This window comes from Tamandua tetradactyla, chromosome 8 (genome assembly GCF_023851605.1).
Source record: "Tamandua tetradactyla isolate mTamTet1 chromosome 8, mTamTet1.pri, whole genome shotgun sequence".
Lineage (NCBI taxonomy): Eukaryota > Metazoa > Chordata > Mammalia > Pilosa > Myrmecophagidae > Tamandua > Tamandua tetradactyla.
In genome coordinates, this window is record NC_135334.1 from 52079949 (window position 1) to 52224127 (window position 144179).

Consider the following 144179-nt stretch of genomic DNA (forward strand, 5'->3'; position numbering starts at 1 on the left):
TAAAGGATGTGCAAAGATGTGTGATAAAATGGAAGTTATAAATGTTCAATTAAAACTAGAGAAGCTAGAAAAATAGTGGGGTGGGGGAGAAGAAATAAAGAACAAATGAAATGAATAGAAAAAGTTATAAAGATGGTAGATTTTAATCCAAATTTATCAATAATCACTTTAAATGTAAATGATCTAAATAGACCACTTAAAATATACCATATAGAATAAAAGCACATGAACCAAAATGCATAATGTATAAAGGAAAATCATTTTCAATGTAAAAACTCATATTGGTTAAACGTAAAATAACAGCACCTGAAATAGATATCTGAGAGTGATTAAAAGTAGAAATGGTAAATTGTATATATGGTAACAGAATACAAATTTAAAAAAATCCATTGTAATACACTACATGAATATTAAATCCTTCGTTCAATGGTGAATTATAGTTAATAGCACAATTATAAAAATGTGCTATCATCAATTGTAACAATCTTTCCACACCAATGCAAGGTGGTAATAATTAGGGTGCATATGGTATCTTGTATTGTATGCATGATTGCTTTGTAAACTCACATCTCTAAGAAAAAAATAAAAAAGGGAAAAACCCCAAACAACTAAATGTACAGATTTGCATCTAGGGCAATTATTGTTTAATTACTTAATCTTTGCCCTTGGCTTTCTATGGATCTCCACCTGTATGATCCGATACTGGATTCTATGACTGCTTTTTTTTAACAACAGAAAAAATATGCTTAATGTTGGAAGTGTGGTTAATCTTGGAATATCTTGATCACAGCAGCACAATGAGTTACTATCATCAGCAGTAGTTTAGGGTTATAGATAAACTACAAGTGCAATGTTCTTTTCTTGGGCCTCATCCTAATAATATAAAGCATCTTGCTTTGCCAAGAATCTCCCCAGATTTTATTTAATATCACCTCCAGTTGTGCTATGAGCCCTATCTTTTCCCTTTCCTTCTGACTCTGTGGCTATTTTTACCCCTCAAAATTGCTTTCCGAAATCAATCAGTGTTTCTCTAAATGTTTTGTTTTGTTTTGCTTTTTTGAACTGACTATACGTTTTGATTCCTGGATTTAATCTACGGAGGGCTTCAACAATCACGTCTCTGCAGCACTAGCACAGGGCCTGGCAGGCAGCAGGAGCTCAATACACACTTCCAACTTAATAGCTACCAATGACTCCCAACTTCTTATTTCCAGTTCTTATTCTTCCTAGGCCACAGGAACCCAGGTCCAGCTACTAACAGGACTTATTTACTTTGGTATAGATTGCCAGACAAAATACTGAACAGCTAGTTAATACTTGTTAAATATAAGCATATCCCAAATATTACATGGGACATACTTTTACTAAAAAAACAATATTTGTTTTCTGAAATTCAAATTGAACCAGGCATTCAGAGTTTTTATTTGCTGAATTAGTAGCCTTAGTTTGATGCTCACTGATATCTTAAAGCTAAGATATTATAACCACTTTAAAAAGTCCTCCTTCGCCTTTAAACAAAGCAATATGTGCGTGGTGTCCTTTGTATTTTAGATTCGTATAGCTGTCCAAGCCTGATGCCTCAGGGTCAAGCAAGTAAAGGTGAGTAATTAAAAGAGCACATATCCTGGACTCTGATTGCCCAGCTCCATGTCCTAGTGCTGCCAGTTATTAGCTGTGTAACCTAGAGCAATCTACGGAACTTGCTAAGGGCTCTGTTTCCTTTCAAGTAATATGAAGATGATAATAATATTAGTCACATCAAAAGGGTTTCATAAGAATTAAAATGTCAAATCATGTAAAGCATTTAGCAAGACACCTAGGAACTACTCAAATGTGTAAGAAGTGTTTAATACTTAGTAAATAAATGTTTAATGTATTTTAAAATACATCTTGACTCCTCCTTTTCTCTATTACCTCTATATGAAAAGATTATATACGGTGTCTGAGTTGGAATGTCTCTGAAATACGATGCCTCATTTCCATTACTGACACTTCCAGTGTGCGTCTGAATTACTGTCACATGAATCACTGCAACACATGTAATGTGGCTTACCCACTTCTGACTTTTAACATGAAAATTTGCCTCATAAATGTATTCTTGGGTTCAGAATCTATGTCTCACTAATTCCATCATGTTAAATAGAATATACATCTCCTGACATTCAAGAGAGTCCATAAATTATGCACCAAATTTCCTTTCCAATTTGTAGTTCTGTGCAAGTTATTCTTTTCAGTTGAAATCCCTCAATGAAGTCTTTCTTTATCTTTAATTTTATGTAATCACAATCCCTCCCTTTTATCATATGCAGCTTTTTGGGTAAATTTTAATGGCATGTAAACTACCTTTTATCATTTTCCTCTTGTCTTCTCCTACTGCTTGATTTAAAAAAAAAGTCTTTCCACTTAAAGAAAGTGTACGTGGCTATTAATAAATCAAAAATACATTTTGTATAAAGAAAAAAATCATATGTGCAGTCTCACTTTTTAAGCCTAGCCTTCGCTAACATTTTTTTTTTTTTTTTTAAAGGAAAGACAGAGAGAAGGAAGGAAGGAAGGAAGAAAGGGAAACATTTTTAAACATTTTCTTGTTTTATTGTATTCTGTTTCTCCGTTTTTGTTACATGGGCTGGGGCCGGGAATCGAACCGAGGTCCTCCGGCATAGCAGTCAAGCACTTTGCCCGCTGAGCCACCGCGGCCCGCCCAGCCTTCGCTAACATTAATTGGATACATAATATAATGTTATACACCTATAATTCTTTACATAATTAAAACATTTGGTTCTCAAAAAAAACCTATGAGGTAGGTGCTAGTATTATTCCTGTCTTACGAAAAGGAGACTGAGTCAGAAAGGTAAAGCAACTAACCCAAGTTTCCACAAATAGTAAAAAAAAACAACCTAAAACAAACAAACAAACAAACAAACAAAAACAACCTAAATCATAAACTTTAAATCTAATGTTGATCTCTGGCAAAATTCTGCAACATATCATTAAAGGAATAATTGGTGACTATTTGTGATCTTCAGAAGGCAGCATGGGTTCATTAATAGCAGATCAGTTCATATAAACCTCATGTTCTTCATTTTTCTAGCTACTAATACAGTGATCAATTCAGTGAATGAACTGTCAGTTGATTTTAGTGAGATGTTTGATAATAACATTCAGTGTTTTTGCGCAATTATGGAAAATAAGTGTAGTAATAAAGATAGAGAGTGAAAGGATACTGGAAATAGTTTGGAGAGCCACCAAAAGGAAAAAAAAAAAAGGTCTAGGGAGAAAAAACAGCACATTTGAGATGCTTATATTGGACCACTTGAATATCAACATTTTTTTCAATGTATTTAATGAAGATAAAGAAGGAAGACTAATAGGGAGAAGTCAAATATTGAATTATGAAATCATAATCAAAAAGAACCTTGAGAGGCTGAGAAGATGGTTCAAGTGAATAAAAATAAAATAAGAGGAAACTTCATTTAAATAAAAAAAATCAGCTCTACAAGTATAAAATGAAAAAGGTCACATTTAAAATTCAGCGAGATGTCAGGATTTTATTTGATTTAATATTTGGTGTAATACTAGTGCTAAAAATATTCTGCAAATTGATGCTGGATTCATAGCATTTGGGGAATGGCATAAGATAGAAAGTATCCCACCATAATCTGCCGTGGTTGGACCGCATTTAGAGTACTGTGTTTTGATCCAGTCATCACATTTTTATGATTTCATTGTCACATGGACTTCATCCTGAATGAAGAGGAATCCAGGAACCATACCATAGGAGTAAATGCTTGAATGACCTGGGGAAGTGAGAGTAAAGATGAGAAGTCAAAAGTAAACATCATATATGTTTTCAAACATTCAATAAGTTTTAAATAAATGGTTTCTTTTCACATACCAAACAATCCATCTGAAGGGTACAATCAATGGCTCTCTGTATAATCACAGAGTCGTGCGTTTATCACCCCATTAATTTAAGAACATTTTTATTGCTCCAGAAAGAAAAATCCCAAACTCTTAATCCCCCTTATTATCGAGATTTAGCATTGGTATGGTACCTCTAATACAATTGATGAAAGAATATTTCAATACTATTGCAATAATATTTTTGCAATATTATTGCAAAAAAACCCACAACCAACAGTTTTTGTTAGTTGCATTTTTCCCTTACACCACCCTATTATTAACACCTAATAAAAGTGATATACATTTGTTCTAGTTCATGGAAAAACATTCTTATATTTGCACTATTAATCACAGTAACCATCACAACCATGTTATACAGTCCCATGTTTTATTCTCTAATTTTCCTTCTAGTGACTTACATGACCCTAAACTTCCCCTTCCCATCATAATCACACCCTTAATTCAGTGTTATTAATTGCACTCACAATAACATGCTACCATCACCTGTATCCATTTCCAAATATGTATGATCAACCTAATTAAAAATTCTGCACAAATTAAGCATCAGCTCCCTAGTCTCTATACTTATTTAATCTCCCAGTAATCTGTATTCCAGATTTTAACTCCATGAGTTTGCTCATTATAATTAATTCATATTAGTGAGACCTTACCATATTTGTCCTTTTGTATCTGGTTTATTTCACTCAGCATGATGTCTTCAAGCTTCATCCATGTTGTCACCTGCATCAGGACTTCATCCTTTTTAGAGCTGAGTAATATTCCATCATATATAAATACCACATTTTGTTTATCCATTCATTGGTTGATGGACACTTGGATTGTTTCTATGTTTTAGCAATTGTGAATAATGCAACTATGAACAGTGGTAGGTAAATATTTGTTCATGTCCCTGCTTTCTGTTCTTCTGAATATATACTTAGTAGTGGGATTGCTGAATCATTTGGGAATTCTATATTTGGCTTCCTGAAGAACCACCAACTGTCTTTCACAGCAGCTAGACCATTCTACATTGCGACTGGCAGTGAATAAATATTCCTACTTCTCTACATCCTCTACAACACTTGTACTTTCCTGCCTTTTAAAAAAAATAGTGGCCATTCTAATAGATATAAAATGGTATCTCATTGTGGTTTTTATTTTCATTTCCCCGATAGCTAGTGATGTTGAGCACTTTTCATGTGCTTTTTATCCATTTGTATTTCCTCTTTGTAAGTGTCTATTCAAGTCTTTTGCCCATTTTTTAATTGGGTTGTTTGTATTTTTATTGTTGCATTGTAGGATTTCTTTATATATTCTGGATATTAAAAATTTTCAGATATGTGGATTCCAAATATTTTCTTTCACTTTCTTTTTCACTTTCTTGTCAAAGTCCTTTGAAGCATAACAGTATTTAATTTTGAGGAGGTTCCATTTATCTATTTTTTCTTTCATTGCTTATACTTCAGATATAAAGTCTAAGAAACCACTGCCTACCTCAAGGTCTTAAAGATTCTTTCCTACATATTCTTCTAGATTTTTAGCTATTATATTTACATCTTTGATCCATTTTGAGTTAATTTTTTAAAAAGATGTGAGAAAGGGGTTTTCTCCCATTCTTTTGGATACAGATATTCATTTCTTCCAGCATCATTTGTTGAAGAGATTATTTTGTCCCATATGAGTGGATTTGGCAGCCTTGTAAAAAATCCATATATGTGATGGTCAGTTCATGAACTCTCAATTTAATTACGATGATCAATATATCTATTTTTATGTCAGTACCATGCTGTTTTGACATTGTAGCTTTGTAATATGCTTAAAATATGGCCGGATTTCCAAATTCTGGCAAAATATTTAGCAGGGTGCTAAGCAAAAGAAAACCTATAAGATATACAAATGTCTAATTGTTGAGAAGAGATATTGGATGGAAATTTGCACTGTCTTTTCGATTGTTTATTTCCTGACAATAGGAAAACAAGTGAGTTGAGGAAAAAAATCACAAATTAGTAGGAGGTTGGATGATATCTAATATTTCTTCTTATAGAGTTTGTGACATGAAGTAGTTAAATTGGATCTGTACTATCCAGAATTTAACATTTAAATGAGTTGGACTAATTTAACATTTTCACACATTCAGAGACGTCAATATCTTTAGATCAATCATTAATAATTAATAATTGTATCTAAAAGTACTTGAGTACTCCTGGGCATAAATCATTACACTATGTACCTGGGCACTGAGGATTATTAAACAAGGGAGTGCTACCATGGAATCTGTATCTTATGGTGGGTAGACAGGAATGGCTAATGGATTGAAGAGTAGACCTGTAATCCTTAAAGTTAAGGAGGATGCAGTAATAACAATCCACACATGGCTGAAGTGTAACAAAGTAAAGGAAAAGGAATATCTTGTCAAAGAGCACTAGATCATTGTTTTTTAAAACATCTATCAGGGCACTACCTTCTGGTAATTATCAGTCAAGGATAGGAAGCTGAAAAATATTATATATTTCCAAATGAACTGCTTATATGTGAACTGAGAATATTAGAACTCCTAAGTAATTTCCAAGAGAGTTATTTGACAAAGCTTCTTGAACTAGACTGTGATATGTCACTCCTAATGACTCTAGCAACATGAATCTGAAGGGCATAAATAAGAGCATGAGATGTGAGTCAACCTGTTCTTTTGAGAGTCTATCTGCTATCACTGGATAACAGATTGGACTCTGTGGCTTAGTCAAAGTTTGAATCCTGCTGACACCCCTCACCTGCCGCCTTGCACAAGAAATTAATGTCCATCAGTGCATTTCTGGGGTAATCTTGAAGTCTGAAATTGGATCCTGGTATTTGAATTCTAAAGAAAACATTCCCTATTTACCTCTTAACAAAGCTATCTATTTAAAGCATTCACACTAAAAATGTATTAAATTGTATTAAGTGCTTAAGATTTTCTCGTGTGGACTTTATTAAAAGCTATATAACAGAGTTGGGCAATTAAAAGGAAAAAGACAGGGAACATTGTTTTTTCTATTTTTAGTTATAATGGCATTGTGTGTATGTGTGTTTAAAATTGTCTTCTCTTGGTTTAGAAATCTTTGGGGAAGGGATGTCAATGTCATTGATGAGTCTGAAAGATTTACATCACTAAAGCCCAAGTCTCCTAGTGCACAGAAGCTGCTGACCTCTAAACACCTTGATAAAAAAAGAGACAAAACAGAAAATGCCAGAGGTCAAACAGCTGGATCCAAGTCAGTGGTGACAAGGAAGCATGGCACATAGCAAAGGCTCCTCCTTGTTGATCAGAAGGTTTACAGAAAATTACAAGATTGAAAATGTGCAATTTGTTGGGCTTTTTTGATTTGCCTATTTATGTCTTTTATAAGGGTTGGGGAAGTTTCCCCCAATTGTTGCCTTAAATAATTTTCCTAGCTCTTGACTTTTCTCTTCTCCTTCTGGGGCACGAATGATTCTTATATCTGCACATTTCATGTTGTCAATTATTTCCCTGAGATCCAATTCAAATTGTTCCATCTTTGCCACCATTTGTTCTTCTGTGCATTCAAATTCAGTTTCTCTGCTCTCTAGTTCACTTATTTGTCCTTCTGCCTCTTCAAATCTGCTGTTGTGCGTCTAGTATATATTTAATTGATCTACAGTATCTTTCATTTCCATAAGATCTGCTATTTTTCTATTGATTCTTTCAAATTCTTCTTTATGCTCTAGTGTCTTCTTAATATACTTTATGTCTTTAGCCAACCTATTGAATGAATTTATTGAAGGAGATTCATTTGAACATCTTTTGTTAGTTCCAAATTCTATGTTTCCTCCTGCCTTTTAACTTGGTCATTTGGTTTGGCCACATCTTCTTGCATCTTCATGTGCTTGGTGAATTTTTGTTAGTTTTTCAGCATTTGATTATCTTGATAAAGGTATTTTGATAGTTGATTTCCCTCAATCATGAAAGATTTTGTAGTTGCTTGGGTTTGCATTGATTATCTCCTTTGGCACTTGTTTTGCCATTTGTTCCTAGCCATATCAGGGCCTGGGCCTCACACAGAGGCTGCAGCCCTCTTTTGAAATCCATTAGGGGCTGGGCAGAAAAGCAGTTAGCCAGACTGCACTTTCCCTGACTTCCCAGCAGATGCCCACCTCTTCCCCACCACCAGGCAGCTGGCTCTTTTACTTGCATCATCTATCCTTGCCTAGTAGATGCCTCGGATGGAGGCAGCTGGGGGAGCTCTCTGCTGCAAGTACAATGGGGGATACAGCCCCACGTTGAGCCATGGTGTAGAAAGACCTCACGTTGGGGACCTGAGAGATTCACCTTCCCTAGAGAGCCATCTGCCCAGGCATGGTCTGCTTTTTGCTGTCCAGCAAAACCTGGGTTTGCAGTAGGGAACTGCTTTGACAGTTAGATCATCCATATTTCTCAGCCAAAATAGGGCTGGGTTCCTCTGGAGAGGGTGTAGACCAGCTCCAATGGGACTGGGATAGGGTCTAGAGAAGCTCTGAAAAGCCCTGTAATTCCCCTGGATGTTCCAGCCTGTAGCAGACGGCACTTTTCAGCATCTTAATTGTCCTCAGAAGTTGTTTACTTTCCAGAGCCCAGGCTGTGTCTGACTGGGTGGGACTGAAACTATAAGGTTCTGTGTAATCACTTTGCCAGCCAAATTCTGGCTCAACGTGGGGCTGTATCCCCCATTGTACTTGCAGCAGAGAGTTCCCCCAGCTGCCTCCATCTGTAGCCATCCACTAGACAAGGATAGATGATGCAAGTAAAAGAGCCACCTGCTGTTATTTTCCTGAAGGGAGGACAGGTGACCACCAGAACCCAGGGCTAGAAACAGTCTCTGTCCACGTTTTCTCAGACTCTTCACCCCTCATTGACCTGGGACTTTAAACGTCCTCCACTGTCCTCTGGGTCCCCAAACAGTTGTTTTGAGAAGTTTCTGTCTGCCTTCTTGCTGCATTTAGGGAAGATTTTATAGTTCCCTCCTTATGCCTCCATTCTGTAAAACTCCCCCTTGCTGCCGTTTTGTGTTCTGTCCTCCTCCATGGCTTAAGTCCTGTAGTGGGTCCCTGTGTGCTTGGGTCTCTGTGTCTGGATATAGGTGGGGATCTGTCTCACTGACAGCTGTGAGAGAGTTTATAGTTTGTCTCCTCGGTGGGAGTTGGAACGGATCCCCGGCTGCTGCCTCTGGGGGCTTCCCGAGCTGAGGGGGACTGAGTGATGGGGAGGAAAGGGGACTGGCTGCTCCAGGATAGACGTTTCCTACTGGCATTTTTCTCTTTCTTTGATTCAGCATTTGTGGGATTCTTCTTCAGTCTTTACCTTCCTCCAGCGTTCTGAACAAGTGAGAACAGTCCTTTTTCTTTTATTGCTGGATCTCTGGGGAGAGGTCCTCAGTAGTTTACTTTGCCATGTCGATTATGTCTAGCATATGGTTTTTCTAATAAAATTTGTATGATCTGATGAGAGAAATAGAAAAGCCTTCCAGTTCTCTAGTGACTAAGGGCAGTCACTGATTTTCTTCTCTTTATTAGTATTGTTTATAGCTGCTTGACAAATTACCACAAATTTGTTGTCTTGAAATAAGGCAAATTTATTCTCCTAGAGTCCCAGAGAGCAGAAGGCTGCCATGGGTCTCATGGGTAAATTCAGTGTGTCATCAGCAGGGCTACTTGCCTCTAGAGGCTCCAGGGTAAGGTCCATTCCCTGGCCTTTTCCAGCATCTAGAGGCTGCCTGGATTCCTTGGTGCATGGTTCCTAACTTCATCTTCAAAGCAACAAATTGTATATCTTTTCTGTAATTTTCTGCACTATTTATATCACCCTCTAATGGACTCTCCTCTTCTATCACTGTCTTCCACTTTTTTTTTTAAATTTCAATTAACTTTTATTTGTCATATTCACATCATGCAAAAAACCACACCAGAGTAAAAAAGTGAAAAATACCAAATGAAGAAAAAAGCTCTAGAATTCCTTTCAAATGTTTAACTTGTAAATGAAATGGCAATAAACTTATGTACTACAACCATGCTATGTGATAGAATTTTCACTTAATTTCTACTTATCAAATACAATTGTAGACAATAAAAAATGAAACACAAAAAGAAAAGAAAAACAAAGACAAAACCAAAAAATACAAAAAGCAACTATAAAATTATCAACCCATTTTGATAGAACAAACAACATTCATATCTTAACCAAGGGGGTGCTATTTGGCTTTTAACCTACCACATCCATCCTCCCTTCTTTATCCCAGGAACCTGTTTTATTTTGTTCAGATCATTTTACATTCTGAAATGTCCTTATTTATTCATCTTTATGCCAGTTTAAAAGTATTATACATTCCAGAAAAGCCATGTTTTAATCCTGATCTAATCTTGTGGGAGCAACCATTTCTTCTAATATAATTCAATACTGTAGGGCACAAGCTTTGATTTAATTATCTTCACAGAGATGAAGCATGCCTAATTGTGGGTGTCACCTTTTTATTAGATGGAGATGTAACTGCCCATTTGGGGTGTGTTTTGATTAGTTTACTGAAGTCCTTTAAAAGAGGAAACATATTGCTGAGAGAGAAAGAAATGACAGAAACCTCAGAGCTGACAGAGAAAGCAGATGTAGATGCTTGGAGAACAGTTGCTTCAGAGAATATAGACAAATGTTTGGAGATGCTTGGAGCCCAGCAGACATTGCCATGAGATGTTAAGCAAGACAGAATCTGGAGAAAGCCAAAAGAAGCCAAGAGATTAAAACCAGCCCCAGAGCAGCAGTGAGGAACCCATGCATGTAGAGACTGAAAACAACAGAGCCCAGGAGCAAGAGACCAGCAGTTGCCAGTCACATGATGTCCCAGCCAGCAGGTGTTCCAGACAATTTGGTCTTTCTTGAGTAAAGCTGACTTCTTGTTAGCACCTTAATTTGGGCATTTTCATAGAATTATAACTGTAAACTTGTAACTTATTAAATTCCCCTTTTGAAAAGCTGTTCCACTTTTGGTATATTGCATTCCAGCAGCTTGCAAACCAACACAATCTTCCAATTATTGATATTTCCAAATTCATTTGAGGAAATTCTGGCATGTTGTCTACAGGGTATCTAGTCAGTGTCATTGTCTCCTTTCTCTATCTCCAGCACTAAAATGATTTCTTACATGATAATCAAGTCAGAAACACTTATGAAAGAATTAAGGAATGTATGAATCTCTTTCCTGTCCTCCAAAATGGCCTTATATCCATATTCCCCAACATCATATAGGGGTTCTAATTTGGTAATTTTCTGGCAAAGCCTATCAAGAAGAAGAATGTGCATCTACAGAATGAAGCCCTAACTGGGTTTATTATATTTGTAATCAGGGTGTCACTCCTGGAATATAACTCTTCTTAGATTTACTAACTGTTTTTAAATAGAATGCAAAATAGAGGTTTATGTATGATGAAAATAAGCTAGAAAGTGTGGAAACAAGAGAGAAGAGCAAAGTGCTTTCCTCTGAAATCTTTTTGAGAAATTGGTTGACCTGTTTCTTAAAATTTGGAGGATCATCTGAGTTCTCCAAGCAGTAAGTTGTGAGCATACCACATTCACCTATACTTTCATAAGCCCTGCTTATATTCAGACATTTCTTGTACCAAAGCAACTTTTACCTCATTATCTACATTTCCAATTTTTAATGAGTCCTTTTACCATTTGAGCTTTGAATCTGTTTCAGTAATTTTAACTGTCCTCTCCAAGATTCTATGCCTGTACTGTGCAATACTGTAAGCCCTAGATTTGAATTAGTGTTACATTTACATTGACTTTAAAAAAATAAAACAAAACTAAAAGTTCAGCTCCTCAGAAACACCAGTTTTATCAGTCCCCTCCAAGATTCTAGATCTGTGCTGTGCAATACCATAAGTACTAACCTCAATTTGCTATTAAATTTACATTGATGTTAACACAATCAATTAAAACTAAAATTTAAGCTCCTCAATAGTGCCAGTCAAATTTTAAAATCTCATTATATACATGTGGGCAGTGGTTTCTGTAACGGAATGTGCAGAGATATATGCAGGGATGGAATACTATCTTTACTGCAGACAGCACTATTTTGACAAGTTGTCTGCGTATTAGTATTTCTTCTATTTTTTATAAATATAAAATAATTTACTTTCTCCTTCTCTTAATTGACCTCTATGTCTTTCTTCAAATGATATTTTCATTGTATTTGTTTTAACTTCATAAGGTAAGTATGCATATTGTTTAACTGGTATTTTCCACAAAATGAGGCAAAAATTATCCTATAGTATTGGTTTAACTTTATTCACCATTCAGATGTACTGCTTTCATGTGTAAATTTCTTCTATACTTGTGGATTCCATTCTATCTTTAATATTACTGAATTTTTGGATATATCAGATGTTGAACATTAATAAATGTTTTGCTTTGATATATGATTGTTCTAATTTTCTAGCTACCAGAAAGTAATATACTAGAAAATCAATGGCTTTTAAAAAGGAGAATTTAAAAAGTTGCATGTTCACAGTTTTTAGGCCGAGAAAATGTCCCAATTAAAACAAGTCTATAGAAATGTCCAATCTAAAGCATCCTGAGAAAGATTCTTTGATTCAAGAAGGCCAATGAACTTCAGAGTTTTTTTCTCAAATAGAAAGGCAGAATGGTGAACACAGTCAGGGTTTCTTTCTTGTCTGGAAGGGCACATGGTGAACATGACATGATCTGCTAGCTTCCTCTCCAGGTCCATGGGAGGCATTTTTTTAAATTAATTTAAAAAATTAACTAGCACAACATTTAGAAATCATTCCATTCTACATATACAATCAGTAATTCTTAATATCATCACATAGATGCATATTCATCATTTCTTAGTACATTTGCATCGATTTAGAAAAAGAAATAGAAAGACAGCAGAAAAAGAAATAAAATAACAGAGAGGAAAAAATAAAAAAATAATAAAAAAATAAAAAATATATTAAAAAAAACTATACCTCAGATGCAGCTTCATTCAGTGTTTTAACATAATTACATTACAATTAGGTAGTATTGTGCTGTCCATTTCTGAGTTTTTGTATCAAGTCTTGTTTCACAGTCTATATCCCTTCAGCTCCAATTACCCATTATCTTACCCTATTTCTATCTCCTGATGGTCTCTGTTACCAATGACATATTCCAAGTTTATTCTCTAATGTCGGTTCACATCAGTGGGACCATACAGTATTTGTCCTTTAGTTTTTGGCTAGACTCACTCAGCATAATGTTCTCTAGGTCAATCCATGTTATTACATGCTTCATAAGTTTATTCTGTCTTAAAGCTGCATAATATTCCATCGTATGTATATACCACAGTTTGTTTAGCCACTTGTCTGTTGATGGACATTTTGGCTGTTTCCATCTCTTTGCAATTGTAAATACTGCTGCTATAAATATTGGTGTGCAAATGTCCGTTTGTGTCTTTGCCCTTAAATCGTCTGAGTAGATACCTAGCAATGGTATTGCTGGGTCGTATGGCAATTCTATATTCAGCTTTTTGAGGAACCGCCAAACTGCCTTCCACAGTGGTTACATCATTTGACATTCCATGGGAGGCATTTTTCTTCTTCATTTCCAAAAGTCACTGGCAATGAACTCTGCTTCATGGTTCTGTGGCATTCTGTCATCCTTCTTTCTCTCTCTGAATCTCCAGGTTTCTCCCAAATATTTCCTCTTTTATAGGGTTCCAGTAATCAAGAGCCACCTGCCATACTGGAGACCTGGGTTCAATTCCTGGTGCCTGCTTGAGGTCTCACTTGAATCATCTTGCAGATACCACTAGTGCAATAAGAAATAGGCATACACAATATGATGAGATTGTAGACTTACTGATTTCACCTTTCCAAGGAAATATACAAAACTAAACTAAATGCAGATTCAGAGTTTAAATATTCTACTGGAGAAATTTAGTTTCAGTGAACGCATATGCACGTGGCCCTGTCTTCCACTTTTAAGGAACTTTGTGATTATATTGGACATACCAGGATAATTTCCAAATCTCTACTTTTTTTTTTTTTTTTTTTTGGTGCATGGTCCGGGTATCGAACCAGGAATCGAATGGAAGGTGAGTATTCTATCACTGAACCACCCATGCTTCCAATTTTCAAGTCTTAAATTCAGCAGATTATCAACCTGGATTCTATCTGCAACTTTCATTCCCCCTTTCCATGTAACCTGACATAGTCACAGATTCCAAGGATAGGACATGGACATCTTTTAGAGGGCCATTATTATGCCTGTCACATCCATATACATTTAGTTTAAATAATTTGGAAATGACAGCATTGTTGGATATTGTTACTTTGTTGTTTTGTTGTTTTAAATAGTTATTTGGAAGTGAACACAACATCCTATGTTTTTAAAAAAGCAAATTTTACTTGAGACTTGAATAATTCCCACGTTATCTTTTCCTAATGGGTTATGATCCATATAAATAGTCTAATGTTCAGTTGAAATATAGTGATTTGTGTATATATTTAAAAAATATTTAATTTCAAGTCAGAGACAAACTTTCACTTCACATAAATAGTCTATTGAATGAATGGTTCTAAATATAGATGAATGATCATAGAGGGTATGTTTCGGTACACAAATACATGATTTGGGAATGAATTTATTAAATAATAATTATTCTTGTTTCTCAAAAGTGTAAAATGTAAAAAGTATCTAAATAAATATAATTATGTGAGGAACTTGTAAAGAATAAACTGTATTGTAAATAAAAACTGAGACTTTTATCATTTGAACAGATTGTGAGCCAAGGCTATTTCTGCACATATACTGGAATCTCTGAGATTTAATTTTCCTTACTTAAGGGCTGGAGGGTGGATAGTTTTGTAAATAACCAACAGCAAGTAGAATGATATCAGTACAAAATATACAAATGACCAAGGGCCCATGTTTATAAGCCCATATCCCCACAGAAAGAAACATATTCCTTTGCTATAGCATCTCAATGAATGTTATACTTGCTTCTATTTAGCAATTACATTAAGTTTCCCTTGTCTTTTCATTTATATAATACTTTAATTCAACTCACTGCTTGCAGAGTTGGATTAAAGCATTATGAGTTTACATAATTAGTTGTGACCCAGTCTGAGCGGAATGGGAGCATGTAAGTGACTGCTTCACAAATGGAGTTTTCTTTGAGCTGGTTTGTGAATGAGTGGGATTTTTCTAGGTGATGAGGTAGGGGCAGGGGTGGTGGAAAGGGTCAGGGCTCCTAGGTAGACAGAGTTCACTTTGTGAAAAATAGAAATTCCTTCATGAAGAAATATGGTGCCCCAAAAGAACTTGATGCTCACATAAATTAAATATGGAATGATGAAATCAAAATCCCTAACCCTAACCCTAACCCTAACCACATATTCCTCTGCTCATTCTCCCACTTCTTATTAAAGAATGTTTATTTATTAGTTCAGGTTTTTATATTTGATTTCTTCCTTAAAAAACCTAATTCCACCAATAAACACTGATTATTATTATATTAGACTTCCAATGAAATTGAAAGATTAAACATAAACAAATTACACAGAATTTAGCATCCTCAACAACTTATTCTAACTACCTGTTTTGCAGCTGCTACAGAAACAGCTCACTTAATTAAAATGGTTTTCCCTGATGATTGAAATAAACAATGGATAGATGAATAAATAAAGTGACAGTAAAAGACTTATTGAGTCTAGACATCTTCAAATTATAAATAATAGTTGAAAATATCTAAAGGGTTAATAATCCTATTCAACTGTAATATTAAAAGTAATGAAAAGATTTTGGAAGGGCAATATTTTCCAATTGAGTTTATGATTTACAACTTTATGAATCCAAAAAAGTCTTCAAATGTGTAGATTTACTTTAAGGAACTTGGCAGGACTGACTTGTCATTTTTTATACACTAAATGTCACTTTAGCTCAAATTAAATTGTGTGCATTGGAATGCCCATAATGACTCTCAGCCTCCTTTGGAAATATCATATATAAACTGTACTTCTGGAGAAGTTTAGTGAATTTTGCTACAATGAAGCAAATCAATGACTTTACTAAGGTCATTGCACAATTATTATACTTCAATATATACTAGATTTGTTTTATTTTGGGTGATTGAATGGGTCATGGACATCTGAAAACAAAAACCCAACCAAACAAATGTATCTCTGATTCCAAAGTTAATATGTATGCATTACAGTTTGCCATTTGCATTGCTGAAGTGCAACTATAATAGAGTGTTAATAATTATGACTGGGGAATCAATCTTAAAGAAAAACGAAGAACCTAATGAGGAGTCAAAGATTAACCTATTCGATTTGGGTGGCACTTTGTACATTAAAGGCATAAAGATTCAAATGTTCAATCAATGAAATTAATAGAAATTGAATATATTAAGGAAGAAGAATGCAGAAGAAACTGCTTTGGGTAAGTTATTGAGAATTGAGAGGGACGAGGGTGAATTCAGTGATGGGTCTGAAGTTTTAAGTGTGTGAAGTTGAGAGCAAGTCCATATCTTGGAATTCAGCAGTAAAGAAGGAGTAGTGTATGTGTGTATTTGGATATACTTAGGATTGTTATAATTTATGGAAATTTTGTGCTTATTTGATGTTTTTACTGAGTGGGTGATCTTTGATGCAAAATTGTTGGAAGTACTCAATACCACCTGAAAAATATTATAGTGCATATGGATTGATGGTGTAACAGGAGGAATAGTGTCCCCCAGAACCTGTCCACTGGGAACCAAAGAATCTGACCTTATTTGGAAATAGGGCTGTGCTGGTTTGAAAGGATGCATGGACCCTAGAAAAGTCATGTTTTAATCAAAATCTCATTTTGTAAAGGCAGAATAATCCCTATTCAATACTGTATGTTTGAAACTGTAATCAGATCATCTCCCTGGAGATGTGTTTTAATCAAGAGTGGTTGTTAAACTGGATTAGGTGATGACATGTCTCCACCCATTTGGGTGGGTCCTGAGAGTTTTTCTGGAGTCCTATAAAAGAGGAAACATTTTGGAGAATAGAAGAGATTCTGAGAGCGCAGAACAACACAGCCACGAGAAGCAGAGTCCACCAACCAGAGACCTTTGGAGATGAAGAAGGAAATTGCCTCCCAGGGAGCTTCAATAAAAAGGAAGCCAGGAGAAGAAGCTAGCAGATGAGGCCGTGTTTGCCATGCACCCTCCCAGATGAGAGATGAACCCTGACTGTGTTCACCATGTGCCTTTCCAGATGAGAGAGAAACTCTGACTGTGTTTGCCAGATACCTTCCCACTTGAGAAAGAAACTCAGGATTTCATTGGCCTTCTTGAACCAAAGTATCTTTCTCTGGATGCCGGAGATTGGCCATTTCTATAGACTTGCTTTAATGGGGACATTTTCTCGGCTTTAAAACTGTAAACTAGCAACTTATTAAACTTCCCTTTTTAAAAGTCATTCCATTTCTGGTATATTGCATTCCTGCAGCAAGCAAACTAGAACAAGGGTCTTTGCAGATATAATTAAGGCAATGATTGAGATGATATCATGGTGTAGTAGGTGGCTTTAGTACTAGAGTTCTCTTATGAAAGACAGAAAAGGACACATAGACACACAGAGAGCAAGGCTATGAAAAGAAAGGGGCAGAGGTTAGAGTTAGGCTGCTATAGCCAAGGAACACCAAGAATCCCCCAGAAACTGGAAGAAACAAAGGATTCTTTCATAGAGAATTTGAAAGGTGTATAGCCTTGCTTACACTTGATTGTGGGCTTGCAGAACTGTGAGAGAATACATTTCTGTTGTTTTAAGTCACCAAGTTTGGGGTGATTCGTTAAGGAAGCCCTTGGAAAGAATCCAGGAGGTATCTCAAAATATGCCAGGATATTACAAAAAAGAGTTTAATCTAGATGAATTCCTGAATAAAGATTACATCTGCAATCTCAATTCCATCAGCTCTCCTAGGATTTCCCCCACTGCTCTAAACCATTTTGGTGTCATTATGTTGATGTGATTAGCCTGAGCTTGGAATGGATGAGGCAACAGGGAAGAAGATATACTTGAAAAAAACCTTTATGAATTGGGCTTGAGTTATCTCAGTTCCCATAGTCAGAATACCAATGGGAGTTACTCTGTCAATAAAGTTGCCAAATTTCTATGGTCTGTATTGGTTTCTTGTGTCTACACAGTTGTCAGGCATCTAAGCAGGACTTTTCTAGCAGCGGCAATATCAAGCACTAGTGATAGTGATAGATTGCAGAGAGAGAATAAAATTCAGATTTTAAAGATCCAAAATGAGTTATTTCAGATACTCTCCAGAAGTAAATAGTGGCCCATTCATCATCATAACCTTTTCAGAGGAGAAATGCAATGGTTGGGCAGAGCTTTAGGAAATGTGTTCTGGCATCACGTTTATAGAAAGGATTGGAGAAAAAGATAATGCACTTAATACAACTACTCTTCTTTATCAAGAACAGTAAATTGCAAACTTCTTATGTTCACTGGTTGGATTTCTTAATGCCATAACTTTCAACCTTCCCAAGACCTCATCTTAGTGCTGGTAATTTACTAAGATTTTATTCAGATTAATTGTTGAAATCTTCATCACCTTATTTTGTAAAACAACAATGCCACATGAGAGCAATACTTAATTCTATTTATGCAGGTCCTAAATATTTTGTTCTGTATGCATTTCATAGCATGGCTGCCTCAGATACAAAAGGATCATATTGATTAATTGCCAATGCAAAGAATACAGGACATTTGCTCAGGATTATTGTAGATAATTCTCCACTGGATACAACAAGTTTGAGCTGCAATGTTCAAATTTGAAGACAACATTCTAGACAGTATCTAATCATCAGAAAGCACATATATTGTCTCATCCCTATATGTCTAGTAATGATGCCTCAGTGAGCTAATACAGTTCCTCAGGGAGGTAAACTGGCAAAATAACTGAGGAAATGGGTCATGTGAGAAGTATAAAAAGAACTGAAGAAATTATGTCTGAAAAGAAAGCAGAAGGAGAGAAAATATAGATACTTTAAAATATCTGAAACCCTATTATTTGGAAGAGGAAATAATATGAGGTGATCATTGGACATGAAAAGAAAACAAGTTTAGATACAACATGAGGAAGACATTTCTAACTATGTTACCTAATAGTGAAATGGACTGTTTTACCTCAAAGAAAAAAACAAAGGGATGACTAATTGTTGGAAAGATACCTTAACTTTGAAGTTTTTTTAAATGTAAACTATTTTAGCCATTAAATCTATAATGGAAGGAAAACTTTGTTTCTCTAATTGTTAAATTCTAAGCTTTCTCAGCAAATTGACATGGGGACTGAAATTTTATATATATGTCATATCATACTTTAGACTGAAAGCCTATATACTGTCAAATTTGGCAAACTTTCCTACTGTGGATCACTAAGAAACAGAATCAGAATGTTTAACACAAGCAAGAATGACCACAAATGTGCAGTGTGATAAACTGTTATTCCCTAGAGAATAGAAACTGTTATCTCCAAGCTAAGAATAATATCTGATATCTCCTGCTGCAATACAAAACTGAGAACGTGGTGCCCACCACAAAACCATGCCATATAGGATACAGAGGTCAAAGAAATAATTCAAAAGTATTGTTTGTATTGTGGCCTCAGTCTAATTTCTTAAGCACAAGAGAAAATGATGAGCAGCTTTGCTATGAAGTTATAAAAACATGGCAAGTTGACAGAAGAGAATGCAATACAGTTCAATTGAATTTTATATTTTTTCTATTTTTCCTGAGTGTTTTAAATGTATTAATGCAATGACACAAAAATAGATGCTCATATATTGCTGACAGGACTGTAAATTGGCACAAACTTTCTAGAGGGCAATTTGACAATATGTTTCAAAAGTCTTAAATATTTGACAACCCATCACCACCTTTTAGAATTGCTCATGAGAATTATCATGGACTTGAGCAACGATATAGATACAAGGCTATTCATTTCGGCAGAGTTAAAAGATAAAAAATAGGAGCAGTCAACATATCTAATATTAGTGTATTCTCTAGAGGCCTACCCTTACATATAATGGGGTAGATTATAGCTAATCAGTGTATTATAGAATAATATCTAATGCCAAGGAAAACAGTTCACATAATTGTTTTAAGTGGAACTATGTTACAAATCAGAACCTGCAGTTTGATTAAACTGAGATGACAGAAAGTATTGCAATACAATGTTAACATTGATTATCTCTGATTACCAAATTTAAAATTTCTACATTCTCTTATTTGCTCATACTTTTAAAAATCAGTATTTAATGTGGCCTAATTAATAATGATAAAATATCTCTATAACCAACATAGTAAATTGGACTTTTAAACTGCTTTCTAATGATTGTTTGCTCTGTACATGTCCAATTTGATGGACACATACAGTCTGATGATCCACAGTGTGGTGGTGACACTCAGCATAGACGTGAAGTTGTAAGAGATGGATTAAACAAAGCAAGTTTAGAGCTTTTGTGTTGGAGAAACCACCTGAAGGAGCACAAGGTAAAATAGAAAGATTGATATCTTCCTGAAATTTCCCTGACTTTGTAACTTGCTGCGTTTGATTTTTTTTTATTTGCTCTTAAATGCACATAAACACACACACCTTCGCACATGGAATGTTACCTATGAATCGGGACTGTTGATGGCTAAATTTAAAGCCATCATGAAAGAAAACAAATTAATCAAATTTGTGGAGTGTTATAATAAAATGTATTATTTTCTGCATCTTGGAAAATTACTGAATGCACCTATAAAGTAAGGAAATATTCTTCCAAATGTAGATAATACTTGCTCATTCACATCATTATTCAAATTTCCCAAATTAACTCCACAGAAAATAGCATTAAAATGATCTCCAGTGTGTAAATTAATTATCTTTATACATAAATTTCCAAATATTCCTGTTTATCTAGAAGGCCAATAATTTGGTTCCTGAACTTATATCTTACAAAGCCAAAATATGCAGTGCTTGCCATGTGTATTCACAAATTATACCATCTTGTTGTTAAAATCACTCAGCTAATATGGTATGTATGAGTTTTCGCTTTCTTTCTTTTTCTGGATGATGCAAATGTTCTAAAAAATTTTCATGGTAATGAATACACAACTGTGCGATGATATTGTAAGCCCCTGATTGCACACCAGATATGGATTGTATGTATGTGGAGATTTCTCAATAAAAATATTTAAAAAAAGACTAAGGATCTGAAAGGACATTTATCTAAAGAATATATACAAATGGTCAACAAATACATGAAAAGATAAAAAAAAATCACTTAGCCAGGTGGATTCTCTTATACATAACTAAATAGTTTGTATTTTCTTCATAAGGATGCAATTGTGCAATCATCGGGGCTTGGGATTTTTATTACATTTGATGAAGTGTATAAGATCAGTGGCAGAATCAACTCTATCACCTTCAATCCCGATTTCATAATTTTTAGGGGCCTTTGTTATACAGATAAAACCCAGCGTCATTGTGGGCTCAGAGAGATTTAGCCAAATGTATTTCCAGAATGAGAGATGAAGCGCTAGAATCAACTCTATGATTTGAGATTTGAAAATGTAAAATTAACCAACTGATAGAAAGATCTTTTTTTAGCATTTTCCCCTGAGTATATTATCAGAAAGAAAAATGTTTAAATAAAAGGAAAACACATTTGACTAAATCAAGCACTTTGAATGCGAAGTTATGTTAAAAATGCATCATTTCCGTGCAAACATTTAACGTCAAGTGTGTTATTGAAGTTGATTCACTGACTGTGAAAATATTATGAAAAGCACTCAGTGCAAATAGGCAGAAGTCATTTTAAAATATTTATGAACTGCTTTTCATAAAACTTTGCTCAACACATCAAATAGGAAAACTTTATGCCAAGAAGAGTTTGCATTTCAGGAATCTTCCTGTTCTGAATTCTAAAAGATATACTTAGATTGCCATCAATGAGAAATTATTTGCATACAAAATATACCACCAAACTCTAAAAATATGCACATTGCCATTCTAAAAAAAAAAAAAAAAGGTAAAGCATTGCACTTGATTCTGCTGTTATAGTATACACTTTTAAATTGTCTGGTTGTCATGTAGTAGAAGATGGCTCAGAAATAGCTCATTTTGCTTATTCAGGAACTAAACGTTGAGGTAAAGAATTTCCCTTATTCATATAAATTCTAGATGAATATCAGCATTTACACACAAATCTGTTTAAAAGGAATGTTATACAAAAAAGTTACCCTACCTTTTCCACAAAGACATAATGAATATTTCCCTTGATTTTATTTTTACTGCCTAAATATCTCTTTTTGAAATTGATTTTTCTCATTTCTTTTCTAACAGATCTTATTTTAATTAGCATATCCCAGACAGGACTTTTTACCACCCTACATTTGCTCCACTTAATCCTCCTATCAGTGAACCTCTCAACCATCTACCCGGTTTGCTCAACCCAAACCAGGAAATGATCCTTGATTTCTGTTCTCCTACCCCTCAGCAGCTGGCCTGTCAGTTTTACTTCCAAAATATGTTTTTCATTTCTCTACTTTCTTTCAACTGCATCACACTACCCTTGCTTACCATTCATTTCTTTGACCCAGATTTCTCGAGAATCTGTTGACCAACAGGCATCCTAAGAAGATGTCCCTCTTCCCGACACACTCCATTCTGCACTGCAGTAGCCAAAGTGTGTTAGGTCATATCATTGGCCTGTGTTAAACTTTGTAATAGTTCCTTGCTAGATTAGCATCAAAATCTATATCCCTTACCAGAGTTTTATCAGACTCTGTGATATCTAGTTTCCCTCTAGCTCTTCAGTGTTATTTGGACTGCTCACTGGCTCTCAGTACTTAATTCACACTAGTTCTCCTTAAACATGCCACATTTATTCGGCTTGATCCTGCTGTGTTACCTTTGCCTTTTACCCACATATATACATAGTTGACCTTTATGGTCATTTAAGTCTCAAGTTAAAGATCACTTCCTCAAAGGCCTTATCTAACCCCCTAATAATAAGGTTTCCAACTCCCAATTTAGTTACATTATTACCGCATCCCATTTAATTTTCTTTGAAAGTATTTATGGCTATCTGATTTTTTTAAAAATCACTTCATTGCTTATTTCTTTTAGGTTTGTTTTCTGTTATAGAACTTTATAGCTTTATTTTATGTGCTGTTGTGTCTTCTAGAACTGTACTAAGCACAAAATAAGTGCTCAATAAATATATCATTGAATAAATGCACCTGACCACACATAGGGATTTTTTTTTTTTTATAATGGGAAGATTCCTTCTTTTATAAGGCCCAATGCCTACTTGGTAAATACACTCTAGATAATAAGATCATCTTTTAATGTAGACTTTTTCATAATTCTGACATTTTTATCCTTTCCAAATTCTTTTTCTACAATTTTAAATCCTCACACATTTTCTTCTCCATGTGTCTTTTTTTTTTTTTTAACTTTTGTTCACTAGCCTTTCCCTAGCTCTCTATTGCTACATTTTAAAACTATTCCTGTCACTTATCAATTTGTGTCTCTGTGCACATACATTGCAGTGCATGGACTACACTGGCATTTGTTGCTTAATAATTGTTTCCTAATGGGAACTGTACAAATAACAGTACTAAGCTCTAAGATGTAAGAAATCACATTTTATCCTGTTTCCTCATAACTGTTTTGGAGTTAACGAGAATTGTGATGAGAGGGAGATACTATAAAGCATATGTCAACAAGTCACAGTTTGTGTCACAAGCTTATACTACCCACACATGAGGCTTCATTTCCTTGCTACAAGGTGTTTCTAACGTCAATACCAAGCACACTCTGATAGGTCAGTGTCCCAACCTACTATACATTGCATCTTGAAAGTCTGAAAATCTCATGCCTGTGCCAGTGTTATAAGTATTCTAAATATTAGCTATTGTTATGCTACACTGGTCAAATGAACTTCAGAAGTTGTATCAGAACTTGGTAATCCCAGGGAAGTAAAGTATTGGGTTAAGCGCATAGTGATACCTGGTCTTCTCAAATATGATATGTAAAAAAAATTTATGCCCCCCTCCAACATCTCTCCTATTTTAGGACTCATGAAACCAGATGCTGTATTTCTTTTTCCTTTTTTTATTACTAAGCTCTCACCACCAGGTTTGATCTTAGCATTGTTCTGGACAAGTTTAGATGCAGTGGGTTAAATTGATTGTATTTGACCCTTTCTTTCAGTTTCTAAACCACTCTGCTTTTTATTTGGAACACTTTGGACAGTTTTAAAATATAACTCTCCCCATGCTCTTCCCCCCAAACTATAAGAACCAACTGTTGGTCTAATCAAAGTCCCTCAAAATAATAGTGGATATAATTAGATGCATCATTCATTCATTCTTTCAATTGTCGTATATTTTTGAAGTGCTCACGTTTTTTCCAGGCATGAGCTTGATTTTGAGATTCTTGCAGCAATCTAGAGAGAGCTGTCACCTGCCCTTAGAATGTATGGTTGATGGAGGTGATAGTTGCTCTATCTGGCAGGAGCTATGAGAAATGAAGGATAGTACATCGGGGTTCTTGCACATTTACTGTGGATATTTTGATCACTGGATTCTGTGACAATAGGATTATATAATGAGTATACAAATATTAAAAGTAATTTCATTGAAATTTATAGGTTAAAATTTCTCTCATACAATATTCATTCAATTTTTAAAACCTTATGGGGTGGTTATAAGTGTTATCCCCATTTGGCAGATAACAAAATGTTAAGCAAGAGATGTTAAAAGACTTACCATCACTCAAATTCTAAGGTAGATCAAAGTATTCAAACCCAGTTTTAGAGTCTCAGTTCTATGCTTATATAGCCCCTGGGTATATTTTTGGAGCAAATAATATATCAAGTATATTTTCTTTCCTATCCAATTAGCATTCCTTTTTATCTTTCTTTCTTTCTTTTTTTCTTTTCTTTCTGTTTTTCTTCCCTCTCGCTCCCTCTCTTCCTCCCTCCCTCCCTTTCTCTTTCTAATGTGCTGCTAATTTCCATGTACTTTTCTTGTGACTATATGGCTAAATTTTACTTTCAGTGAATGATGCACAAGCTTTCTTTGGTGCATCAGATGATTGGGAAACAGAATGTGATTTGATATGTAGACTGGATTTTTACCTAATAGGAAATTTAAATGATGGCCAAATAAAAGCTAACACAATGCACAAGAATATGCTCGATTTCCATGTTTTATACTTTTACACATAATCTTCTACTCTGAGTACCAGGGTATTTCTTAGAAGAATTCTGTGAAACATAACCACAGCTACCTTACTGCACAATTTTTCAATGTATGTATTCAGCTAGCTACTTTTAGATTCATTGATAAAGCACATATTTGTATAGATACCTGTTTTTACATATTTGGCATATAAAACAAAAGTTTATAATCACATTTAGGATTTGGAGACTTAAGTATGTTTACAGGTTTGGATCTGGTCTTGATCATCATTTAAACTATAGAAGTAGTTCGTTTTCCATGCTCATAAGTAAAAACACAGAAGTGCAACTTATTTTGCAGCATTTTTCTATAATTGCTAGCTTGGTATGCAAGTGCTTTATGAGATATGATGATATCTATGTTGTTTGCCATTGCATTCCAATATCTAGCACATTTCTTAGCACATGGTATTTGTAAACATTCAATACTTCTATAAAACTAGTAGAACACGTAAAATGCAAATCCTATTGTAAAAACTTATGACAAACATTTTAAGAATAGCTGATTATAATAAAGTTCTAGAAAAATGGAATGCCAAGAATAACCACCTGAGATTACTCTTACAGGTTATGAACTAAACTAATATTTCAGGTTTTATTAAAAAATGGAATGAAATGTCAATCATATTCTTATAGTAGCAGTGTATAAAGTTATTCTGTGTAAGTTTGTAATGTAAAGTGCAACCCATAAATATCAATGGTATCTGTACTGATTTCAAATAGGATAGCTATAGAATATAGTACTAAGACAAAGAGAACTGTGCTATTAATTTTTTAAGCTGAGAATAGGTTAGAGAAATTTAGATTGCTTTTCCTTTAAATTAAGAGAGTCACTACTTCTCTCTGCCCTGGTACCACCCGGCTATGAAAATCACCTAAAAGATAATTAAATATTAAAAATGATATTGGTACAGTAGATCTGTTTTCTTTTAAAGGGTAATATGCAATTATTCTGGCCAAAGTATTATTGGTGTATCACTTTCCTCCAGGAAAGGAAATTTTCCACCTCTTTTTACTATCATTAATTCTGATATTATGACTGAGAATCTCACCTTAAAAAAAGACACACATCAAAAATATAGATGTATGGGCTAAATTTTTTTTTCTGGATATGGAATTATCTCACAACCTTCTCCTTCTTTGTTTAATGGATAGGAATTACAAAATCTCATGATCCCAGGCTGACTCTGGCTAATTTGCAGTTTGGGGACTTGAGAGAAGATGACAGCTGCAGACAGTGTGGAGGGAAAACCACCTTGTGACACATTTTGTCAAGTTGCAGCCTCTGGCTTTGACCTACGGCCAGTATTTCTGGAGACATGATGAAGTGTGAAAAGTACTGGCAGGCATTTTAGACTGAAAAAAAAGAAAAAAAAGTTAGGTGGTAAGGGAAAATGGAAACCAGGAGAGATTAATTTTTGTGAGATTTACCAGCAGAAAAGGCAAAGCAATAGGAAGTAAAGAAATCCCTGAAGGGAATTTCTTACAACAGCAGCAGATTAGAAACAGGATGGGCTTGAATAGGGAGCTTATTTTTCCAGCTGGAGCCTTTCCCACAAATCTGAGATAGATTTGTGAGCGACAGACAAAATCAAGAAATAGTGATAGAATTTACAGTCACTAGGAATGGCTGTATGTGTCTGAGAGAGAGGGAGAGGGATGAATGGAGAGGGACAGATAAAATACAGTAGAAGCTATGGGCACCCTTAACTTTCAAAAAATTGGAAACATAGGAAAATAGCATTCCTTTTAGCAAATGTAGATTTTCAATTTGGGAGAAAAGTTTGAGGTGACTTAGTTTACATATTTTCAAATTTTATAACCACAGGAAATACACTTCAAATAAAGTCATATGCAGAATCCTCACATTGATATAGAAAAGCTGATTTAAGCAGAGTGGGAAATTTAGGATCCCTGTGCATTTGCCCCTAACTTATGCCTGGAAATTGACTCCCAGGACTCTTAAATTATCTTTAGGTTCTTCAAGGCATTAGGCCTAAATTAACTCTTTACTTAAGAGTTGAGGAAGGAAAGTCCGAGGTCTCAGGGCTCTCAGATGTGTATTTTGAAGGCATTAGAAACCATAAGGGTCTCTGTGCCTGTCTCCTGATGCACTGGATTATGAACACTAACAGGATCTCTGGTCCTCAAACCTACCTCATCACATTGTGGGTAATTGTTATTATGTCTCCTCAATAGCAGGCATAGTGATGGATTTTTGAACTCAACTTTCACTCTGACAGAAAGGATGATAATTTCTCTCTCCTTTTTAAAAAATTATTACAATTTTTTTACATTAGGTAGGCACCGGGATTCAAACCCCGGTCTCCAGCACGGTAAGCGAGAACTCTGCCTGCTGAGCCACAGTCATACCACCTGACAATTTCTCTTTTAAAGCTGACACTCTCACTGGGATTGTGAATGGGGCAGACATGGAAGAAAACTAGGCATCCTTTGCCTGAAACTCCATCTGCTCCCATTCATACCTTCTTCCTTAAGTTGGGTTTCCCACAAGTTATCCTCAGTTTCTCCTGTTTGTTGTGTTTCCTTTTATAACCATTCCCTGCAACTGTTCCTGTCAGTGTCAGTTTATAGCAATGACAAGTTCTAGCAGGCATTCACTTTACTGCAGATGTTCCCTGGAGTAAAGCAGTTACTGCTGGCGACTTTAGTAGGTTAATGGTGTCCCAGCATCTCTCATGCAGCTGGCCACAAACTTTTCCACCCTGATTACTACCTCTACAGTGTCTTTCTTAGAAAGAAACATAACCACAGCTACCTTGCTGCATGGGTTTTCGGGGTATTTATTCAAATATCCACTTCTAGATTCATTGCATTCATTGCAAAAGCACATATTTGTACAGGTACATGTTGTTGCATTTTTAGTAACACTCTTTTCCCCTTTAATGATGCCTTGAAATTGAACTCTAAACTTGTTGGTAGAAGTTTTAGGTATGACTAATGTGGTTGAACTTAAATGTATGGGAATGGATAGAAGTGATGGTAGGTCATTAGTGGGTTTTTAAGTAATATTGCCATATTGAAGGTGAATATGATTGAGAGGGGTTGTATAGAGACATGCATCTCATCAATTAATGCTACAAATATAAATACGTTCTCAAATGAATTACTTCAAAGGTATGAATGTTGTACAAAGAATCAAAAATAGAGGGGTATAGAGGAAAACTACTATTGCATGCTATGACTTATATATAATAGGAAGACATCACCAGTATCACAGCAATACTAGGGGTAAATAATTGGGGGTAGGGAATAAAAGCTAGGGGGAATTTGGAATTCTCTTTTTTGGTGTGTGCGTATCTGTTATTTTTGTCTTTGGAACAATGAAAACTTTCTAAAATTGAGACTAATGATGATTGTACAACTAAGCGAGGATACTGTGAGACATGGATTGTTTATTTTGGACATTATCCGCAATGCCCAATGGATGGAGGTGGCAAAAGGGGACAGTGGCTGAGAATGAGAAGGCAAAGTGTGTTGTTACATATGATCGAATGTTGTGTAACTACAGAAAGGAACAAAGGTGTGAGGCATGCAATGAAGTGAATGAAACTTGAGGACATAATGCTATGCAAAATAAACCGGAAACAAAAGGACAAATATTGCATGGTCTCTGTTAGAAAATACTTGTAAGAAAATTGGGGCCCAGATTGTAAGATTTTATAGCAGTCACCTTTCTTCCTGCACTTTGTCATTTCTAGATTCTGAGCTGCTGTACTAAATGTGTATAACCTGGTACTTCCCTGGAACTTAGGGTACCTGTGTGACAGCTAAGATGCAGAGTTGGAGTTCTGCAGCTTTGAAAGTCAGCATTGCTGTATTAGACAACATTGCTATATAAAAATATGAAAAAAGAGATCACTCTTCAATTAGAGATAAGAATGAAGCTGATCTGATTGGGACTAAGGTAAATGAGAATACAGGGTAAAGAACGACAGTATCTGTATTTCAGAATTTCAACTACTGTATGAGACCAAAGGAAGAGAGCTTATTTTGTCCAAAACGTAAATTTTCTGTAGCACATACTCCAACTCAATCTGGATAGTTCATTCTAAACAACCCAAACACGTGGAGTCAGAATGGGAACAAAGGCTTTTAACTTTATACAGTTCAATGTAGTACCCCGATACATCCCAGAGTATGCTGGGCAGATAATTAAAAAGTATTGGCAAAGTCATTGAGGGGCTGGAGAAAAAAAATGGAACTATTAAAATTTCCCACCTGAGAAACTCCTGATACTCTCTCAAATACGAGGGACTCCCAAGTTAATACTCCATGCCCTTGATCGTGAGCCTTGCTCTTATGAAACTTATTTCTGTAGCAAAGAAGCTAAGCCTACCTATAATTATGCCCAAGAGTTTCTTCCAGAGAACCACTTTTGTTGCTCAGATGTGGCCTCTCTCTTCTAAGCTCAACTGTGCAAGAAAAATCATTACCTTCCCCCACTACGTGGGGATGAGCCTGGGCCTAGTACCAAGGCATCAACAATGCATTCCTGACCAAAAGGGGGGAAAGAAATGCAACAAAATAAGGTATCAGCAGCTGAAAGAGTTGAAATAGAGTTGAGAGGCTAGTTTAGAGGTTACTCTTACACAAGCTTCAGCTAGATAATGCTAATTGCCGCAGTTTGCCAAACCCCAATGAACATCATTCCTGTTAACCCTAAAGACATCCAGGGCTCTGAGATCCTACAAAAGCTGGATGTGCTAAGTTTATTTTTCAGAAACCTAAGGTAGTTCCTAGGCCAGAGAAATTCTGAAACCCAGAGATGCCAGTCTCTCTAAGAACATCATCCAGTTCCACCCCTCTACCCCATATTGTTGACACCCCTTTTCAACATGAGAAAAGTTAGAATGGGCATAACCCAAATATCCCTAAGGATTGGGAGAAGGATCAAAGGAGAAGGAGGAGTTATAACAGAGAAGTTAGGATTTAACAAATGAGGAAGACTACTGAATCATTGTATTGATATTGGTCACCAGTGTCTTGGAGCAACTAGAAGGAAAAACCTAAAATTGTGGAACTGTAACCCATGAAAAACTTGAAATTTGTTCTCTAACTACTCATTAAGATGTACTTTGAGATATATTGCCTTCTTGTATATATATTTCATAATAAAAAGATTTTTTTAAGTATTGGATATGAATGTCATAGCTCCCACTATCTAGAATTGTGATCTCAAGAGATCCAACCAATCTCAAAGAATATCATGTTCAAAATTAAGATAATTCCTAATGACTTCACAGAGTTGCTGTCAGCCTTAAGCAAAGTCAACTGTATGTGAAAATGCTTTCAAATTGTAACAGATATGAAAATATAAGGGTTACGTTAACCATAATCACAGTAAGATCATTCTGCTTCCTCTCCCTTGACTTTCTTCTTCCCAAGTATTTCATTGTAACAAGGATCTAGTTTTTGACATCCAACCGGAAGAACCTAGTTTAGTAATAGTTAAATTTAAACAGTCAGTCCCAATTCCTCTTCATCTTTCCCATGTACCAGGAGACCTCTTTTTTTTTTCACAATAAAACATTCAGTTACAAATATTCCCTAGGTATTCCATGGGTTCTTATGTATAAGATGTATTTATATGCTTAAAAAATTAACCACAATAGAAACACTATTCATAATAAACCATGTAAAGTGCCCAACCCCCTTAACATAGAGAATGTATAATTGTGTTATAGTCGCACAAAGGAATATATATATACAATGAGAATTAACAAATGATAATTACATTCAATATGTATGTAACTCACAAGCATAATGTTGAAGGAAAGAAGCAAAGCACAAAAATAGGATTCCATTTATATGAATTTTAAGAACATGGAAAACTAATATTGGTCTTAGGGATCAGAATTACACTAATATTTGCTTGGAGTGGGGACTGTTAAAAGGACAGCAGGGGAGGATTTCTGTGGTGCTGTTATGCGCTGGTGTTTGATCTGGATTCTAGTAACATAGGTGTGGTAGCTTTGCAGAAAATCTTCCAGCTGTACATCTATGATATGAACTCTGATATGTACATATTTATTTCAATAAAAATTAAACAATTTCAGACAATGAAATTATTAGATATCTATTACACTCTAGTGGCTGGAGACAAAGATGAACAAGGCAATGAAATATTCCTGAAAATCTCCCAGTCTGCTGACTGAAACATACATATGATAATTGCAAAGCAAACTCATTTGACAGTATAAGGAAACTTCTGAGAATATTAACATTGCCTGTAATGTGAAGAATACTTTCTTTGGGGAAGTAGCACATGAACTTGGTTTTGAATGGTGAATAAAAGCTGGGGCATAAAGGGAATTCTAAATAGAGGAATCAGCACTGACATAGCTGTGAAGGTGGTGAATAGCATAAAATAAAATCAGATTTAAGAAGTTGATATTAACAAAATAAACTACTATGCATCAAGCACTGTGAGAAGTGCTTTCAAACATATTTCATTCTCATCCATACAATGAACTGAATGAGACTGACAATTTTTGAGCTTGTATTTAATCAGTCTTCCAGCTCTATCTCTCTTTACACAATGCATGAGTAAAGAAAGTGCAGAAGAGATTGATGAAGCTTCTTAAAAGAGAAAACTTTAGAACATGAAGCAATATAGGTTTTTGAAAATAATACTAATAAAATAAAAATGTAGAGATAAGAGCATACAAACAATAGCTAGGACTATTGTGCAATTAGAAATAGCTTTGTATAGATGCCCAGTGAACCCTGAAGTCAACTCTAAATATCAACTATTGAAATGTCAGTTGCTTTGTCCACAAAATGAAGATAGTTGATCAATGATCTCTTATGTCAAGTTCTACTGCTTTACTCTTACCCCAACTAAAATGAAATCCTCTCCCCGTATGTGGGACATGACATCCAGGGGTGAAATTCTCCCTGGCGATGTGGGAGATGACTCCCAGGGATGAATTCAGACCTGGCACCATGGGATCAACAATTCCATCCTAACTAAATGAGGGCAAAGAAGTGTGATTAATAAAGTATCAGTGGCAGAGAGAGTTCAAATAGAGCTGAGAGGGTACTCTGGAGGTTGCTCTTATGCAAGCTTCAGGTAGACTTTGCTACCTATCATTACCTGCCAACCCCCAACCAGGACCATTCCAGCCAGTCCTAAATAACACCTAGGGCAATATATAAGATTCCACAAGGATTCTAGGCACTAGAGTACCATGCCAGAAACCTACAACCTTCAGTTGAGTCCCTGGTTCAGATAAGTCCTGAAACCTAGCCCAGCCTCTCCAGAACATCTCCCTACCCCATATTAGTAAAGACCCTTCCAATATAACAAATTTAGAATTGCTATAGCCCAAGCAACCCTAATGAGAGATATGAAATGATCAAAGGTGATGGTGGAATTATACGTAGAAGATAGGACTTAGCAAATGAATATAAATGCTGAATCATTAAATTGATATCTCTTCTAGTCTTCAATATTTTAGAGCAGCTAGAAGTAAAAACCTAAAATTGTAACATTGTAACCCATGTCAAAGTTTGAAATATGTTCTATATCTAATTGTGCTGCTGTGCTTTGTAATTTATAGCTTTTTTGTATACATGCTATTTTTCACACAAAAAAGTAAATTGTGATGATAAAAAAGCATTTAAGCCCTCTAGCCTCCTATATTCTGGAGTAGCTAGAAGGAAAATATGAGAGGATCATATGGTAGCCCATGACAAACTTTGTGATCTGTCCTGTAACCACTTTTTGAAGAGGGTTTTGAAAACTGTTGCTTTTTTATTTCTTTGCCTTGTATATACGTTATACTTCACAATAAAAGATGTTTTTAAAAAATGAAGTCTTCTCACTGTAACTAATGAAAATTATAGTATGAGAAACGTTTTCATATGACTGACTTGTTGAATGGGAAATCCAGAGGATAGAAAACTTAACTGCCATTTTATACTTAAATGGTTAAGAATACATATGATCAGAAACTGCCAATTTTCAATAATGAGAGATGATTGATGACCTAATTGGATAATAATAGGGAACAGGGAATAATTGTTTTCTGAAAAGGAATCAAGTGCTCTTAGAAGCATGGATACTTCTTCTAAAACCTCAAATTATTGTTTTGCATGAAAAAGAGTAAATGTTTATTCACTGATTCTTTTTCTCTTTTCCTTGTATTTGGGTGCACAATTCTTGGAACCTTCAAAACAAAACCTAGTGTCTTTTTGTTAGTGAATGAAATTATTAAGCACTCCAAATTTAATATTTTTAATGTGCAGTTTATCACTTAGATTTCCTATAATCTGTGGTGATTATAAACTGTAATTTTACCAACAACCTTTTATTTCATGTTGTGCTATATTTTATTATTAAACAAATATACAGTTCACTTAAATTTCTATTCATATAAGCAATAAATATTTTTTTATTATCCATATACCACCATGCAATACTTGGTACCCAAGTCTCCCTCTTCTACTGTTTTATTACTCTACATATAAGTGTTGTTTTTGTCCTACAGTGGCTCCAGAATTCATACCTTATCTACCACTGAATCCTCAAAGTTGTTTAAATACATTTAATCTCTGGTGTACCCCAGAAAAGCCACGTCCTTTAATCCTCATTCATTATTGCTGGATGGGAGCTTTTTCATTGTTTCCCTGGAGATGTGACCTACCCAATTGTGATTGGTAACTTTTGATTCCATGGAGATGTGTCTCCAACCATTCAAGGTGGGGTTGCTTACTGGAGCCCTTTAAAAGGGAACCATTTTGGAAAGAGCCACAAGAGCCCATGCAGCCAGAAACCTTTGAAGATAAAGAAGAAAAACACTCCCAGGGAACTTCATGAAACAAGAAGCCTGGAGAGAAAACTAGCAGACATCACCATGTTCACCATGTGCCTTTCCAGCTGAGAGAGAAACCATGAAAGTCAGTTGGCCTTGAACCAAGGTATCTTTCCCTGGAGGCCTTAGATTGGACATTTCTATAGCTTTGCTTTAATGAGGATATTTTCACAGCCTTAGAACATGTAAACCTACAACTTAATAAATTCCCGCTTTTAAAAGACATTCTATTTCTGTTATATTGCATTCTGGCAGCTGGCAAACTAGAACAGATGAAAACAACAGCATCTAGATTAGGTTTTCGGTCTTCACTCTTTCTCTAGACACCATCCAGCAATCTAAATGTTTATTTAAATGTAAATTTAGTCAAACTAAAAAGCAAGCTCCATGAAATCAGTGTCTACGTCTTTCCCATTTTTGCATTTGTATCGATTTGCATGTTGGTTCATCCACTTAACAAATATCTCTTGAGTATCTAATATATATCAAGCAATGTTCTAAGCACTAGAAATTTAATACAGCACAAGACAGATAAGTCTCATCTTTCAAGGAGCTTAGATTATAGTGGGAGAAGACAGGTAGAAGCAAACAAACAAAGTATAAGATAGTGTAGGAACTATCACACAAAGGAAACTTCTGATATGACAAAAACTGGCTAGTAGGCTTCTTTAGATTAGGTGGTCAGGAAAAGTTCCTATAAGAGATGTGAATAAATGGCTGTCAGTCTCCTCCTTATAACTTTTCCATGGATTATCACTATTGCTGTTTGATATTTAAGGGAATGATTTTTCTGGGTCCTCTCATTGTACAAAGTTGATCTTTAGCCATTCTTGCACATTCTAAATATTCTAGCCAATTTGAATTTCAATTCCTCTTATACTGTGCTTCTCACACTTTGGCATTCATGAGAACCATCTAGAGGGCTTGTTGAAACAAATTGCTGGGCCCCATCCCAGAGTTTCTAGTCCGCTGATCTGGGCTGAGGCAGAAAAAAGTTGCTTATCTAACATATTCCCAGGTGATTGAGAACTACAGTTCTTATAGAACTACCTGTAGTCCTCATCTCATGTTTTTCGTTCTGTCTGCGAAGCTTCACTCACTAGCCTGTCCCTTTTGTATTATGGGCTTTTACTCATTTTTCAGTCCTTGTTTACTCTTATTTTATCTTCTCCATGAATATTCTCCATATCTCGACTATGCACACTTTTCAGATGCTCTATAGAGTCACACTGTACCTAGTTCTCATTATATTAGATTATAGGTTCCTATTTTCTTGACTGCATTCATGTACCAATCTTGAGAGTCTTTTTCACTGTTGATTCCTCATTGCTTAACACAGTGCCTGGCTTATTTTGATCAGTTTTATTCAAGAAATATCAGTGTTCTGATGACTGCTAGGTAGTCAAATGTTTTCTAGAGTATGCTTTGGGAGTTAAGGGAAAAAGTAAATATGATAAAGGCATGAGGACATATCTAATACATGATTAGTTCAATTTTAAACAAAATATAGATTATGAATGAATGGCTTCCATTAAAAATGTGATCTGTAACTTAGCTTTCAGGAACATATTTGTCTCCTTTTCTATCTCTATTTGAAAAAATAAAGAGAGAGTATTTTTTATTTTAAATGATATCAGATGAGTAAATGATATTCATCTATCTAGTATGAGTTTGGATAGATTGAGATAAGATATTCAAAGTATCTAAATAAACGTTTTAATCTTCACTTCACACTATTTTTAATTGTTATTTTCTTCCACATAATTTACATAAAAGGTTCCTGAAACAACAAAGTCAGTTAACAGGGGAATATCATTATTATTTGACAGTAGAAGAATGAGGGCTCTTGATTCTTTTTTTTTTTTTTTGTACACAGGAGAGATAATTTATTTAGACAACTTATTATACCTACAGATTCTCTGCAACTGCAATTCTCATCTTTATGTAAAAGGCATGGAACACAGTTGGAGAGCTTGAGTAATTTGTACAAAGCCACATAGTCTATAATGTGTTGAACGTGTGGCATGGGGTCACCTCACTCAAAAGTCTCCTCTTTTTGTGAATTCATTATAGAGAATTAGACAATGTGTCCACTTTCTTAGAAAAGAAATGACACCATGAAAGCCACTCACTTTCACACACACACAAATAATATTACTCAGTCATTTCCTCCAAACTCATCCAAGCTCAGAAGAGAAAAGTTTGAGAAGAACCTGAGATCTGTGCATGTGTGTGCAGAGAGACAGAAAGTTTGTCATCATGTAGGGGCTACATTGCCTATCCTAAATGGTAGAGACCAAATCCAGTCCCACCTCTGAAATCAAGTCTGTAGGGTGAGCCAATGAACAGCTCTTAACCTTTCTTCATTGAGAAAGGGGAACTGAGGCGATGTGGAGAGAGACTCAGAGATGGATGCAGACTGATTCTTTTGAAGGGCATTTTCTTAAAGGGGAAGTCACACAAAAAGAAAAAAAATGAAATTGCACATTAGTTAGTGAAGGCAATATTAATGAAGCTGGAAAAAACAGTAACAGTAATTCAATCTGGATTTTATGTAATCACAAGGATGAATAACAAATAATAAAAACAGTGTGAAGTAAAAGTGAGATAGGAAAGCTTTCTACCTATCTAATTACTCATCTTTTCAATTTTCTTTTCCACAAATGACAGCACATTCACTGTCATGATCTAAGTTAATAAGAAACTAGGAGCTAATGTACATCTTCTGCTAAAACTAAGCTTTCCTGTAGGGGAGTTAAAGTTGAATACAGCAAGGGAGAAGCTTGTATTTTAAAGAGGAAAAATTGTTTCCCAGAAAGATATGTATTTAGGAAAACAAAAAAGAAATTTGATTTGAGTTGGGAATTCAAAATATGGAAGCTCTATGGGATTGCTAAAATGGGATTGCTAAAATCCCAATGTCTGTATTTGAGAAATCTATTTTCCTCTTCAGAGATTTAAAAAAAAAAAAAAAAAACTACATGTCAGTAGAGAACTGAGAATAGGGTTTTGGCTTTTGGAAAGTCTTGAACATGTCACTTAATGTCACATGAGAAATAGGTGTTATTCTTCTAAAATTCATCATACTATAAAAACAAAGCGTGTAAAGGACCTTTAAAAGTCAACCTAGCCATCACCATGTCTACACACATGCTGCTTTAAAAATTATTCCAGACGGATTTTATAAAGCCTCAAAAAACATTTCCTCATTCCATTAGTAATCTGGTATAGTACTTAACAGTTTTGTCAGAGAAGTCATCCTTATATATCAATTAAATCCCTTCTGTTTGAGTTTCAATGCATTTTTCTCTTTTCCTTTTCTTTTTTTTTAGTTCATCCCTCCATGGATCTGAAGAACAGCTGGTCACCATTTGTGTGTATCTGCATCTTTTATATATTTGGTAAACAGTAATTCCACACTATTTGAATAATCTTAGTTGCTATAACCTTTTGTTAAGGTCTCATTTTTCCTTACCTAGATATCAGTTTCCATCCTCCCATCACCTTACCTTATGTCAATGCTTCTATTTTTCCCTTATGTTTTGAGTTAATAAGATAAAGCAGTGTTTTATTTTCCTGGCTGCTGAACCACATACCATACAACAGATTGGTTAAAACAATAGGAATTTCTTGACTCACGGTTTTGAGGTTAGAAGAAGTCCAAAGCTGAGGCATCAGCAGGACGATGCTTTCTCCCTAAAGACTGTGCTATCCTGGAACTGGCTGCTGGCGTTTCTTCATGCTTGACTTTTCTGACACATGGCATTTGGTTTGGTAAAGTTGCTGGAATGGAATGTACCAGAAACCAGTTGGCTTTCTCAATGGGGATTTATTAGGTTACAAATTTACAGTTCTAAGATGAGGAAAATGTCCAAATTAAGGCACCAAGTGGAACATATCTCCTTTGAGGAAAGGCTGTTGGCATCCAGGGTGCCTCTGTCACATGGGAAGGCACATGGCGATGTCTGCTGGTCCTTCTCTACTAGTTCTGGTTTCCAAATGGCTCTCAGTTTTTGTGGGTCTTTCTGGCTTCTCCAGGGGCATTTCCTTTCTAAGCTCTCTCTCTCTCTCTCTTTCCATGAACTCTCTTAATCGGCTCCAGTAAAGGATTAAGACCCACCTTGAATTGGGTGAGTCACATCTCCAAGGAAACACCCTAATTAAAAAGCACCACCCAGGTGGGCCATGGTGGCTCAGCAGGCAGAGTTCTCACGGGCCACACCGGAGACCCAGATTCAATTCCCAGTGCCTGCCCATGCGAAAAAAAAAAAAAGAAAAAAGAAAGAGAAAAGAAGTACCACCCACAAAAGGTCTGCCCCTACAAGAATGGATTAAAATAACATGGCATTTTCTGGGGTACACAACAGTTTCATACCAACACAGATGATCAGACATATGGCAACATCTTCTCCTTTATCTTCCAGGTTATTTTGACTTCCAGCTGATCCTCTTTGGCATTCTTGAAAGGGCCATTCAGTAACAGGGTTAAGACCTACTCTGTTTTAAGTGGACCACACTTGAACGGAAGTAACCTCATCAAAAGTTTCTATTTCAAATGGGTTCACACCCACAGGAATGGATTAAGTCTAAGTGATTACAATTGTGAATATTTTCATTTATTTTTTCTAGACAATTTTCCATGTGAATTATGCATATTTCTTATAGTATCTCATGATTGTTCCTTTTTAATAAAACCTTTATCTTAGAAGTGGCTTTTATGTGCTACAGAACAATTCCTCAAGTCACTCTGAGTACAGAAGAAGAGCAGACATATAAACATACAAGCAACTACAGTACAATATATGATGTATGACAATAATATGATAATAAAGACATGGGGGAAACTCTAGAGTAACAATGAAGAAATAAATGATTAATAGTCTGAGAGACCCAGGGAAGACTCCAGAAAAAGGGATGGCATTTTAGGTGACTACTGGAGGAGGAATAGTGGTTCCTTTAGCAGAAAATTAAAGACAATAAATACAGAAAGAAAGAAACACGTAGGCACTAAACACAGAAGAGAGAATAGTGTATTTGGCTATAGCAGCTGTTGTAAAAATGTAAAGGCCTATTATTCAAGCTGTTTCAACAGGGGGAATTATTTATCCCCCTCTCCTATTCTCTTATGCATAGTTTAATAACACAGTTCAGAACTTGAATATTCAAGTTAAGTTTAGACTTCAAAGATTAGCTTCAGTATCTTCCTTTGCTGCATATGGGATTGGAGGATTCTTTGTGAACCTGAAGGAGATAATGAGATTATCACAGAAGACACTGAATGGTAAAGTTAAGGTTACTTTTTTACATTTAATTTTTTGTTTAGGGACTAAGTTCAAAGAACAGTAAGTCATAGAGGCATTATTTTAATTCCATGCTTCCCTGCTACTTAGCTATTGTAGCCTGATAAAAATATTGAAATTCTCTGAGCCTCAAGAGCTTCATCCATTGAGTGGAGGTGGTAATAAGACCCCCTTTTAGAGAGACTATGAAAATTTGGATGTACATGGTGATATTATGAGGTTATCCAACTAGTTCTCTTTATTTCTACATTAAAGATTAAGATTTCCTCTTCTCTCTCTCTTCATTGCAAGGTGCATCCAGATACTCCATCCTTTCCTCTGGGGAATTTGCAAGGGTCCAGAATATTTTGTAAAGCATCATAGCAGGCAGTTATGTTATAAGGAATTTAGCATGTTTAATTTTTTACAAAATGTCTGAACATCTAATTGGTAAATAATAGTGAATATTTTAAATTTGGATTATTTCATGAGTATAAGTCCCTTTTTAAGATGTGAGGAGTAGATGTCAAACATCTTTGAACGGGACAATTTTGTTTTCCTCCAACAGGTGTTTCAGATGCTATAGCTCAAATCTTCTCTTCAAATGTTCTTATAAATTTACCTCTGCTCAAAACCTCCAGCTGACTCAAAACTAGGTGTTTGTCAGAAATTCCACTGGAATGAACACTTTGGAAATGGAGCCAAAGTTCTATTTATACATAATCCATATGCTTTCTCAAAGACTGTTTTGTAGGCTTCATTGTCACATTGCTCTAAGGAATGGGACCACCAATAGTGCTGGACAAGTAAGAGAAGGAATCACATGCTTTCCTCTGGGAAGGGAACAGTAGAAAGTCTGTACCTTCTAGAAATTTCAAAGCAGAGGAAGAGGTGGATGGCAGAGGTCAATATTCAGTAGGTGCCTACTCAGTGCCCATAATGGTGTCAGGTGATTTACTTGCACTCTCTCATGTCATTCTTACAATCAAACTGAGAAGTAGCTCATTATATAAAAATCCAGAGATGAGGAACATAATGTGTCCCAAAAGTTGAGAAGTAGTTCTGAAGTCAAACAGCAAGATAAAGTGGGGCTTATCTGGAAAGATTCATCTTTCTGGGTCCTTTCTGTAAGTTGCCTCAATTAAAAAAGGAGATCTACATTACAATGTAAAGGCAATGGATGTTAAGGGGGAATGCCAGGCAGAAAGCTTCTCCAAATAACTCATTTACTCAGACCTGCCTATGCAGGCTGGAAGCTTCCAAGTACCCAGCCTGCTTTTCTGGGGCTCTAAGTTACTCTTAGAAGACACAATAATCATTTTAAGGAATATTTACCTTGTGTAATTTCAGATCTGTGATATGTCTGGTCATTAGACTCAGAGTCTGGCAGAGAGTGAGTACCAGGATAAATGCAAAATGTGTCTAAAGATAAACTATTGTTTGGGTTATAGGGTGCTCTGCTGTCTGTCTCACTGCTACATTTGAAAAGTTCCCTTGCTAGTTACTCATTTTAGCTGCTACTGGAAGATTTCAGCTGGAAAAAACTGGCATCAACTTTCCATTTCTCAAGCTCAGAATAAAGAAATGTGAACTTCTGATAATTTTAATGTCTGCTAAATATCCAGCTTTCTGATAACTGCATCAGAGCAGATCCATATCTCCCCTTTGTTTCAACACATTTGTTTTAGCAAGTGAATAATAAAAAAAGTACTCCTTTAACACAAAACAGCTTTAGAAGTGAACTCATGATGTTTAAGTGCTTCATCATGTGTAGAATTAGCTAGTGTAACCTAATAAAACAGGGCTTTATTCATCTTTAAAAGAAAAACAAACATATGAATTACATCTTAAAATGACAAGACTGTCCATGCCTTACTTACTCCTTTGGAGAAGCCTATTTACAAAGTGAAAACCATAGCATGGTGTCTGGTTATGCTTTGAAATTTTATGGCTTATGCTTTGCAGTTGGGTACTGGACTTAGAACAGGGCCTAACCTATGCCTTTGGGAAAGACTAGTATGAATATATTATTAAATATCAGGCATTTGGTCCTCTAATCTCTGGAAAAACTACAGGTGCCCTGCATTTTGAAAACAAATAGAGCTCATTCTAAACTCAGTGCTTATTCTGCTTCTTCAAAAAAATGCTATTACTACTGATATAATAATAATAGGCAAAAAAATTAAAAATCTTTCTAATAGTGTATTGAAACTATTAAAAAATGAGCAAAATCACAAAGAATGCCTTCTCTGATGGGTGATTACTGAACTTTTTGTCTCTAATTCCTTTCATTATCCATCCCAAATCTTCTGAGTTAGAGAGCCCCAGTATGTAAATGTGAAGATCTTAAATATACACACATTGACTCCTTCTTTCTTTCTTCCCTCCTGAAAACTTCTCACTGATTGGGTTTTCATGACTGCAAGAATATTGAGGTAAGGAAATTTGTGTTGGTTTTCTTTGTAGTTGTATTTTTATGTATAGTTCTCCGCATCACCTCTCCTAGTGGCTTGTGAAAGAGACATTTCCTTCTTTTAGATTTACATGCACATTGTTACTACAGAAAAGGTACCTGTCCTTCTTATTTATACATGGAAAAACTAAAGAGAAGAAGTGAAGTGACTTATACAAAGTTTTATATTATTTTGGTAGCACAACTGGAACACAAAATATCTTTGACCCCAGTGTCCAAAGTTTGATTTTGTGGAGCCACATGGACTCTATGACACACCCACAGCTGATGTGAGAGCCCAAGCAGCTCGCACAGATAAGCTTTAAACGATTTGTAGATTTGCAGCCTCATCCCTGCACATGCACGTACTTTACACACATACCTTGCAAGAGTGAAAAGCTCTTTCTCTTAGTCCACAATTCCCATCATAATTCTGATATTCCCAAAATAGTCACTCGGGTCTATCACCATAACAGATAAGAAAAGCACATTTTCTTCTGGCCAAATTATTGGGCATAGGTGCCTTTTCTAGAAGGGAAAATTTTTGTTTTTAAGCATTGTTAATTGTCATCGTTAGCTATTTTGGTCAGAGTCATAAATGTCACTCATCATGACCACTAAAATGCTACAGCCATAAATCTTTTTTGAGAAGTTTTTTGAAGGCTGGAAATAAGGCTGACAGGTTTCTTACTATTTCATTTATAAAGGAGAGATTAAACACTTATGAATTAACAGAATGTAGGTCACACCCTGGATATGCTGCTACTCTAAGATGCAGTAGAGGATGTAAACTTGTAAAGTATCCACTTGAGTGACTACTTTGGCTTCTGTGCCATTCCTGAATGCACTCATCAGTCTGCAAGCTGTGGGAACAAGGCCCTGGCAAAAGTAGACATGGCGATAAAATGTGCTCTCTAGGAAAATACTTGATCACTGTTCTGTCTTTTTTAAAAAGAGGATTTTTTAATTTAAAAATTTCCCAAATATGCACCAAAAAATAATCCATCGTTTCAATATCCTTACTTTATGTAATAAAATAAGAAGGGGGGAATTCTACAATATTCAGTGCCTCCAAATCCATTCCCACCATCTTATATACTTCTCATTTAATATTGATTAAATCCTTGTTACATTGGGAAACAAAGAGAGACTGGTTATTGTCATTTTCAGGCTTCAGACAGGTAGCCTGAAGTTCAAAAAGATTAGATAATTAGGCTACAATCTTCCAGTTTGTGAATCTCATACCCAGACTTCAAACCCACATGTTGTAATTTCTTGTCCATGCCAAGTTTTTTTTTGTTTTAAATTAAAAATGCTTTTATTAGAGAAGTTGTAGGTTTACAGAACAATCATGCATAAAATACAGGATTCCCATATAGCACCTCACCATCAACGTCTCCATTGTTGTGGAAAGTTGATTACAATTGATGATAACACTTTTTTTTTTGTAATTCTACTGTTGTTTTAAATAGTAGTAACATTAATGTAGTACATTCACTGTTGTCCGTGGTTTACATAAGGGTATTTTCCCCCATATTTCCAACCTACTATTATTCTTATAATTTTTCATGCGTGTCTTTATTTTGTTGCTCATCTGCCCATAAACCGGATAAAGGAAGTGCCAGTCACAAGGTTTTTACAATCACACGGTCACACTACAAAAGCTATATAGTTATACCATCATTATCAAAGATAAAGGCTACTGGATTATAGCTCAACAATTTCAGGTATTTCCTCTGGCTATTCTAATACACTAGAAACTAAAAAGAAATATTATATGGTGAGTCACTAGTCAAATCATTTGTTAAATACTAATTTCTCAGTTACATCCCACTTGATCATTCTCTCAATCTTCAGGATATCTGGGCCATGACCATTTTAACTTCTTCGTGCTTGGGGGCGGGGTGTTGACTTTATGGGGTAGAGGAATGAAACTGATATTCTTGGAGAGTTTGTTACCTCTGCATCCCATGTTCTTTTGGTTCATTTGCCACTGAAATGTCTATCCTGCACCAAAACATGTATTTTCATTTCAGACATTGTTTATAAAGTAATTGTTGGGAAAGAGGAGTGAGGGAATATATTGTGGTAGGGAGGGATTAGTCAGCAAAAATATTTAAAACTTCTGAAAGTTGATGTTCAAGACAAATGAGAAGATAAAGCTTTTTAAGATAAAAATCTCCTGGGCTTTTAGGGCTATATAAAAGGAGGACATTAGACTGGAAATAGAATTGTAAGAACTTTCACTGGCACTTCTGAGAAATCAGAGCTCATGAGTGTGATGCCTAAAGGAATAAGAATGTAAACAAAGCAGTAGACACAACTAAATGAGACAGGCTATGCCTGTGAGTGGTCACAGCAATAATACAATGCTGCATGTGTGGGCAGGCCCTTTAATTTACCAAGAAATTAAAATCAAGGCATGATCATAATTTGCATATTTTAATTGCTGCAGTGGGTTCCATACAGACTCTATCAAGGTTACTTCTTTATATGTATACTGAGAAATGCAAATTGCTTGCCTATCATTTTAGGTACAGAAATAAGTATGAACTTGTTTTAGGAAGATTTTAAATTATTTCTTTCTTTCAAATTGCCTTTAAATTTAAAAATATGTTTAAACCTACTGTTTAGGGAAAAGCGAATCATTTTGAGTCGCAGAGGCTAATATGTCATAAAATTACTGGGTATCTCCTGGTTGTGTCACTCATATCAAAAGCCTTGCTGTGACAGAAATTTCAAAGGATTTCACATTGAAAATTACAGTTGGAGGGAAAATGGCTTTCACAAAATAAAAGGCATAAAAAGTTAAAAAAATAACATGATACTTCCATTCGTTATGGAGTCCTGTTGTGTCCCTTAAGTGTTTAGAAATCTTATTCCCAGTCTTACCCTAATGGTTTTGAAATGAAGCTGTTGAAAGCTGTGATCTGCAAACACCCTTTTACTCTCAATTCTCTTGTTTTCTTTTCCTCGGCCTTCCTCAATGCAGACAAGCTCAATTTCATCTTTCTAGTTTCCCCCATTCCCAAAGAATATTGTTTAGGATGTTGGAAATGAATATGTTTTCTTCAAAGGAAGTGAGGACAAATGCAAATATCCAGGGAACATTTTAATAATTCTTCTGATTGAAAGGAAAATGTTTGCTTCCTCTCGATGGGTTCATCAGTGAGAATTTGAGGGAAGGAATGCAGGAGAAATCCATTAATATATTTTCAAATAATGCTTTCAGATATTTTATGATGAATTTGGAGTTGATGGAACTAAATGGAAGCATTTTGGCAAAGAGTTTTGGGACAATACTCCATTAAGGAACTTAATTTTACTTATGAGTAATGTGAAAAGATTCTTATGCTAAGGAGTCGTTTCCTCTGGCTCTTTTCAACATATTGAATAAATAAATAATGGGTCTTGAAAATGAGATGACGAGTAACACCATATTGATTTTGCTCAATTTCCACTGATTGATGCAAAATCAGTTGCCACCACATTTCAATTCTGTGGCCTGTGTATATGATAAATGTTTATGATATTCCAATTTGAGTCTCATTTCTGTTCTAAGAGGGGCAATGTGGTAGGATGGGAAGAGCATGGATTTGTCCTGCCACTTGATGTATGAAATTCAGCAAGCTGTTTAAGGTAATTGAGACTCAACAATCTGGAAGAAACAACAAAATTTCATGTGGCACAATCAGGTTATAACACTGCTGTTGTACTTGTATGAGATTTAACATAATAACCATTTTCAGTACATTTAAACACATATATTCCTCCAAATTGGCTTAGCTTAGACCTGGAATCTCTTTAAGAACAGAAAAGAAAAAAAAGAGTAGTGATAAGAGTTAGGAATTAAAACAAAGGAAAAAACCCACAGAAAATTTGAGTATGTGAATGTTGGGAGAATATGATTTGGCAGTTTTAGATAGAGTCATCAAGGAAGGCCTCTTAAAAAGGTAACTTTAAAATAGATTTCTGAAGGAAATGAGGGAGCTATGTGGAAAGGCATTCCAGGCAAAGATGGGGAAAGTGCAAAGCTTAAGGCAGAGGTGCCTTGGGTGCTTGAGGAACAGCGAGCCAAGCCGGCCCATCTGGCTGCAGTGCAGTGATCTAGGAGGGAGTGTTAGATGGTAAGATCCGAGAGGTCACTGGGCCCCAAACACCATGTAAGCCTTTATGGGTCATTGGGGCTTTGGATTTTACTCTGAGCAAGGTGAAAAGCCTTTGAAGGATTTTGTGCAGACTAATGACATAATCAGACAAAATCAAGAAAGTAAAGTAAGGCACGTGATTAAGATCAGCAACAGTCCAAAATAACAAAAGAGGTGTAGGGAAGAAGAGCTGTGGAAAACACTAATAGCAAGACATGGCTTGGCATGCACAGGGCTCCTGCCCTCCCGAACAACCTATGGTTTTATTTGTTTCTTTCTAACTTCCACATTTTGATGGAAAACAGTCCTGAGCGAGCACATCTGTTACTGGGTAGTCAGAGAGGAGGTAGGAGGAAAATAGAATCTTTGACAACAAATAAAGATCGTTCCATGGTTTCTTACTTGTCTTCAAAACTCTTATAGGCAATAGGCATCATTTTCAAATGACTTGTCTTCGTCTTTCTCTCTCACTGATATGTTAACTATAGAGAGTTACAGGTAAGTCGAAGGGGAAGGTAGGTGGTGGAAAGCAGTTCTTTCTCAGAATACATAAGAGTTGGTCCAGGTTATTGATTTTGAGAACCTCATTGACTTGACCTTACTTTTACAGAAAACGATGCTATGAAATGTTGGTTGTATTTTTTTAATTTCAAGATAAAAACATGAATTCCATTTTTAGAATTCCAGAAAATAATAGCTAACATTTAATGAGCATCAAGTGCCAGGAACAGTTCTAAATTCTTTACACGTGGTATTTCTTTTAATTATCATGACAATATTATGAAATAGAAATTTTTGCATACCTACATGGTAGAGTTTTGTCATTTGGTAGTCTCCAACATATTTTATAAAATCTTACTTATATTTTGCTAATTTTCCACAACCCAAGTCTCTGATTTCCCAAAGTAGAAGCTAAGATTGGCTTTCCCAGCTTCTTTCACAGCATGTAACCTATTTTCCTGGGTTTTGGAATTGAAATGAGTTTCATAGGTGCTGATCTATATATAGTTCAGAAAGCCTCAACATTCTGTGGAGTTCATATCCTCCTTTAATACAGAGGATGGCAAATCTTTTTTGTAAATAAAGTTTTATTGGAACACAACCACATTCATTCATTTATGCAGCATCTATCATTACTTTCACTACGTTTGCAATATTGAATAGTTACAGATCAGCTGGCCCACAAAGCCTTAAATATTTATTCTCTGGTCCAAAAAGAAAACGTTTTCAGACCTGTGCTTTAATATCTTACTTTTCTTCTTTAGCTAGCTTGAACCGGTTCTGCAATTTGCAGACCTTGATTCATATAACCTATTTTAAAGGAAACCAGGACAAAAAGAGTTTAAATAATGTTCTCAAATTCACATATATTTGGTAAGTAGTAAATTTAGGACATAAACAACATGCACCTAATTTCAGAGATCAAATTTTCAACTGCGTGCTAGATTTCTTCTGTTAGATTTTGTTCTTGTCTGTAGGGTTGATAATGTAAAAGTTTTTTGCTCTTGAGTGAACATTTATGTTTTCATCCAAATTAATGCATTGGTTGAAACTTGACAAATATCGAACTATCTCAATTTAATTCCATCTGTCTAGTGCCAGGCTAAGATAAAGCCCTAACGATCCTTGGTTGATAAATGATTTAATTATTGAAGTCAAATAGCTATTCTCAATCCTAGATTTGAACTTGATCTAGTAATCTTCTTTTTAAAATATTGCGCTAATTGTATTTAAGTATCTTTTTGTTCTGAAATTTTGTGTAGTTAGGTTAGTTTCTCTTTGGTGTTCTACTAGCATTGTTCCAAAGAATGTTTACTGTCAAATTTTGAAGAACTAGGTTCAATGTCCAATTGTACTATGAGAACCTGTTTCCAGAAGCAAATGACGGCTGCAGCTAAATTAATTTGCTTAAGAAGCATAAACAATATCACATAGCCAAATCATGATGACAGCCAGTGTAGTCTTTCTATGGACAGAAAACAAAATTTTATGAACTTGTAAACTGAGAATGTCCTGAGGCTTACTTCATATGATAGGACTTTGCCTTGCAACATCAAATGTCTGCAAATGAACTTACAACATTAAAAAATTAAAATGTAAAGGTGGTATGAACTCTAAATTCTGGACCAATTTCTTTACCTGCAGCTCCTCCTGCAGCTAATCTGTATTGCCTATAAATTCAATCATGGATCTTGCCCATCTGTAAACTCCAGCCTCTTCATGCTGATTTTCCCCTAATTAATGGAATTGTATTTCATATTTTTCTTTGTTTATTTGCTAGACCTGGCTTTGAAATAGCTTTAGAGTAATTAGGAGAAGAGAATGATTTCTTAGAGATAAAAAGTATGTCATTAATATTATGACTCGTTATTAGTTGTAAATATGGAATAGAAATTATTGTCACTTTAGAATTGAAAAAGTAGTAAAATATTTAATTTGTTTGCTCCACTGTAATGCTTCTTATACAAGAAAATGCATTCATTTCACTATAAAATTTAGCAAATGGAGAAATTTATTATTTCAGCAATAAAGAAAATGATTACCAGCACTGTGGCTATTGATGTGCATCTGATCTGAAAAAGAAACAAAATTAAAGCATGTTTAGTATTTGAACTTCATTTTCAATTGTTTAATTATGATTATCACATCTTTGAGACCAGGTGTGGATTAACTGAAGAAAAAAGAATGCAATAGGTGATTGGTGGATTTATTTAATCATTTCCTAGATAACGATGGAATTAGATAACATACTTTGTAGGTATATACCTAAAATGTGGGAGCTTGTTTCATGTGTTTTTGGACTTGACAACGTTCACTCAAATTGGATTTAAATAAAAAGTCAAATAATGTTCTTACTTTGTTTCAGGTTACTAAAATATTTATGGGTCAAGGGGATTTCTTCACTATTAGATATTTTTCCTCCCTAGCCTTACTCTCATTTCAAGAAATTGATGATTTATGAAAAAAAATGATGATTTCTTGTGTCTTGCCAGTACTGCAAGGCCATCATTCATCTTATTGAAATGTGCATATAATAATTCAGGGTGTGATTGACTGTCACTCATTTCAATCCCATTGATCATATAGTGTCTGCTGGTCCCAGTTTAATTTGTCAAGGTAAGGCACTCTAGTTTAGGCTGGAAGCAAACAAGCTCAGTCATGTCACAGTTCCCAAGGACAAAATCTGCTTTTTTTTTCTCCTTTATCTTCTACACGTTACTGCTCCTTGTAATTATTGACCTGAGTTCTCAGATAGCAATCTACTTGGGTTTTTATATTTGTAGGGTGTATATGTCATAGCCATGAAAACACCCTAAATTTGACCACCATATACCGAACACCAAACCATTACTTAGCTTTATTTGTTCTAACACAGATTTTGCTGGGCATTTTTAAAAATGTCTAAATCTATATAATCTGCAACCATGAATTTGACATTTTGATCCCGCACTTTGCTTGAGGAGTAAACATTAGAGCTTTCCTCCATATTTACTCTCTAGTAGGAGTCCTCATTGCTGATTTCTGCCGTGAGTCCATCTATGAACTTGTCATTTCAAAAGCTGTAGTTATGAACAGAGAATCGAGAGAGCAAACCAGGATATAGGGCATGGTGACCAAGCTCCTAGAAGAATAAAGACTTGAATCAAAATTACAGAGCATTCTATCCAGCACAAAAATGTTGGTTTTATTTTTAAGGTTTCTGATTTTTCTGCGTATCAGGAGGATTTCTGTCCAATTTGCTGGCCGAGACAGAGGGGAAAGGATTCTGCCAGAAACAGTAACTGTTTTAGAACACTAAATCTCAAAGTCTTAAAAATCTCCTTAGATGTATGCTTCAAGAATACAATGCAGGGCTCTAGTGGGTTTGGAGTGACAATCCTTTAATTGATAGTGAGGCCTTTAGGTGCTGAGCTTGAAAGCAGGGCCAGCAACACTTTGATCTTAAAAGGCTCAAAAGTGAGAGCGATGATGCTTTCAAATATAGTGACTGATACCAATTAAATCTTTGGGCTACCAAGGGAGCTTTCACCCAGCTCTGAATAAACATTGATGTTCAAATGCATTAAGCATTGAGGGACCGGAGGACTAAGTGGACTTCAGATGCTGCGCTGTCACATTTTTGAGACTAAGCAAAGATATCTTTACTGGAGACCTTGATAAGTACTTTAGCAATGTTAGAAGAAAGAAGTTAAAACACCGAGTTTTCCTTTACACATTTTTCTATCGTAGTGAATCGATTTTATTCTGTACAATTAAAGAAAATATTTTTCCAGTTTATTTTGAAAGCAATGTAAGTACATTATATGTAATTGTATATATATCTTTAAGCATTTGTTCCATTATTATTATTATTATTATTATTATTATTATTATTATTATTATTATTTTTTAGGAAAAATTCCTAGAAATGAAATTGCAAAAGGAAAGTGCTCATACATTTTAAGAATTTGGAACGGGATTATTTGACCTCCAGAGAAACTGTACCACCCCCAACTTAGCTTTCAAGTTTAAAATTATACCTACATTAAAAAACAAAACAAACAAACAAAAAACCAAAATTGTTCCTACATTTAATATATTCCAAAATTTAATTTCTCCTTCTCTAAACCCTTTAAATTAATACACATTCATTCATTTCCTTATTTATTCCACAACTCACTGATAGCTTCTAATATCTATCAAAAATTTTTATGAGTGGAGAAGTGGTAGATAAAGGCAAAAAATGTGCTTATCAAAATGTGGTAGTCTATAAAGAGCATGGGATGTAATCAGAAGGCCTGAATTTCAGAAGAAATTTCTTTACTTCATTATGTGTCACCTGACCGTTTTGAAACTTTAGTTAGTCATCTTTAAAACAGAGAGAACTTTGAATAGGTATATATGAAAGTGCTTTCTAAACCAAAAATTAATTTACAAATTGTGGTTGGGATTTGGTTTGCCAAACATGAGATGAATTTCTGTAAAACTCCAAGCCTTATATCTATTCTTTTCTTTTCTCTTCTGACTTGATAGTTCACATTCATATTATAGTAATCTGAGAAATCTTCAGATTTTTGCATCCTCTTTAACAATTGATTGAATTTATAAATGTGCATTTACTTTTCTGCCTCTTGCCTACTCTCTCTCTCTCTTCCTTCCCACACTCTCTCCCTTCCTCTCCCCTCCCTTCCTTCTTTCATGCATATTTTAAATTTTATGTACTTATTTAATATGTAAGGCAATCACTTGATTAAAAAAATTCAGACAGGTGGGAGCATACATCAAAATTATGCCTCTAATTGCAGTTCCCCTGCAAGTGTTCCTCTTTGGATTCATCTTGTTTTGTTTCTTTTGTATTCTTTCAGAAATAATCTTTCACAACCTCTCTCTCACACACACAATCCCTCTATCTCAGATACTCTCTCTGCGTATCCCACATTTTACAAAATAGCAGTGTTTTATGCACTTAAAATAGACATAAAATATATTTTGAAGGTTGTTCCATATTGTCTCCCACATTTGTTTTCTCAACTGTAGAATAATCTGATGTGAATGCACCATAAATTATTTAAGCAGCTTGCTCTCGATGGGTATTTAGCTTGTTTCCAAATTTTGAGTATTAGAGCAATGCTCCATGTCATTTCACACATGTGTGATTATCACCATAGGATGCGTTCCTGTAATCGGAATTGGGGGTTCAAAGTGTGAATGGGTTTGTAATTCACAGACCCTGTCAAATTTAATTGTCCTTTCTAGACGTTAGACCAGTTTGTATTCCCATGAGAAATGCATGAGCACCTATTTCCTCATACGATCACCCTCACAATATTTTATCAACTGTTCGATCATGATTAGACAGATAGGTTTAAAAAAAGAAAAAGCTACCTCAGAGCGATTTAAATTTGGATTTCTTTTATTATGAGAAAGAGTGAACTCCTTTACTCCTTTAAAACAATAGTTTATGGAAACTTCAATTTCCTTTCTATTTATCACCATTTTAATATATTTATTGATTTTTTTAATGATTTCATTTTATTTCTTAATAATGTGGTTATGTATATCTCCTTTTCTATTAAAGAATTCCAATTATTTCCCTTTTGATTTTGTTTTGATTTTTAAGTTGCTTTTTTATCATGGATTTTCATTATTATACAGTCAAATTTTAAAATCTTCTGTTTCTGGGTTTTACAACACATTAAACAGACCTTCTTCAGTTTGAGATAATTAAATCACTACATCTCATTTTTCTAGTATTATTATGCATCCCCTTCTATGTTTACGTTCAAACAAATTAATTTTCATGTTTTTTTTTTTTCTGTATGCTGAATGGCGGGGTCACATTTCATTATTTCTTCCTTTAAGTATCCATTATTGTAGCACCATTTTTTGAATTTTCTTGTTCGGTTGTTTGGTTTTCTTGTTTGTTTTGCTTGTTTGTCTTTTGGGAAGTGCATGGACCAGGAATCGAAACTGGGTCTCCCACATGGCAGGAGAGAATTTTACCACCGAAGTATCTTTGCACTCCCAATTTTCATGCATTTTTATATATTGCTCCATTTTTACCATTATTTCAGATGGCCTCCTAGCTGTATATTTTATTAATAGTAAGGGTTATACCAAATTATTTGAAATAATGTTTTGACCTATGCTAATTATATTCTATTTTAATTCTATATATATAGAGAGAGATTAATTCTAATATATATTTTAGCCTGGCTCTAAACTTCCTATTTTACTATATTGATCTGACTGTTCATGTATTAACATCACCATTTTCACTGTTCTAACATTAAAGTAATTCTTTAATATCTATTATGCATGGTTTCCTGCAATTACTCTTCTTTCGTAGAATTATTCTGGCCTTCATTACATATTAATATTGCCTCATCGCATATTAATATGAATGTAGAATCAAATAATCTAATTCTCCCCCAAAAGTTCCTGTTGATGTATAGAGTTTGCATTTATTTTAAAAATTATCTCAAGTAGATTTAAATATTTATTAAATTATGTCTTCTTGTACAAGAATATGGTGAAACTTTTCCTTTGTTAATGGTCCATTTGTAACTCTTAGTAGCATCAACTGTAATTTATTTTCCATGGATATCTGGTACACTTATTATTTTACTCCTAGCTATCCTAACCTATCACATTCCATTCTGTTGTAGTCTATAGGTTACTATTACAATTTTTAATTTTCTTACTAGGTAATTTATTTTATTTTATTTTTCTATATTTATTTTATTTTATGGGCTATTAAATATGTTTTTTTCTTACTTTATAAATTCTAACTGGTTGTCGTTTCTTATTATGAAGTGTGTTGATTTGTGTGTATCACTGAGTTAAATGTTTTCAAAGGTCCTTCCAGTTTAAATATACAGTCACATACTCTTATGAATGAAATCATATAGTTTGGCAATGGGCAATGGGCAAATTATTTGTATTTATCTCTTTACAAATGAGATAAATCCTCTCAATTTTTCCTTTGCCTGATTGTGTTGGCTAGTAATTGTAGATTTGGTTTAAAAATTCTTCTGATAATGTTTTCCTTTTCTTAATACCAACACTAATGTAAATATTTCTCAAGAATTCTCATTAAGTTTGTGGTTAACTTTTAATTAATATATTTTTTCATGGTAAGGAAATATCTATGTACTTCTTCTTGGTCCTTCCCATGAATGGCTGTTTAGCAAGGGATTTTTTATTACCTACAGAGCCGATTACTTCATTTCATCTCTGATTTTCTAATATGGAGAATAATATCTATAGATTTTCTAAGATGAAACATAGCACTGTTTCTAAAATAAACATCACCTAATAATAATTTTGTATTGTTATAATTTCCTTTTGATTTTGTTTCCTAATATTCCTATTTAGAATTTGGCTATGCTTTTGGTTTTTCCTATCTTTATTCTATTTTGATTACACAATTATCTATTCTTTATTAAAATAATTGGGACTGCTTATTTTTATGATCTGGGACATTTTTAAACGTGCTGTAAAATTCTTATATAAAGCTATCTGGACTAGTGGTGTCTTTGGAAAATTTAGCTTATTTAATTACACTGGGCAATTTGTATAGATTTTCACCTTTTCTGGATCCAATCTGAGTAAAATGCCTTTTTCTAGTAAATTATACTTTACATCCTAACTTTTCCAATTTATTTCCCTAGTTTAACAAATAAGCCTATTATTATTATTAATTATTGTTATTATGTAAGAATCATCCTTTCCATTATATTTTGAAATGATAAAATATATCATACATATAACATTAAGATATTTTGAAATTATAAAATATATCATACATGCATAAAAATAAATGACATTTTAATCATTATATTAAAAGAATAATTATATTAAAAACTCCTTTTTAGTTTAGGTTAAGACATTGGCATCTTTTATATATCTCATATATAAGAGTTTCTTGACGTTATATTTCTGGAAGTTGAAATGCTGGGTATGAATATATTAAAATATACTAGGTAATGACAAACTATATATAAAAGAAGTTATAAAAATTTAATTTCCAAGCAGCAGTATATAAGATTTATCCTTGTTTAACATCCTTAACAAAATTGCAGCTAGCCTAATTTTTAGTGTTTGCCAATATATTTGTTGTGGAATATAAAGTCATTATTGTTTAAAATGATATTTCCCTTATTAGTTAAAAAAAGACTTTTACTATTAATACATTTTGGTCATAGGATTTGTCTTTTGGTGAAGTATCTGTTCAATGGTTTTGCATATTTTATGACTGAGCTGTTTGTCTTTTCCTTATTCATTTGTAGGAGTTCCTCATGTAAGTAGGGGACTCATTGTTTATATTTCAAAGCATATCTCCTATGAAGATTTTAAAAATTCTCTTTATAATTCTTTCTGATGAACAGAAGCTTTAAAATTAAGTGCTGTAGAATATATCATTTAGAATAAGGTTAAAACTGTCTGTGTTTTCTTTAAGAAAATTTCCTCCACCTGAGAATACAAGAATATTTTATTAAATTGTAAAAAACTTAAAGCTTCATTTAAGACTTTAATCCTGGAATTGATTTTGTATACAATGTGAGGTAGAGGTTAAATATAATTTTTGTCCAGAATGGATCCCTAATTTTCCACCCTCATTTATTGAAAATCTTGCTCTTTTTACACTAATCTAAAAAGACGCATCATATGCCAAACGTTCATATATGTGTGGGTTAATGTCTTTGGTTTGTATTCCGATACAGGTTTATCTGTCTAACCCTGGACAATCTTCTCTTTTAATCAGTCTAGCTTTATAAATAACTCTTGATATCCAAAAAAGGTGCTGACCCTTTGCATTTCCATAAAAATTTTAAAATCACCATGCTAAATCACACACACATACACACACTACTGGGATTTTTATTAGAATTGATTTTTTTCTTTTTTTTTTTCTAGGCTTATTATGGATAAGCCAAGTTCCTATTTTGGACAACTTATATTTGGCCTTGCCAAAGCAAAATCTCAAAAAATTAGTCTTATAACTTGTTATGGTTTCTCTCCATGAAAATCTTTAGTAAAAAACAAAAGATTTATAGGATCTGAAGAGAAACCTGAGTATAGAATTGATTTTAACATACAGAAAAAATTGGTGAAAATTCAAGTATTTTCAATACAGTCAGTTATGCTATAACACAACATACTCATTTCTAAAAATATGCTGTTCTTTGAAAAAACACTCAATTAAAAACAACAGGACTATATACATGGAAAAAATGGGGTTAGAGAAAGAGCACTCAAAATTTTATCAGTGACACACTAGAGAATATAGGAACCCAATAAAGTACAGTAGCACTCAAAATTTTATCAGTGATGCATTAGAGAATACAGCCTACACAATGGGAGACAACATTTGGAAATGATATATCAGATAAGGTCTAGTATCCAGAATATATAAAGAGATTGTTCAACTCAACAACAACAAAAAACAACCCAATTACAAAATGGGCAAAAGATATGAACAGATACTTCTCAGAAGAGGGAATACAAATGGCTAAAAGGCACATGAAAAGATGCTCAACTTCCCTGGCTATTGGGGAAATGCAAATCAAAACCACAATGAGATACCATTTCATACCCACCAGAGTGGCCATTATCAACAAAAAGAGGAAATGACAAGTGTTGGAGAGGATGTGGAGAAAGAAGCACACTTATCCACTGGTTGGCTGGAATGTAAAATGGTACAACTGCTATGGAAAGCAGTTTGGCAGTTCCTCATGAAGCAAGTACAGAATTTCCATATGATCTGGCAATACCATTGTTAGGTATCTATTCAGAGGAAATGAGGGCAAGGACACAAATGGACATTTGCACGTCAATGTTTATAGCAGCATTATTTACAATTGCCAAGAGGTGGAAACAGCCCAAATGTCCATCAACAGATGAGTATATACAAGCTACAGTATATACATACAATGGGATATTATATAGCTGTAAGATGAATAAAGTCATGAAGCATGTAACAACATGGATGGACCTTGAGGACATTATGCTGAGAGAGATTAGCCAGAAACAAAAGGACAAATATTGTATGGTCCCACTGATATGAACTAACATTAATAAATGAACTTGGAGAATTTCAGTTAGGAACAGAGGCCATCAGGAGGTAGAAATAGGGTAGATTTTTTGTAATTGGAGCTGAAGGGATACAGATTGTGCAAAAGGACTGATTGTAAAAATTCAGAAATGGATAGCAAAATACTACTTAACTGTAGCACGATAATGTTAGTACACTGAATGAAGCTGAATTTGAGAATCATACAGGGAGAAGGGCTAGGGGCACAAATGAAACCAGAAGGAAAGATAGATGATTGATTTGAATAGTGAATAAAGAAATATTTGCAAAGTCCCCTTGGGGGAACAGTGAGAAAATTCAACTTCCCCATTTGGAGAATTCTTGATATTCTTGCAAGCAGTGGGGACAACCAAATCAATAGGACAAGCCCTCCCTCAGTCTCAAGGTTTGTTCATATGAAACTTATCCCCACAAAGGATAGACTAAGCCTACTTAAAGGCCGAAGAGTCACCCCCAGAGAACCTCTTTTGTTGCTCAGATGTGGTCTATGTCTTTCTCAGCCAACATGACAAGCAAACTCACCATTCTCCCTCTCTCTACATGGGACATGACTCCCAGGGGTGTAAATCTCCCTGGCAACATGGGACAGAAATCCTACAATGAGCTGGGATGCAGCATCAAGTGATTGAGAAAACCTTCTTGACTGAAAGGGGGAAGAAAGAAATGAGACAAAATAGAGTTTCAGTGGCTGAGAGATTTCAAACAGAGTCAAGAGGTTATTCTGGAGGTTATTCTTACACATTTTATAGATATCCCTTTTTAGTTTAAGGTGTATTAGAGAGGCTAGAGGGAAGTTCCTGAAACTGTAGAGCTGTGTTCCAGTAGCCATGTTTCTTGAAGATGATTGTATAACAATATAGCTTTTGCAAAGTGACTGTGTGATTGTGAAAACCTTGTGTCTGATGCTCCTTTTATCTATGGTATGGACAGATGAGTCAAAAATGTGGATTGCAAATAAAGAAATAATAGGGGGAACACATATTAAAATAAATTTGGTAGGTGGAAATACTAGCTGTCAATGAGAGGGAGGTATAAGGGGTATGGTATGTAAGAGTTTTTTTCTTTTTATTTTTTTCTGGAGTGATGCAAATGTTCTAAGAAATTATCATGGTGGTGAAAACACAACTATGTGATGACATTGTGAGCCGCTGATTGTTTACCATGTATGGAATGTTTGTATGTTAAGAATGCTTGTGGTTGTATGTTGTTTATCAATAAAAATATTTAAAAAAATAAAATAAAATAAAGAAATCAAATCCATACCCATAATGAGATTGTGGAAGACCAAAAAACAAAGGACTTATTAAGGAATCTTTGCAGCATTTGATGTCAAGGCAAAAGTCCTTGCTGGTGCTCCAGTTTATGGACAGAGCATTTCCTATTAAATGCTTTATTTTGAGTAGGCTCAGGCTTTTACTTTAATCATCCATATGTTTCAAGGCCATTAAATACAAAGTTCAAGTTTATTAAGTTTGATAATTACATTCAGACAAAAGAAGAAGCTTCTGTGCTTTATTTCTCTCTGTGAATTGCTGTTTTTAATAAGGGTTTGCCTCATACTACAATCAACCCTTCAAAAATGTATGAAAATTGTTTGATATGTTTTAAAAGAAATGTTATTTAATGAGAGGTAAGATGAAGACTTCTTTAGTTATTTCATCTTGCTTATTTCTTAGTTTGGATATTTTTGTGGTCACCTATTTTTTTATTGGACAAGGTAAGCTAATATTTATTTATTGTTTCTTTAGAACATCAAAATCCAGGTTGGTAACCTGGTGTCTGTTTCTACCACTTGTTTGTTCTCAAATTCTGAGTTACATCTGCCTGTCTCTTTGGCATACCTTGTAATTTTTTGATTGATTACTATATATGAATAAAAATCTTTGAGATGCCAGTCGATGCTACACTCTACCAGAGCTGTTCCACCCTTTCTTATGGAAAATGGAATTTCATTATGTCATCAGGGACTTGATGAGTCCAGGCTGAGCTGTAGCTTTGGTAATACTTTTATACCTCCTATTTATTGTGCTACTAGGAACAACTCTTCAGGCTCTCAATTAAGAGCTTTGCATTTCACCAGACCCCTCTGGTATTGGTTGCTAAATTTCAATGTTTGTCTCTTTAGAAGAGAGGACATGTCAATATTTCCACTGTGATTTTTGGAGCCTTTCTACTTAATTGTTAGTTCCCTTCTTGGTATAGCACCAGCACTTGGCAAAAATCTTAAGAGGAAAACCAGACTTCTGGCATGCTAGTTCAGAGTGCTGGCCCTCTGATGGACAAAGCCCAGATTGTAGCCTCTGCTCTGTATCCAGAATCAGCAATTGCTCTAAGAAAAAAGTAGCTGCCATTCTCAAAACACAGACTTACTCATTTTAATGTCTTAAGACTCTCCTTGATGCTTTTAAATATATACATAATCTTGCTTTTCTGGTTTTTCTCACTAGGAATGTTAATCTGCCACAGTCTGCTCTATATTACTTTAAAGCCTGAGTGTGTGTGTGTGTGTATGTGTGTGCACGCGCGTGCGTGTATGTGTTGTGGGTGTGTGTATGAGTTTCAGCATACATACTCCTTTTGTGTGATATATTTCTCAATAAATCAAGTACAAGCTTTACAAAAAATATAAATCTCTATACCACTTATAAATATCTGAAGCTTGTTACCCACATTTTATTTATTTCGATACCATGATCTTTCCAGGTTCCAAGTTTTCAACTTGAAAGCATTTTCTTTTCTCTGACCTTTCCCTCCACACATACATCCATTCTGTTACCAAGTCCAGTCTATTTTATTTCTGTAATTTATCTTGGTCTTTTCACCCCCACTGCTACTGCTGCTTACCTAATTTACTCTTATTGCTTCTACTATTAATTATTTAGCTGCTTTCTAATTGGTCTCTCCTGAACCATTTTCTCCCCCAAATCTCCATTGCAGTCCACTTTATACCAGACCGCTAGAAAACACTTTCTGAGACACCACTCATAGCACTTAATTCTCATACTAAAAAAAAGTTAAAGATAATGAAAAATCTGGATATTCCCATTTTTTTCTGAAACTTGTTTTAAAACTCTTAGCCTCATTGAAAAGGCTATGAATAATCTATCCCCAATATACCTTTATAGTTTCAACACTTGCCACATGTATTTTTAATGAAACCTTAAATACAATTGTTCACTTCTCAGATTACACAGCCCTGGTTTCTCCACTTCATTGCAATGTCTCTGTCTTCTGAAATTATCTTTTTTTTTTTTGTCTTTAGATTTTATCTGTATTACTTTATCTACCTCATAAACATTTGTTTACATGTCTTAAATTTTGTCTTTAAAGGAAAATTTGATTTATCTCAGTCTGTCTCCACCAGCTTTCGACAGATATTGGGTAAATCATTATGCGTCATTACCACTAACCATCATTCAGCTTGTTTGATTTTATATTGAACATATTAAAAGACTACTATAACATGCTTAAAAGTGGCTCTTAAGGTTTTCAAATGATGTTGAAAAATTAAGTTAAATGAAATATAGAGAATTTTTCTTTATAAATTGGTATTTTAAATGTGAAGTTTTGCTGCTTGTGGAAGAAATCTGGTGTCTATATTTGAGGTTTTTTTCTTTTAAAGCAAGGAAGAGAAATATAAGGTGTTTTTACCTTTAAAAACAAAAATTAAAATAAAAAAAAAGATTCCTCTCCTATGAAAAAATAGTAGGTTACACCTGAGGCTCTGACTCCAGCACTTGGACTGTAAATCAGAGAGGCAGCCTGAGATGAAAGTATCAGACAGCTCTGTGACTCGTCTTGAAGCACCCGCCTGACCTCAATGTAAATTGTTCTTTAGATGGTAGAGACAAATGAGAAAACTTTTAGGGAAGTTAAGAAAATACAACTTTTACCTGGAAGAAGACTGACCCTGGGGATATATTTGAATCTTTTCAAAGCTACACCTGTCTACTGTTTATTAAATGTGGAAAGAGATATGCCTGAGCCATTCTTGTCTCTGCTCTTAATAGATATTACTCTGCCAAAGGGAGGACATTTTTAAGTATTCTGGCTTTAAGGAGAGCCAGGTCAAATGTGAGTTCATTGTAATGGCATTGCTACATGCATTGTCTGGCAGAGGAGAGAGGAAGTTGTCTACAGAAGACAAAATCCTGGAGTGTTAACTCAGCTATTTGGTGCAGATATCAATCCGCAGTAGGATTAGAGAATAGGTTGGACCTTGCCTTCTAAGAAAAAACAGTTCAGAATATCACTCTGGTTGGTGAATCAGATGATTTTGACAAAAAAAAATAATTAAAGTAAATATTCCATTAGGGTCCAGATAATGAAAAATTACTATGCAAATATTTAGGGACCTACACAAAAATTCAAGAAGGTAAACTAACATTATTAGGTGTCCACAATATTCCAGACACTTCATATATATACATATATATATATATATGTATATTATATTTTAGTTACTATTCCAACATCACTGTGACATGATGTGTTCTCACTTTACTAATGTTGTCATAGAGAGACATGGAACTTATTCATGTATTAGTAATATATATTATAAATAATAGCCAATAGCACAAAAAATCTGGCTAGAATTCAAAGTGTTGGCTCTTTCCAGAGTTCTCAAAAGAGTATGATACCTTGAAAAGGATAAGTCAGGAAAAGAATCTTAAATTTGGATTTAGAGTAACAAGTGGCCAGGGACAATTAACCTCATCTCGCAGTACTTCAATGTCATTGTATGTAAAATCAAGGAGAGGGTAGTACATATACTAAATCTTATTTTTCACACATTACCTTATATTGGAGAAAAGTATGATTATTCCTATTTTTTAATTGTGAGGAGTAAGGTATAGAAAATTCAAAGGACAGGAAAAGTAGAGCTAGTGAGCACCTGGGTTAGGTTTTTTGATCATAGTTAAATTAGACAACAAAAGCCATATTATTTATATTACATTATAGTTATTTACCAAGTGAACCAGTTTTTCTGGGGGCCAAAGCATCATAGAGAAGGCATAATGTCAGTGTGGTTCTGGTAGTTAAGAAGCAAACATAACAGATATAGCCGACTTCTATCTAGTGATATTAGTCCGGAAACATGCATCAAAAGGATGCATATTAAAATAATTATACACTGTAATCAAGTGGGATTTATTCCTGTTATACAAGGTCAGTTCAACATAAGAATATCAACTAATGTAATATACCACACAGAGTGAAGGAAAACAACATGATTTTCACAATTGATGCAGAAAAGGCATGTGACAAAATACAGCACCCTTTCTTGGTAAAAAGCAATTTGGAAAATAGGAATAGAAGGAAACTTCCTCAAGATGATAAAGGATATATCTGAAAAGCCCCACAGGTAACAGCCTATTTAATGGTGAAAAACTGTAAGTTTTCCCTCTAAGATCAGGAACATGACAAGGATACCCACTGTTACCACTCTTATTCAATATTATACTGGAAGTTCTTGCTAGAGCAATTAGGTTAAAGAAAAAATATGGCATCCAAATTGGGAAGAAAGAGAAAAATTTCTGTACTTGCAGATGATACACAAAAAATTCTGAAAAATTCACAATAAAGCTTCTAAAGCTAATAAATAATTCAATAAAGTGGCAGGGTACAAGATAAATACCCCAAAACCAGTAGTGTTTACATACACAGAGAATGAAAAGAAGGAATCAAGATTAAAAATTCCATTTATAATAGCAACTAAAAGAATGAAATACCAAGGAATAAATCTATCCAAGGATACAAAGGACTTGTATACAGAAAACTACAAAACATTTCTAAAATAAATAAGACCTAAGTAAATGGATATTCTATGTACATGGAATGGAAGACTAGACATGGCTAAGATATTAATACTACATAAAAACAATTTATTAATTCAATGGAACCCCAATTAAAATTCTAAAAACCTTCTTTGCAGAAATGGAAAAGTGAATCACTGAAATATATGGAATAAGAAGAAAATAAATCAGGGTGACATCATCAACCTGGTGAAATAAACAGCTATTGAAAATCTCTTCCTAGAGATATTCAATGTAAAACAAATGTTAATCCTGAACTGTTCAGAACTCTGGAAGAAGACCCAGACTGGAGAAAGAACTTACCAATGGTGAATTGAAGAGAGAGAGAAAAAAATCAGGTAGGAAACTGCCATCTCAAAGCTGCTGGTCCTCTTCCCTCCTGCTCACTTGGTCTCATGTACAGTGCAGGAGGGGCACTAAAACAGCAGCCAGGATTTGCCCCACCAAGGACAGAGAATATAAATGTGCTCACAGCCAGAGACAGACTCTCATGATTTGGAGACCAAGAAATAGGGGAGATTTTAGGGCCCTGGTCAGTGAGGGGCAAAGAGTCTGAGAAAATATGGACAAACTGAATTTACAGCCCTGGGTCCAAAACCCTTACTACACCACTGAGGGAAACAGCAGCAGGTGGCCTGATTCTTGTTGGGTGTTTGGCTGAAAACTAAGATGGCAGGGGGAGTCCTCTACCTCAGGCAAAGTGGGGGACACAGCTCCACAGTGAACAAGATTTTGGCCAACAATGATGTAGCCTGGGCTTTGAGGCAAAGTTTCTGAAGGATGATTAAGTTACTATATAGCATCATCTTCTGGGAAGAACAGAAGGTGTAAGAGAATTAAAGGTCTTTGCAGAGACTTTCCCAAACAAATCCCAGGGCCATAGGAGATGGTCTAGATCCCATGCATGGGAACCCACTCCATTCTGGTTGAGAAACATGGATGATCCAACTGCTCAAGCAGTGTCCTGAAACAAACTCAGGTCTTGTGGGCCAGCAAAAAACAGAGTACCACTGAGGACAGCAGACTTGTTTTCCCCACAAACGGAGAACTTGCTGTCCATCCTGAGGTAGGCCCATCCCTCAGGCTGTCCATACCTGAGGTAGGCCACTGTGGGTGCCTGGTTTGGGGGTAAGACTGGGGGGGGGGGCAACTTGACAGTAGGCCACTGAGAAAGATGAATAGATAGAGGACACAGCCAACCAATAGGAAAATCTAGGCAAAAGAGATAACCACTGGAATGAGCTAAGTGAAAGAATCAGATGCCTCAACACAAGCAAAAAGTCACGACTCACACCAGGAAGCACAATGACATGGCCTAACCAAAGGAACAAACTAATACCTCGAATGAGGTACAGGAGTTGAAACAACTAATAAAGATGTTCATACAAATACAAATATTCTAAATCAAATGAAATATCAAATCAACAACTTGAATGAAAATATGGCAAAAGAGATGAAGGTTATAAAGAAGACTCTGACTGACCATGCAGAAGATCTCAAAAGTTTGAAAAACAAATGTCAGAACTTATGACAATAAAAGGCAGAAGAGATGAAAAACAAAACAATGAATAGAGACAAGCAACAGGAGATGTGAAGAGGTAGAAGTAAGAATTAGTGAATTAGTAGACAGGGCATCTGAAAGCCCACACACAAGAGAACAGACAGGGAAAAGAATGGAAAAATGTGAGCAGGGTCTCAGGAACTGAGAACAACATGAAGCCCATGAATATAGGTGTTGTGAGTGTCCCAGAAGGAGAAGAGAAGAGAAAGGGGGCAGAAAGAATATCAGAGGAAATAATCACTGAAAATTTCCCAACTCTTATGGAAGACATAAAGTTTAAGGTCCTGAAGTGCAGTATACCCTAAAGAAAATAGATCCAAATAGACCTATACAAAGATACTTGCTAATCAGATTGTCAAAGGTCAATGGCAAAGAGAGAATTCTGAAAGCAGCAAGAGAAGAGCAATCTATCATATAAAAAGGAAGCTTGGTCAAACTAAATGCAGATCTCTAAGCAGAAACCATGGAGGTGAGAAAGCAGTGGTATGATATATTTAAGATACTGGAAGAGAAAAAACTGCCAGCTAAGAACTCTATATTTGGTAAAATCTGTCCTTCAAAATGAGAGAGAGTTTAAAATATGTACATATAAACAGACATCATGAGGTTTCATGAACAAGCAAACTGATCTACAAGAAATACTAAAGGAAGCATTACAGGCAAATAGAAAAGACAGAAGAGAGATGTTTGGAGAAAAGTATAGAAATGAAGATGAGCAAGAAGAGTACCAGTAGAGTAAAAAGAGAGAGAAAATAAGATATGCAGATCCAATGAAAAAGAAACAATGGCTGAAGAAAGTATTGTCTTTATTGTAACAACATTAAATGTTCATGGATTAAATGCCCCAATCAAAAGACATAGCTTGTAAGAACGGATAAAAACAAGATCCATCTATGTACTATCTACAAGAGACTCACTTAAGATACAATGAGAAAAAAAGTGAAAGTGAAAGGTTGAAAAAATATTTTTCACGCAAACAACATGAGAAAAGAGTGGGGGCTGTCATACAAGCATATAAAAATTAACTTCAAATGTAAAACAATTAGAAGAGACAATAAAGGACACTGTATTAATAAAAGGGCCAATGCATCAAGGAGACATAACAATAATAAATATCTATGCACTGATCCAGAATGCTCCAAAATCTGTGAGACAAACACTGACAACACTGAAGAGAGAAGTAGACACCTCTATAATACTATTTGGAGACTTCAGTACACCACTCTCATCAATGGATACAACATCTAGACAGAGGAACAATAAGGAAACAGTGATCTTGAATAATATGATAAATGAGCTAGAGTTAGCAAACATATATGAAATATTGCACCCCACAAAAGCAGGATATACATTTTTCTCAGTATTTATGGATCATTCTCTAGGATAGACCACATGTTGGATCACAAAACAGGTTTCAATGCATTAAAAAAGATTGAAATTATGCAAAGCAATTTCTCAGGTCATAATGGAATGAAGTTGGAAAACAATAAAAGTGGAGGCCAGAAAAATCACAAATATATGAAGGGAAAACAAAACACTCTTAAACAACCAGTGGGTCAAGGAAGAAATTACAAGATAAATTGGTAAACCTTGAGGCAACTGAAAATGAAAATACAGCATATCAAAACTTATGGGATGCAACAAAGGCAGTGCTGAGAGGGAAATTTATTGCCCTAAACACTTACATTTAAAAAGAAGAAAGAGTAAAAATCAAAGAATTAACTGCTCCTCTGCAGGAATTAGAAAAAGAACAGCAAACCAACCCCAAAGAAACAGAAGAAAAGAAATAATAAAGATTAGAGCAGAAATAAATGAAATTGAAAAAATGAAAACAAAAGAGAGAATCAATAAAACCAGAAGCTGGTTCTTTGAAAAAAGTCAATAAAATCAATGGACCCTTAGCTAGACTGACAAAGAAAAAAAAGAGAAAGGATGCAAATAAATGAAATCTGAAATGAGAGGGAAAGGACGTGACTACTGACCCTGCAGAAATAGAGGACATAATATGAGGATGCTATGAACAGCTATATGGTAACAAACTTGACAACTTAGATAAACTTGACAAGTTAGATGAAATGGACAACTTCCTAGAAAAGCATGAACAGCCAACATTGACTCAAAAAGAAATAGAAGACCTCTACAAACTTATCACTAGGAAAGAGACTGAATTAATCATCAAAAAACTCCCCAAATAGAAAAGTCCAGGAACAGATGGTTTCACATGTGAATTTTACCAAGCATTCAAGAAAGAATTAGCAGCTATCTTGCTCAAATTCTTCAAAAAATAGAAGAAAGGGGAAAGCTACCTAACAAATTCTATGTAGCCAACATATTCTTATACCAAAGGCAGGCAAAGATACTACAAGAAAAGAAAATTACAGACCAATCTCTTTAATGAATATAGATGCAAAAATCCTCAACAAAATATTTGCAAATCAAAATCAATAGTGCATTAAAAAAATTATACACCATGACCAATTTTATTCCAGGTATGAAAGGCTGGTTCAACACAAGAAAACCAAATAGTATAATATACCACATCAATAAATTAAGGGGAAAATCCACATGATCATCTTGATTGATGCAAAAAAGATATTTGACAAAATTCAGCATCCTTTCTTGATGAAAAAACTTCAATGGATAGGAATAGAAGGAAACATCCTCCACATGATAAAGGGAGAGTATGAAAAGCCCATATCTCACATCAGACTCAATGGAGAAAGAATGAACTCATTAGATCAGGAATGACTCAAAGATGCCCACTGTCAGCGTTGTTATTCAACATTGTGCTGGAAATTCTAGCTAGAGTAATTGGGCAAGGAGAAGAAATAAGAGGCATCCAAATTGGAAAGGAAGAAGTAAAACTTTCACTGTTTGCAGATGAGAAGATCATATGTGTAGAAAATCCCAAAAAATCTACCATAAGGATACTGGAGCTAATAAACAAGCACAGCAAATTGACAGGATCAACATGCAAAATCAATATTGTTTTTATACTCCAGCAATGAGTGATCTGAGGAGGAAATCAAGAAAAAAATTCCATCTACAATAGCAACCAGAAGAATAAATATTTGAGAATCAATTTAACATGTACATAAAAAAATCTATCCCAGAAAATTATGAAACATTGCTAAAAGAAATCAAGGAAACTAAATAAATGGAAAGGCATATTGTGTTCATGGATTGGAAGATTGAATATAGTTAAGATGTCAATTCTATCCAAATCAATTTATAGATTCGATGCAATACCAATTAAAATCCCAACAACTTATTTTGCAGAAATAAAAAAAATAATAAAATATTTGGAAGTGCAAGATGCCCCAAATAGCAAAAAATACCTTGAGAAATGAAAATAAAGTGGGAGATCTCACACTACCTGACTTTGAAGCAGATTATAAAGAAACAGTGGTCAAAAAAAGCATGGTACTGGTGTAAAGGTAGGTGTACTGACCAGTGGAATCTAATTGAGTGTTCAGAGGTAGATCCTCTCATCTATAGATGACTGATCTTTGATAAGGTGGTCAAGTCAACTCAAGTGGGTCAGAGGAGCCTTTTCAACAAATGGTGTTTGGAGAACTGGATATCCATATTAAAGAAAAAAAGAATCAAAGATGGGCCCCATCTCACATCTTGTACAAAAATCAAGTGAAAATGATCAAAGATTGAAACATTACAGCCAAGACCATAAAACATTGAGAAGAAAATTTAGAGAAATATCTTAAGGATCCTTGGTAGGAGATGGTTTCCTAGATCTTATATTCAAAGCACAAGTAATGAAAGAAGAAATATGTAAATAGGATCTCCTCAAAATTTAATACTTCTTCACAACAAAGAAATTTGTTAAGGAAGGAAAAAGTCAGCCTACATAATAGGGGCCAATACTGGAAAACCACATATCAGTAATGTTTAATATCCAGAATATATAAAGAGATCCTACAATTCAATAACAAAAAGACAAATAACCCAATTAAAAAATGGGCAAAAGACATGAACAGACACTTTTCTAAAGAGGAAGTAGAAATTGCTCAAAGAACTTATGAAAAGATGCTCAACTTCACTAGTCATTAGGAAAAGCAAATCAAAACCACAATGAGATATCATCCTACACCTATTAGAACAGCCATTATATATACATTTAAAAAAAAAACAACAGAAAACTACAAGTGCTGGAGAGGATGTGGAGAAGTAGGTATGTTCATTCACTGTTTGTGGGAATGTAGAATGGTGCAACTGCTCTGTAAGACAGTTTGGTGGTTCCTCAGGAAACTAAATATAGAATTGCTCTAAGATCCAGCATTCCCATTATGAGGTATATATTTAGAGAAATTTTAAGTAGGGAAATGAAGGCATATTTTCACACTGATCTTTATAGTGGCATTATTCATGATTGCCAAGAGATGGAAATAGCCCAAATGCCCATTAACAAAAGAGTGGACAAATAAACTGTGGTATAAGAACATGGATGAACTTTGAGGACATGATGTTGAGTGAAATAAGCCAGGAAGAAAATGACAAATAAGTATAGTCTCACTAATATGAACTAACTATAATGAGCAAACTCCAACAGTTAAAGTTGAGAATGCATGTTACTAAGAGATAGAAAGAGGGTGGAATTTGGGCACTTGATGCTGAAGGAGTATAGAACATTCAACATGATTGACTGTAAAGATACAGAAATGCATAGGATAATACCACTGATGATTGCAAAATATTGTAAGTATAATGAACAGAGCTGAAAGTGAGTATGGTTGAATAAGGAAGGCTAGGGGCATGTATGACACCAAAAGGAAAGATAGGGAATAAGAACTGGGACTGTAGAACATAACAAAACCTAGAGTAGGTAATGATAGCAATTAAATGTACACATATAAGAAAGTTTTTACTTAAAGGAGATCTATTGAAGGTCACCATTGTAAGGTGTTAAAAATGGAATAGTATATGGAAAGAATACAATTAATGCAAACTAGTTTCTACTGTTAACAGTAACATGGCTGTGCTATTTCATTAATTATAACAAAGACAACATACCAAAGCTAAATGTCAATAATAAGGGGGTATAATGGATTCGGTACGGGATTCTTGTTGGTTTGTTCTTTCTCTTGTTTTCTTTTTCTTTTCCACTCTTCTTCTCTCTTTGTGGAAGAAATGGAAGTGTTCTCATATAGATTGTGGTGGTGAATGCATAATTATGTTATTTTATCATAAGGATAATTATGTGATTGTAACATAGGGGAGTAGAATTATGTAGCCCCTCTGGAAAGCAGGGTAGTGGTTCCACAGGAGGCTAAGTATAGGGTAACTACATGATCCTGCAAAGATTTGGAAGAACTGAAAACAGATAAATTGTAGGCATTTTGACACTGGTATTTTTGGCAGCATTATTTACAATTTGTAATGGATGAAGGTGGTCTAAGGGTACATTGACCGAGGAATGGAAGGGCAAAATATGATCTATACAAATGACAGAATAATGAGTGGCTACAGGAAGGAATGAAGTCATATGGCATGCACCTGGGAGAATGAACTTTGGGAATATTATGTTAAGTTAAATGAACCAGAAAAAAATGGATGTATACTATATGACCTCAGTAATATAAACTAAGTATAATGAGCAAACTCTGAGAATTGAATTCAAGTGAATAGGTTATTAGGGGATTGTAACTGGGCAATCAATGATTAAGGAGTACAGAATGTTCAAATAAGGCTCATTGTAAAGCTTTCTAGAGTGGAAGCCCTTTTATCAGTCACATTTATTTCTGAGTTTTAACTGTTATTTCTAAATTGTGAGATACTGTGCTTTTTGTGTGTAACCTAGTAATTCCCTGGAACGCTGGGTATTTGTGGGACACCTGAGACTCAGAATTAGAGTTCTGCAGCTCTGAGTCAATATTACTCTATACAGCAACTGTTAAAGAAGCTGAAAAAGAGATTAGACTTAATTTATAGATATGAATAAAATGGAAGTGATAAATACAAATATAAATCAGAGCACAGGGTAAAGGATGATACTGTCTATATTTTCAAACTTCAACTTCTGTGGGTACCAAGTCTAAAACATAAATTTTCTGTAGCACACTATCTAATTTAACCTGTCTGGTCAGTTTATTTAAACAACCCAAGTACATGAAACCTAGAATAGTGAATGGGATCCTATTGTTCTGTATAGGTTAATGTAACACCAGATACTTTCCAGAATATTTTGGGCAGAAAATAAACCATATTTGCAAAGTCATTTTGAGGGACCTGGGGAAAATGTGGAAATATTAAACTTCACCACCTGGGGAAGTCCTGATATTCTCTCATGCTTTAGGGGTTCCTAATTTAGTAAACCAAGTCCTCAATCTTGAGACTTACCCTTATGAAACATTCCTGCAATGAAGAACTAAGCCTGTGTGTAATTATGCCTGAGAATCACCCCGAGAGAGTCTCTTTTATTGCTCATATATGGCCTCCCTCTTTAAGCCAACTCTGCAAATTAACTCACTACCCTCCCCACTACATGTGACATGGCTCCTAGCAGTATAAGTCTCCCTGACAATGGGGAATATGATTCTCAGGGATTAGCCTGGCTCTGGCATCATGGGATTGAGAATGGCCAAAGAGGGGAAAAGAAATGGAACAAAATAAAGTTTCAGTGACTAAGAGGTTTCACATAGAGTTGAGCAGTTATTCTTTAGGTTACTCTTATGAAAGCTTTAGCTAGATATTTAAAACTACCACATTATGCCATGCCCCAACCAATGGTATTCCTGAACACTCTAGTGAGTACCCTGGACTCTATCTAAGTTTCTATAAAAGTTTCTCTAAGTAAGTTTATCTTTTCAGAAACTTAAAGTCTCCAGATCAATCCTAGGAGAGATAAGTCCTGAAACTCAGAGGTACCAGTCTCTCCAAAGACAATAATCAGATTGCTGTTAGATGATAGATAGATAGATAGATAGATAGATAGATAGATAGATAGATAGATAGATAGATAGATAGATATAGATAAATATATGTCAATACTATAATATCCTGGTTAACCTACCTCTATTGTGAGTCTTAACATTGTTTAGAATGTGATACCAGTTGTCAATAAGAAGGAATGGAAAGGGATATGGGATGTATGGATTTTTTTTTCTTTTTATTTCTTTTTCTGGAGTAATGTAAATATTCTAAAAATGATTATGGTGATGAATATACAATTATGTGATGCTTATGTGAACCATTCTCTGTATACTTTGACTGGATTGCCTGATAAATAGAGATATTTCTAAAGTTATGTTAAAAAAACAAAAACCAAAAAAGAAAACAAATCATCCAATTTAAATGGGGCAAAAGAGTTGAAAAGACATGCCAGAAGGAAAATATATTGATGGCTGAAAAGTACATGAGAGCTCACCATTAGTAGTTCATAGGGGAATGCAAAATGAAACCACATTGAGATAACACTATGAACCCTAAAATGGCTAAAATGCAAAAAAGATAAAATGGAGCACTAGTGAAGGTGTGAAGCAATTGGCCCTCTACTATGCTGTTTTCTGTGATGTAAAATTGTACCACCAATTTCAAAATCAATTTGGAATTTTCTTTTAAGATTAACATGCACTTACCATGCAACCCAGCAGTCATACTCCTAGGTATTTACCTAAGAGAAATAAAAATTTATGTTCACATCCTCCCCTCTCCCCACCAAAAAAAAATTATATGGCAGTGTAAGGGGCACTGAATAACTGAAGCTACCTTGAAAAATAAGAGTAAAGTTAGAGGACTCACACTTCCTGATCTTAAAACTATTTACAAAACCATAGTGAACAAAGCGGCATGTTACTCATACAAGGACAGACATTTATAGAACAATGGAATAGAATTGAGAGCTCAATAATCAACCCTCATATTTATGGCCAACTCATATTTGGCAAGGTGGCAAAGAGCACTCAATTGGTAAAGAATAGTCTCCTCAAAAAGTTGTACTGGTAAAACTGGATCTCTATTTGCAAAAAAAAAGAAGACCCCTATTTCACTTGTTACACAAACATCAACTCAAACTGGACCTAAGACCTTAATATACGAGCTATAACTATCAAACTTCTTGAAGAAAACATAGGGAAGCATCTTCAGGGCCTTGTATTAGGCAGTGGTTTCTAAGACTTTACACTCAAAGCACAAGCTACAAAAGAGATAATGGATAAAGGGGATGCCATCAAAATTAAAAACTTATGTTCTCCGAAGGACTTTATCAGTAAAGTAAAATAACGACCTACACATTGGAAGAAAATATTTTGAAATCACATATCCGACAAAGGATTAATATCAAGAATGTACAAAGAAATCCTTCAATTTAACAGCAAGAAGGAAAACAACCCAATGAGAAAAAAAGCAAAAGATTTGAACAAACATCTCTTCAAAGAAGACTTACAAGTGGCCAGAAAGCACATGAAAAGATGCTCAACATGATTTGCCACCAGAGAAATGCAAATGAAAATCACAATGAAATACCATTCCACACCCATTAGAATGACTACTATCAAGAAAATAATAATAAAAAGTGTTGGAGAAGGTGCAGGGAAATAGGAACACTGATTCATTGATGATGGCAATGTAAAGTGGCGTAGCTGCTTTGAAGAAAGTTTGTGGGTTCTCTGAAAAGTTAGTATAGAACTACCATATGATCTGGCAATATCACTACTAGGTATGTGCCTTAAAGAACTGACAGCAGAGACTTGAACAGTTATTTTCCCACTAATGTAGTAATGGTATTATTCACAATTGTCAAAAGATGAAAGTAACCCAAATGCCCGTCAACTGATGAATTGTTAAATAAAATGTATACCATACTTAAAGTGGAATATTATTCAGTGATATTAAAGAGTGATGCCATGATATAATGTAATAACATAGATGAACCCTGACAACATCATGTGGAATGAAAGAAGCCAGACACACACACAAAAAAACAAATATTGTATGATTTTCTTGTTTTGAAACAATTTTAATAATTTAGTAAGTTTTAATGGAGTCAGAATCTAGAATCTAGAGTACTAGGGGATGGGGTGGGGACAGGGAAAGGGTAGTTAATGCTTAAAAGGTACAAGGTCCTACGTGGAATGATGGAATTGTTTAGGTAATGGATAGGTGCTGATGGTAGCACAACATTATGAAAACAATTTACAGCAGTGAGATGTATATATCTGAATATGATGAAATGGGGAAATGTTAGATGGCATACATGGTAATGGAATAAAAATTTAATAAAAATACATGTATGTACACTAAGCAAGCAGTGAATCCTTAGTTAAGCCAGGAACTTTAATTAATAATACCTTTATGAAAATGTTCTATCATCAATTGTAACAAATGCTCCACACCAGTGAAAGTTGTTTTTGTTGGGTTGGTGTATAGGAATCCTTTATTTTATGAACAATTGTTCTGTAAACCCACAATTTCTCTAATAAAAGCAATGGAGAAAAATCACTATAGGTCAATAAGAAGAACAAATAAAATACAAGAATCTCACAATTGAGCATAGCTTAAAGACAGAAGCATTACATATTTTAAGTTCTCTATAAGGAGAAAAATATATATCCCTCCTGCTTCCACCAAAATCCTTTTGTAAATATCTAAAGAGAGTTAACCAAAAGAAAATAAAGAAACAGAGTTGTAAATGTGAAAAATTATTAATGATAAATCTAAGCACTAGTTACAGGAAACCAGCATAAAAGCATAGAGAAGTCATAAAGATAGTTTTTGAAAGTCATTGCCTTTTGGAGGATAAACAGGAAAAACTAAGGAAAAGCAATTTGTGGGCCCTGAGGGGCAAAGAGAAAGTATGACAATGAGAAATTTTAGGCTCCTAAGAGGGAACCAAGAATGTTAAAGCACACAGTTCCCTCTTACTCCTATTCAACTTTTCCCTCCCAAATGCAAAGAAGGCTGCTGATTAAATGATTAAATAAAGTGTACTTAGATCATAGAGAGTTGCTATCCAACTAAAAATCTTGAAAATCACACCAAATAATCAACCATAGCTATAAACACATAGATTTGAGCTTCATCAATTCATCTTTATCTATATAATAAGAAGAAGCCAGAAAATAAGAGACTAAATCTTTCATGTGATATTAGTCTTTCCTAAGGCATTCAATCACAAACCTACTAAATCCAAATTGGCTACCCTCAGAAATCAATTACAATTAAAAAAACAAACAAACTACTTAAATGAGGTACTCAAAATGAAATAAACAAAAATTTAAAACAGTAAAGAAAAATAAAAAGAACAAAAGTATGTTCTGACTGACCCCAGAACAGAGAAATGTAGGTGGAAATAAATATAGAGAGATGATAGAGGGATAAAAAGAATAACACAGCAAATATGGAAAAATATTAAAGTTGCTAGATCTCAGTATCTGGGAGAAGGATGTTAGACTTTTCTGTATGGCTTTTGTGTTAATTTTGAAACAATCCTGTAAGTTTGAAATTATTTCCTAGTTAAAAAATTTAAAGACAAAATTAGTGTACTAACTCAAAAAGCCTTTGTATATACTGATAGGTAATGATAGCTAGCTAAAAAGTGCAATTGCAAAGAAACACCATAGAGAAGGAATAAAGAATATACATGTTTATAGTTAAAATTAGGAAATATACAAAATCAATATGAGATAATTTTTAGATTTTTTCTAAAAAATGTAAAAAACAAATAGGAAAATAGTTCTTGTTATGCATAAGACAGGTAATGCTCATAAAATTGTCAGTTCTCCCTAAATTAATTTATAATTTTAACATAATACTATTAATAAATTGCCACAGGTGTGTTTAAAGGGCAAGCTGATACTAATATTCATATGTGAAAATGAACAAATAAGAAAAGATAGGAAAACCCCTGAAAGGTACAAAAACACCCATAAGTATAATCTCTATCAGATATTAAAACATACAATAAATCTTGTATAACAGGACACACTACTGGAATAACATAAAAATCCAGGCATAATCCCAAATCCATATGGAAATTTAGTATATGTGCAAGGTATAAAATTATCAAGAAAACATGAACTTTTTTCATAATTAGTATTTTGATATCTGGGTTGTTATTTTGGAAAATATGAAATTAGATCCATACTTCACCTCCTGTTTAAGAATAAACCCCAATTGGATTAGAGCTCTAAGTGTAAAAAAAGAAATGAAACCATGCAAAAACTCAAAGAAAACTTGGTCAAATTCTTTTATAATGTAGGAAAGGTGAAAGGCTTTCTAATTTTATAAGGCTTTCATCTGGACTCACAATTCAGAAAATATTGGAGTTCCTCTTCTGGATTTGGCAAGTATGTTCCTCCCAGAAAAGGACATCAACATATAGTTATAATTACTGGAAAATGCAAAAAAAAAGTTTTTTTCCCCACTGGAAAGCATGGAGAGTGAATCAAAAAGGTAGATTAAAAGAAAGATTGAGATTTAGAAGAAGGAATGAGACAAGGGATGAATTTTTTTCTTTTCTCTTTTAGTCTGAAGACAAGCCATAGTCAGAACTATGCAGGGATCTAAATTTTTACAGGAATAACCACAGCCATTTTGGCCTGAAAAACAAACAAACACACAAAAACAAAGAAAGTGAATGAGAAGTCCCAGAATGGAGAGTCATTTTGACACTCATCCTGAGGTTTAGACAGGTATTGCAAGTTTTAAGATAGCCACGAATGATGTATGCATGAGCAGAAGACAAAAAATCCCAGCTAAGGATAAAAGAAATGAACTGATATTTGAGATGATATCCAAGTGAGTTCCCAATCTGGGTTAAAATAACTTAGTTGTCTGCTAAACCAAACAACAAAAATTCAGATTTTTATGGAATCTAAAAGATTTTGTACCAGAATAAAGAAAAAAGTGTATAAAGAACATTATTAGGAAACTCAATGATGCTTGAATATGGCATGTGAATTAAATAAAGATATTGCATCAGTTTTGCATTTCCTTTTTTTAAATGATATTTTTATTAAGAAATATTCACACACATACAGTCCGATCATATTATATAACCAACGGCTCACAATATCATCACCTAACTGTATCTTCTTCACCATGATCATTTTTAGAACATTTGCATCACTCCAGAAAATGAAATAAAAATGAGGAAGAAAAGCTCATGCATCCTATACCCCTTACCCCTCCCTCTCATTGACCCAGAGTATTTCGTCCAATCAATTTACATGTGTATTTACTTATGACTGCTTTTAATAATGTTCTTTTCATTAATTAATATTTTAAAAGAGAGTTAGGTCAAAGTAAGCCTGGATGAAATTAGAAGTTGAATGTGAATGGTTAATTATTTGAAAAGGGCAAAATTTGGGGTTCTGTAGGGCTTGTACCATTCTGTTTCTTGATATGACTACAAATTACAGGAATATGTGGTCAAGTGGGAAAATTCGTTGAGCTATATATTTGGTACATACACTTCTCTATATGTATGCTATATTAAACGGATAACTTTTTTAAAAGAAGTAATGACTTGCAACATTCTATATTCATAATTATTTAAAATAAATATTCTCATGAAAAGTACACAGTCATAGAACCTATATTTGTTTTTTTGTCTGTTTTTTCACCTCTCTGGGTCTTTTAAGCTTTTGACTTATATGCATAGGAAATACAGTCTTACTGAGAGAAAATAGATTTCTTTTTTCCTGTGGTTAAAAGCAATGTGGTTGTTTTAACATAGTCTTGACTACGGTCAATTAGTAAACATCAAACATATATTTTAAAAGGGCTAGATTTTCTTCAAATGTATCCTTTTGGGAAACTGCAAGTGCCCCAGGAATGCAAATCGGGGTCATCTGATGGTGGAGATAAATGTTTGTTCTTTCTGTCAAAGGTAAAAGTCACTGTTAAAAAACTCCAAATGATGGATATGAGAAAAAGCACAAACAGTAACACAAATGTTGTGGGAAACATAATCTTGCCTATAAAATAGGATATGCAACAACTCAACAACAAAATGACAAACAACCCAATTAAATAAACACTTAAAAGACTTAGTAGATAATTCTCCAAAGAATATAAACAAATGGCCAACAAACACACAAAAAGATGCTCAAAATCATTGGTCATAAGGTAAAAAACAAATCAAAATTACAATACAATGCGACTCCAAATCCAGTAGGATGGATATTATTTAAAAATACAAAACAAAAGAAAATCAGAAAATAACTGTACAGAGAAACAATGGTGCAGAGAAGTTGGAGCCTTTAGACATTGTCTGTGAGATAGAAAAATGGTGCAGTCGTGGTGTAAAACAGTTTGGCAGTTCCTCAGAAAGTTGAAGATAGAATTACCATATGACCCAATCATGTACTTCTAGGTATATACACAAAAGAATTGAAAGCAGAGACTCAAACAGATATTTGTACAACAATGTTCATAGCAGCATCATTCATGATCACCAAAAAGTGGAAGCAACCCAGGTGTCCATCAACTGATGAATAGATAAACAAAGTACAGCATACATACTGCATGGATAAATCCATTGTGAACTTGGCCAAGTTTTGATGGCGAGTTGTTTGTTCAAGCAAGTACTGATTGTTACTGTGAGGAAATTTTATGGAATTAAATCGGCAGTTAGTTGATTGCATCTATGACTGATTACATTCACAATCAACTCAGGTGTTCACCTTCAACAATGAGAAAAGTCTCATCCAATCAGTTTAATGCTTTAAAATGAGAAGTGATGCTTTCAGCACTTAGGCTGAAGTAGACTAGAATTCCCATCTCTAATTCAGCCAGCCAGCTTCCTCTGGGGGATTAATAGAAAAACTTCACCAAAGTTCCTAGTTTGCCCTAATGAATTTGGACTTGACTACCCCCACAGTCATATGAACAATTCTTATAAAATCTCATAATATTTATATTCTAGCTTCCTAGCTGCCACAAAGTGATATACCAGAAACAGAATGGCTTTTTAAAAAGGATGAATTTATTAAGTTGCAAATTTACAGTTCTAAGGCCATGTATTATAGTTTGCTAGCTTCCAGAATGCAATATACAATAAATGGAATGACTTTTAAAAGGAGGAATTTAATACTTTCTAGTTGCTAGTTTACAGTTCTAAGGTTGTGGAAATGTCCCCCAAAAGTCTGTAGAAATGTCCAATCTAAGGCATCTAGGAAAAGATACCTAAGTTCAAGAAGGCTGATGACATTCAGGGTTTCTCTATTGGCTGGAAGCACACATGGCAGTCTGCTAGCTTTCTCTCCAGGTTTCTTCTTTCATGAAGCTCCCCAAGAGGCATTTTCCTTCTTCATCTCCAAAGATCTCTGGCTGTGTGGGGTCCTGTGGTTCTCATCGCTCTCTCATCATTCTGAAGGTTTCTCCAAAATGCTTTCTCTTTTAAAAGAAAACTAATCAAGTGTGCAGTAAACTAATCAAGACCCACCTGGAATGGCTGGAATCACATGTCCCTCTAATCAAAGGTGAAGACCCACAATTGGGTGAGTCACATCTCCATGGAGATATTCTAATCAAGTTTTCAACCTATAGTACTGAATAGGGATTAAAAGAAATGGCTGCCTCCATGAGATGGATCCAGATTAAAGCATGGCTTTTCTAGGGCACACAATCCTTTCAAATGGCGCAATTTTCATATATCTCCTGTCAGTTCTGTTTCTCTAGAGAACTCTGACTAATACACGTATCCAGTGAAATATCATTCAACCGTAAAAAATGAATGAATTTCTGATACATGATAAAACATGAGTGAGCCTTGAAGACATGTTGCTGAGTGCAATAATTCAATCAAATAATGTATGATCACACTTATATGAAATACCTAGAATATGCAAATACAGAAAGATAGGAAGTAGATTTCAGGTTGCCAGCAGCTGACAGAATAGAGAAAAAAGCTTAATGGATGCAGAGCTGCTGTTTGGGTAATATCTGTTGGTGAAGGTAGCACAATATTGTGAATGTAGTTAACTCTCAGAACTGTACATATGAAATTATTAAGGTGGGAAATTTTCAGTTGCATATATGTGGGCTGGTTTGAAACTATTATGTACCACAGAAAAGCCATGTTCTAATCCTGATCCAACTGTGTGGGGATAGACCTATTGTTCAGGGTTTAAATTTTGATTAGTTTCCTTACATGGAGAGGTGACACATCCAATTGTGGGTGTGAACTTTTGATTAGATGGAGATGTAAATTTGCCCATTCAGGATGGGTTTTGATTAGTTTACCCAAGTATTCTAAAAGGAGAAACATTTTGGAGAGCCTCAGATGCAGATGCTTGGAGAACAGTTGCTTCAGAGCTGACAGAGACAAAATGTTTACAGATACTTGGACTGCCAACAGAGAGAGAGCAGATGTTTAGACAGAGCCAAGAAGACATTGCATGTGCCTATCTATAAGATGCTAAGCAAGACACAGAACCCAGAGTTGTGTGCCAGAGGAGCTGAATGAGGCACCCAGATGCTTAGAGAAGAAATCACTGGCATCAGAAGCTTGAAGCAACAGAACTGGGAACAAGGACCAGCAGAAGCCAGCTGCCTGACTTTCTAGCTGGCAGAGGTCTTCCAGACAGCATAAGCCTTTCTTGAATGAAAGTAGCCTCTTGTTGGTACTTTAATTTGGACAATTTCATGGGCTTAGAACTGCAAACTTGCAACTTAATACATTTCCTTTATAAAATGATTCCATTTCAGATATATTGCATTCCAGCAGGTTTAGCAAACCAAAACAGATTTTGCTTCCAGAGAAGTGGGCTGCTGCTACAGTTTGTAAATACCAAACAAGCTAGAATAGCTTTTTAAATAGATAAGGGGAAGACTCTGAAAGAGTTGTAAGGATCTTGATAGAGAAGGTTTAGAATGCTTTGAAGAGACTGTTGGTAGAAATGTGGACTCTAAAGATAAGGCTTTAGACAGAAATGATGAACATGTCATTGCAAACTGGAAAGAAGGCATTCTTTGTGTATGGAAGGTAGAATCTGAGAGTGATAAACTTGGATATTTAGCAGAAGAAATTCCCAAACTAAATGTGGAAAATTAAGTCTGATTTCTCCTTGCCGCTTATAGTAAAATGTGAAAGGAAAGAGAGAGTTGAGAAATGAACTCTTAGGACCAAATAAAACAAATTAATGGTCTGGAAAATTTTGGGCTTTGGGTCCCATGTGAGGATTTAACCAAACATTGAACCAGTTAGCCATTTCAGGAAAAGCCAGGATTGGAAAAGGAGTTATTGAGAAAGGATTTGTGGAAAGTCCTGTTGTCTGATGATTATGCTCCCTGCTTACTACATAGAAAACATACAAGAGCTTTGCGGGATCTGTATAAATGCAACCACTGCCAGTCTGGACTAAAAGGGGCAGACAAGGCACAGACTGAAGGAAAAATGACTTCAGAGGGAAAACCATGGCAGTTGAGGGCTGAAGCCAAGCAATCTCGGGCCAGGAGAGCAGACCCATCCATGCACTTGGATATGGTGAGTTTGCTCCAAAGGCAAGGGCAGGCCTTCTGCCTCAATTCTCAGGAAGAACTTTGCTGCCCTAGGCCTTGGAGAGGGTGGAGCACATTCCTTTGGGGTTTAGAGAGAGACTTGCTGCCAACATGTTGTACTGAAGGGGTTGAGCATGTGCCCCAGAAATGGCAGAGTCTGTGGGGGCTGTGCCAATGATTGGGGGGGTAGAGTCTAGAAGAAGGTGATCTTCTCAATGTTCCCCAATGTAGGAACCCTTGTCCCAGCATTTGGAGACAGTAGGATCACTGCACAGGTCCTTGGAAAGGGTGGGGTTGCTGCTTGCTAAAGCCCCAAGGATAAATGACTCTCAGCCTTTGAAATCCAAAGGAGTTTTCCCTGCAGGTTATCAGAACTGTTTGGGTCTAGTGACCCTGTTAACCTTTCAATTTCTCCCTATGGCGATGGAAAATGTATCCTATGACTGTCCTTCCTTGCTATATTGGCGGTAGATAACATGTTCTAAGTTTCATAGATCCATACCAAGAGGAGAACTTTTGCCTTAGGACAGACCATGCCTGTATCTTACTTTGATGAGACTTTGTACTGTTTTGGACTTTGCATTGCATTTGTATTGTTAACGAAATGGTTTAAGACTTTTTTGATGTTGTGATGGAATGAATGTATTTTGTATATGGAAGAACATGTCTCTTTTGAGGTCCAGAGGGTGGAATGTCCTGGTATGAAACTGTTATGTACCCCAGAACCTAACCCTGATCCAATCTTATGGGGACAGACCCATTACTCAGGGTTTAAACTTTGATTGGATTCTTTCCATGGAGATGTGACACACACAATTGTGGATGTGAACTTTTGATTAGATGGAGATGTAACTTTGCTCATTCAGGGGAGGTTTTGATTAGTTTACTAGAGTACCTTAAAAGGGGAAACATCTGGAGAAACCTCAAATGCAGATACTTGGAGAACAGTTGCTTCAGAGCTGACAGGGACATGGATGCTTGGAGATGCTTGGATGTTTGGAGATGCTTGGAGTGCTGACAGAGAGAGCAGATTCCTAGACACAGGAAGAGTCCCATAAACATTGCCATGTGCCTTTCCATGAGATGCTAAGCAAGCCAGAACCCAGAGTTGTGTCCCAGAGGAGCTGAGTGATGGCCCACAGATGCTTAGAGAGGAAATCACTGCCATCAGAGCTGGAAGCAATGGACATAGGGAAAAGGATCAGCAGACGCTAGCCATGTGACTTCCCAGCTGGCAGAGGTGTTCTGAGCAGCATTAGCCTTTCTTGAGTGAAGGTAACCTCATGTTGATACCTTAATTCGGACATTTTCATGAGCTTAGAACTGTAAACTTGCAATTTAATAAATTCCTTTTATAAAGCTGTTCTATTTCTGGTATATTGCATTCCAGCAGCTTTAGCAAACTGAAACAATATGCTACTACAATAAAAGGTTTAAAATATAACGTTTCATTGTATATACATACCTCAGTGCTTTGACTTTAAGAAATGTGAATTCCATCAATTCTACTTTAAATGTTCAACAATAATTCAATAAATAGATAGCACAGTGAACAAAGCAGTGGATATGGAGTTGATATACTGGTTTTGGAGCAAAATATTTGTCCTTATGTATGTGGTAACTGAGTACCACATATGTATGTGGTAACTGAGGCATTAAACCCTTCCAAGCCTTATCTCTAAAGTGAAAAGGTTCTGAATGGAAGAGAAAACTGAAATTTTCTCTTAAGTTCTATTAAATTCTATATCTAACTTCAATCCTACAAGCCTCGATTTAAGTCAAGTCTTTTTGTTAGCTTCTCAGAAATAAGATAGAACAGATTGTTTTTTAAATTATAACTTTAGGGGAAATATTTCTGAGGCCAGGATTCTGGGTTTGAAGAGGGAAATATTTTAGAGCATATAAGCTTTAATTAGTTTGGTCAATAAAAACATGTCTTTTTTTTAGTTTAAAACTGCTTTGTTAATTAATATTCAGCAGTGATTTAAAGTGTTTAAGAAGGGAAGGATAACTTTTTCAACTGTATTTCTTCAAAATCTTCCCCAGACCTCACTAGAAGTATATGTACTGTGGAAGAGAAAAAGGCTTGAAATATATGGAGCCAAGAGCTGGTCTGTGGGAAAATTTTCAATTATTCATAAATGTAAAAATTGAATTAGCAGATTCACTTCTTATCTACCCCTTATCAAAATGGAAGTTTTTTCTTTCAGGTAGGTAATATAAAAAATATTAATATACCATTACAAAGAGGATATTGATAAACAATGGGCAATAATGTTTTCAGTTGAAAGAGTACTATCAAGAAAATGTGAACTATCCTGAAATCTTAAATCTTGGGTATGAAAGAAATGGAATTTTTGTTTTTTACAAATTTGACAATAATTTTTAAAATGTTATTATTTATGATGAATTAAAAGCTGAACTAAAATATCAATAAAACAATTCAGGAAAAATTCTAGTTTGAATTATCCTTTACTTCTCTCCAAAATATGAAGTTTTTGTCATGTGGACTAATGATCAAATAATAAGCAGATAAAATGTGGGAAAAAAAGATAAAATGTAGGATTAAAAAGTTGTGTAAGGCAGTGAATTACAGAAAATATGTTACAGTTTTATATTTTGGAATTGTTGTATTTGTCAATCTTTAAAATATTTAATTTGTTATGACTTCTTTTCCCATCAACAATTATTCGTATTTCATACTTAATGTTATATTTATAAATTTGCATATATTTTTCTTAAAGATGTATTTCTCCTACACACACCCCGTTTTGTGTAAGGTTAAGGCTACACAAAGCTTGAAAGAAACGAGTGGAATTTTTTATGGGAGCACAAGATTTTCATTCTACAAATGAAGATTGTCATTATGAAGATTGCTATTTCTCCTGGTCCATCAAATGGGGGGATGGAATTCCTCCGTGATCCAGAAGACGTTAATTTCCCTCTCTGATCTTTTGTATCTTCATTGCTAGAACTGCATAATCGTCCCTCATCACCTCATAGGTTTGATGTCTGAACACTTTGAAAAATGAATTCAAAGTGTAAATTATCAAAGACATGTTAATTATTATTTTTATGAGGATTAACTTCAAATCTCTGGTTTAATTACTTTAGGACATTAGCAGAATGAAATAAGTGAAATGTTAAAACAATTCAATGTTCTTCATTTTAACGTGGCTTATTGTATCAGTCTTTGGAAGATAAGAGCCATGAACTGACTTTGCAGTACTGGATTTCTCCTCATTCTGCTACTTACTTTGTGTCATCACTGACATGAATTTGAGAGACAAGTAGGGTAGAGAATATATAGTGTAAAGTTACTGAGGAGAGGAGAGTATGAGGAAACGTATGAATTCTATGTCTTCTGACTTAGACCATCAATTTAGACTATTGACAAAGAAATTCTGTATATTCAGATAAAACGAATCTTTGTAAAGAGCCTACTAATGTACTTCCGTTGTAGAATTTGTGGCAACAAGTAACTACTTGAGCCTCAGAAGCAGAAGTTTCACCAATAACCAGTGATAAACTTAATCCAACAGAAGAAAATAAATGATGACTATTGCCCACATTAAATATATATTATTGACAAAGTCTGTGTGGTCTGGTTTGTAAAATAACATTTAGACAACTCTTTATTGTTCAAACTCTTTTAACTGCCCAGCCTCTCAGACATGCACCTGCAACTGCTTTATTGTTTGAAAACTGCCACACTTTTAAAAATCTTGGATTTGGGAAGGAAATTCATTTAATGACTCCAAACTTCTAGTATATAATTGTGCCTCATGGAACGCTAGTACCAGATAAAATGTTGATAGGTATCTCTTCTTTATAACGCTGACCATTTTATGGTTAAAAGAACAAAGTTCTGTCATGAAATTTTATTTATATTAATGCAAAAAGCCTTGTGCCATTCACCTAATCCCATTGTTTTGACTTTTGGAGTGACTTTATTTTCTTTCACTTTATCTGGAAATATAATTTATGTTCTAGTGGACATGTAGTCCCATCCACATCCATTTTGCCTCATCCCACTGTGCAGCAACCATACTCCATGGTTCTGGTTGACCAAAACTGGGTCCTGAAAATTCTAAGCCATTCATGACTGCCCATCTCCAATTTCTAGCTATCATCTGGCTCCTGGTTTCCTAGTTGGTTTTCTTCCAACTGTGCTCCCTGCTTCCAGTCTTTTGCATCTAAAATTCAACCCAAATGGTCGTATTATGTTACTTCTCTTTCTCTTCTGTGCTCAAAATGATACAATTGCTCTTTGAATAAAACTCAATATTTTGCATGGCTTTAAAAACCCCCTTTGTGATCCAGTATTTTCCTACTTCTTCAGACACATCTCAAAACATTCCTAAATTGGATCATTATACCCTGGCTACAGCAGATTCCTTTCCTTGCCACAGACAACTAAGCCTTTTTTTTTATTAATTAAAAAAAAGAAAAGAAATTAACACAACATTTAGAAATCATTCCATTCTACATATGCACTCAGTAATTCTCATCATTTCTTAGTACATTTGCATCGATTTAGGAAAAGAACTAGCAAAACAACAGAAAAAGATATAGAATGTTAATATAGAGAAGAAAATTAAAATAATAATAATAAAAAAAAAATATATATATATAGAAGGAAAAAGAAAAAAAAACAAAAACAAAAGATATAAACAAACAAAAAAAACTATAATTCAGGTGCAGCTTCATTCAGTGTTTTAACATAGTTACATTACAATTAGGTATTATTGTGCTGTCCATTTTTGAGTTTTTGTATCTAGTCCTGTTGCACTGTCTGTATCCCTTCAGCTCCAATTACCCATTATCTTACCCTGTTTCTAACTCCTGCTGGTCTTTGTTACCAATGATATATTCCAAGTTGATTCTCGAATGTTGGTTCACATCCGTGGGACCATACAGTATTTGTCCTTTAGTTTTTGGCTAGACTCTCTCAGCATAATGTTCTCTAGGTCCATCCATGTTATTACATGCTTCATAAGTTTATTCTGTCTTAAAGCTGCATAATATTCCATCATAGGTATACACCACAGTTTGTTCAGCCACTCGTCTGTTGATGGACATTTTGGCTGTTTCCATCTCTTTGCAATTGTAGATAATGCTGCTATAAACACTGGTGTGCAAATGTCCGTCTATGTCTTTGCCCTTAAGTCCTTTGAGTAGATACCTAGCAGTGGTATTGCTGGGTCGTTATCCATTCTGCCAGTCTATATCTTTTGATTGGGGAATTCAGTCCATTAACTTTTAGTGTTATTACTCTTTGGATAATATTTTCCTTACCAGTTTGGCTTTTGTATTATATATATCATATCTGATTTTCCTTCTTTCTACACTTTACTCCATACCTCTCTCTTCTGTATTTTCGTATCTGACTCTAGTGCTCCCTTTAGTATTTCTTGCAGAGCTGGTCTCTTGGTCACAAATTCTCTCAGTGACTTTTTGTCTATAAATGTTTTAATTTCTCCTTCATTTTTGAAGGACAATTTTGCTGGATATAGAAGTCTTGGTGGGCAGTTTTTCTCTTTTAGTAATTTAAATATATCATCCCACTGTCTTCTAGCTTCCATGGTTTCTGCTGAGAAATCTACACATAGTCTTATTGGGTTTCCCTTGTATGTGACAGATTGTTTTTCTCTTGCTGCTTTCAAGATCCTCTCTTTCTCTTTGACCTCTGACATTCTAACTAGTAAGTGTCTTGGAGAACGCCTATTTGGGTCTATTCTCTTTGGGGTGTGATGCACTTCTTGGATCTGTAATTTTAGGTCTTTCATAAGAGTTGGGAAATTTTCAGTGATAATTTCTTCCATTAGTTTTTCTCCTCCTTTTCCCTTCTTTTCTCCTTCTGGGATACCCACAACACGTATATTTGTGCGCTTCATATTGTCATTCAGTTCCCTGATCCCCTGCTCATATTTTTCCATTCTTTTCCCTATAGTTTCTGTTTCTTTTTGGAATTCAGATGTTCCATCCTCCAGTTCACTGATTGTAGCTTCTGTCTCTTTAAATCTACCATTGTAGGTATCCATTGTTTTTTCCATCTTTTCTACTTTGTCCTTCACTCCCATAAGTTCTGTGATTTGTTTTTTCAGATTTTCTATTTCTTCTTTTTGTTCAGCCCATGTCTTCTTCATGTCCTCCCTCAGTTTATTGATTTGGTTTTTGAAGAGGTTTTCCATTTCTGTTCGTATATTCAGCATTAGTTGTCTCAGCTCCTGTATCTCATTTGAACTATTGGTTTGTTCCTTTGACTGGGCCATATCTTCAATTTTCTGAGCATGATCTGTTATTTTCTGCTGGTGTCTGGGCATTTGATCAGATTTCCCTGGGTGTGGGACCCGGCTGGTTGAAAGGTTTTTCTGTGAAATCTCTGGGCTCTGTTTTTCTTTTCTTGCCCAGTAGATGGCGCTCGTGGCGCTCGTCTGTCTGCAGGTCCCACCAGTAAAAGATGCTGTGGCTCCTTTAACTTGCCAATCCGAATCTCGCAGTCGGCCTGGGAAACCGCGCGTGGAGGGGGGTCGCCAGCCACCGCAGCTTGGGGGAATGCCAGTCCAAATTGCCCAGCTGGCCCGAGACACCAAGCGTGGCGGGAGGGCCCCACTATCCAACGTTTCCAGTCAGACCGGGAAGCCACATGTGTGGAAGGGACCCCGGTCGCCTGCCGCCCCAGCCCGGGAAAGCGCGCGCCCCTCGGGTATCTCACCGCAGCAGATTCTCCCTGCCCGTTCAGCCGTTTCAGAATGGGGTACGCTGTCTTTTTGGTCTCTGTCGTGGCTCTGGGAGCTGTTTCGTATTGTTCCTGTTTATTTAGTTGCTGTTCTGGAGGAGGAACTAAGACCCGCGCGTCTTACTAAGCCGCCATCTTCTCCGGAAGTCCTAAGCCTTTTTTGTACATCCATTTGATATTCACCTGGAAATTTCTTCCCACAGCAGTTACATAGCCAACTCATTCCCAGTTTACAGATATCAAACAAAAGTAATTTCTTAAGAGTACTATCACATTCTATTATCACTAAAGTGCCCACTAAGGTACTCTTTTTTAACCAGTCTATTTCCTGATAGAAATGATCTTATGTTTTTCTTTGTTTTTTTTTTTTGTTAAATATCTTACTTGCTGGAATGTGAACTTCAGGGGAATAGGTATTACTTCCCTTTACATCACTCTGTTGTAATCAACATTTGAACAATGTTGCATATTATGGCTTCCCAACAAATGACTACTGAATAATGAATAAATGAAGGGATTAGCGTACAATATTTTGTCATTATCAGTTATTAATAATAAACAAAAAATGTCAATTGCTATTATGATATAAAGGACAATGGTGATAGAAGTGAACATTTTTAACAACATGCCACAAAATATAAAAACTATTTTCAGTAACATCATCAGAATGGGGTTTAGCATGAGATAGTGAATTAACCACCCATGCTATTAGACTTCAATGATTATTCTAGTTCATACTATGAGAGCATCCCTAGCCTTTACTGAATATACAGTTCATAAGATAATAGTACAAACTGTTTTGTGAAATCAAGTACATTACATTAAATTGCTCTCTCATTTATTTTTTCATTTTTATAAAATGAATACCATATATGAATGTCTTACTTTTCATAAAAATTATAAACTTCTGAAGCTTTTGAGATTATAAATAGCACATTACTATTTAGTGAACACTTACTGAATCAGTGCGTAATTATGTATTTCTTTTATAAATTAGGTATTTGTAATTTGTGGGGATCTGTCCTTATCTTTTCTTGCCAAAAGTCCTCTCCAGCGGAAAGGTAGTTTTCATTGCTGGATATTTCCCTGAATCCTCATTTCCTTCTTTTGGGTATATAACCAAAAATAAGGAAGAAAGGATAACTTAGAGTTATTCCTTTGAGAAGTATCTTTTGACTTAAACTAGGCATTGCAATAGACTGCAGCAGGGAACAAAAATAGATGCACTCCCTTTTGGGGCATCCACCTAGTTAGGAGATTTTACAAAAAGAGAAAAAACATAACTGTGGTGAACAGGTGTATTTATGTTTTGGAAGCAAAACTGAAACAGTTGTTGTTGAGCTGACAGTTGGGGGTGGGAGGGGTGGGAGTTTGGGTTTTAATCTAGTAACCATACAGGGAAACCAAATTGGGCCATAGGAAAAAGATTGACCTGGATGGGGGGAAAAGTGATTCTATATAGACTGAGTCTGGGCAACTTTAATGCTTCTCGGATTTACTATGAGAATTTTAATCAGCTTCAGGGTTTTAAAGCTATACTGAGGACAAGATCTGGGGAACATGCATTCCAAAGAGGTTTTCCAGAGTATCTAATTTAATCATTATAAAATTTTTCTGAATTTCTTTCTTTTCTCCAGAAACTTCCACTAAGACTTAAATTCCCTATCAAATGGCTCTGGTTGCAGGAGTGACGTTCTACTACATTTGGCATAAAGTTTAAATGGATTACATAGAGTTAATTCATGGTTGGCATAGTGGCTGATAGAAAATACTCAATAAATTTTTCCCTTGTTCCTTTGGCCTGACTTTGACTCTTACTTAACCAAGTATTGCTTTTTTTATGGGTAAAATGTTGCTAAGTCATGCCATAGTGCTCTCCTCCATTCTACCTTCCTTCTCCTGGCCTTCTCTCTCTGTCTACTGACATGATCCATCGACCAGCCTCATTTCCGCCCACCCTCCCTTCTGTCATTTATTAATCTCATACCATAGTTAGGCAATACCATGTTAAGGTGATATCTGGAGTTTCCCCTCAGATCCGATTTTTTGAATATTCCAAGATTTTCAGTGTTTTAGTTCAACTGACAAGGTCTAGTGCTTTCTCAGAAATCCTGTTATATTTCCTATAAATTATGTAGTTTACTACTATTTTCATATTAAAGCTAAGATGGTAAGTCTATAATTCCCAATGTTATGTTTCCTTCTCTTTTATAAATATTGACAAAATATGGATCTTGTTTCCTCCCTGATTTGGCATTTTATTAATGTGGGACTATTTCCTGTCTAGAAGATCTCAGGATTCCTTGCCCTTCTCACAATTGAATGTTTAGGACTGAATGTTAAAATATTCTACAAAAGACTCTATGATCTATATAGTGTCTGCCTAGATAAAAAAGACACAGTTCATTAAGCTTTCACATTATACTAGGCAGTAGGCTGAAAACATTACCTATAGTTATTTCATTATCTTTATAGCAACCCTGTGACATAGACCAATATACTATTTTAAAGATGAAAGAAATAGGCTTAGACAGATAAAATATTCTTCCTAAAGCTCACACAGTTTGTAACTAATTAAGCAGGGGCTCAAACTTAGGTTTTTTCCAGGAACAATGCACTTTCTATTATAACAGAGCAACCTAATGTTAATATTGAATATGTGCAACATGCTAACTATATGCCAGGCAGAATTCTTAGTACTTTAGCTATATCAACTATTGTAACTTAATCTTCAGAAAAATGTATCAAATGGGTACTATTATTATTGCATTTTACAGATGATGAAATGGAGGCATAAGAAGATTAAGGTAATATTGAATTATCAGTTAATTAATTCCCTATTCTTTCCTTACATTTTGTAAAAATAGATGTTCCTTACTTACTTATATTTAAATATATTTAACTTAACTTAGTAGTTTGAAGTTGTCATTCCCTCCAAAGTAAGTTGTGAGATCTTAATTTATCCCTAATATTGTGCTAGTTCTGAATGGAAGATGAAACAGAAATATGATTTACATCACTATCTTCATGAAACGACTCCTCATACTACTGCCTTTAAAGGAGACCATGTTAAAAACATTTCACTGATACAGAACAAAAACAAAAACAAAAAAAACCCAACTATTTTTGGATCAAGGACCTAAAAATTAGGGCTTAAGCCATAAAACTCTGAAAAAAACATAGGGTGAAACCTTTATAACCTTGGATTTGGCAGTAAATTCTTATATATCATGCCAAAAGCTTGAGCAACAAAATAAACAAAAAATAGAAAAAAAATGGACTTCATAAATATTAGGAACTTTTATGCCTAGATTTGAAGCAAAAGGTTTGTCCTTATATAAGTGGTTATTGGGTAAGCCATTCAACTTTCCAAGCCTCATTTTCCTTATCTCTAAAATGAAAGATTTTGCAGAAATAGATGTTGCTTCCTTACTTATATTTAAGTAAATTTAAATTAACTAGTAGATGGATATTGTCATTCCCTCCAAAAAAGGTATTGAGAGCCTAATTTATACCTAATATTCTGCTATATCCCAAAAGGAAATGAAAAGGAAATACAATTTATATCTCTACCTTCATAAAGTAACCTCTTATTCTCTTCCAGTTTTGACCTGTAGAGAAAACTTGAAAATTTCTCCAAAGTTCTATTAAATGTCCTGCACTTAAATCCTATAAGCTTCAATTTAGATCTAGTCTTATTAGTTTCTCAGAAGATAAGACAGATATTTTTCTTAATAATTGTACATAATTCTGAGGACAGGATGCTGGCTTTGGGGAGAAAAATAATTTACAGCATATAAGCTTTTATCCGTTTTGCCAATAAAATATGTCTTTCTGTGTGTGGAAGACAGCTTTGTTAGTTGGTGGTGATTTCAAGTGTTTACCAAGGCAAGGATAGCTTTATCATCTGCATCTCTCTAAAACCTTCCCTAAACAGCCAGAAATTATAGCAAAAACAGAGTATTGCTCTGTACTTTCTAGGTATAGAAACAACTTTGTTATATCACTAATGATTTTTAAAATTAGATAATATACAGAAAATCTAGATTAAGAGCTGAAATTGCATGTACAAGCATTTTTTTCTTAAAATGAGTAAAAGCTGTCACTGCACCAAATGAATATGCTCAACATGACCCAGTCCAAATTTGACTTCAACTTATTTGTTAGGATATTTGCTACAGGTGTTGCCTGTTTATTTGAAATTTGACATCATCAGTTTATTGTAATCAATTGATATCCACTTTACTGCCTCTGACATTGTAGGACAGTATTTTTTTTTTTTTACATATTCTGTATGGTGAGGTCACATTTCATTATTTTTCCATGTGAGAATCCTGTTATTGCAGCACTATTTCCTGAGTTTTTGTATGTTTCTGTGTTTGTTTGTTTTTGCTTGCTTGTTTGTTTTTTGGGAAGTGCACAGACCAGGAATCAAACCCAGGTCTCCCACATGGCAGGCGATAATTCCACCACTGAACTACAATTGCACCCCCTAGGATAGCAATGTTTTGGTTGTTGTTTTTCACATGGGCAGGCACCAAGAAACAAACCTGTAGGATAGCAATTTTAATACTAGCTAAAAATAGCATTTGAAATTACAATTGCTTAGAAAGTATAAGCATCATTTAAAAAGAAATCTGGGTACAAAACAAAAAAAAATCAATAAGGATAAAGAAATACACATGAAATATAAACAGAGACAATTGAAACTATACTTCATTTGAATAACATGATTATTTGGAAGTAAAGAAAAAAGCAAGTAAATAACATTCAAGCACAGTATTTTAACTACATAGTTTTATGCTAGATGCAAGAGAATTATAAAAAATATTTAACTCTGATTAGTAAGCTTGTTTTTCTCAATATTATGGATTAAAATATTGGAAACATTTATATATATTCTAGGTTTGAGTAAATAGGTAAATACATAGTGGATAAAGGAGTCAGATAATACAACTGTAGAAGGGAGTGACAAATTTGGAGTGGAAAATTAGAAGTACTGTAATACTGGATTGAAATAGGTGGTATCAAGATGAATTCATGGCTTTCAATATAAATAGGCATAAAAATATACATATAACACATTATTTATAAATATATATTATATGGCATACATACATATTTTATTTTCCATTGTTTATCCTTGCATGTATCAATTATTGTGAAAATTGACAAATTGCAATATTCTAATTTCATCATTCCTTCTACACTTATTAGCTATCATTTGACTTTATAAGGGAAGAAATAGATTCTTATAGATACATTTCTTGTAGATAGACTTTGTAGTCTGTTTCTGACTAATGTAAAGGTCTAGAATTAATGACAGTCTAGTAGCAATGAGCACACTCAATGCCTTAATCTTGTTTTCTATAAACCATTCTCTACTAAATGGATACAGTGGTGAGGTAGAGAAATGCAGATGAACCTCTAGTGTCTCACTCTATTATAAAGAAAAAAAGTGCTCAAAGAATGTGGAGAAATTGTACAAAAGAACACAGGAGCCAGATGGAAGGGGTTCTCATTGGTTACATCAAAGATTATTTTAATATACACATAAATAATAATGTCAATATTATAATATGATTGACATTGAATAAAACAAGATTTTATGAACATTTTGATATATATATGTAATTGGAAAAATTAATAAATGGGGAACACTCATTTGAAATAGTCAAATGACAACTAGCCAACTAATGTAGAAGGAAAGATAGAATTATAAAATCACAATTTGTCAACCTTTATAATAATAATAATAGATTCAGGCAAAGATCATGGTAGATGTTAAAATTAGGGCATCGTAAATAGGATATTTACATTATTTCAAGTGATATTGAAAGTGTATCTCAAAAATAACTTTTAATGGAAATATCTGGTACATAGCTTCTTTATGTAGTGATAAAAGTTAACATCTATTAATGGAAAAATCAGATTATCTGTCTTCTGATACGATGAACTGAGAGAAATAGAACATCACTTCTGTGGTTGGTACTTACACAGAAATGCATAATCTGAATATAGTCATGAAGAAACACTGCACAAATCAGAACCAAGGGACATTCTGCAAAACAAGTGGCCTATACTCTTTAAAAATGGCAAGATCTGCCATTATCGGACAAAAGGAACCAGAGCTCCTTAGAGAAATGTCTGATTCTAACACGATGTAGAGGAACATACAAGATGAACCTGGAGCTTTTTATAGGTCCAGAAAGTAGGAAAATGCAAAATAAATAAATAAATAAATAAAGTCCCACAATGATAAGAGTATGTCAGAGGAACACAGAGGTCAACTGAAAGAGCTCCTAATAGACTAGGGTGGAGAAATTTGAGCTACAGATTAAATAATGAGGCATTAGAGTATAAAAAGTATAAAATAAGTAACCATGAATCCCTATATCATATAAAGACATGACATAAATAAATGATTAGCTAAATAAGTAATGGGGAGCTCAGACAAATCTCTCTAACCAAAGAATTCCCCAAAATGTAGATACTCTGCCCTCAAGGATGTGGGACATAACTCTCCACCCCTTCCTATGCAGTGACCTCTTTTCAAAGAGCTCAGTATGAAGAGAGGGGGAAAGAAGAGTAACCTTAAAATTGAGAGACCTGGCAAACAATACCTCAGCCAGGAGACCAAGGCTAATAACAATAGTGATGTCATATTGTCAGTTTGTACCCTTAATATGATGTCACGGTAATGGGACTTTGTGTTCTTCCTCCAAACAACCTACAACACTAGTCCCACTAGGAGAAAAACATTGAACAAACTTAAGTCAAAGGACAGTCTCGAAAATACAAGACCAACATTCTTCAAAACTATTAAGGCCATAAAAAAATATGGAAAATCTGAGAAACTGTCACAGTGTAGAAACTGTCTGAGGTCTTGGGACAGAAAAAAGAATGTTAGGTGAGAAAATCTGAATAAAGTCTGGACTTAGTTATTAATGCTATATCAGTATTGGTTCATTAGCTGTTTGATATGTATCAAACTACAGTAAGATCATAAGGGAAACTGGGTTCAGGTTATATGAGAAATCTCTGCACTCTCTTTGCAATTTCTATAAATCTAAAACTAAACTAAAAAGTTTATTTTAAAAAGGCAACAAAACATGTCAAGGGCATGGAAGACAAAGAAAGAATGAAGAAACTTTTGGATTGAAGGAGACATGCAAAGTTTGATTCTGGATTTGATTCAGAGTTAGAATTTTGCGTGTGCTTTTTGTCGCAATAAATGCCATTATTGTGACTTTTGGAAACTGAATAATTTATGCAAAGTTATTGATTTTCTTGGGGCTACTATAGGATCTAAGGCTAGGTAAAAGTCTAAGCTAGGTGAAGTAACGTCTGACGGGATTCCAGAAAAAGTTTCCACTTGGAAATTCCTCATCTGTACTGTAATGTAACCAAAGCACTAATCACCTTAATATGTATTATAATTGACTATTTTAAAATCAATCCTTGATTGTTTTTCTTTTAAAACATGTGCCAGCCTATCTATGAAGTTCAGATTTTAGAGAACAGAAATTTTACAATTTCATTGGATTATTGGAGAATTTCCTAAACTGTGAGCACACTCATCTTTATGAAGCTTTCTTGTGTCTGCAGGATTTTCATTGGGAAGCAGGGTGAGGGGAGCTGCCTTCATCATGCCAACAGGTAGCAGTCACCTACCCACCCACATGGAGCTATGTTTATGAGTTGAGGAGTAAACTTTAGCATGGGTAGCTTCACTGAAAAACAATATATATTTCTTTTCTGAACATCCAGGATATGTAGGAAAAGAGAAAAAGATTATATGTTAATGCCCCATGCAAAGTAGCTAGCTCAGAAGTAGACCATTTCAGAAAATACTGCATTTTATCAGCTCATTAAATAAATTCCTGCCTCTGTATTGTTTCCTATCAGAATAATTCTTGGAACTCTGTATGAAAGAAAGGGTGAGTGTCCCTAGAGAAAACAAAATTGAAAAGAATAGGTTTTCTGCAAGGAAGTAGATTAGACATACTAGTTTCTTGCATCATGAGTATTCAGAGCTATTTGAAATGTTGGACAATATTACCCACTAAATATATTTATAAAAATCTAAGAGTTCTTTCATTCCATTTCTAATCTTGATAATTGGTACTTGAAGGGTTGCCCTAAGCAATACATAAGTGTTGCTTTGATGGAATCAATGCAATTAATTATTCTAGTCTCACCCAGAGAGAGAGGTGTAATTATTTGACTGAACAGAGAATACTTGAAGTTATCAATCTCTAAAAGAAATAAAAGGAAATGCATTTTTCAGGTAAGCCCTAGACTGTACTCACTCTAGTACTTTACATATTTATGCCTCTCAGCAGGTACTCTCAGAAATCCATTATAAAAGATATATTTTCTGTTTATCTAGTAATACCTTGTGTATCAAAATGATTCCTTTTCAGAGGACTCGATATAGGGAATATTTTTTTTTTTTTTTTTTTTTTTTTTTTAAAGAGAGAGGGAGGAAGGGAAGGAAAGACAGAGAGAAGGAAGGAAGGATAGAAGGAAGGAAAGGAAACATCTTTTAAACATTTTCTTTTCTTGTTTTATTGTATTTTGTTTGTTTGTTTGTTTTTTACATGGGCTGGGGCCGGGAATCGAACCGAGGTCCTCCGGCATGGCAGGCAAGCACTTTGCCCGCTGAGCCACCGCGGCCCGCCCCGCGATATAGGGAATATTTTTAAGAGTGGAAAAATGAACTTTTTAATTTATGTGTTTTATATTCATACAAGATTAAAAGCTGTATAGCAAGAATTTTAGGATAAATTTGATGAAAATTAAGTAAAGGTAACCTCAACTTTATGTAACCTTAGGAAATTTTCAGAGGTCAAGCTTTTTAAGAGGTTCTTGGTTCCCTTATCCCCAGTTGCTACAAAAACAGAACATTAAATGCTGTTTCGCAGATGTTGAAAAAGAAGCATGCATGGTGAGCATCACACTGCTGCCTCTGAGCAATGAATATAGACAGTATCAGGCAGAATACAGTGAAAGTAAATAAACCACACTAAAGAAATCTATTAATAAATTTCAGAGTAAACCATGAGCAAGAGTCTAAAGATAATGGGTAATTTGAAACTGGTTTGTAATGAGTCTTGGGCAAAAAGCTGTCAGTTGAGTGCAACCTATATTCAAATTGCGGTTAATATGAAGAACAGGAGATATCAAAGTGGATCTACATTAATAATGATAGCCAAAACTATAATTTCACCACACAGATTGAGCATATATCAGAAACCATTGTGCGCCTTTGCTTCATATACTACTCCTCAACTTAACTGATTCAGAATAGTAAAAGTGGCACTTATCACCCCTACATTCACCTCCTTTTTAACTGGAAAAACAAAACATTGTTTCTGAGACTTTTTTAGGTCTATGATTCTATATATAAAAGAAATGAATCAATTAGATTCAAACATGAAATTTGAAAGGCAGAAGTGAGGCCAGGGGGAGGCCAGCTCTCTGTTGCTGTCTCTGTTGGCAAGCAGGGTCATAGACACAGATGTCTAGAGAACATATCTGGACTCAGGTTCACATCCCTAGTTTCATGGGTATGAAAAACATGTGTTGGTTACACACAGCAATACCTGCAGCCTCCTGATCTCTGATGACAGCTCCAGCAGAGTTCCTTGAACACAATAGGGCACAGATACCACTAACCTCTGTTCCACAAGTTTATCCAGTGATCTGGCAGGCTCTTGATTCCCTGATCCTTCTAGTGATACCTAGAATAGTACAATTCCTGACTAACAGATTGCCATATACATTTTTCATATAGGATTCTATGTAACATTCTCTTTGCAAAATGAGAAACAGAAATACCTATAAAAATCCTTCTATTGTTTTTATAAAGTCCTCAGTTTAAGGAAATCTTCCAGGTATTGAAATTTGTACCCTTGTGGGGAGATGTAGCCTGATTACTGCTGTGGGATCCAGAGTGGGAAAGAGAGATAAATGGTTACCTTGCACTGCACATTGTGTTAATCACATTTAATGTAAGATATGCATACTGCTAAGTTTCCTGGCTTTGTAAATAGAACCAAAGAGAGTGGCATCTATCAAGTGTCAAAACAATATTTACACTAGATGCGAACATTAATTGACTCATCATTACTAGCACATTTGGTGTCTTTGCATAAGAAAAGGGGATCCTCTTAGGACAAAATAAAATTGAAATAGGTGAAATAAAGGTGTAGGAATAATAAAATTAGATCCCTCTTACTCCTGATTGAAAAAATCCATTCAAGAATTCAAACCACATTTTAACAGCTTGCCTGGGTGCCCTTTTATAGGATATAGCATACACAGTTGTTCATAATGGCCCTATTTAAATACCTGGCACAGAGTTTGGGTTATATTAGGTATTTAAAATGATTATTGAATTAATTAAATCTTGAAGAATCCAGCAAAAGAAGTATAGGAAAAGGACAGAAAGATGAGTAGAGTATGAGAGGAAGGGTACTGCTGCAGGATGAATTCATTATGTGCTAATATTAGGAGACAATTCTCCATGGGCTGCTCAGGTATCCACACATCTTGTAACAGCTTTTTTTTCCCAGACTGTCTTTTCAAGAATGTTGCCAGCATTGGAAGATAAAGCTAATGTCTCCCTCTGTAGTGGGGGTCATACTTCTTTTTTGCTATCCAGGGTAGTAAATACAATGGCTCCCTTTAGGACAAATGTTGGGTAGGTTTACTTGAAGCTACTTGAAAAGATCAGGGTTTCTTAAATTTAGAATTCCTTAGTTGTGATGAAATCCACTGAATATGCAGCATCCACCTTGGCCATCATATGTCACCTCATGTCCTGGAGAGGCAAGAGAACCAATGCAAATATGAAGCTCATGCTGCTTGCTGTGCCGTGAGTAATGAAGTTATTTATTTCTGATCCATAAACTAGCATCTTAAAAACTGTGGCATTCTAACTTGTTGCAAGTAGCGTAAATTAACATACCCTTCATGGATCTTGTAAACAAGCTGGAGAGTGTTGTGTCATCTCTATATCTATTATATCAGCTTGTCTTTACAAGCATAAGAAGTCGAAATTATTCCTATTTTAAACATGATGAAATAAAGGCCTTGAAGAAGTAAAGTAACAAGCCTAAGACCATAAGCTATTAATCTATTAAGTGCTGGATTTCAACATTCCTCTTTCCCCATGTTTCTTCATAGTAGTTTAGCAAATGTTTGAGTCAAAGAATGTACAAAAAATAGAAAGTTAAACTACACTTAGAAATTTTAGTAATAATTTTCAGTCTCTTGTTTCTTTTTTATCTTACAGAAACACAGTTCAGTATATTCAATAGACTAATCTTATCCCTTATGTAGATGTAGTGATCTTTTTTTGCATAGGCCCTCTTTCCAGTACTCTGCCCTCCAAATTCCAGCCATCTCAACATCCTCAAACTGCAATCTGCATCTTGTCAACTCAGCAAGATCACTGTGCTCTTGTTTTGTTTCCATTCCCTGCATCACATTATAGAAAGTGAAAAATTGTATAAAATAGGATATTAGCAGGGTCTATTCCTTTCTTTCTCTTAGGAATCACAGTCCTTGATGACTGTTGTCAATCTGTGCAAACAATTTTTCCGTATATTTTATCCAATTTTCTAGGGTGTTTTTTTGTTCTTGGTGGTATTATTTTCTTGTTTTTGTTTTTCACAGCAGGGTGACAAATCAATTATCGGTAGCTATCATATTATGGAAAGTTGAACAGCATATCTTTAATGATCGACCTTTTGATAAAGTACTGCAACTCCAGTCCATTATGCTAAATATAGTGTTCTGTTATTTATGGATTCTGTTTTACGGTACCATTGCATCAGTGGGAATTTAGTATCTATTATAGCTGGAGCAGCTACTGACTTCCACTTTCTATTGTAAGCCATTTGTCTATTCAGGGAAATGGACAACTTAGTCTCCAGGGGTTTATATTTCAAGCTAAAATAATTGTTAGTTTGAAATGTTAGCTGTAGATCTTCTCTGAAATCTGAAATGTGCAAAAGTAGCTGAATAAAACATATCCTGAATCTCCCATGCTCCACCAGAGTGTAAGTAAAGATAACGCTATATTAATCTTAATAGTTTCATGTCCCCAACAACTCAATTAAGAAACCTTGTTCCTTGAAGATTGACCTTCCTTCCAGCACCTCTGAAACTTGTGTTTTACACAGATGTTCAATTTGTTTTTGGTCACTGTTCTTCTACAGCCTTATTTTTGATCAAACTGAAGCTCAGTGTCTCCATTGGTACATATCTCTGCTGTTTCACTTCTGAGAATAAGGTTATAACTATGGTCTTACTCCTAGAGAGAAATTTGGGTTGAGTGGTCATTCACTTACAATTTTGGTTACCTGGGCCACAGAAGTGTGAGTCCTCTTTTCTCTGAGTTGAATTGCATTGCTCCTGCTCTAGCTTTGGTCAGCACTGCTGCCTTAGAACAGTTAAAGTTAGAACTTTGTTTTTGTTGTGCTACTCTCTTATTTCCCAGAGAGCTAGAACTCCACTCTAGCCACCTCTATTTAACACAAAATTTCATATGATTTGATGCTTGTTCAAGTATAATTAGATTTTCCCAAGCCCTCTGCTTTAGCTAAACATGGTTTGCAGCAAGTATTCTTTTGTCTTTCTTCGTTATACTTGGGTAGCAAGTGTCCCACAGAAGAATTGTTCAGTCCCAACCTGATACAGAATTTAGGATGCGCCTCTTTCAATCCATATTATTCTGTTTTCTATCCAAGGCATATATAGGCTGCCAGGTTGGTAAACTGAGCTGGAATCTGAGGTCATCCACTCTGCTGTTTCCAAAACAAATATGATCCCAATCGTCATGCCCATTCTTAAATTATTCTGACATTTCACTGGGCATTGTTACCCATCTTTACAGTCTTTGTTTTGTAGGGTTTCTAACCTCCAGCATGCTGGTTTGTGCATGAACCATAGGTGTTGAAAAGTTGAAACCTTCTTCTGTCACTGACCTCAGAGAATCCACTGCCATCACCAAATATCAAACATTTTCTAACTCTAAACAAAAGGTTCTATTTGAGTTTTTGTTCCAGACTAATGGGATAATCTATCACATAAATATAGTAACAGCCAATTCCTAAATTCTTGAAAGGCTTTTCGGAGCTGTTTGAAAACAAAAACAAGCTTTTTTCTGATAGTATATGGTTGTGTCCTTCAGCAGGGAACAACCTGCAAAATGAAGCTTTAATTTATTGCTACAGTATTCTGTGAATACTAATGGAAATAAAGAGTAGTTTCAGAAGGCAACATCCCACTTTCTGTTATAAAAAAAAAAAAAACTGCTGGATTTTGACTCATGCATACATAACACTGGACAGTAAGGAGCATGCTTGGTCTTTGCATCACTAATAATTAGCACAGATTGTCCAAGATGTGCAGCTGCCTGGGCTGCTGGACTGGATTCTACCCAAGTACCACAGCTTTTTAAATCATGCTCGCCAACTCAGTGGCCCTTTTCTCAGTCAATTATATCAGTGCTTTTAGGTTCTTCTGGCAAATGTTATATTTTCCCTTCACTGCAAGCACAAATTTTTTTATAGTTGAAATTGATGGAAATGTGTTCACTATATTTAAGATATGATTTTTTCCTAATTCATTATCTTGATCTACTTCCTTCCCAGTCCTATTTTGAAACATCAGGAAAGTATTTTTAAGCACAGACTGGGAAACCACCTGTCAATATATACTGCAAAAAAATAAAATGCACTTACAAGAAAATCTCAGATCTTAGATAGCAGGATTCAATAAAAGTAATATCTTTTCTCTTAGTAAATAAATTTAAATTATAATTTTTCTCATTTGAAATGCTTTAAAAATTGATTTCACGCTGCTAACAATTTTACACATAATGTTCTACATCAAATGTGAACTGGTTCAATTATTTTAAGCTGAATTGTCACATTAAATTTGGAATGCTTCCTAATAGTTTTTTTCATCAAATGATTTTAGAATTTATATATCTACTTATCTATCATTTACTCTGTCTTCAACTTCTCTGTATTTATTTTCCATCATAATTTTCCTAATAATGCAAAATTGGAAGCTAGAACAGCCAGTAGGGTATATTCTTGATATTTTTACAATTAATAAATAATACATGTGTATTAACCATGAATATGATAGTATACTGACTGTGGTATATTGCTTGTCTGTCTTTATTTTTTAAAATTTAAAACAGTTAATTTAAATTTAAATTACTTATAAAGGCTTGAAATGGTGATGATAAAGTCAACTAGTAAGAAGATGGGCTAGGGATTTACTCAGAGCTGTGCTGGCTCAGTTTAGAAACCACTCTTTTTTTTTTTTCACTTTTTTAATTGTACAGTATAACATATATACAAAGCAAAGAGATTAAAAAGCAATAGTTTTCAAAGCACTCTTCAACATATAGTTACATGAAAGATCCTGGAGTTTGTCATGGGCTACCATACAATCCTCTCAGACTTTTCCTTCTAGTTGCTCCAGAATATAGGAGACTAGAGGGTTTAAATATTTTTTGATCATCACAATTAACTTTTTTTTCCTTCTTTCTTTGTGAAAATAATATTTATACAAAAAAGCTATAAATTTAAAATTGCACTGCAATTAGTTGTAGAACATATTTCAGGCTTTGATATGGGTTACAATTTTACAATTTTAGGTTTTTACATCTAGCTGCTCTAAAATAATGGAGACTAAAAGAGATACCAATTTAATGATACAGCATTCATATTCATTTGTTAAATCCTATCTTCTCTGTATAACTCCAACATCACCTTTGATCCTTCCATTCCTCTCTTTAGGAGTGTTTGGACTATGAAAATTCTAAATTTTTCATATCAGAAGGATCTGTCACTAATATGGGGTAGGGAGATGGGACTATCTATTTTCTGGAGATGCTGGGCTAAGTTTTGGGACTTATCTGGACCAGGGACTCATCTGGATGTTGTAGGTTTCTGGAAAGTTACTCTAGTGCATGGAACCCTTGTGAAATCTTATGTATTGCCCTAGGTATTCTTTAGGATTGGCTGGAATGGTCCTGGTTGGGGGTTGGCAGGTTATGTTAGGTAGCAAGGTCTAACTGAAGCTTGCATAAGAACAACCTCCAAAGTAGCCTCTTGATTCTATTTGAACTCTCTCTGCCACTGATACTTTATTAATTACACTTCTTTTCACCCTTTTGGTCAGGATGTAATTGTTGATCCCATGGTGCCAGGTCTGGATTTATCCCTGGGAGTCATCTCCCATGTCACCAGGGAGACTTTCATGCCTGTATGTCATGTCCCATGTAGGGGAGAATGCAATGATTTCACTTGCAGAGTTGGGCTTAGAGAGACTGAGGCCATATCTGAGCAACAACAGAGGTCCTCCAGAACTAACTGTTAGTTATGCCTATAGGTAGTCTAAGCTTCTCTGCTATCTACATAAGCATCACAAGAGTAAGCCTCATGATTGAGGGCATGGCCTATTGATTTGGGTGTCCCTAAAGTTTGACACAGTATCAGGGAATTCCTTATGGTAAAATTTAATTGTTCCATATTCTTTCTCCCCTCCCCCAGGAAAAGTTGCCAATATTTTTTGATTATCTGCTTAATATACTCTAGGATGCATTCAGGCATTACAATAATTTGCACAGGATTAAAGGACCTCTTTCTTATTCTGTGCTCCCTGTGTTTCAATTGTTCAAATGAGTTATACAGATAGGTTGGATCAGATTATGAACTACAGAAAATTTCAGTTCCAGATCAAATAAACCTTTCTTCCAATGGTCTCAAAGAGCATGTGTGGTTCTAAAATATAGACCCTGTCTTTCCTATACCTATGTTCTAAATTACTTTAACCCCAACTTGTTTGGCTTCATTCTTATCTCTAAGTATCAGGTTATATATATAAACAGCCTCTCAAAATCCAGAAATAATAAACACTGCTCTGGATTTAATGTGTCTGCTCTAAAAGCTTACAATCTAGGCCCCTGTTTTCTAATAAGCATTTTCTAAAGGTGACCATATCATTCTTGTTGTTTTGTTTCTGGTTTATTTTGTCTCACCAAATGTCCCACATGTTCATTCACATCATTGCATGCCTCAGGACTTTGTTCCTTTTGTAGCAGCACAGCCTTCATTCATAAGTATACACCATCATTTGCCAATTTACTTCTCAGTCACTGCATCCTTCAGTCACCTGTATTCATTGGGCATCATGTGTAGGGCCCAAAGTTCGCAGTCCATCAACATTCTCAATGTGAGATAATTTCATTGTTCCCAAGAGAAAGAAAACCAATAAACACACCCTCACCAAATAGGAGCTCTAAACCGCCTCTTAACTCTTGTCCCTCCTTCACATTAGTTACCTCTGTTGCTGCTGTGACAGTGCTGATGGTTTCCTTCTGAACACAGCTCATAGCATACAATAGAAGTTTTCCCCCTGTACACTGGACTTAAATACTCTATGTACAAGAATCATATCTTTGAAGTAATTCTTGCAAGAACTCATCCATATTTCTAGTGTTAATCAGTGGGACACATAGGTCTATACAACCCCTTTCAATCTTGTTCATCTTCAATATGCTAATATTACTTATGGACCCACTAGAGAACCACATTTACTCCTATTCATTCCCTTACATTGGAGTTCAACCTCATTAGCTAACGGTTCATCCATCTCTAGCTTCTATGTATCGCTAACTCCCCTATATTCTGTATTATAAACCTCCGATTATACATTTATGCTGGTCATAAAAGTGGAATCATACAGTATCTATCCTTTTGTGTATGGCTAATTTCACTCAGCATTATGTCCTCAAGACTCATTCATCTTTTCATGTGCTTCAGGACATCATTTTGTCATACTGCTGCATAATATTCCATCATATGTATATACCACATTTTGTTGATCCACTCATCTGTTGATGGGCATTTGGTTTGTTTCCATCTTTCGGAGATTGTGAATAATGCCGCTATGAATATCAGTGGGAAAATGTCTGTTTTGTGTCATTGCTTTCAGCTCTTCTGGGTATATACCAAGTAGTGCTATTGCTGGGTCATAGAGCAGCTCAATATTTAGTTTCCTAAGGAACCACCAAACAGTCTTTCATAATGGCTGCACCATTATGCATTCCCACCAGCAGTGCATAAGTGTCCCTGTTTCTCCACAAACTCTCCAACATTTATAGTTTCCTGTTTGTTTAACAGCAGCCATTCTTATAGGTATGAGGTGGAATATCTCATTGTAGTCTTCATCTGCATTTCCCTTATAGCCAATGAAAAGTATCTGTTCATGTGCTTTTGAACCATCTGTATTTGCTCTTCAGACAGATGCCTATTCACATCATTAGCCCATTTTATAATTGGGTTGTTTGTTCTTGAGTTGTATGATTTCTTTGTATATACAGGAAATCAAACTTTTTCCCAATATGTGATTACCAAATATTTTCTCCGATTGACTGGCTGCCTCTTCACCTTTTTGATAAAGTCTTTTGAGGTGCAGAAGCATTTGATTTTGAGGAGTAACCATTTATCTATTTTTTATTTTGTTGCTTGTGTTTTAGGTATAAAGTTTAGGAAGCTACCTCCTATTACTAGGTCTTGAAGATGGTTCCCTACATTTTTTTCTAGAAGCATTATGGTGCTAGTTCTTATATTTAGATGTTTGATCCACTTTGTGTTAATTTTTTTATAGAGTGAAAGATCAGGGTACTCTTTCATTCTCTTGGCTACTGATATCCAATTCTTCCATGCCCAATTATTGAAAAGACTATCTTGTCCTGGTTCATAGGATTTGGGGGCTTTGTCAAAAATCAGTTGACCATAGATTTGGTGGTTTATTTCTACACTCTTGATTTGATTCCATTGGTCAATGCTTCTGTTTTTGTGCCAGTTCTATGCTGCTTTGACCACTGTGGTTTTATAACAGGTTTTAAAGTCAGGGAGTGTTAATCCTCCCTCTTCGTTCTTCTTTTTTTAGGATGCTTTTAGCTATTCAGGGTCTCTTTTCCTTCTCACTTTTCCAAGTCTTCAAAGTAGGTTGTTGAACTGTTGATTGGTACTGTGTGGAATCTGTAGATTAATTTGGGTAAAATTGACATCTTAACTATAGTCATCCTACCCATGAGCAGGGAATGTTTTCCCACCTATTTAGGTCTTCTTTGATTCTTTTAGCAATGTTATGTAGTTTACTGTGTACAAGTCCTTTACATCCCTTGTTAAGTTCATTCCTAAGTACTTGATTCTTTTAGTTGCTATTTTGAATGGAATTTTTACTCAACTGATTCCTCAGTTAGGTCATTGCTTGTGTATAGAAACGTTACTGATTTTTGCACATTAAATTTGTATCCCACCACCTTGCTGAATTTGTTGATTAGCTCAAGTGACTTTGCTGTATATTTCTCAGAATCTTTCAAGTATAGTATCATATCATCTGTAAATAATGAGTTTTACTTCTTCCTTTCCACTTTGGATGCCTTTTATTTCTTTTTCCTGCCTGATTGCTCTAGCTAGAACTTCTAGCACAATGTTGAATAACAGAGGTGACTGTGGGCATCCTTGTCTTGTACCTGATCTTAGGGGGAAAACTTTCAGTCTCTCTTCATTGAATACAGGGTGCAATGATCTATATATGTCTGTTAGGTCTAATTCATTTATCAAGTTACTTAACTTCTATATTTTCTTGCTGATCTTCTGTCTGGTTGTTCTATCTATAGCGGAGAGTGGTATATTGAAGTTTCCTACTATTACCGTTGAAACATTTATCGCTCCCTTCAGTTTTGCCAATGTCTGTCTCATGTACTTTGGAACTCCTTTATTGGGAGCATAAACATTTGTGATTATTGTATCTTCTTGGTGAATATACCCTTTAATTAATATATCATGTCCTTTAATGTCTCTTATGACATCCTTACATTTAGTCTATTATGTTCAATATTAGTATAGCTGCTCCTGCTTTCTTTTGGTTACAACTTGAGTGGAACATCTGTTTTCCATCCTTTCACTTTCAATCTATTTGTACCCTTGTGTCTAGGATGAGTCTCTTGTAAACAGCATATAGCTAGATTATGTTTCTTAATCCATTCTGCCAATCTGTATCTTTTAATTGGTAAATTTAGTCCATTAACATTCAAAGTTATTACTGAAAAGACATTTCTTGAACCCACCATCTTAACTTTTTTAGGTTATTTGTCAAATCTATACATTCTTTTCTCTCTTTCTCTTTGTATTCTTTAGATTACCCTTAGTGGTACTCTTCAATTATGTGCTTTCCTCTAGACCTCCCTCTTGTCTTTTTTTTTCAGCCAGCAGAGCTCCTTTTAGTATTTCTTATTGGTCTGGCCTCTTTTTGATAAATTCTTCTAGGACTTCTTTGTCTGTGAAAACTTTAATCTCTCCCTCAGTTTTGAAGGACAATTTGACTGAGTACAGAATTCTTGCCTGGAAGTCTTTCTCTTTCAGGATCTTGAATATATCATACTACCACCTTCTTGCCTCCAGGGTGCTAGTTGTATAGTCGGAACCCAGTCTTAATTGGTTTCCCTTGTATGTAGTAGAATGTTTTTCCCTTGCCACTTTCAGGATTTTCTAATTCTCTTCAAAATTTGACAGGCTGATTAGTATGTGTCTTGGGGAAGGCTTATTTGGATTTTTTCTGTTTGGAGTTCGTTGGACTTCTTTGACTTGTATATTTATGTCCATTATAAGGGTTGGGAAGTTTTTCCCCATTACTATCCTCAACTGATCTTCCTAGCCCTTTACTGCTCTCTTCTCCTTCTGGGACACCAATGATTCTTATATTTGTATGCTTTGTTTTGTCTATCATTTCCCTTAGATCCAATTCCATTTTTCCCATCTTTTTTCACATTTGCTGTTTAGAGTCTTCGAAGTCAGTTATCCTGCCCTCTGTATCATTAATTATTTCTTCTGTCTCTTCAAATCTGGTATTGTGTGCCTCTAGTATGTTCTTTATTTGGTCAATATAGGCTTTAATCTCTGTGATATCTGCTATTTTTCTATTCTTTCAAATTCCTCTTTATGCTCTTCTGCTGTTTTCTTGATCTCCTTTTATGTCATTTGCTAGGCCACTTAATTTATTAAGTTGATTTGTATGAACATTTTTAATTAGTTGTTCTAAAATCTGTGTCTGTTCTGGTGTTTTAATTTGGTCATTAGGCAGGGCTCTATCTGTCTGCATTGTGATATGCTTAATGATCTTCTGTTGTCTTTGTGACATGTAAATATCTTGACTGATTTACTTGGGGGTTTATTTCTTTCAGTAGTCTAAGGCCTTTTGCTTGCAGGATGGTTGCACAGCAGGGAGCAGGGTACAGTATGGAGCATTCAGTGTGGTGATTTCTTTCAGGACAGGTATAGGCACAGGTTGGAGATGTTATGCTGATGCTTATGAACATAGGTGCCCAGCAGCCAGGGAGGATGTAGCTATGTGGGTACACTGGTCTGGGGGGCGTAATCCTGGTGTGAGCTGGTCTAAGGCATGGGACCCTTTGTGCGCATACGTAGAGCTGTGGCAGCAGGTCATTGTTATGCCCTCGTGGATTGGGGACAAATGTGACCTGGCTGTACAGGTCAGGACTTTCTCAGAACTGGGAATTGTGGCTGAGGGTTATGCATATGTGTGGCTCTAGGAAGGCTGTAAAGTGCGTTTCCCAGAGTTGAATGATGTGATTGGAGGCCCGTGTGCATGCATGGGCCTAGGTGTGCTGTGAACTGATGCGCAGAGCTGGAGGATGGGGCGGGGATGGGGTGAGGCTATGCAACACTGTGGGCAGGGGGGCAGGTGTAGCCTGGGAATGGATGTTAGTGCCCACGACCTTTCTCTGCTGGCAACAGCCTGCAGGGAACAAGGAGGAGGAGGTAGTGCTCGTGAGGGGTACAGGAGAGGTGGGTTGTGCTGCACTTGGGGTGGGGGTGGGGGGGAGGTACATGCACTGGGGACTGGTGGGGTGGGGGTGCCTGGAGCACGGGGAATGGGAGTGGGTGACCGGGTTTGGGTCCATGGGTGTGGGGTGAGTCGCTGGTCACAGGGCTGTGCTGGTGAGGGTAGTGTGCCCCAGGAACACAGCCTGGCATACTTCCTGGTCCTCCACTCCCGCAGTCTCCACACTTTCATACCAGGCTACAGCTTTCTGCCTCTCAGTTCCTTGGCCTCTCAAAACTACTCTTTAGAAATAAGTTTCTACAGAGTTACATAAAGAATTACAATAAGGGTTACATTTAAAAGTAACAGCATTTAATTGACTCTCTACAATCAACATGAACTATGATAAATGCCAAAGACACAAACAAGAATGAATATGTTTTTCATTTCTGCTCTCAGGATGCATGAAATCTAGAACTGGAAATTCATGAATAAGGACATTGCCAATCTTCTTGGGTTTAGTATAGTAAACAAACCGAGTAGTTTGATCTATTACTGACTGCTTTCTAACGCCTACATTTACACAAATGATAATTGTCACATTTCTCTACAGGATGGTGCCTATTATTAGTATATACTAATGACCAGTTTGACTCCAAATGTGATTTTTTTTTATTTTCAATTTTTGTTTTTTTATTCTTTAAAATGTGATCTTATTTGCCATATGTTTGATAACAGATTTATGCTGTGATCACATACATGGTTTGTTCAGTTTAGTTCACGTAATGATAATTTATTCAACACATACTCTGTTTCACACACTGTGCTAGATAGTGAATTTAAAGATTGAAATAGCATAGATTCTCCCCTTAATTGAACAAAGCTAAGCATTTTGAGGGAAAGAGGGGAAAAGAAGCATAAATGGTTAAGCATAAGAAAATGGTATAGCGGTTATAACAGGATTATGAATGAAGAGTTAAAGATACTAAAGACAGAGTAACTTTTAGCCCAGGTGGGGTGTAAAAGTTTTACCCTGAGGGCAACTTTTGATCTGGACAAGGAGTTGGTTTTACTTGGTCATTGCAAGGAGGGATGGCATTCCAGGGTGAGGCCTCAGGTGTGCTGTCCCAAGGAAGGCTTGAACAGTAAGAAATGCCCAGGCATTCAGGGCTGCTTGGCAAGCGGTACTGAGGAATTTGGGTTGCTAAAGAATGAAAAGCAAAGTAGAAGGGGCTGAAATCATGAAAATCAGCTGAGAAATTAAGTTGGGTTCTAATTATGAAGAATTTTACTTTATTTTACAAAGAGTTATGCTACGGATCTTTTGTAGGGAATTACGTATGAAGTCAAATAATTTGATCTGGGTTTTATAACAGGTAGGATCTAAGGGAGGGGCAGACTAGAAGTGGGAGTCCAGTTTAGAAGTCTGATAATCATTAATATGCATATTTATCCTGTCGTTTACTGAGGTATCAACTTTTAATTGGTATGCTATTTTATAAGGAGTATTTTTAGGCATAATATTCAAATAGGTAGCATGGTTTTGGAAATGTTTGAAATCCTACCTTTGAAGACTTAACTCCATCATAACCAGCTTCCATAGCAGTTCCGTATAGACTTATTTACTCATTTTTATCCTAAAAGGGAAAAAAATAAGTCATCACATAAATGTGTGAGTTTAGACAAATTCTTTATCTTTTCCATGGCATTTTTACATTTGAAATCTAGCCGCTGAGCCTAGAGCTAATATTTCAATATGGGACACTCAGGATGTCCAAAGCAAATTGCTTCTTGTCCTATTGCATTGCTACTCTGTGACTATTGTTGATTAATTAGTCTACCATTGCAACAGGAAGTGTCCCTATCAGAAGGCAGGATTGAGCTCAAAAGGTGATTGGTTATATTCTTTTGACATCATAGATCTTTGGAATTCAAAATTTCTAGTACTAAACAACTTTTCACAACCGCCTATTTTTTTCAATGCACTGGTGAAATGCAGTGTGTTATTTGAGGCATAATTGCTGACAGGCTAAACACCTGCAGTGTTCTTTGCTCCTGGATGTAGAAGTCCCTGTGAAAATTACAAAGTGCTCTAGCAGAAATGAAAGTTATCATCATTCCCCAGGACCTAGAAAGTGAAATCAATACCATCAGATTTTGAGCTTGAAATTTTTAATTTGTTTTTTTTGTTGTTGTTGTTTTACAAGCCTCACTTAGAAAGAAGTAGTTTCAATGATAACAGTTTCCAATTTCCAGCATCAGAATCATCTATTATATAACAAATGCCTGGCCAATATTTAAAAAAAAAGCTATTTGGGTTGCTCTTTACAGATGTCAGGATAGCCACTGATTTTCATTTTACAACATGCATTCAATGTTTATTTTTTGTACAGGTTTGGTTAATTGAGGTATAATTTATATACTGTAAATTCCACCTTGTTTAGATGCACGGTTTTATGTATTCTGACAAGCACACACATTCATCCAAACACTACCAAAATCATGACAAAGAATGTCTACACAACCGCCAAATTTCCCTTTTGCCCCTTCATACTCATTCCATTCTCCCTGTTCATACCCCTTACAACCATGGTCTGTTTTGTGTCTTTGTCGTTTTGTCTTTTTCAGAATATTATATAAATGGAACAATCTAGGATATAGCTATTACAGTATAGTTTCTTTCAATTAGCATCCATAATTAAGGTTCACCTATGTTGCTGCATTGCAGGGTAGTATCCCATTGTATGGCTACACAACTATCAATTTCATCTGTTTTGGAAATGTTAGTTCTTTCAAGTATTTGAAGATTATGGATAAAGTTGTTATAAACATTTTTGAATAGGATTTGTGTGGCTATATGTTTTCATTTACCTTGAATAAATATGTAGGTGAAAGATTATGTCAAAATGTTTTCCAAAATGGCTGTACAATTCTGCATTTCCACTAGCAATATGAGAGTTTCAGTCACTCCACATCCTCACCAGCTCTTAATATTGCCAAGTGTATAGTTATATCTCACATTGTGGTTCTGTAGCAGTACCTCATCTGATTTTAATTTGCATTTCTATGATGATTAATGATGTTGTACATCATTCCATATGTTTATGTGCCATTTGTAAATTTTCACTGAAACAGTGTCACTCAAAATCTTTTGCCCATTTTTTTTCTTAGCACTTTGTTTTCTCATTATTGAGTTTTGTGATTTTTAAAATATCTATTTTATTGATAGTTTTTTCAACAAATGGTGTTGGAAAAACTGGATGTCCGCATGCAATAGAATGAAGTTAGACCACAACTTTATGCCATATACAAAAATTAATTAAAAATGGATCAATGACATAAATATAAGAGCTAAAATTATAGCATAAGGTCAAATCTTCATGACCTGGGATTCTGTAATGAATTCTTAGATACACTATGAAACGCATGAGCAACAGTAGATAATTTTAACTTCATGAAAAGAAACAGTAGATAATTTCAACTTCAAGAAAATTTAAGAAGTTTTGTGCATTGAAGGATACTATCAAGAAAGTGAAAAGAAAATACATAGAATATGAGAAAATAGTTGCAAACCATATATTAAATAAGGACTTGATATCCAAAATATATTAGTAACTTTTACAAACCAACAAGATGACAAACAACCAAACTGAAAAATGGCATTAGGCATTAGGGCAAGGCAAATCAAATCACCTAGAATAGCACTTAACACACACAAGGATGGCTATTAAAAAATAGGGAATAACAAATGTTGGTGAGAATGTGGAGAAATTGCAACTCTAGTGTTTTTTTTTTGCTATCAATGTAGAATAGTGCAGCTCATATGAAAAGCAATATGGTGGTTCCTCAAAAAGTTAAATATAGAATTGCCATATGACCTGGCAATTCCATGCACATGCATGTACCCAAGGAAAGTAAAAGCAGGATCTCAAACAGATTTATGTACACCAATGTTCATAGCAGCATTATTAAAAAATAGCTAAAAGGTGGAAACAACCCAACTGTCTATCAATAAAAGAATGAATAAACATATTATTTGGCTATAAGGAGGATGTTCTGAGACATGCTGGAATATGCAGGAACATTTAAATCATAATGCTTAGTGAAATAAGGACAAATATTACATGATGTCACTTATATGAGATATGTAGAAACAGTGAATTCAAAGAGAGAAAATAGATCGGGGGTACCAAGATATGGGAGCAGAGATAAAGAAGGATTTTTCACCTGGCGGGCATGGAGTACTTGTAAATAAAAATCAATTAAAAATGTTTGCTTTAAACTGATCAGAGCTGGGTTGTTTATTAGGCTGTATATAAGTCAAGGTTCTTTGGAGAAACAGAACCAATAAGATACACACACACACACACACACATTCATTTTCAGGAATTGACTTGATTATGGGGACTGAAATGTTCATAATAGGTAGAATAGGCCTGCAGTCTGGAAACTCAACAGGACTTTTATGCTGCAGTATTGAAGCAGAAATTCTTCTTCCCTGGGAAATTTCAGTTTTTCTATAAAAGGCTTTCAACTGATTGGATGATGCCCAAATCACAATATCAAGGGTAATCTCTTTTATTTAAATCCAATGACTGTAGATGTTAACCAAATCTATGCAACACCTTTACGGCAAAATATCTACACTACTGTGTGACAAAACAAACCATAGCCTAGCCAAGCTGACACCCCAAATTAACTGTCTCAGGAAGCAACAGATAACCACAACAGTCTAGGGAGGGTGACAAAATTGGAAACACAGGAGGTAAGAATGGGATGCCCACACAGAGTAAGAGCTCAGGCAGGAAGAAACAAAAGCTGTATGAGAAAATAATCCTTAGTTCACAGAACTGTGTGACAAATGCCTGGCTGGATGTGAGAATTGCTTTTAGGATCTGTTCTCTTCTTCTTTTTTGAACGTGAATGTTTATTGTGATTATACTATTACACTGTCTTTGTCCCAGCGCTGTATGGTAGAAGTGTAAGAGACAGGTAACTAGACTCTGTAGCTCAAAGCACTTCTGATGGGGAGGAGCTATACTCAAGGACTGCAGAGGGGCTTCATCTGGATCTAGATTAGATTAAGAAGACAAGAATTTAGACCTTGAGTCTGAGTCTGATGCTGTAATGTGAAAAGCCTTTTGGGGGGTCCTGAGAAAAGGTGAGTATGTTTTGCATCTAAGAGTAACATAAATAAGCTTATGGTTATGGAGCAGATTGAAGAAGGCTTTAAATTATTTGAAACTCCTCCATTTGAGAATTTTAATTGTTCTCCTTTTATATCTGGTCTACCCTTACTGATTGGTTTAACCAATATAAAGTTTTTGAACTTGAGAAGCTCGATCATAAAAAATTTTGATTCATTATCTTGATTTTATAAGAATGCTAACTCTTGGAATGTTTCCTTTCCAAACTCAGCTGCCATGCTATGAAAATCCCAACTCAAATGCAGAAGACATATTCAGAAGCTGCTGGTCAAATCCTAAACTGAGAGCTAAACCAATAGCCAGCACTGATGGCCAGCAATGCATATGAGCCACCCTGGCTCTGCTCCTTATTGAGCTTTCAGGTGACTGAAACCCCAGGGGACTTCTGCCTGCAATCACACAAGAGATTGTCAGTGAGAACTGCCCACTAGAGCTTAGTTAACTCACAGAACCAAGAACAATAATTTTTAAACGATATTTTAAACTACTAAATAGTGGGATTTTTGTTACAAAGCACCAGTTAAACAGTATATTGATATATTGACCAATATATAATTTTTAATTAATATTAGTTTTACTCTGTATTCATAGTTCATTTTATATTTTGTCATTTGATGCCCATCATGCTGTGTGCCTAGTTTGCTTCTTTTAAAAAATATTCCATTCATTGTGGAACATTTTGTTTTCCAAATAAATTTTAAATTTAGTTTATAATGTTCCACTGAAAATCCACTATAATCTGAAATTTGATTGAATCTGTAGAAAATGTCATGATTTTATCTTTTGAAATTTTAGGTATATATTCTTTGTCCTGGTAATTGAAAACACATGGTTCATTTTGAGAAAGAAAATCTTTTAGAGTATTCACCATATTCACAATTTTTTATAACATTAGCTACTAACAATTTTTTGATCTTTCTTTTGTAGCTTTTTTGTTTCATTCAAACTGTATTAATTTCTAGGTATTCTGAATGTCCTTTACAGGCTAACTACTTTTGCATAATCATCAACATTAAAATGGCAAAAATAATGTTTGAAGGAATGATAAACTTTGCTAAATATTTCCTGTATCAAGAATAGATGGCCTAAGAACTAGCTCATTATTTCAAAAATTCATCAGTATGACCTTGAATGCATTAGTTGATTCTTTCTCTGAAAGTTATATTCAAGAAGAAAAATTATCATTGCCTCTTCATTTTTTCTGTATGATAGTTACATTAATACAACCACTTATAAAAAATCATGTGCCAGAATCTTTCTGTATCAGTGATCACTTTTAGAAAGATAAAAATCTGTATCAGAAATTCAGACTTTTACCACATTGAGCTTTCAGTGAAAACATATCATGGAACGTTTCTCATGAAGGACAAATGATTATGAAATATTCAGTTTTTTTTAACACAAAATTACAAAACAGCAGATAAAATGAGGAAAAAATCTACCTTTCAGGATTATCCATCATTCATTTCTCACACTCCTTATCACATATTCCTTATTTCTTCTGGTTTATTTGACCTACTTTTAGTTCTTAGAAGATACCATACTGAGCCATACCTCTGTGCATTTTGTCTTTGATTCTCCTAGCAGTCTTCCCAAACCATCACCAGCCCTATCCCTACCAACTGGGTTTTTACTCTTCTAACAGACTCATAAAGTAGTTTTATTGAGCTATATATTCACACACCATACTGGCAAATTATTACACACAGGAGGCCCATATATTTATTAATTGAGTGAGTGAGTGAGTAAATGAATGAATGATTGTATAAAATTGCCTTTAATCCATTTAAACAATGTGGTACTGGGGTAAATTCTTATATAATTGAATAACAGATATTATTTCTGTGTTCTTATATGGAAACATTTTTATTCTTCCAATACAGATCTTATTTTTAATAGTATCAGGGTAACACTGCTTTTTGGTTTTTGGGCTCCACCATTACTGCTAAAATTTTATTTTCACTTGTGTTCTAGTTTGCTAGCTGTGGGAATGCAACACACCAGAGACAAATTGGCTTTTAATAAAAGGGGATTTATTTCATTAGTTCTTCAGAGGAAAGGCAGCTAATTTTCATCTAAGGTTCTTTCTTACATGGGAAGGCTCACGGTGATCTCTGCTGGCCTTCTCTCCAGGCCTTTGGGTTCCAACAACTTTCCCCGGGGTGATTCCTTTCTACATCTGGAAAGGCCTGGGCTGAGCTGCGAGTGCTGAGATGAGGTATGCTGAGCTGCTTGGGCTGTGCTACGTTGTGCTCTCTCATCTAAGCACCAGCCAATTAAGTCAACATCATTCATTGCAGCAGGCACGCCTCCTAGCCAACTGCAGATGGAATCAGCAATAGATGAAGTTCACGTGCCATTGGCTCATGTCCACAGCAACAGAACTAGGTGCCTTCACCTGGCCAAGTTGACAATTGAATCTAACTACCACATGTCCACCCCTTGTCAATTTGGCAACTACACGGATCACCTTAAACAATATTAAGGTGCAAAAAATTCTCTTCTGGCTGTGGGTCTATGAATCTCAAAACAAGTTATCCAGTGCCAATATGCAAAGGAGGACATTCACAGAATACAGCTTTTCATTTCCATAGGGAGAAATTGGAACAGTCGCATGACCCAAACAGTTCTGAAAACCTGCAGGGCAAACTCCATTGGATTTCAAAGTCTGAAAGTCATTTATCTTTGGCTTTAGAAAGTGGCAGCCCCACCCTTTCCAAGGGCCTGTGCAGTGGCCTGGCTCATTCCAAATCAACCTCAGGGAACATTGCGTAGACCACCTTTTTCTTGGCTCCACTCTCTCCAGGCATCAGGGCCACCCCTGGGTTCTCTGTCATTTCCGGGACACATGTTCAACGCCTCCATGTGGTGGCAGCCAGGCTCTCCCCAGTCCCCCACGGAGTGTGCTGTACCTTCTCCAAGGCCTAAGGCTGCATGACTCTTCCACTGCAATGAGGTGGGAAAGTCATCCTCGCCCTTCAGGGTAAACTCACCCTCTCCATGTATATGGGTGGGTCCACTCTCCCAGCTGAGGTTTCTTGGCTTCAGACCTGAGCTTCCATGGTTCTCACTGTGCGAATTCCAATTTTTCTCTTTTGTGTCTACCTTTTGTCCACCAAAGTGGTTCCGTTTACACCAACAGTCTCTTCAAGCACTCCAGGATTTCTCCATCATTCTCTTCATAGTTCCTCCAAAATCTTCCCCTTAGCCATCCAAAAAGTTGTTCCAATATATCTTGTATTTGCAAACTGCAGCAGCACCCCACTCTCTGGTACTAAAATCTGTTCTAGTTAGGGTTCTCTAGAGAAAAAGAATCAACAGGGAATACTTGCAAATATAAAATTTATAAAAATGCCTCACGTGACCACTGAAATGCAGAGTCCAAAATCTGCAGGGCAGGCTGTGAAGCCAACGATTTCGATGGAGGGTCTGGATGGTACAGGAGAATGTACCCATCCATATACATGGAGAGGGTGAGTTGACCCTGAAGGGTGAGGATGAGTTTCCCACCTCATTGCAGTGGAAGAGTCGTGCAGCTTTAGGCCTTGGAGAAGGTACAGCATGCTCCTTGGGGGACTGGGGAGAGGCTCACCGGCTGAATCAGGAAGAGAGCCTGTCTCTTCTGAATTCTCCTTAAAAGGCGTCCAGTGATTAGACTGAGCATCACTCATTGCAGAAGACACTCCCCTTGGATGATTACAAATAGAATCAGCTGTGGATGCAGCTGACCTGATCATGATCTAATTCTGAAATGTCCTCATTGCAACAGACAGGCCAGTACTTGCCCAACCAGATAAACAGGTACCACCACTTGGCCAAGTTGAGATATGAAGCTGACCATGACAACTTGTTTTCGAAATTATTTCTTTGCATGAGATCTTTCCCTTGGTAGAAATCATGCATATTTACTCATTTTTGCATAACTATATTTAAAGACAATAAATTAATCACTTGCATCTGTTTTTATTTTGCTATTTTACACTTTTGAAGCAGAAACAAAGTACAGCAATACTACTTATTGCACTTAATCTTTAATCAACATACCATCTTTCCTTGTTTTAGACAGAAAATACTTAACTATCTACCTCTCAACCTCCCCCCGCACATGGTGTCAAAACCAAGGTAAGAAGAATAATAAACAATTACACAATAATTCACGACATATTATATTATGTAAGAGCAGAACTGAGGGTTTCAAAAGAGAAAGGCTCCTTATACTGATCTCACATCTTTCCAGCTAAATAAAAGGTGTGGGTTGCATCCTTTAAACATTAGGTTTTAGAAAAAAGCTGACTGCAGAAGGAACCTGATCCTTCATTTCTCCTCTTGCTGTTTTATTATTTATTTTTTTTAGGTTTTGTACAGTAAAACCAGTAAGACAATACCTAGCCATTCACTGTCGGATTTTTTTGTGTTCTTTGTGTGTGTGGTTTCAGCAATTATTTTTGATTACCTGTTTTGTCATGATCACAATTTCCTGTAATACTTCTTTTCTCTCCCAAGGGAAATTAACGTCCATTCCCAGCATTTGTCCCTTATTTTCTTTGTGAAAACCTAGACAGGGAAGCAAGGGATTAATTTAATATTTAGCAATATCTATGTCATTGGTCGATAATTTATTCTTATAATTTTTACTCTACGGGCTTCTTCAGAGTGACCTCTGGTCCTTTATATGCCTGAAACACATTTTTGTATAATATTTTGACCTCCCGTGATATGTCCCATTGCATTCCTTACCTTGGTTTTCCCTTTCATTCTGCTCTTACTACTGTTCCCTTTGTCTCTTTCCAGCAATTCTGCCTAGCCAATATTTTATACTTCATATCTGAGCTGCTCATATACTTGATTACTTTTTGCAAATCATTTTTCATCCATATTGGATTAAAAAAAATTCTGTGGTATTTACTTTTAGGTTGTACATAAACACAATCTGTTGGGAACACTAAACATTCATTTACCTTGGAACATGTTCCAGTTTCTTCTCATTTTTGTTTTATTCTATGTGATATGAGGAAAAAATAACTCACCATTTTTTTCTTATTCCAAATTTGGTACAGCAAGTTCCCAATACCTTCTTTTCTCATTTATTGATTCCTTTATTGGCTCATTATGAACTCAGATGTTCCTTAACATTTCTTTGTTTCTTGTTATTTTATATTTGTCCATAATCATCTGAGGACATGACCCCATTTTGTGTGTTAATAAAAGTTAACAAAGCAAATATGTTTCTAATTTTGTTCACATGATAAAAAGAACATGTCCACATATGAAACATTCACCCCAAATGTAGTCTCATTTAAGATATTTTTAGGTATAAACATATTTTTTATTATTAGATATTTCTTGTCATCTTCAATATTTCTATAGTACATTTCTAAGATGCAGTTTCTCATCATTCTATAATATACCAATAGAAGTGTAAGTCCTCCAACTTTCTTCTTTTTCAAGATGTTTTTGCTATCCAGATAAATTTGAGAGCTGGCTTTTCCAATTCTGCAAAGTAGGCTGTTGGAATTTTTTTTTTCCCTACTGGCAGGCACCAGGAATTGAATCTGGGTCTCTGGCATGGCAGTTGAGAATTCTACCACTGAGCCACCGTCATACCACCCGGCTGTTGGAATTTTGATTGAGACTGCCTTGGATCAGTACTGTATTTAACCCCTCACCTGTGTAAGATGTTTGGCCTATTTCCAGTTTGGGGCTAATATGAATAAAGTTTCTATAAACATTCCTGTGTAGGTATTTGTGTGACCCTAATGCTTCCTTTTCTCTGGGATAAATGTCAAGGAATGTAGTTGCTGGGTCATGGCTACTTTTTAAAGAAACTGAAAAATGTTTTCCAGAGTAGCTGTACATTTTACATTCCTACCAGTAATGTATGTGATCCACTTTTTCCACATCTTCACCAGCATTTGTTTTTGTCATGTTTTCCATTCTGAAATGTATATAGTGATGTAGAATTGTGGTTTTAATTTTCCTTTCCTCATTGACTAATAATGGTGAATAGCTTTTTATATACTTATTTGCTTTTGGTATAGCATATTTGACCTATGCCTTTTAGTAATTTTCTGATTGAATTGTTTGGTTTTTTACTGTTGAGAGTTCTTTATATATTCTAGATACTAGTCTTTTGTCAGATTTTTGTAATTTTCATGTATTTTCCTCTAGTCTGCTGTTTGCCTTTTCAATTTTTTAAAAAGGGTCCTTTGCAGCAACAGTTATTCATTGCTCTCATTTTTAATCTGGACTGGTCTTCCTGACTAGATTTTCCAATAAAATGTTTTGTAAGTGACATTGTAGGACTAAAAAAGCTAGATCATAAGATGTCTTGAAAATTCAGGCTCCTCTTGGGTTCACAGTTCCTAACTGTGATCGGAACATCACAGGGTTATGATGACTCTGATAGTTTTAAGGAGTTGAGTCAGGTGTTTTGTAAAATGTCCCACAGTTGGGATTTGCCTGATGTTTTACTAACGATGAGATTGGAATTATTGGTTATGGCGAGGAAGATCACAGTGGTAACGGGCCCTACCTATCACATATCAAAAGTGCATGCTACCAACATAAACCATCACTGTTCATGTTGACTTTGAAAACCTGGTTGGAGTGATATTCGTGAGGCTTCACCACTGTAAAGTTACTCTCTTTTCCCTCTTTTTCATACTGTGCTCCAGGAGGAAATCACTATGTAAGGAATGATGATTTATGCTCCCACCCCTTGAGGACAATATTTATATAAATTCTTTTGCATGGAAGATTTTTCTTGCCTCTCTGATTTATTTATTTATTCAGTCATTTATTTACGTCAGCATGGAATCATGGATAATAATTCACATGTGCTAAAATACAATACTCTTTTAGTTATTTTGTTGCTCAGATTTTTCCATCTTCAGCTGTTGAGTGCTCTTTCAAGTTATTCCTATTTCCTTTTGACATACTTAAAACATTGTAGATGTTTTTTGTTTGTATTTTTCAATATTTCCTTAATTTTTGTGACTGCAAGGTGTTCTGGGTTAATCTTGTATATTTTCTGCCATGGTCCTAAAACCAGTTGTTTCTTCAAGAAATTTGGTCCCTTTTATTGGATAATAATATGAGAAATCAAGACCTACCCATGAGATGTTTGTTGTTACTGGAGTATTTCAGCAGCTGGCCTCTTTCAGCTGACAGATTAAGGAAATATCAGTGTGTATACTAACCTGTGAATATATGTATAACTCTCTATTTCATTGTCTCTAGAGAGATAATCTGTAATTATATATATTATATGTGTGCATGTATCTGTATCTAATCACCTCTATCTGTATTAAACAAAGCATACTAATTCGCCTAGAGTAAGAACCTTGGTTCTCACCATTCATCGTCTTTTACTTACTTATTCAACTTCCATTTTATGATACTGATAAATAGCAGTATCAAAATTGTCAACCCATACCCCCATGGGAAACAACTTTAATTTTAAGAGTACAGTGTTTATGTGCAGTCTTTTGCCTTTAGTTTTAGAGATTGCACTTATTTGCAAAGTTATCAGGTCAGAAGCTTTTTGTCTCATTCCCTTCAGTGGCTTTGTTTCATAAATTTGTAATACAGTTAGATTGAGGGGTCACATTCTTCATTACATCCTGGTATCTCCCAACCTCCGAAATGCATTTTTTTAAGTATACATATATTAAGCTTTTTGTGTGGACATAAGTTTTCAAATAACTTGGGTAAATATGTAGAAGCACGACTGCGGGATGGCTTGGGTGTGACTATATTTAGCCATATAAGAAACTACCAAACCATCTTCCAAAGTCCCTGGTGCTCAGTTTTCTTGTCAACTTTTGAAATAATTAGCTTTTTTGGATTTTATTCATACCTATAGATGTGTACTGGTATATCAATTCGGCTTTATTTGTAACTCTCTAATGACAAATGATGAAGACTATCTTTTCACATGCTTTTTTCTCATCAGCATATCCTGTTTGATGAGGTGTCTCTTCAAAACTTTTGTCCATTTTTAAAACCTTAAGAAATGCTTGTAAGAATACCTTGAATATTTTGTGTACAAGTCCCTTATCAGAGATGTGTTTGGCAAATATTTTCTCCCAGTTTGTAATTTGTCATTTTATTATCTTAAATGAGCCTTTTGAGAGTAGAAATATTTTTTTTAATTTTATAAAGTCTGACATCAATTTTTTTCTTTGTAGTTCACATTTTATATCTAAAACCTCATTGCTAAACCTAAGGTTGCCTAGTTGATTTTTTTCAGTCACATTATTTTAATTTATTAAATTAAAAAAATCCTTTCATAGTTAAGTTATTTATTGGGCTAAGACTTCTTTTGATAAGTACTAGAGATCTTATATGTGAGCACATTGAGGTTACTAGATCACATGGTTCACCCACACTCACATAGGTTGGCAAGACCTGAACCCCAGTCTGACCTTGTGTGTTTTTTTAATCTTTTTATTGTGGTTAAAATTTCCCATTTTAACCATTTTCAAGTATTTGACTCACTGACTCACTGGTAGTAATTATATTTACAACATTATGCTGCTATTACCAATATCCATTACCGCAACTTTTTCATCACCTCAAACAGAAACTCTACATCCATTAAGCTATTGCTTTTTCTAGAAGTTTTATAGTTCTGAATTTTACATTTAGGATTATAATTCATTTTGAGTTAAGTTAAGGTGAAAGCAGTAAGGGCTGTGCTTAAGTTCATTTTTTTGTATATGGATGTCCAGTTGTTCCAACACCATTTATTGAAAAGATTATCCTTTCTTTGCTTCTTTGTTAAAGATCAGCTGACTCTTTGTGTGGGTCTTTCTTGACTAGTTTCTGATTTCTCCATTCTGTTCCATTGATCTATGTGTCTTGTTTCATCAATACCGCTCTGTTTTGCAATATGTTTGCTTTATATTTAGGTTTAAACTTAGGTTGTGTGAGTACTTCTACTTTGTTCTTGATTTCAATTTTCAGTTTTATATTTGCTCTTCTAGGACTTTGGTCCATCCATATGAACTTTCAAATTAGTTTCTAGATGTCTGCAAAATAGGTTGCTGTTATTTTAATTGCACTGAATTCAAGTTGAGAAAATTGCTATTTTAATATTAAGCTTTCCAAGCTATTAACACAGAATGTTTCTTTACCAATTTAGATCTTTGATAACTTCCATCAGAATTTTGTAGTTTTCCCCATACTGATCCTTTACATATTTTATTAGATAAATAACTAAATACTTCATTTGAAGAGCTAATATAAGTAGCAATTTTAAATTTGAAATTCTAACATTTCATTACTAGTATAAAGGAAAGCACTTTCTTACTTAAATGCTGGAAGAATTCACCATGGAATATATCCAAGGTTAGAATTTTTAGGGCAACGATGTTAATTATTTGATAATTTTAATAAATTGAGGCCTATTTGGATGATCTTTTTTTCCTTGTGTGAGCTTGTTATATTTTTCCTTCTAAGAGTTGGCCCATTTCATCAAAGTTATCAAATTGATGGGCACACTGTTGTTTGTGGTAACAGTTTATCACCCTTTTTAATATCCATAGTTTCAGTAGCTATGGCCTCTCTTTCATTTCTGATATTGGTAATTTGTGATTTCTTACTTTTTTCTTTGTAAGCTTGACTAGAGATTCATCAATTTTTATACTCTCTCTCTCTCTTTTTTTTTTTTTTGCATGGGCAGGCACTGGGAATCAAACCTGGGTCTCTGGCATGGCAGGAGAGAATTCTGCCACTGAACCACCATTACACTGCCTGAGATTCATCAATTTTATTAGTGTTTTCAAAGAATAGGCATTTACTTTTATCCTTTCACCTATAGGATTCCTACATTCAATTTCCACTGCATTCTCTAATAGTTATTACTTCTTTGCTTCCCTTTGATTTAAGCATATATCCTTCTTCTAGATTCTTAGCATAAAAGGTTAACTTATTGATTTTAATTCTTTCGTTTTGTCTACTACATGCGTGATATATAGACATAATATATTGATACAAACATAGCTCTAAGCACTGCTTTCAATGCATCCCATAAATTTTGATCATTTATATTTTCATTTTCACTTAGTTTAAAATGATGTTTAATTTTTCTTGAGACTTCTACTTTGACCAATGTTTTGTTTACAGTGTGTTGTTTAATCTCCAAATATTTGAAGACTTTCTAGTTATCTGTTATTGATTCCTAATTTAATTTTGTTTTTATCTGAGAACATACTCAGTATGATTTCCATTCTTTTATATTTGTTATGGTTTTTATAATTGGCATGGTTATTGCTCAGTATGTGGTCTACCTAGGTGAATGTTCTATTTGAGCTTGAAAAAAATGCACATTCTGCTTTTGTTGGATGGAGTATCCTACAATTATCAATTAGAATAAGTTGATAATAGTGTCGTAAAGTAGGCTATATCCTTCTGAATTTTCTATTTGCTTGATCTATAAATAGCGAAAAGAAATCTCTAGCCCTAGTAGCACATCTGCCTATTTTTTCTTTCAATTCTAACATTTTGCCTTATGTATTTTTACTCTAAGTATTAGTTGCACACACATTTGAAATTGGGCAATTAAACCCTCTGTTTTTACGTAATGTCTCTGCTTTGCCCTGATAATTTTTCTTGATCTGAAGTCTACTTTGTCTGAGGTTTAATATAGCTATTCCAGCTTTTATTTTATTTACTTATTTATTTTTGGGTACATGGTCTGGTAATTGAACCTGAGTCTCCTGCATGGAAGGCAAGCATTCTACCACAGAACCGCCCGTGCACCTTTCAGCTTTTATTTTGATTATTGTTAGCATAGTATATTTTTCTTCATTCCTTTACTTTTAAATTATATAAATTTTATATTTAAATTGGATTCTTATTGAAAACATTGGTCTTGCTTTTGTCTACTCTAGTATCTCTGTCTTTTATTTGGTATATTTAGACTATTCACATTTAAAGTGATTATGTATATAGTTAGGTTAATATCTACTATGTTTGCAAATATTTTCTATTTGTTAAATTATTTTTTCCTTCCTCTTTTGTAATTCTGTAGTTTTTGTTAAGCATTTTAGATGATTCCATCTTCTCTCTTTTCTTAACAGATCAATTAAACTTATTTTTCAAAACTTGGTGACTGTCAGAGTCTGCAAATATATTTTTAACTAATCTAAGTCCACTTTCAAATAACATAATAATGCTTCAGGTGTAGGGCAGGTTACTTATAGCAGGGTATTCCCAATTTCTCCCTTCTATCCTTTATATTGTTGCTATCATTCATTTTATTATCTATATGCTATAATCACCCAACATATTGTTACTATCATTGCTTTAAAAACAGTTATCTTTTAGATCAATTCAGAATAAGAAAATAAATCTTTTATTTACCTTTACATATTACTTCCTCAGTGCTTCCTTTTCTTTTCCCTCTCTCTCTCTCTCTCACTTTTCTCTCTGTGTGTAGATCAAAATTGCTGCCCTATGTCATTTTCCTCCTGCCTAAAGGAAATCTTTTAACATATCTTGCTTGGCAGGTCAACAGGAGATGTATTCTCTCAGCTTTTGTTGTTTCTGAGAAAGTATGTCTCCTTCAAGATATTTAAAGGTAATTTTGCTAAATGTAGAATTCTAGGTGTTTTTTTTTCCTGATAATTTAAATATTTAATACCATTCTCTTTTTGCTTTCATGTCTTCTGAAAATAGGTGTGATACAATTCTTATCCTTGCTTGTCCGTAGGCAGGATTTTCTGCCTATCCCCACCCCACCCCCCACTTGATTTCCTCAAGACTTTGCCTCTGTCTTGTTTCTGCAGTTTGAATGTGGTAGGGGTACTTTGTGTAGGTTTTGTTGTGGCTGTTCTTTATCCTGGTTGATATTCTCTGAAACTCCAGCAGCTATGGGTTGGTGTCTGTCATTATCTTTGGAAAGTTATTGTCTACTATAACTTCAAACCATTATAACTTCAAACATATCTTTTGCTCCCTCTTTTCTATCTTCTTCTGGTAGTTCAATTACACTATGTTCAGCCTTTGGAACTTTCCCACAGTTTTTGGGTGTTCTGTGATTCTTTTCCACTCATTTTTCTCTTGTATTTCAATTTTTAAAGTTTCTGTTGACCTATATCCAAGCTCACTGATTCTTTCCTCAACCATGTCCAATTCACTGAAAAACCCATTAGTCGGTTTCTTCATTTCTGTTAGAGTATTTGGGTTTTCTAGTGTTTCCTTTTGATTCTTTGGGACTCAATCACTCTTCTCATATTACCCATCTGTTTTGCAAGGTGTTTAGTTTTCCATTAGAATTCCTAGTGTATTGGACATAGATATTTAATTCCCCATCTGATAATGCCAAAAATCTGTGTCATAGCTGAGCCTTTTTTGATTCTTGCTTTGTATCTTCAGACTGTTTTCACTTGTCATTTAGCATGCCTTGCAACTTTTGGTGCAAGCTGGAAATGTTGTATCAGGTTGAATGGAATAAGGTAAATAGGCCTTTGCAGTCTGGTTTATGTTAATCTGGTTAGGACTTAATTGTATTTAATGTTTGCTGTCACTGTGGTTTTTACAGAGGTCTAAAATTTCTCTAGTGTCTTTCTTTACATATTTCTTGTTGCCTGAGGGATTCTTTAAGAAATTCTCCTTGTGGAGAATCTGTTTTTCAGCTTTTTTAGTTACAATACACTTATATTATACTGGAGCCCTGCTAGTATGGTGGTGAAGTGTGGGGGAGGGGAATAATTCTGTAATTGAATGATTAAATCTCATTCATTTAGTAGGCCTATATCCCTGGATTTTGACCTTCACAAACGTTGCTTAGTCCCACCTCCCACCACCCAAAGCAAGAGGAAAGCCAGAATAGAACTGAGTTAGAGAAATACCATTCCCCTAAGCAGGATAAGGTTCCAATACTCTCTGGAAAGTAAGCTTTTTCTATGGAGAACATACTGAGTATATACTTTCCCTGTATCCCTGACAAATTAAAGAGGGAATCCATCTTGTCTCTTCACCTCTTAGCTCTTCTTGTCTCTTCACCTACCACCAGGCATTTCTCAAGCCACTCCACACCTCAGCCTCCAGCAACTCCTCAATGTTCCCTTTTAAGTGTTCATACCCGTGTATGGCTCTGTGGCTTCTCTTCCAGGTTAACTGATCTCGGCTGTGGCTGTCTGTATTTGCCTTTGACTCCAGATTTTGTGATAGTGATTTACTCTGAAACCTAAGTTCTCTGATATGTCCAAGAAAAATTGTAGATTTTCAGTTTGTCCAGCTTTTCCTTATTGCTGGCATGAGAGATGACTTCTAAGCTTTTTATTTGTCAGGGCTGCTAATGGAAGTCTCTGTGTTCTCTTTTAACAAGATAAAACATCATTTTAATTCCCATTCTTAGGTAGTCTGAGGAAGCTGGGGAGGAGGTGTGGTGGTGTGTGACATATAACCTTCAGAATTACTATATTTTTTGCATGTTCTCAGCAGCTAAGAAAGAGTTGGTTTTTTTCCCTTAGTTTTTATATTAAAGCAACAGGAGTTATGCATTTACAAATATAAAGTTTATATAATGTGGAATATGCTTTCTCAAACCACTATTAACCAATGTTTCCTTCCCACAAGTCCCAACATCTCTCTACACACTGAGAATGACTACATATATATTTGTGCACATCATGAACTGAATGGAGGAAGGAAAGGGCATTACAATTATTTGAAGCCCACTATAGGTTGATTGTAGGCTAGAGATCTGAGATTCACAATAAAAATCACTTCCCTGAAATCATGTACTAAATTATTTTAGAGTAAATACTTAAACCAGTTTATTTGGTCCCAAGTCTGATAAGAACATGAAACAGATTGGGTTATTTAATTTGCTTTATATTGGTATCAAACAATTGACATACACCTGGCTTCGATGATTATAGATTAGTCACCAAGGGGAAAACGTTTTGTTTTGCCTTCCCTCTCTCCTACTCTACATCTTCTTTACTACATTGCAGAACTTATACATTTTTATATTCTCACTCACCTCTTAAAAGACTTCCTCTCTCAATATTAATCTATTTTCTTCAAAATACATTAAGACAAAGCATAAGCACTCTTGTACTAAGACAATCAGTTTAGCTTTCTAGGAGCCAAAATCAGCACCAAATAGTCATGTAATTCTCCATAGATATATTTATCCACAAAAATACTATATTTTGTGCCTTGTGTGAGATCATCTGTTTCTCCTTGTTTTAGCTGCTAATCCCACAATCTAGCAGATCTTAATCCTACCTTCTTTTAAATCCTGTTTTGGAAAAGAAACCTGGTCAAGTAAAAAGAGGAAACCTAATACAGTTCAAGAGGAACTTGTAAGCTTTAACTATATCTAAACAAAATCAGCCTGGGCTGTAAAATACTTAAAGTCAGAGTTTTAATGTAAAACACTTGGGTATTTTATTATGACAAATCCAACACCTTGAGAAAACAGTATTTTGATAGTTTTTCTCTTTAGATGGTGATTTTTTTCTCAAAATTCTTTAATAAAAAAACAGTTGAAATAACAATTAAATAGTGATCAATCAAATACTTTCTGTAGAAATATCAAGTACCAACGTTCCTTAGAATCAGTTAAGTTCCTCAACTTTCATTCTATAGATTTTACTTAGTATTGACATGACCTTATCCCAGCAAGAATTTAACTCCTTTTATCTCAAATCTAGAATGCAATAAGCAACTCTTACCTTTAGGAATTTGAAGGCTTTATGTTTATTCTTTTCTAGTTTGTTTTAGAGAATTATGGTAGCCAAATTGTCTGATTTACATGAAAAGTCAGGGTCTCTCTGTTATTTTGCTCATGGGGACTCCTGGCTTTATCAGCATAGTCAGTCAACCTGAGTATGAAATTTCTATGATTCCACAGCTTATAAGTAATCCTTGGGAATAAAAACAGTGTCTGATTACTGCTATACTAATCTTGTATTTCTCCAAATATTCAACACACACATACACACAAACAGAAATAGTCCAAACTAAATTTGGTTTCCAAATAGATAACTCACGTTTATTTGAGAAGTTATTTCCCTAAGATGCCGTGAAGTAGGTCTGTGGAAAAGAATATAATTTAAAAGGACTAATTTCAGTATTTGAGATAAGGGGGTAAAGTCAGGTATCTTTTGAAAAGAATCTTTCACTATTTTTTACTTTATTTAATTGGAAATAATCTTTTAGCTCATTTAGCTGGTTATCTGTAGTCTTTAGCTTCTAATTATCAGGAGAGTATAATGCATTTTTAATGTCTTTATATTTTACTACCTTTTTCTTTTCATATACACATGTTCTTTTTGGTAAAATATCAAATTGTTTTTTATTAAATTTGCTGCAAAGTTAAAGACAATGAAAGTATTGTGAACAATTCCAGTACATTTTTCAGTAACTCATTGTTTCAGTAACCTGTTGAATGGCAACAATTGTTATTGATTAATAGGGAAAAAGTTTGATAATCAAGAGGATTGCATGTTGTTAGTATACCAAAATTAACTTTAACAACCCAAAGTAATATTTTTAGTTAGCTAGCATAAGGGAACTTTTTAGATGACCAAATCCCTATATTTCCATGATTCAGTGTTCATAATTAGATATATAAATAGTTATTATTCAGGAGTATAACCTATTGTTCCTTAGCTCCCTTGTTGCCAATATGCTATCTTACAATTTATTATGGATTTTTAATGAAAACTTGGGAGAGGAGATGGGGTTGCAATTTCAAGCCAACAGAAAAAGGCATTAATGCACTGGTATTCTAGCCACCATTATTAAATACACACATGGCACTTTACATGCATAAGTTTAATCCTGTAGGAAAAGAATTTATAGATGAGGAAATGGAAACGAAAAGAAGCTAGGAAATGAGAGAATTTCATTTTGAATGATGTCTGTATGAACCCAAGCTCAGCACTTCCATCACATTCATCTATGTATTATAGGACCTATGTATAGCATTAAACAAAAAACAATCAAGTTTCAAGTAAATTTCTGACTTATGAAATTGAGCCTCAGGAAAGGTCAACTTCTGGCTTTATAACCATGATCTTACTATTGTATATGAAATGGTACTCTTGAAAAATATGGGAAGCCCCTTTTCTTAATTTCAGTAAAGATAAAAGTTGATTTTGAAGGATTTTCCCTGTGAAGGAATGGTATAATTATATCTAGTATATTAACAATATTATGACCATTTATTAGAAAGATATCACTAAAAAATCTCCTGGTCTTCTGATTTGAAAACCTTGAAATAGGACTGTGCTGATTTGAAAGGATGTATGCCCCCTAGAAAAGCCATGTTTTAGTCAAAATCCCATTTCATAAAGGTAGAATAATCCTTATTCAATACTGTATGTTTGAAACTATAATCAGATCATCTCCCTGCAGTTGTGATTTAGTCAAGAGTGGTTGTTAAACTGGATTAGGTGACAACATGTCTCCACCCATTTGGGTGGGTCTTGATTGATTTATTGGAGTCCTACAAAAGAGGAAACATTTTGGAGAATAAGAGATTCAGAGAAAGCAGAGCAGAACGATAAAGCCACGAGAAGCAGAGTCCACCAGCCAGCAACCTTTGGAGATGAAGGAAAATGCCTCCTGGGGAGCTTCATGAAACAGGAAGCCACGAGAGAAAGCTAGCAGATGTTGCCTTGCTTGCCATGTGCCCTTCCAGCTGAGAGAGAAACCATAACTGTGTTCACCGTGTGCCTTCTCAGATGAGAGAGAGACCCTGAACTTTATCGGCCTTCTTGAACCAAGGTTTCTTTCCCTGGATACCTTTGATTGGACATTTCTATAGACTTGTTTTAATTGGGACATTTTCTCAGCCTTAGAACTGTAAACTAGCAACTCATTAAATTCCCCCTTTTTAAAAGTCATTCCATTTCTGGTATATTGCATTCCGGCAGCTAGCAAAGTAGAACAAGGACATTAAATAATATAAATTTCCCCATAGGAACTTGTTGCTAGTATTCACCTACCTTACTGAAGTCAAATAAAAAAGATGCTTTCTGTGTTCAGAAGTATGATTTTTGCTGTCGTTTTACAGACAATATTTCAAAGCACTAGATCTCTATTTAATCATGGAATTATAATCATATCAGATTTCTAAAGGATCTCAGACTTCACGTCAACATACTACGAATCTGGACCCGAAATGTACCTCTTCATTTCTCTTTTCCTTGCCATCTCTTTCTTCTCCTTTGTATCTTTCTCTCTCCCTTCTACCTCATATTACCTCATAAACTGTTTCTTATTGTGAAAAATGGTGATAAACAACTCTTACAAGAATTATTTTAATGCAGCATTAACACTAAGTCTAGGGTATCCTTACCAAGTGAGTTAATACACACAGACAGCTGTTCAGAATTAGATCATTTCTTTTCCAATCCAGTTTAGTTGGGCCAAAGTTGTAAAAATTACCACAGAAGATTCAAACCTTGATCATCAGAACTTTTTTAACGTTTATTGATTATGGCACTCATTTGGAAAAAAGCATATGCTACCTTATATTTTTAATTTTTTAAGAAGTTTTTTTCCCCTCATATTCTATTTGTGTTTATTTCCTGTTTTACTGATTTCCTTTAGTTCTTTATTCATGTTTTCCTTTAGCTCTTTGAGTATATTTAGGAAAAATTTTAAAGTCTCTGTGCAGTTTGTCCTAGATCTGGTCCTCCTCACTGGCGGTTTCTTATGTTTTTATTTTCTTTTATATCTTATAGTCTTTTGTTGAAACCTGGACAATTTGATATTTTAGTGTATTATCACTGGAATTTAGATTCTGAGGTGTGTGTGTTTCCTTACAGATCTTGTATTTAGTTTTGTACATAACATGTTTTATAGGTGTTTGATTCAATGCCATGAAACTTAAACAATATATAGTGAATAACTACCATAGGTGACTCAAATACAAAATAATAGGTTCTTTTTATATCAGATAATCATAGAACCAGTGTTCAAGTGGAATACAGGTGTATTGGAGGGATGAAACTCGTACCATGATATAATGCAAAGTGGCCTGCAAAAAGCACTGAGAATGTGCGAGGTAGGGTACATATGAAAATATTTACTTTTTTCAGATTGATAAAAACATTGATAAAGCCTTGCCAGTTGAGACTGTTCAAACCCTGTTGACTGACATTGAAAGAAGTTCAGAGTAGATGATAAATAAATGTTTACCAAAAGAAATAGTTTATGAAAAGGAAAGTTGAAATCAAAGGGCCAAAAGACTCAAGGTTCAAGAGGACCTAAGCAAATTATCAGGTTCAAATGAGGACATACAGGTCATGGAGGTGATGTAGGAAACTATCCTGAATTATCTTAGCGGGCCTATCAAATCGCATGAAGAGGCTGTGGAGAAGAATGCAAGGAGAGGTAAGCAAATGACCAGAACGCAGGCTCAGTTTATTGCAGTCACTGTTAAAAGCACCCTGTCCCCACAAGGTCACTCAAACATGGCCTCAAGGACCCTGCAACTGTGGGTCAGAGGACTATTGGAAAAGAAAATGCCAGAAACCTTGAGACAAACCTCAACCTCAGGATCCATGGGGGCCTTGCTGTAATATAATCAATTCTTGCTGTTTAAAGCCACTAAAGTCCTGGTAATTTGTTACAGCAGCAACAGAAAATTAATAGAAAATATGTTGAGTGACATTCCATGTAACATTTTTAGAGTAAGTCGGTAGAATGTTTATTGACTACACATGTGAAAAGACATGTGGGCACTCTCTCAAGAAAAGAGGGTTGAGAGGTGAGAGGCCCTAATAATGTGGGGCAATCTGCTTTTATAGATTTTTGTTCCTTTTCTAATTTTTAATAACTATTTTACTACTCTCCCCTTTTCCCTCATCTGTGGATGCTTGATGGCAGATAACTCAGGCAGGGGTCATTTATTTCCCAGGGGCTGTTTATTACTGTTCTTCTCAGAAAGATCTTTGCTTATCCAGCCCCCACCCTAATTCTAATCCTGCTTCGTTTCCCACTCACCGATTTCTTGCTCCCTTAATCTAAAAGGAATTTGGGTCAATGGCCCATCTTCCGTCGCTGTTTCCAGCTGCCAATGAGGTCACAGGCTGTGCTCCTACATACATAGAAGTCTCTGGCTGTGCTATTGAGGGTGGCTGGTTGAGTGTGAGGAGCACGAGCGTACTTCTGCTTGTTATGAAAAGTTTCTAAACTGGAAGAAACAAACTGGGAAAGAAATTGTATCATGGTCTGAGCAGAAGCAGGAGCAAGGTGGAGCTCAGGGTATTCTTTAGAGATTTTAGGAACACTGTTGTTTGAGGCTTGGCATACTGCAGCAGTTTGCAATATTTGGCTGAAATTTGCATAAGAATAACTTTTAGAATGATTTTTCACTCTATTTGAAATTTCTTAACCCCTGAAATTTCATTTCCTTTTTTTTTTTGTTAACTAATTCTATGAGGCAAAGGCTAGGCTTAGCTTATCCTTAGGAGTTATGTCTCACGTTGCTAGGAAAACTTACAACCCTGGAAGTCATGTCTTAGAGAGACAGAGATGACATTTAAGCAACAAAAACGTTCTCTGGGAGTGACTCTTAGGCTTAGGCTTGCCATTACCCAGATAAGTTTCATAAGGGCAAGCCTCAAGATCAGTGGGTTGGATATTTAAATTGGAAGACTCTATTGCTTAAGATAATAGCAAGAATTCTCCAGGTGGGTAATTATGTTTAAATAGTTCTACATTTTTTCTTTAGTATTTTAAAGGAGTTTGCAAATATTTTAATTTTCTGATAAAGATTTTATTCTTTATTCTAGGCACCATGTCAAGTAATGCTGAATCAGTTTGTTTAAATACACTGCTAAAAAAATTCAAATTTTGGAGGCTTTAGAGAAAAATAGCATAACTGGCAATTTGGTTGTTTTAATTATCTGTAGTTTTTCTAAGATATAACATCAACAGTGAGAACATTGTTACATTTTTAGGAATTTTATACAATTTTTAAATATATGACATATTTAGCTTAGCAGGAGGACAGAAGATCTCTTAATTACTGCAATATTTAATGTGCTAAACTATTTTAGCCCCTCACTTTTAAAGTAAAAGAACAAATATTTTGCAACAGTTCTTTTCTAAGAGTGAGAAGATCTGTCTTTTGAAATAAAGACTGATAAGGTCAGCATAAACATTTAGACAGAGTACTCAGATGGTTAAGAGAGAAGCATTAACTGTGACAGATTGCCATAAACTTCCTATAACTTTTTATATCTATCTAGGGCTTTCAGTGAGCATTGACTACAAACAAAACCTACTTTCATAAAATTTCCACAGCTTTTCACATCCATCCAGGGCTTGTAGACAGTAGTGACTATAAAATTCACTTTCCCAAACATTATGCAACTTTCCATATCTATTCAGGGCTGGTAGTCAACAATGATTACAACAAACAAAAATCATTTTCATATTAGGAATATGTTAGTTCACAAAATTAACATATTTAAGACTATGCTCTGAGATAGTTGGAGGTCAGTAAGTTCTGTTGCTAAGGCATTCTTGAAGATATGGGACTATAGGGAAACCCTTGGGGATTTAAGTGAGCAGGGCAGGAATCTTATTCTTAAGTCCCTGCCATTTGAAGTTATATAGGTATTGAGAGTCTTAGTGAAGAAGGATACAAAGAAATGTGTTTTTAAGATATGGGTAGCTAGATCAGAGTCCCTAGATTCCTAGAGACATAGAGTTGCATGAAGTCATAGCAGCAGATAATAACAAGCAAGGTGAGAAGAAAGAGTGAAAGTGCACAGCCAAGCCTCCCAGTCAATAGCCATGACTCACCAGTCTAATATTGGAGAGAAGTATCTCTTGGCTAGCTCACCAAAATATGTTGCTGGACTTGGGTCTAGGTTCTTGGCCATGCTACAAGAAAGAATTCAAGGGCACATCACAGAACAGCATAGAGTAAGCAGATAGAAAGTTTATTGAATATGCATGTGAGAAGACATGTGGGTACTCTCACAAATGAAGAGAGGTGAGAGGCAAGAGATCCTGGGTACATTAAAAGTAATTTATTAGGTTATGGAGAGTATGCTGATTTGAAACTATTATATAACCCAGAAAAACCATGCTCTTCTAATCCTAATCCAATCTTGTGGGGGCAGACCTATCATTTAGGGCAGAACCTTGTGATTAGGTTCTTTCAATCTGGATGTGAGACATCCAGATATGGGTATGACCATTTGATAAGATTATTTCCTTAGTGGTATGAACCTTATCCATTCAAGGTGCATCTTAACTAGTTTACTGGAGTCTGTTAAAAGGGTAAATATTTTGGAGAAAACTCAGACATGGATATTTGGAGATGTTTGGAGTGCTGACAAAGTTCTTAGAGAAGCCATATAAAACCAAGACAGAGATGCTTGAAGATAAGAAATCTCTGGCCTTGAGGGAAGCTAAGCTAAGAGATGAAACCCAGAGTTTTGCCCCAGAGAAGCTAAGTGAGTGCCCACAGATGCTTGGAGGGTAAGCCACTGGAATTAGACGCTGGAAGCAATGAATCAGGAGCAAGGACCTCAAATGCCAGTCGTATGCCTTCCCATGTGACAGACTTCAGCCCTTTTTGGAGTCAAGGTTTATTTCTCTGCATGCCTTTAGTTTGGACACTTTTAAGGCCTGAGAACTATAAACTTATAACTTAATAAATCTTCTTTATAAAAGCTGATTCAATTCTGGTATATTGCATTCCAGCAGCTTTAGCAAACTGAAAGTGACTTAATGATGTATTTGAAGAAGGAAATGATGTTGGTTGACTCTAAAAATATTAGGAAAATGAAATTGCTTTTTTTTTTAATATGCAATACAAAGAAAACTAGTGTGTAAAAATCAAGTTAAGATAATATGGAAAATAATTATTATATATGTGATGTAGCCTTGTAGCCATTAAATAAAAATTGAAAAGTCAGGTGTGATCTTCTAAAACAAAACAGTATATTAAATAGACTTTATAACTGTTTAAAATCCATTTTTAAGTAGAATGGTAGGTACCTTCTCTTCTATTATTTTATTATATTATTTCCATTACCATTGCCAAGTTTTAAGAACTTTAGAGTGAACTCATATAGCCACAATCTAAATCCTATCAAAGATGTTATTGTACATTCTTTTTTACATATCTATACATCTCCTCATCCTTCTATATCTCCAATATATTATCTATTTAATATATTTCAAGGAAATATGGAAATATTGATACAATTCTTACTAAATATTTTAGCTTGCTTTTCATTAGCTACAGTTCCAAATTTGTTTACATATTTTTCTTTTGATGTAAATTTACATAAAATGAAATGAACCTATTGTAACTTTGTTTACTGAGTTTTGGCAAATGCATACAAATATACAACCCAAACTTGAATCAAGATACAGAATTTTGAGGCACTTCTGGGGAAGATACTATATTTAGTGGCTACAGTTCTCACTCCTCATTCAAAAACAGCTAGTGGGCAGGCAGAAACTGAAACAATGGGCAACTGTTCTAGGGCTTTGGCAATGAAGGAAGCATTATACAGCAACTAGGGAAGAGGTTGAGCAGCTATGGTAAAAAAACAAACAAACAAACAAACAAAAATATGAGTAAGTGGCTTAGCAGCAATTGCTTGGGCCCATCCCCCTACTTTCAAGATTAGTTTGCCTGGGGTCTTGTCCCTAGTTGGCTCCTGCAGACAGAGAAAATGGTGGTGGCTCTGTTTTCCAAGAACAGGAAAAGGAGGCCAAGGCTGAATACTGGTTACAGCTCTTGTTCAACACATTTATATCACTGGGCCCTTTTTCTGAGCTACCCTTCAGACTGCTGTGAAAAGGGGCAGCTGAGTCATTGTTTCAACCCTGCCCATGATGGGGGCAATGGCAGTGGAGATTCAGAGAAGCTGGGTCTATGTAGGGCTTTAGGGAAAAGTTTGCCCAAGAGTACCTTTGGCTGCACAGGCCTGGAAAGTGAAGCTTCAGGGAGCGAATGTTGATTTTGGTATCTTTCCTGACCCTCTCCTAAGGTCTCTTTGGAACTGCTCTATACTTCCTTTGTTGGGTCCCTGCACCTATTTGGCTGGGAAATACTGACTTGGGAAAGTCCTCTCCAGGATGACCCTCCTCCCAGATTTGCCCTCCAGGCAAAAGTAGCTAGAAGCAATGAAAGGAGAGTAAAAACAACAACAAAGAACAGATCAAGAGAACAGGAGAAGGAACAGAAGAAAAGAAGTTTTTTCTTTGGATTGAAACAACTGCACAAATAGTGCAATCTTAAAAATTGTACCACATGCCAAGGGAAGAATTAGATGAAGAAGACTTGAAAAAAATCTCATCAAACATGGGAAATTCTAAAGGTCTAGAAAACATTGAACCAAGTGTCAAAGAAAAGCCTTAATATACAGCCTATCAACAATAAAACCCTAGGCAAAAGAGAGAAGCTGGCCTTCAGAGAGAACTCATCAAGATAACCAGATGCCTAGATGCAGCAAAAACTACAGTCATATAAAGAAACAAAAATGAACAAATGGGATCTTCAGAGGAGGAAATTAGGAAGAATTAATCAAAGATGTTTAAACAAATTTCCAAAATCAGTGAAAGGAGATTGAAGAAAATATGCCTAGTTAGAAAAAGAATATTAAGAAGACACTAGATGAGCATAAAGAAGAATATGAAAATATAAATAGAAAATAATAGAACTTATGGGAAGAAAGAAATAATAGAAGAGATTAAAAATACCCTAGAGTCATACAACAGCAGATTTCAACAAATAGAAGAATGAGTGAACTAGAAGAGATATCAATCAAAGTCTCACAGATAGAAGAATAGATAGAGAAAATAATGGAAATAATTGACTAGGGTTTCAGGTAATTGAGTGACAGCATGAACACACAAACATATGTGTCATGGGTGTCCCACAAGGAGAAGGGAAGGGAAAAGGGGCAACAAGTATATTTGAAGAAATAATGGATGAAAATTTCCCAGTTCTTATGAAGGCATAAATATGCATGTTCAAGAAAAAAATGTACTCTAAATAGATTAAATCCTTACAGGTCTACCTCAAGACACATACTAATCAGAAAATCAAATTCCAAAGATAAAGAGAGAATCCTGAAAGCAACAAGAGAAAGTGATTCATCACACACAAGGGAACAGAAATAAGATTAAATGCTTATTTCTCATAAAAAACCATGGTGGCAGTGGCTGTGTGCCTGGCTTGGGGCATGGGGACAGGCTGCCCTGGAGCCACTGGACTCAGTCTTCATGGCTATGTAGTCCCTGACCATTGCCAACGTGTTTCCGGTGGCCTGCAAGGACTCAGCTCTGCCCCCCAGGTGCCCCAGAGGTTCATCTGCTCCTACCCAGACTGCAGTGTCAACTATAACAAGCCCTGGAAGCTCAATGCACACCTGTGCGAGCACATGGGGGAGAGGCCATTTGTCTGTGACAAAGTCTTCATCAGGGAGTACCATCTGAGCTGCCACATTCTGACCAATTTGTTTGTGAAATTAATGGCTGTGATAAAAAATTCACACAAAATCAAACCTGAAGAAACATTTTGAGTGCAAATATGAGAATCAGCAAAAATAGTATGTATATGAATTTGAAGGTTTTCAGAAGGCCTTTAAGAAACATCAGCAGCTGAAAATCTACCAGTTCCAGCACACCAATGAGCTGCTCTTCAAGTGTAACCATGAAGAATGCAGAAAACCCTTTACATCACCGAGCAGGCTGAAGCAACATGGGAAGGCATTTGAGGGCTAGGTATGCCAAAAGGATGTTTCTTTGTGGCAAAAACATGGATGGAGCTTCTAAAACATGTGAGAGAAGACCATAAAAAGGAAACAACTTGTGAAGTATGCCAGTATGCCTGAAAACATTCAAATGCAAAGATGACTGAAACAATATACGAAAACCCATGCCCCAGAAAGGGATGTGTGTCACTGTCCCAGGGAAGCTTGTGGTAGGACCTACATGACTGTGTGCAATCTTCAGAGCCACATTCTCTCCTTTCATGAGGAAAAGTGCCCATTTAGTGTTCTGTGGCAAAAGGTTTGCAATGAAACAAAGTCTCACTAGGCACGCTGCTGTACATGATCCTGACAAGAAGAAAATGAAGATCAAAGTAAAAACCTCTGATGAAAAACAGAGTTCGGCTTCTCATCTCAGTGTATATATCCCTCCTAAAAGGAAAACAAAACAAGGCTTACCCTTGCCAAAAAATGGAGAGTCTCTGAACTGTATTGAAGAAAACATGTTCTCAACAGTTGTAATACTTACCCTCAGCTAAATATCAGGTTGCTTTGTTTAGATGAGTAACCAATGAGCTTATTTGCTCTCAGAAGCATATATCTTCTTTTTTAAATTACAGATGCAGAGCCAAAAACAAAAAACAAAAAAAAAACACCACACACACACACACAAAATGTGGTAAAAAGAAGGCATAGTGTCATATATTTAAACTACTGAAAAAAGAAAACTGCCAGCCCAAGAATTCTTCTACCAGCAAAATGGTCCCATAAAAATTATGGTGAGTTTGAAATAATCACAGATAAACAGAAACTAAGAGAGTTCATCAATAAGAGGCTTGCCCTACAAAAAGTACTAACAGTAGTTCCATAGGCTAAAAGCAAAAGAAAGGAGAGAAGGGACTGGAGCAGAGTATTAAAATGAAGATTATTAGTTAACTTAACTGAAAAAATAAAAGGAGAGACAAAAATAAAGTGTGAATATAAAAACCAAAGGATAAAATGTTCAAAGAAAGTACAGCATTTACAGCAATACAATAGAATGTTAATGGATTAAATTCCTTGTGCTGGTTTGAAAAGATTTATGTTCCTTAGAAAAGCCATGTTTTAACCCTAATCAGTCTCATGGGAGCAATGGTTTCTTCTAATCCCTATTCAGTACTATAGGTTGGAAACTTGATTAGGTTATCTCCACAGAGGTGTGACTCAATCAGTTGTAGGTATTAAACTTGATTAGATGGAGATGTGTCTCCATCTATTCTATATGGGTCTTGATTAGTTTACTGGAATCCTATAAAAGAAGATCTTGGAGAAAGCTTCAGAATGCTGCAGAACCACGAAGCAGAGAGTCCACCAGCCAGTGAGTTTTAGAGATGAAGAAGGCGAACAACTCCCAGGGAGCTTCATGAAACAAGAGGCCTGGAGAGAAAGTGAGCAGATGCCACCATGTTCATCACTGGCCTTCCTGAATCAAGGTATCTTTCCCTAGATGCCTTAGATTGGACATTTTTATAGACTTGTTTTAATTGGGACATTTTCTCACCCTTACAACTGTAAACTAGCAGCTTATTAAATTCCCCTTTTTAAAAGCCATTCTGTTTCTGGTATATTGCATTCCAGCAGCTAGCAAACTAGAACACTCCACAATAAAAAGATACAGATTGTCAGATTGGTCAGAAAATTATAATCCATCAATATGCTGTATTCAAGAGACTCACCTTTGAACCAAGGAAACAAATAGTTTGAAGGTGAAAGGTTGGAAAAATTTATCCCATACAAACAGTAACCAAGAAAGAGCCAGGGTAGCTATACTAATACTGGTCAAAATAAAATTTAAAAACAAAACTGTTAAGCAATAAAACAGGACACTATATATTAATAAAAGGGACAATTTGACAGGAAGAAACAACAACCATAAATATTTCTCTACTAACCAGGGTGCCCAAAAATACATGAGGCAAATGATGGCAAACTGAAGGGAGAAATAAACATCTCTGCAATAAAAGTTGGAGACTTCAATATACCACTCTCATCAATAGATAGAACATTTAGATAGAGAACCAATAAGTAAACAGAGAACTTAAACAGTATGATAAATGAACTAGACCTAACAGATATATAAGAACATAGAACCCCAAAGTAGCAGGATAAACATTTTTCTCAGGTGTTCATGAATAATTTTCCTGGGTAGACCACAGGTTGGTCATAAAACAAATCTTAAAACATTATTTTTTTTCTTAAACATGAGTAGGGACCAGGAATCGAACCCAGGTCTCTGGCATGGCAGGTGAGAAATCTGCCATAAACCATCATCGTACTGCTCCTCTCAAAACATTTTAAAAGACTGAAATTATACTGATCACTTTCTTTGACCATAATGGTATAAAGTTGGAAATCAATAACAACCAGAGAACCGGAAAATTCACAAATATATGGAGGTTAAACAACACACTCTTACACAATCAGTGTGTCAAAGAAGAAATTGCCAGATTAATCAATAGCCATCAGGAGATGAGTGAAAATGAGAACACAATAAACAAAAATTTAAGGGATGCAGTAAAAGCATCACTAAGCAGGAAATTTAGCCCTAAACATCTACATCTAAAAGAAGAAAGAGCTAAAATCAAAGACCTAACTGTACACTTGGAGGACCTAAAAAAAGAACAGCAAACTAATCCCAAAGCATAAGAAGAGAAGAACTAGCAAAAATTAGAGTAGAAATAAAGGAAACTGTGAATAAAAAACAACAGAATCAGCAAAACCAAAGTTGCTTTTCTGAGAAGATCAATAGAATTGGCAAACCCTCAGAGAAGATGCAAATAAAATCAGAATTGGGGGTGGTTATAATTATTGACCCCATAGAAATAAAAAGAAACACAAGAGGATACTATGAATACCTGTATGGAAAAATATTAGACAACTTAGATGAAATGGAAAAATTCCTAGAAATGTACAATCAATATTGACCCTAGAAGAAATAGAATATTTCAGCAGACCAATTACAAGTAAAGAGATTCAATCAGTCATCAAAAACATCCGAAGAAAGAAAGCCCAGGAGCAGATGGCATAACAGGTGAATGCTATCAAACATTCCAAGAAGAATTAATAACAATCCTGGTTAAATTCTTCCAAAATCCAATTGAAGAGGAGGGAATCCTACCCAACTCACTCTAAGAAACTAATATTACCCTATTACCAAACCCAGAAGATACTACAAGAAAAGAAAAGTACAGACCAATTTCTCTGATGAATACAGATGAAAAAAATCCTTGCAAATTGAATTGAACAGCACACTAAAACAATTATACCCCATGACCAAATGGGTTTTATCCCAGATATGCAAGGGTGGATCAACACGATAAAACCAATTAATGTAATACACCACATTAACAAATCAAAGAGTTAAAACCATATGATCATCTCGTTTGACACAGAAAAGGCATTTGATAAAATCCAATATCCTTTTCTGATTAAAAAAAAAACACTTCAAAAAACAGGAATAGAAAGAGACTTCCTCAACATGGTAAAGGGCATATATGAAAAACTCACGGCTGACTTCATACTTAATGGTGAAAGATGGAAATCTATCCCTCTAAGATCTGGAACAAGACAAGAATGCTCACTGTCACCACGCTTAGTCTACATTATGGTAGAAGTTCTAGCTAGAGTAGTTAGGCAAGAAAAAGAAATAAAAGGCATCCAAACTGGAAAGGAAGAAATAATACTTTCATCATCTGTAGATGCATGAGCTTCTATATAGAAAGACCCAAAAAGTCTACAACAAAGATACTAGAGCTAATAAGTGAGTTTAGCAAAGTGATGTGACACAAAATCAACTCACATACATCAGTAGTGTTTCTATTCACTATTAATGAACAATCTGAGGAGAAAATCAAGGAAAATTTCCATTTACAATAGCAACTAAAAGAGTCAAATATATACGAATAAATTTAACCAATTTACACGGTACACAGAGAACTACAAAACACTCCCAAAAGATATAAAGACCTAATTAAATGGAAGGATGTTCTGTATTCATGGTTTGAAAGACTAAATATCATTAAGATGTCAATTCTACCCTAATTGGTAGAATTTTTCTATCATAGTAATAGATGAATTACATTCATTGTTGTGTTTATTTTGCTGGACTGAATTTGCTAATATATAATTAATATATTTGAGTAAGATTGGTGTTAGTTTTTACTTAAAAGTTAGATAAAATTCATCAGTGAAACGATCTGTTTTTGGAGGGTTCCTTGTTTGAAGGTTTTGTTATAATAAATTCAATTTCTTTAATAGATAAATGGCTATTCATATATTCTATTTTTTCTTGAGTTATTTTGGTAAGTTGTACATATTCCTGATATTTGTGCATTCCATCATAATTATTAAATGCATTGTCATAAAATTATCCATAATATTCTTGTATTGTTCTTTTAATGTCTGCAAGATCTGAAGTAATAACTTCTCTTTCATCTCTGACACTTCATATACTACTTGGAGTTTGTATTGTAATACTTTATTAAATATGCATTCACCTTGCAATCTTAGCACTCCCATCTACAATCCTCATTCTCCATGCTACAGTTGTATAATATCTAAATAGATTATAAACAAGAAATGCCAATGTCCTAATTTTTTCTTTGAACATTACTATGTATTTTAAAGGAATAAAGAATAAAAAATGCCTATCAAAACATTTACCATTTCAGGTACTCCTCATTTTTCCAGCCTGAAGAACTTCGTTCAGAATTTCATAAAGTGCTGATCCACTGAAAATGAACTCTCCCAGTTAGCTTCTTTAACCTTTTTTTCCCTTGCTGAATATGCATTGGTCTCTTTTTTTTTTTTTTAACTTTTTACTTTGAATACTTTCAAGCTTACAAGACAGAAAAATAGTACAGACTCCATACAGAGAACTCCAACATATGCCTTCCCCCACAGATTTCCAAATCCACTAATTTTAACCTTTTGCCAAATTTGCAAAATTTGATCTATCATCCATTCATCCATCCATCCATCCATCCATCCATCCATCCATCCATCTATCTAATCTATCTCTCTCTCTATCCCTACCTACCTACCTACTTATATATCTATTCATCTATCTACCTATCTACCCACCTACCTACCTATCTATTAATCTATATTCTGAACATTTAATTGCAGGCTATATACATCATGTTCCTTGAATACTTAATACTGCCTTGTATATTTCCGAAGAACGAAGACATTCACTTATATATCCTCTTAAGTGCAGTTATCAAGTTTAAGACATTTAAAATTGACATAAAGTTCAAACCTTTTTCATTTATCCTAACAATGCCCCTTTGAGCCTTCAAATACTGTGCCCTCGGAGTTTCTTTTCCCCTGAATGGCATCTGCTGCAGGCTGTCCTTAGGCTAAAAGACAAAGGGATGGGTACCTTACCATTCCTGTTCATTTTTTTCCAAGAGTCAACTCCTCTATGTAATCTGGTTGTTTTTGTTCACAATTTGAAGCCTCTACATTATTTTCCTCCAAAAGAATTTATAGTTGTTAACTGATAGAGGGACATGTTTGGGAGGAACTACTCAGCCATACTAGACACAACCCCATGATGCAGATTTTTAATAAATAAATAAATGATCAAAATGTATAAGTGTGGTAGTCAATAAAATTTAAACTATGATTAATTTTGTACCACTGCTGGGCTTACCAATAGTTTCACAATCAATATGAAATAAATATGAAGAAACTATCTAGTGATTTCTCCTCAGAGATCAAGCCTTTATAAAGGCTACTTTTATGACCATCTTAGATAATAGCATCATTTAATCTTAATGGTAGAACTTCAACATTCTTTTTCTTATAAACTTCCCTAAGACTTCTCAGTTCACTCATTTCACAAAGAAGAAAATGAATGCAAGAGAAATGAATGATTTGACTGTAATAATATGGCAGTTATGGAACTAATATGCTTACGTGAACCACTGTAATATATTTGGAGAGAATATATCTAAGGAGGGAAAATGGATTTCTTTGTGTTGATTGGCCTGAGAAAACCTTCATATTCACAAGAAAGATAATTCCCGGTTTTCAATAGAGATTCTAAGATTTTGTGAAAAGGTAAGGAAAAATCAAAGCGATAATCCTTGAAAATTCACTCTATGGCAATGTTGACAATTCTGCTTTAAATACATTCTTCTATACTGGTCAAGAGTGCTCTGAATATCTAAATTAAGAGCAGAGATATTTACATTAGAGGGCCATTATAGAAGCACAGAACAGTGAAAGAAAAGGTCTCTTTGTTGAACCACAAT

At 35.1% G+C, this 144179-nt stretch overlaps 1 long non-coding RNA gene, 1 other non-coding gene and 1 pseudogene across 4 annotated transcripts; 1 reads left to right on the forward strand and 2 right to left on the reverse strand.

Moving 5' to 3' along the window:
* Positions 1–3573: 3573 nt before the first annotated feature.
* Positions 3574–118717, reverse strand: LOC143643392 (uncharacterized). 3 transcript variants are annotated; one of them, XR_013156255.1, is made up of 4 exons: positions 118567–118717; positions 117612–117712; positions 109517–109588; positions 3574–3797 (listed from the first exon to the last, which is right to left on the reverse strand). It is a non-coding gene; the product is annotated as an uncharacterized LOC143643392 (long non-coding RNA). The 3 variants fall into 3 exon arrangements; XR_013156254.1 differs by lacking the exon at positions 3574–3797 and adding an exon at positions 96725–96808; XR_013156256.1 differs by lacking the exon at positions 3574–3797 and adding an exon at positions 108954–109155.
* Positions 55356–55471, reverse strand: LOC143645452 (U5 spliceosomal RNA). Its single transcript, XR_013157157.1, has one exon. It is a non-coding gene; the product is annotated as a U5 spliceosomal RNA (small nuclear RNA).
* Positions 118718–137398: 18681 nt separating the features above from the next.
* Positions 137399–138419, forward strand: LOC143645090 (transcription factor IIIA pseudogene; annotated as a pseudogene).
* The last annotated feature ends 5760 nt before the right edge of the window (positions 138420–144179 follow it).